This window comes from Episyrphus balteatus, chromosome 1 (assembly GCF_945859705.1).
Source record: "Episyrphus balteatus chromosome 1, idEpiBalt1.1, whole genome shotgun sequence".
Taxonomy (NCBI): domain Eukaryota; kingdom Metazoa; phylum Arthropoda; class Insecta; order Diptera; family Syrphidae; genus Episyrphus; species Episyrphus balteatus.
The window spans coordinates 108818537-108951247 of NC_079134.1; the positions used below are offsets into that span (position 1 = coordinate 108818537).

Genomic DNA, 132711 nt, shown 5'->3' on the forward strand with positions numbered 1-132711 from the left:
GTCCTACTCTACTGGTCTCGTTCCGAGTGGATGGAAAACAGCATTTGTCCAGCCTGTCCCTAAAAAAGGCGAATCTTCCTCACCCTCCAATTATCGTCCAATTGTTCTCTCGTCCGTTCTTTCCAAGGTCATGGAAATGCTGATTAATTTTCAGTTAAAGAAATATCTTGATGAACGGAAGCTTCTTAATGACCGGCAGTATGGCTTTTTTAGCAATAGGTCCACTGGTGACTTGATGGTTTATCTCACCGAACAGTGGAACAAATCTTTACATCGTTTTGGAGAAATTAAGATTATTGCACTTGATATTTCAAAAGCATTTGATAGAGTTTGGTATCAAGCTCTCTTATCGAAAATGCTTGCATTCGGTATTGATGAATCCCTTCTTCGTTGGATTAGAAATTAAATTACCTTTCGAATCGTTCAATTCAAGTTGTATTGGATGGATTGAAGTCTGAAACCCATAAAATAAACACTGGTGTGCCCCAGGGCTCCGTTTTGTCTCCGACTCTCCTCCTCATTTTTATTAATGATCTGCTTTCTGAAACTTCTAATCCACAAAATTGTTTCGCTGATGATAGTACCCTCAGCTTTTCATATTCGTTTGAGGATTCACACCCATGTCCTTCGGATGTGGATGTTTAACGACAAAATATGATAAGCTCATTAAATTCTGATCTCGAATGCATTGTCCAATGGGGAATAAAAAAGCGCGTAGAATTTAATGCTTCTAAAACACAATGCTGTTTACTATCGTTAAAACGAAACCTTCCCCCTTTGCCTCTATCCATGAGTGGTACTTGCATCGAGGAAACTGATCACCTTTTGATTCTAGGTATGTCCATTACAAACCACCTTTTGTGGAATGAGCACATATTCGATATAGCCAAAAACTCTGCAAAATGCTTAGGTTTTCTCCAAATATATAAGAAATTCTTCACCCCTTCTGATCTAGCTACAATTTATAAAGCATATATTCGTCCAAGGCTCGAGTACAATTCCCATATCTGGGCAGGAGCTCCTAAGACTCACTTGAGCTATAACTTTTTAGGTTTTCACGGTTTCTTACAGACATAATTTAAATATTTTCGGATTAGCCGCGTTTTTTAACAAAGAGAGTACTTTTTTGTACTCGCCCCGAACGTTTCGCATCAAGTTTCATTGAGCGTGGTCACCGGGAAACTGCCGTAAAATATTATATTTGGTTAGAACGGCTCCGCAAGTTGTATTTGTGCGTAGGCTGTTCTAACTCTGGTTGTTGTTGTTGGGAGCAAACAATGCTCACTACATCACAGGGTGTTTCTACTTCAACTTGGGATGACCGTGAGGTGTTAATGACGGTATCCCATGACCGCGCATGCTTGAAACTGTCGTCACGATTGAAGTTTTTGTGGCGTTTTATCTCAATCGCCTCTCGTACCAGCCGGCCGTGGGATGTAGTGCGATTCTTGAGCTAACACCTTCGCTTGGTCGAAGTGTATCCAGTGGTGTTCGTCTGGATTGTCCAATAAGTGCTTGCAAATTGCCGATTTTTCCCGTTGGCTTTTGCTAACTGCACTTATGTGCTCTTTTAAGCGGGTGGCAATGCTTCTCTGTGTCGTAACACGACCCACAGGTACAAGGAACAGCATGTACGCCCGGTGTTTGAAAAGGAAATTGGTCCTTTGGTGACTGGAGATAGTTTTTTATCTTTTTTGGTGGCATAAATATGGATTTTACTCCATATCTTTTTAATACTTTGCCAACCTGTATGGTAAGAAAGCTTTTTTGTCAATTTCGGACGTACCGTCAAGTATAGGGATTCCTTCTTTAGTCGTACTACGAGAATGTGGAATGCATTACCCGCCTCAGTTTTTCCCTCCCATTTTAATGTTCAGAAACCAAAACCAATGTGCATCGGCATCTCCTTTTAAATCCTTCCCTCTTTCCCTAAAGCTCGTACTGACTCGTAAAGACACAAAAACAACAAATGTTTTACAGTTACCTATTGTATTGAGAAGCTAAACTCATAATTTCAAATCAAAGGGCTAAACTTTTTTTTTTTAATTTTGTCCAGTTAGATCGGCGATTTACCACACTGTGCGACGCCGACGATTACCCACTGAGGAAGTTGGGCTCACGACTATCGAAATGACACGACAAGAAGTGTCCGATTACACTGGTCAACAAGGTTTTTGTTACAGACACCAAGATATACTTTTCTATAGGTTTGAATCCGAAGTCAGAACAATTCTACCACATCACGTTTTTGAGATAATCCCGTTGAAAAATCGAAAATGCCGCTTTTTTACCAGTTTTCGAGATTATTTCTTAGCTTTTGGTTATTTATTTTAAATAAATTTGTAACAGTTTCTAATAGAACTAAATCTTGTCTTTCTAAATCCGTTTAAATCTTTTAAAAATCTCTTATCTTCTTTGAGAAATCTGAAATTGAAATCAACGTGTTTGGTATATCTCATATTTATTTGCTTTTAATAGTAAATCTCGAAATGTTCTTTGCCAATCGCTTTCAAATTTTGACACAACGATTCATTTACATTCCAGTAAGTTCTTATCTTGTTTTTAACAAGACAAAAAATTATATTTTTCTCACTAGTAATAATTTAGTATAAGTATCTGACACGGTCACGCTTTGATGTATCCCACTGCGATTCACCAACTTCGCAAATATAAAAATTTGCAAGATTCTAAATGGAACGTTGTGTCAAAATTTGAAAGCGATTGGCAAAGAACTTTTCGAGATTCGCTATTAAAAGTAAATAAACATTAGATATACCAAACACGTTGATTTCAATTTCAGATTTCTCAAAGAAGATAAGAGATTTTTAAAAGATTTAAACGGATTTAGAAAGACAACATTTAGTTCTATTAGAAACCGTTACAAATTTATTTAAAACAAATAACCAAAAGCTAAGAAATAATCTCGAAAACTGGTAAAAAGCGGAATTTTCGATTTTTTAACGGGATTATCTCAAAAACGTATTGTGATAGAATTTTTTTGACTTCGGATTTGAGCTCAGCACACCAAAATCCTATAGAAAAGTATACTTTGGTTTCTGTAACAAAAAAAAGTTTAATTTTGTTGACCAGTGTTATTACATTCAAAGAAAACGGTTGTCTTATTAACCCTCTACTGCATGAATTAATATTAGCGGACGAAAAAAATTAAAAATGCTTTACATGGGTTCTTTGGGTTGTTTCAAAACGGGTTTACATTAAAAAAATTTGTTTAAATTAATTTGTTTAAAAAATTTGTTTATAAGCCAAATTTGGCTTCGTATGCATTAAGGGGTAAGAAATTTTACTAATTTTATCTATTCAGATTATGTAAAGAATAAAATTAAAAATACCAAAAGATAAATATTTATCATTTAAAACCAAAATAAAGTAAAATAAATACATTTGAATTAATTCAAATTTGGCTCATTTTAAGCCATGGAACCGAGAAAAGCAATTTGTTTTTTCCGTTATATATATTTTTTCTGGTTCACATTCTTTCCACTGTCAAAGTAAGTCTTGCTCCAACATTTTCACCCACTCCCAGATCTTAAAAAACTAAAAAGTAATAAAATGATTGAAAAATATTATAGGTGAGCCTCCCTCCCCCTAAATTTTTTGTGGTTACGCCCCTGGAAATAGGGTTAACATAAAAAAAATGTCTCTAAAAGCGAAGGGGCTCCATTTCTGAAGTAAAACTTAGCTTCCAAGCAAAATAAAAATGTAAAGGAAAAAAATTTTCCAACAAAAAAATTTAACAAATTGTGTAGATTTAAAACCCCTTAATGCATACGAAGCCAAATATGGCTTCCGTACTTTTTGCCCTCCCAAGACCAGGCCAATAATTTTTTTTCAATAAAAATTGGTTCATAGCATACATAATAAGACAATCGATCAAAAATAAATTTTTAATTCCACTTTTCTTTCCAAACAAACGCAATTAACACTTAAAGTATGAATATATTCTACACTTTCGATTTCAATGCACACGACTGATCGACTCACCTGTGATCATAAAATACACCTTTATTTTGTGTCGGACACACGAAAAAACTATCTCTATGGGTTCTCAGAAACACAGAGAAGAGGATTGTATTGAATATTTACCATTTTTTTGTGACAGAGAAGAGAAAAGTGCATACAAATAGACAAAACCATATTTGGCTTCGTATGCAGTAGAGGGTTAAAACGTCGTAAAAGCATCTTAACACTTGATTGTATACTTACTTTTGTGACCGTGTTAATATGTTAACTACGGTCTACTCTACTCATGAGTAGTTTGCCACCACAAGAATTTTAAATAAATCAAGCTGGTGAAGTTTCACTCCAATATTTCATTTATGAATTTTCAGTGCGAACGTTAGTTAATTGTTTTTATTTCAGATAAAAAAAATATATTTTTTTTGGGGTTGGATTCGATGTTCCGCTTTTTTATTCTTTTATTTTAATATCCCGCTTTTAAAGTCCAGTATTTTATAATTTTGCTTTTTAAAATCCCACTTTTTTATAATCCCACTTTTTGTAATCCCGTTTTTAATTATCCCGGTTTTGCAAATAAAATCGCGCGATTTTTTAAAATAAACAGCTAGTTTTGATTGCAAAATCGGAATAATAATAACCTATTAATAAATTAGAGATTTTTCTAAATGCATTAAATGCATTATTAATGCTAAACTTTAATAAATATACATAAAAAAAATATAAAGCATTCTTTTAAAACAAATCAAAAAATTAAATTAAATTATTAACAAAGTATTACTGGTTTTATTATGTATTTAGTTCAACTGTACGGCGCAAAAAAAAAGTTTAAGCCTTAACTACATGGGCCTTAAAAAAAGTACAAAATTGAACATTTTCAAACTCATTTTGTGGTGGTTAAAATTAATTAAAAATTTAAGAAGAATGAAGCAGAAAGCTTTGTTTTTGATTCAAAATATGTATATATTTTTTACGATTCAATTGCGTTAGCAAGATAAAAAATATTTTTACTTTTGTACTTTTGCAACAAGTGGCCTATATAGATAAGGGTTTACTCATTTTTTGTCTATTTCTCATGTTTTTTTAATTAGTTCAATGTATAAATGAATTTTGCTAAAAAAAACGGGATTATCGGGACTTGACGGGATTTTAAAAAGCGGAATTACAAGTGATCGGGATTTTAGAAGACGGGATTCAAAACAATCGGTACTTTAGAGGACAGGATTTTAAAACTTTTTTTCGGGGTTAAAAAAAAAAACGGGATTTTAAAAAGCGGGATTCCGATGCGCTCCCATTTTATTGTTACAGGACTTTAAGCAGGAAGAAGTTCGAAATCATCACTGACATGTACAATTGGAACATGGTCCTCTTGTATATATGGTTTTGATGTACTATCACATAAATCATTATCTTTCAAAACTTCGTCCCAGCCCATTCGTTGCAATGCATGTAGACTTTCAGCTTCGTTGTGATGCCTCAAAACCATCGCTTCCTGAAATAAGGCGTAGACACATTAATGCAATAATAGATAAAAATAATATTTTAAAATAAAAGGATTAATCGTTCTTGGGTTTCTTTTGACTGACTTCCAAAAAGGAGGGCTGGGTGAAAATAATTTGATAATTCATTTGACTAAAATAATTTTTTTAATATGACTAAAAAATTTAAATAATTTAAAAAAACTAAAAAAATATAGTTTATAATAAAACTTATATTTAGCGTTTCTAATCAAGAGCTTTCTTAATTGAGAACCTTAAGAGATGAGGTGTTAAAGCTTCTATTATTCCTGCCTTGAAGATTTAATCGTAGGAGGCACTGTATTTCAAATAATTCCCCTCGAAATTGTCACTTCGTACTATTTTTTTTGGCAATGGTGCTTATTCTTTCGGAATGCAAAGCGTCAGTTATCCCTTTTTCTTTCGCGATCAGAACCCATTTTGAATGAAAATCACTAAAAAATAACTTCATGATGCTTAAACTCCCAAATTAGGCAAATCAACGCAATAGATCACGCTCAACTAACTAATTTGGTGAGTCTAATAATGTGAAGCGCACTGTATGTATTTTTTTAATAAGTAGAAGTAATGAACATTGAAAAAGAAATGCAATGTAATGATTGCATATCAAGAGAAATCATATTTTTTAATGTATTTCACTTTATTTAATAGAGAGTTCATGAGAATAATATTCCGAGAACAACTGGAGTTGGAAGTATGTATATTGTAATGATTTATAATTGTTTTTAACATCATTAATTCTTTTGTTTTGCAGCTTAAACAATATATTTAGCCCCGTCATAATTTATCCCAACTCACACAGCTAAAGAGCAGACTAAATTTTTGACAGTTTATCTTTTCACCTCAATCGTGTCAAAAATTGATCCTCGGCTAAATACTTAACTCAATTCACATACGGCCTAAGAAGACGCTTACCTTAATTTTTTCCCATTTGTCATCAACATCTTGCAACCAACTGATAAACAGTCGACCATTGTAACGAGATCGTGCATTTCTGTCTTTTTCTTCTTGTTCTGGTGTAATCAAATTGTAAACTTCTTCATCCTTCAAGAAGGTACATACTGAAAAGGGAACTGATTGACAGGCTAGACTTCTCGCAGCTTTTCCGTGAACTCTTAATATTTCTTGCTCGACTGTTAAACCTAATTTTTCTTTTTCGACAATATGTTTCAGTTTAAGTTTTTGACGTTCTTTTTCCTGGGAATTGAACAAGTCAATCATCTGTGGAGGCAAGTCTGGAGGGGTTGTATGACAAGATTCTGGAGTATGAGTATTTGCAAGTAGATAAGAACGCCTATTCAATAAATACTCTGAAAACCCTTGGGGAGGACGAGGTTGAACAGGAAACAAAGTTCTGTGTTTTTTCTCTATTTGATTGCGAATGTTCAGATACATATGGTAGCAATTCGTAAAGGGATGGTCATGGGGATGAATATCATAAGTATTATTCTGTTCGGATCCAACGCCTGTTGAATGGGCCTTCACAAAACTCTCTTCATGCTTTGTTCGTATTTTTCGTTTACGAGGATGTAATTCAACTGAGTTCGATTGCATGTCCTTCAACGATGGCGATGAAATGTTAGATAGATTGGGCATGATTACATTCTCTGTTTCTAGTGTTTGATTTTGCACTTGGAGGGCAAGTGTGTTGTTATTGGTTAGATTAAGATTTTTATCACTCATATCGTTTAGGGTAGCAGGAGAAGGAGAATTACTTTGTAGTTGGGGAGACGAGTTATTGGAGCTTCTGTCAATATTGTGACCACCTGAACGATGGGAGCTTCGTAAAATTCTTTGTTGACCTTTTTCTTCATTGCTTAGTTTGACATTTTTTTCTTCTTGTAAAATATTAATAGTTGCGGAGTTGTTTTTTTGTACTAACTCTGTTGGACTGTTGCATCGAGATGGGTTTGTTTCTTTTTCTGCTGAAAGAGAGTCGTTGCTATTTGAAGAGGAAACAACATATGGGTGTGCAATCTGATTTCTAACAGAGTTCACTTTTCCATTTCGTGATCCACTCTCAGGATCGTTTGTGCAGTTTTGTTGTGGAATGACAATTTTTAATGGTGGCACTTTTGGGCCGTTGCCTGAAATACATTCATTAACTTTTGTATCCTCTGATTCCAAATCACCATCGTGAATTTTTAAAGGAGTTGGCTTTGGGCTTACACAAGGACTTTTTCGTTCAGAAGACATTTTCAGGACTACAGAGCTCGGTTTAGATAAAGCTACAGCTTGCTTGGTCGTTTTATCGTTCCTTGTTGGTATCTTTGTATTGACAATGGGTTTTGAGGTCTCTTTAAAATTGTCAGAATCCTTTCGTTTTTTTCTTTTTATTTCATCTGTATCTAAGGATTCCTCCATTTCTATATCAGAATGCGAACGTTTTATTGCTGTATTTGAATTAAAACTTGTCAATTTAAAACTGTTTGTTGTGTCATCTTCATTGTAAAATTCATCTTTTTGAATGAGCTTATCAACTTTGTGTCTTGATTGGTTCTTCCCATCATCGATGTTCATGAAATCCTTACAGTTTTTTTTCAAATTTACTACGTTATTTTCTTCGTTACTTTCACCAGTATCAACATTTGATCCATCATCGCCCTCGCTACTTCTTCTTAAATCTGACAATACTACTTTTTTTAAAGTTTGAGCAGATTTGTTATGGCTTGCATCTGAAAACCAATAGATAACATGAGTACATAGTTAGTTAGCTTAGTTACAAAATTTAAATTCTTTAAAAGAAAGATTTTAAAATCTAGATAAATTTAAAATAGTGAAATTTAAAAATGGTTTTATTAAACCAACACAAAATTGGCGACATAAAATGTACATTGGTCGAAGGGTGTTGATTAAATTTCGAAAAGCAAAAGTTGAAAATTAAGTATGTCGATTTAAAAAAACGCGGCGAATCGCTTAGAAAGCGATGACTTTTATATATACTTCCACTTTTAGTCCAGTGCATTTGTGAAAATGAATTAGCAGTGTGTATCACACTTATGTCGTTTTCTTTCACTCCAATGAGAGTACCCTTTTAGTACTTATTTTTGCACTTTTGAAGGTTTTGTGTTCTTTGACGCCACAAAAGTGTAAAAAAAAAATTACTCCGGAGTAATTTTAGTACTACGGAGTACCCCGGATTTACTCCACATTTTTAGTCAGATTTACACCGATTTGCACAGGGACTTGCACACACACTTCGACGGTTAAACTGCAAAACCTCGTAAGTCTAAAAATTCGAAAAAAATATTATTAATGCAAACAATTCAGAAAATTCAGAGCTATCTTTTGGTATATTCAGCTTAACAATGTTGTTCTGAACATTTTTCAGAAATGACAAAATTCAAACACTCGTATTGATAGATCCCATACAAAAACAAGAAACACAACATTTTGTTTTTTGATTTCTGAAAAACTTGAAAAAACGACTTACGAGGTTTTGCAGTTTAACCGTCGTTATGTCGTTTTCCAAAATTATGGGAGTGAATCACTCCTTTTTCGTGCAATTTTGGAATTTGTTCACGAAGAATTTGACAAGTGGAGTGATTTGACGTTTGCTTTGCATGTGTTTGTAATACGAAATAATGAATAAAATAATAACACAATCTTTTAAATTCACTTTTAGTGATTTTTTACAATACTTTATTGAATTTTTTTTGTAAATAAATATAATTTCCTTCACAAAAAAAGTTAAAACAACCACCCAACAATTTGACAAGCAGTCCAAGAAGTCAAATGTAGAAGTATTGGTAATCACTCCGTCACTCCTTCAAAATTTTAGGAGTGAAGAATTCACTCCAAAAATTCACTCCTTTTTCAATTTTGGAATTTGAAATCACTCCTTTTGGAGTGATTATATAGCTAGGAGTGTCACTCCTTGAATTTTGGAAAACGACATAAAATTTTGTTTGAAAATTGAAAAATGCGAAAAGTTTTTCTTTCAAACTTATTTGTTATTAACAAAAACAACCATTATGAATATATTTTCTACTGTATTATATTCCGCCAGATATATTTCTTCCATTTTTTCGTTAATTCTTCACTTTTCCCAAAATGAAATTGAAAACCGAATAAAAAAATTTTCCGCCAGTGTTCTTCATCAATAAAAAAAAAAAATCCTGTGCCATATACAAAAAAATCCCATTTTTTTCTGCATTGATGGGATATTTTTATTTTACAATTATAAAATCAAACTAAGGGTGTGTGTTAATTGCGTGTATAGTAACGTTTTTAATTTATTACAAAGTTTTCGTTGCACATAGACCTCACTGGAGTTGTTGTTTTTGTATATTTTGGGTTTTTTTGGGAATTAAAATGCATAAATATAAGAAGACGTAGACGCACAAGATGCACATAAGAGCAAAGGAGAAATCGATCTTTCTCTCTCTCTTGTTCTTATGTGCATCTCGTGCGTCTACGTCTTCCTGTAGAAGTCGTCATACGATAACAAGAACAAAATAAAACCAAATAAAATAACTGTCAAATTTGCGTCTTCAAAAAAATAATACGTGTGGAAGCGCGTGATACACCGAAACGAAAATCAAAAGGAAATTTGAAGATGATTTCTGCGCCTTTCGTCTTCGTGTAGAAGCAGACTTATCAACGAACGCTTATTATGCTTCATATTTTATTAATATTAATATTTTTTCAATTCATAAAATGTTTTCCTTAGGCCTGTTATCACTATTTTTTTCAAGGAAATTATCCATTTTTGCCTTGTCACACACACAATTACAAAAAAAAAATTACTCTCATTATGTTCTTTCACACTAGAAAAAGGAGTAAAAATTTAGAGTACTCCTTAATAGAGTGAAAGAAAACGACATTAAATTTTGTTTTCTACACACCCAACACACCCATCTGAATTTTCAGATAAAAATTTCTACCTGAAAATCGTAACTAAATGTAAAAAAAAGTAACTAAATGCCACCTAACTTTTTATGACATCTGACCAATCAGAGCCTCTGAAAATTCAGATCTTAAGTTCAGGTGTCCTGCGTTGAACGCGGGGAATGACAAATTTGTCAATTTTGTGAAAACTCAAAACCGACAAATTTGTCATAGTCTGACAGTGACAAAAATGTGAAGACAAATTTGTCGTTGTATTTAATATGAATTGGAAACTTATCAGACAAGTGCGATAAATTTGTTCGATCGTCCCCTGTCAAAGTTTATGAAATAGGGCCAAGATCTTTGGGAGGGTGTTCCACTGATTTAGGGCGATTTTGTTCACTATTGATCAACTTGAAGCAAACTCTCAAGTTGACAAATTTGAGAGTTGACTTTAACTCGGGAGTTTAAACAAAAGTTGAGAATCTATTTTGTTCACTTATTTTTTCTTAACTCTCGAGTTTAAAAAACAAAAGTTGGCCAACTTTCAGTTTTGAAAATATCCTTGGGATATTTGTGACAGTAAACACAAAAACTGTCAGTTTATAATCATCTTTTGAATGTTTTACGTCAGTTAGAATTTAATAAAGGTTTGAGTTGTATTTGGTGTTCAAAATGTCGAATTCTTTTTATTATTAACAACGAATCGATTTTTGTCCGATTGTATGTGTGTCGTTTTTCAAGAATTACACATCCAAATCAAACCAATTTTGGCGTACGAATTCATTAGATAAAATTATATTTTTTGTGTGGCTGTTAATAATATACCTATATGCGGAATAATTGAAGTGTATGGAATTGGATTCTTTATTCGTTAACACAATATATGCCAAACGAAATTTTGACAGAAAAATTTAAAAAAAAATTATTTTGAAGCAAACTCTCAAGTTTGGTTGCCTAACTTCTACTTTTTCGGGAAGTTGAGAAAACTGGATGTTGATAAACTCTCGAGTTTAAAATCGAAAGTTAAAAACGTCAACTTTCAGTGAACAAAAGCAAATTGGGAAGTTGAAGATAAAAATCCTCAAGTTACACTAATACTAATACTAATACTAATACTAATACTAATACTAATACTAATACTAATACTAATACTAATACTAATACTAATACTAATACTAATACTAATACTAATACTAATACTAATACTAATACTAATACTAATACTAATACTAATACTAATACTAATACTAATACTAATACTAATACTAATACTAATACTAATACTAATACTAATACTAATACTAATACTAATACTAATACTAATACTAATACTAATACTAATACTAATACTAATACTAATACTAATACTAATACTAATACTAATACTAATACTAATACTAATACTAATACTAATACTAATACTAATACTAATACTAATACTAATACTAATACTAATACTAATACTAATACTAATACTAATACTAATACTAATACTAATACTAATACTAATACTAATACTAATACTAATACTAATACTAATACTAATACTAATACTAATACTAATACTAATACTAATACTAATACTAATACTAATACTAATACTAATACTAATACTAATACTAATACTAATACTAATACTAATACTAATACTAATACTAATACTAATACTAATACTAATACTAATACTAATACTAATACTAATACTAATACTAATACTAATACTAATACTAATACTAATACTAATACTAATACTAATACTAATACGAATATACTAATACTGATATTTAATACTAATATTTTAATTGTTGTTATCATTTTTTTATTTTTTGTTAATATTAAAAACTGCAGTAGAAGTTACCATTGAGCATGTCATAAAGCATAAATAAAAGTGGTTTACTTATAAAGTCTTTTTAATTTTAGATAGAGACCTTCTAACCAAACGGTGTCGAAAGCTTTTTGCAAATCAACCAGACAGGCACCCGTGCATTAAGTTTTAGATTTTTTCTATTGAATATCAGAGACAAGTTTAGACGCGGCATGAATAGTGTCATGTCCTGCCTTAAACTCGAATTGATTATCCGGTATGATATTATTGTCCTCAGCCCACTGAGACAGAGCCCTATTGATAAATTTTTCAAATACTTTGCTGATACTTGGAATGAGACTTATCGAACGGAGATTTGCCGGATTGGAGTTATCCTTTCCCTTTTTCGGTAGAGGATGTTCTAAATACCAAAATGTCTCGACCATCATGTAAAAAGTTATTGGACTCTTTATGAATTGTCATTTACTCAAAGAGCAAGAGTCAGAATATTACCAAGTAATCCTTGAAAAAAAGTGGTAGTTGCAGTTTGTGATAAAAGGATCAAATTAATAGGATTTCTAGTAAAAAATGTAATCCTTATTTTAAGATATTGGGCCACTTAATATTTCACCTATGAGGATATTTATAACGATAAACAGAAAGCAATTTAAATGAAGTTTTGTGAAATTTGTGATTATTAGATGACTTATGTACATCCTCATTGGTCATATATTAATTGGCCCAATATCTTAAAATGAGGGTTACCTATTGTACGAACAATCCTATTAATTTGATCCTTGTATCACAAACTGCACAATTATTTTTCATACTTTTACTTTTGCACCTCACTCCCTCAAAATATTAGTTTGTATGAAAATTTAATAGAAAATAAAAGCAAGCAATTTAAGTTTTGCACGAAAATTCAATATTCCATGGTAAATATAATTCATTTTTTAATTATTTTGATTCTCATACGATGTATAAAATATATAGGTATGCGGTTCAAAAAAATGCAAAAATTTTCCATTTGGTGCAATGGTACCATTTCAAATGTGTTTTTTCATCACTAAAAAAAAACACCCTTTAACATGAAATATTTTGATGGACATATTTTATTATTTTTGTCTATGGTATAGTAAACTTGCGTACAAAATTTCATCAGCCTACCACTTTTTTTCAAGGAGTACTTGGTAATATTTTGGCTCTTCTTCTTTAAGTATATGACTATTTATAAAGAGTGCAATAACTTTTAACATGACGGTCCAGGTATATTGGTACTGGTTTTATTCGATCAGGCGTTAAAAATTACCTCGAAATCATATATTGTAATAATAAAAAGGTTTCATTGTATTTACCCTTCTGGATGGAATACAAGGTGGCCCAATTTCTCAAAATAGCTCTTATATTGATTACTACCAATGATATAAATTTCATGCTTTTATCATAAAGTGCACGATTTAGATGCTAAGCCGCCTCACTATTATTCAGAGCGTTGTTGAACAGTGTGGCATAAATGTCAATAGCTTCCTGCGGTAGATGTCTTAGTACAATTTTGGATATATCATCGACTCCTGCTGACTTTTTTTTCTTCATACCTTCGTAACTAACAGGGTATAATCGGCGATGATGGCGTTTGCCAAGTGTTCTTCATTAAACCCGGTAAAACCGCGATTCTCAAATCACCATTGCGTAATATCATTACGTAGATAGAAGTGATGAAGGAGGGACCTGTTTTCCAGGTCATGGTTCGGGTTAATGCTCGCATTTACCTTGTACACTTGCTGGAAGGCAGCTCCCACCGCCTCCACTTTCTCTTGCGGGTCTTCGAATATAAAAAGGTGGTTGTCCAATATGGCTTTCCTTGGATTTATGCCTGCTGTCAGAAGAACGTCTCTGTTTTCCATAGTTCTCTGGAGCTTAAGGCACGGAAGCTCGTTTTGATAATTCCGTCAACAAATATTATTAATCTGCGGAAACATACTCAGGTCGCTAGAATTAACAGCTCGAATTTGTTTTATTTACTTAGCGTGACCATGCACCGTAAGGCGGCTACAATCCGTTGTGGATTTGGGCCCCAACCAACAAGCTTCGCCAGCCAGCTCTATCTAATACTAATACTAATACTAATACTAATACTAATACTAATACTTATACTAATACTAATACTAATACTAATACTAATACTAATACTAATACTAATACTAATACTAATACTAATACTAATACTAATACTAATACTAATACTAATACTAATACTAATACTAATACTAATACTAATACTAATACTAATACTAATACTAATACTAATACTAATACTAATACTAATACTAATACTAATACTAATACTAATACTAATACTAATACTAATACTAATACTAATACTAATACTAATACTAATACTAATACTAATACTAATACTAATACTAATACTAATACTAATACTAATACTAATACTAATACTAATACTAATACTAATACTAATACTAATACTAATACTAATACTAATACTAATACTAATACTAATACTAATACTAATACTAATACTAATACTAATACTAATACTAATACTAATACTAATACTAATACTAATACTAATACTAATACTAATACTAATACTAATACTAATACTAATACTAATACTAATACTAATACTAATACTAATACTAATACTAATACTAATACTAATACTAATACTAATACTAATACTAATACTAATACTAATACTAATACTAATACTAATACTAATACTAATACTAATACTAATACTAATACTAATACTAATACTAATACTAATACTAATACTAATACTAATACTAATACTAATACTAATACTAATACTAATACTAATACTAATACTAATACTAATACTAATACTAATACTAATACTAATACTAATACTAATACTAATACTAATACTAATACTAATACTAATACTAATACTAATACTAATACTAATACTAATACTAATACTAATACTAATACTAATACTAATACTAATACTAATACTAATACTAATACTAATACTAATACTAATACTAATACTAATACTAATACTAATACTAATACTAATACTAATACTAATACTAATACTAATACTAATACTAATACTAATACTAATACTAATACTAATACTAATACTAATACTAATACTAATACTAATACTAATACTAATACTAATACTAATACTAATACTAATACTAATACTAATACTAATACTAATACTAATACTAATACTAATACTAATACTAATACTAATACTAATACTAATACTAATACTAATACTAATACTAATACTAATACTAATACTAATACTAATACTAATACTAATACTAATACTAATACTAATACTAATACTAATACTAATACTAATACTAATACTAATACTAATACTAATACTAATACTAATACTAATACTAATACTAATACTAATACTAATACTAATACTAATACTAATACTAATACTAATATACTAATACTGATATTTAATACTAATATTTTAATTGTTGTTATCATTTTTTTATTTTTTGTTAATATTAAAAACTGCAGTAGAAGTTACCATTGAGCATGTCATAAAGCATAAATAAAAGTGGTTTACTTATAAAGAGTCTTTTTAATTTTAGATAGAGACCTTCTAACCAAACGGTGTCGAAAGCTTTTTGCAAATCAACCAGACAGGCACCCGTGCATTAAGTTTTAGATTTTTTCTATTGAATATCAGAGACAAGTTTAGACGCGGCATGAATAGTGTCATGTCCTGCCTTAAACTCGAATTGATTATCCGGTATGATATTATTGTCCTCAGCCCACTGAGACAGAGCCCTATTGATAAACATTGATAAACGAACAATCCTATTAATTTGATCCTTGTATCACAAACTGCACAATTATTTTTCATACTTTTACTTTTGCACCTCACTCCCTCAAAATATTAGTTTGTATGAAAATTTAATAGAAAATAAAAGCAAGCAATTTAAGTTTTGCACGAAAATTCAATATTCCATGGTAAATATAATTCATTTTTTAATTATTTATTTTGATGGACATATTTTATTATTTTTGTCTATGGTATAGTAAACTTGCGTACAAAATTTCATCAGCCTACCACTTTTTTTCAAGGAGTACTTGGTAATATTTTGGCTCTTCTTCAAGTATATGACTATTTATAAAGAGTGCAATAACTTTTAACATGACGGTCCAGGTATATTGGTACTGGTTTTATTCGATCAGGCGTTAAAAATTACCTCGAAATCATATATTGTAATAATAAAAAGGTTTCATTGTATTTACCCTTCTGGATGGAATACAAGGTGGCCCAATTTCTCAAAATAGCTCTTATATTGATTACTACCAATGATATAAATTTCATGCTTTTATCATAAAGTGCACGATTTAGATGCTAAGCCGCCTCACTATTATTCAGAGCGTTGTTGAACAGTTTTGCATAAATGTCAATAGCTTCCTGCGGTAGATGTCTTAGTACAATTTTGGATATATCATCGACTCCTGCTGACTTTTTTTTCTTCATACCTTCGTAACTAACAGGGTATAATAATCGGCGATGATGGCGTTTGCCAAGTGTTCTTCATTAAACCCGGTAAAACCGCGATTCTCAAATCGCCATTGCGTAATATCATTACGTAGATAGAAGTGATGAAGGAGGGACCTGTGTTCCAGGTCATGGTTCGGGTTAATGCTCGCATTTACCTTGTACACTTGCTGGAAGGCAGCTCCCACCGCCTCCACTTTCTCTTGCGGGTCTTCGAATATAAAAAGGTCGTTGTTCAATATGGCTTTCCTTGGATTTATGCCTGCTGTCAGAAGAGCGTCTCTGTTTTCCATAGTTCTCTGGAGCTTAAGGCACGGAAGCTCGTTTTGATAATTCCGTCAAAAAATATTATTAATCTGCGGAAACATACTCAGGTCGCTAGAATTAACAGCTCGAATTTGTTTTATTTACTTAGCGTGACCATGCGCCGTAAGGCGGCTACAATCCGTTGTGGATTTGGGCCCCAACCAACAAGCTTCGCCAGCCAGCTCTATCTTTAGCTCGCTGCATAATTTGTTTACAGTGTTTTTTTTACAGTTTATTGAGTTTGAATAGAGCGACAAAAAAATCCATACCAGTCCATGCATTAAGTCGAGTAGGGCAGGGATGGCGAACCTTTTTAGAGCCCCGTGCCATTTTAATCAAATAATTTATTTCAAGTACCTTTGGCGTGCCATACAGTTTCGATCTAGTTTTTAGTGACTACTAGAAGCAAAAATAAATAATTTCAAAATATGCAGCATTTTATTTGTAAACGTAAAAATTCATTTATTTAAAATGCAAGCTGAACTGGATTAATTTGACAACATGTTTCTAAGAGGATCTTTAATGTTATTAATTTCGAAAAATAAGGACTCACACGCTCCCACTGTAGGAAAAAAAAATATTTTCAAGATAGCAAACGCCAACACTGGAAAAATTACCTCATAAAAAAGTCGGATTTCTTAAGAAAAAAAATTTTATCTCGGTTATTTATGAAATATTCCCAACAATGTTATACCATTTTGAAAAGAGAATTGAACACACCAACTTTTAAGGCAACTTGCCGAAATATCGTAGTGCATTTTTTTTACACGACTCATTGAATTAGAGTCATGTAAATTTTTTTAGTACTAAGTTGGGTAAAAAAGTAATTTTTTCTTTAAAACTGATGCAGCTGAGTTAAAATTTTTGAATGCATTTGATAGCAGGGTTATTCAAGGTTCCGTAACAAAAGAAAAAAATGAGAAAAATTAAGATTTGTAGTCACGGCACATGAAAAACCGTCACAGGGTGACCATTTTTTCGACTTTTTTTCAAATGCCCATAACTCCCAAAATATATGGCTGCGATTTTTTTTATTATTTTTCTGATAACTGTCACCACCTACCCTATCTACCGTTTTCGTTTCGACGTTAACTTTTGGGACACCCTGTATGTATCGGGAATTGATTTTCATGTTTCCTTTAATTTAGATGTGATTGCATTCTTCGTCGTTTTGAAAAAGTTTTGAGTCCATATCGAGCTAGATTGCAATTCGTTCAGCTGCATTTCAATGTCTTCAATTTTCACCAATCAACTTTTGACAAGCTAAATTTATCAAAGGATTTCATATCAGACGTGCGGTTAACTATGGTCGTTCCTTTTATACAAAATAGTTACAATTTGTAACTATTTGAGAGCTGAACATCGTTCCTAAACTCCTTTGAAGATACGAGCTATGAGTTGATCCCTCATGAGATCGTTTATGTTGACACACAATAATGGACATTTTGTTTACAAAACAAACGAAAATTCTTCGACTGCTGATCTAATTACCGATTTTTCAGGTAAATTCAATCCGTTGTTAAATTTTTTCAAGTTTCAAAATTACTTACAGTTTTCCAACATGACAAATTTGCAGCATTTTCATTTACCTATTTTTCTAGTAACGATTTTTTTGTATTGTTGTAATTAAGTGAGAAGAATAAGAAAAGAGTTTTATAGTGGAACAATCTCAAGAAAAATCTTCACTGGAAAAATCGTGTAATGTCGTTGGTGGCGTGCCGGAAATATTTCATCGCGTGCCACCAATGGCACCATCCCTGGAGTAGGGTATTTGCAGCAAACAATTGCTGAGCCAAGTGCATAAAATTTAGCTGCGTATGCTTGCGCACTACCGAGATTTTCTACTTTGAAAAAAACAAAAACGCTTGAGAAAACGCTTACTTTGGTACACAGAGAAAAATATGACCCCCTAAAAACTAACAGAATCGACGATTAAGAAGGTTTTTTTAAGGAAATTTCTTATTATTTTCATAGAGAAAATCTTCTTAAAATTTGAGTGATTTTGTTTTCAACAAAAATCGATTGTTATAACTACGATGTTTTTAAGGTGGAAGTATAAAAAGAACTGATTTATTTATTAAAATTTAAAATATAAACATTTGACAATATCAATTATATTTACATACAAAGTTAACCAAGTTAATATTAATAATAAACAAGTAATAACAAGTAACAAGGTATATCACTATCACAACTCCCATCCTAAGATGCTACATACAATATACAAAACAATATAATAATTATTATAATTTAGACGTTTTAACTTTCTTAAATTTTTATCAAAATCAGTGGTTTGTGAACCGCGGACAGACGCTTGTTCACCCTCCTCCATACTCCTTGAGGTAATTTCGGTTTCCGTGTTGGCCACAGGCGCTATACTTTGATCATTAATAACTGCCGCCTCGACATTATTCTGGTTATCATTAGGCGTTCCATGAATAATTTGATTTAAATGTCGTTTAATGGTTTTATTGTTGCGATTTAATATACATCGATAAGATTGCGGTCCAACACGTTCTTTGACTGATGCTTTTTGCCATTTTGCTTTGTTTGGATCGGAATAATCACGAACAAACACTTGTTCACCGTTTTCAAATGTTGTGTTTCTTGAACCCTTATAATTCTTGATATTCGATAACTGACTCTCTAAAATATTGCTTTTAACTAAGGGCGGTCTAAGCATACTGAAACGATTTTTTAACTCTTTATCCAAAAGTAATTTAGCTGGTGTTTCACCAGTAGTACAGTGCTTAGAACTCCTATAATCGAAAAGAAAAGTTTCTATAATCTTATCCAAATTTTTTTCTGAACCTTCCAAATTAGCTAAAATAGATTTTTTAAAAGTTCTTACAAAATTTTCTGCCTGACCGTTGGTGGCAGGATGACCCGGAGCTGTCAAAATGTGCTTTATGTTGTTTTTCACTAAAAATTGACTAAATTGGGGTGTCTAGATTTACGAAAAATAATAGAGCATCAGCTTGTATATTTATAATTTCAAATAGTATAAATTTAGCATATTCACGTTAACTGGAAACTTACCTTATTTAACCCCCCAAAAACCGTATAAAGCACAAAATTAGAGTTGTCAGACCTTTGAAATCGACATTGACACGCTGCAAAACTGCGTACTTATATTTTGGTTATACCTCTACTCCCAAAATTTTCTAGGCCTTCTAGCAAAAAACTAGCTTTTTTCTCACTTTTAACTAGTACATGGAGAGTTTCGGAGTTAGATTACTTCTACAATACGATGGTTACAATAACAATTGTGGGCTCATTTAATAGGTAATTATAAGTACTATAATTCATTCTTGAAGAATTATCCAAACAAATCAAAAGTTCGTCAGATATATGAACAAATGTCATTTTGTCCCAACCTTGCGATACAAACCCGCACTTTGACCAACTATAAAATTTTATTTAATCAACTCACGGAATTGTTTTGTATATCATTTTTTAGATAATTTTATTGTTAATAAGTCTTACCTTTGTCATTTTTTGTTAAAATGAATAACAATGGAGCTATTTAATAAAAACGATACCAATCTCTTTTCCAAGATGGCGGCTGTTCCCAACCTCCAATTTTCCCAACAAATTGACTTTTATGATAAGGACAACCACCCGAACACATTCCATGAAAAAAATTTTGTCCCGCGAAAAATGCGATTTAAATTACTAATTTCCCTGGGCTATTACAAAACCTAAATATGAAAACTCTTTTTGAAAGAAAACACATTTACATGCATTTAGACGCAACCCTAAACCTTTTAACTTTGTCAAAACTAGTTCTAATGTTTTTGCATGTTCATGAAAATCTTTTCCTGTAATTATAATGTCATCAATATAATTAACTACATTGGGAATACCACGCAAAACATTTTCTAAAGTCATTTGAAATATAGCTGCCGTAGGTTTTATACCAAAAGGTAAGCGCGTCATTTTAAAAAGTCCCATATGAGTACTCCATGCACATAACAACTGCGAGGATTCATCTAAAACTAGTTGGTTGTACGCATTTGACAAGTCTAATTTTGACAAGAAAATAACTCGTCAATCCGAAGCAAAGGATATTTAACATCAACTAAAAATTTATTAATTGTTGACTTGTAATCTCCACAAATGCGAAGCTCACCATTGGGTTTAACTATGGGCACTAAAGGTGTTCCCCAGTTGGAGTTATCAACTTGAACCAAAACAACATTTTTGACTAATTGTTTTAGCTGCTCTTCGACTTTAGCCTTCCATGTCAAGGGCAAAGGTCTAAGTTTACAAAAGACTAGTTTAGCCTCTACTTCTAAATCTAACTTTATGGTATTTCCATTAAAAGTACCTAGATCCTCTTTAAATACATCATCAAATCGTTTTAGTATACCCAGAACGTACTCATCACTGTTTTCTACTGCATTAATTTGAGAGAGACCGATACCGAATAAAGACATAAAATCACGACCCAAAATTGGTGGACCACTAGTATTAGTAACTACTAACCTTATTTTACATGACTTGTTCCGGAATCCAATCGAAGCAATAAATTCTCCAATTACTTCAATGCAATCACCATTGTAAGCACAGAAAACATTTAGGCATGGCTTTAAAGTTGAATGATCAAAGTACTTGTAAAACATTGTTTTAGGAATCAGTGAACCAGCAGCGCCTGTGTCCAAAACGAAATCAATCAAGACACAATTTACATCCACCGTCATTGAAAAATGGGGCATGTTGAGTTTGAACAGACGCCTTTTCGCTTGACACACTGTAAATAGAGTAATTATTATCATCTAAATCTAAACCAGAATAGTTATGATTAGTAAAATTAGATACATCCCCAGATACAACATTAATTTGCTTGCTGGAACAGACACTTGCTAAATGTCCCATACGGTTACATTTATGACACTTGCTATTCTTGTACTTGCACTTATCGCTCTCATGGTTTTTCCAACCGCAGAGTGCTTTACGCTTTACGCAATTATTACTTGCTGCATCGGGTTTTGACCATTCATTCCTAGTTTTGTTCCTTTGTTGTTTCTTATTAAGATAGTTAATCTCATTTTCTTGGTGCACATTAACCAGCGCCAAAACTTTAGCTTCAACAGTCAATGCCTTTTTTAAAGCTGAAGCGAGTGTAATTTTCTCATCTTCTTCACACAGACGTTCAAAAATTTTACCATCGAATCCGGTAATGAATTTATTTAAGATGAAATCGTCTAACTGTGATCCAAATTTGCAATCTATTGCTAACTTTTTTAAGCGAGCATACCAATTGGAAACTGCTTCACCATCCGCTTTCCTTGCATCGAAAAATTTTCTTCGCTCTCGGAAAATAACACGGTGTTACAAAAATGAGGTTTCAAAATATACGCGGGTGGAGACCTATCAGGTTTTGTAGAGCTAGTCGCACTGATTACGAAATAATAATGTGGTAGCTGTTACTAAATCAACATCTCACGCTAAAGGCAGAAAAAAAAATTAAACCACCACCAATTATGATCTCAGGATTTTCAATTGTTGGAGATCTTGAGAAAATAATAGAAAAATGTACTAAAAAAGCTTGCAAATACATATCGTACAACAAAGACAACTGTCACAGTCGAAGAAGCCGACGAGCATAGATCTGTCACTGAAGAACTGAGCAAACACCAAATACAATGGCACTCATGTGAGAACAAAGCTACAAGGCCAAAGTAGTAGCCAGAGGTCTTCATTCCTCGTGCTCTCCCGAGGAAGTAGTGGAAGATCTTGTATAAAAAGGCTTCCAAGTCCTTGATGCAGTCAATCTATTTAAGAATGAGACAATTAAAAACTCCTCTGGAGAATCGACTACAAGTAAGAGGTTACTCGTACTACTTTTATTCATGCTAACTTTTGAGGGAAACAAAGTCTCGAGGAGATTTATAAAGTAAGATCAATCTTGGGCATAGCTGTTAAAATTGAACCACTCCGAAAATCTAAAGTTGTTCCGCAGTGCAAACGTTGCCAAGCTTTTGGTCATACCTAAATATATTGCAACCGCAAGTTTGCTTGTGTAAAGTGCGAAGGAAAACATTTCATTTCATTTTCATTTCATTTTATTCAGTTTCTTTAACATCTGTACAAAGAAGATTGCTCTTATAACAAGTACAGGTTTATAATTGGAAACATAATGTTTAATACTTAGGGCCAATTTTTCAATAGTCAGTTAAACAGTCAGTTAGTACTTATTCCTAAGGATAGAGAAAAAATTAATTTTTCAACAAGCAGATATAGCTTATTCCTATGAATAAAACTATCTGCTTCTTTCAGAGACGAATAAAAATTATTCTAATAATCTCAACAAAAATATTATGTCAGTTGTCAAAGCTGTTTTGAAAGAATTTTGAAAAAAATACAGTGGAACATAAGAAAACAAAAACAATCATGAATGAAAATGACGTTTAATTTTAAATATTTTTGAATTTGACAATATTTTTTGTTATTCTGTAGAATAAATTATTCTTGATTGAAAAATTCAATGTTTTTATCTGATTGTTTATGAGCCTAATAACTTTATTCGTCGAACAGTTAACTGACTGTTTATTAGAATATTGAAAAATTGGCTCTTAGTTACAATAAAAAGAACTTAATAGCTAAATAATTTAAGGGGATTTTTCAATGTTCATTATACAGATAAAAAAAGAGATTTTTTAAAAAGTGTCTATGCTCAAATGCTCGCCTGATAGAAAGTGGAATATTATTCCACAGGGAAATAGAGTGGAAGAAAAACTGTCTTGCTGATACTAAACACGAATACGTACTTGGTATAATTGAAAGACTTCTTGTAGACCGCGGGAAGGATAACTTTTCATATAAATACTCAGGACTCTTGGTAATAATAAGCTTGATAAGAAGTTTTAGTGTTCGGAATTTTAAAAATATTTCAAGTGTGCAACCAAGAGTCCAACTCAGAGTCCATATTAGCAAAAATTTCACATCCGTAAGATATGATAGGGACTATAAGTGCCTTGACAAGTTTAATTTTACCTGGTGTTGGCAAATAGTCTCTACTGATGGAAAGACTCCGTAAAGATCCATATACCTTTGCGACAATGTGGTTGATGTGATCGTTCCATAAGTTTCTATTAAAGATTACACCCAAGTTTTTGACTTTTGTAACGATATCCAGTCGAGAGTTGTTAAGTATGATAGGCAGCAAATCATCGAAGGTGTTTTGACGTTTGTGGATGGGTAAGACTTTCGATTTTATGGGGTTGATGAAGAGTTTATTTTCATGTGACCATGCAGCTATGGCGCTCAAATCTATATTTAATTTCTCAACAGCATCTTCGAAAGAACTTTTTTCGAAACTGACATAAAGCTGTTCATCATCAGCATACAGGGTGTCCCAAAAGTAATGGATCAAACGAAATATGCTGATAGGCCAACTTAAGGGCTCTCAGAATTTGGTAACTTGTTCATCCCAAATCCTTACGGTTTTCGATTTAATGCAGTTTTTGTGAAATTTCGAAAAATCCTGACTTTGCATCAGTATTTTGCTTCCTCGGCTCATAATAAATTTTTGTTTTTAACAATTCTTCCACTAAAACATTGCCTAATAATAGGAAATAATTAATTAATTAAAATGTTTTTTATTTCATACGCCATTTTGCTGCAAATTAATTAACAGTTTCATGTTTTATAAAAACTCAATTTCTTACTTTTATTTCAGAGCAGCATCCCGAAAAAAAAATTGTATGGTATGATACTGGTTTATTATTTTAAAAACTTGCTGTGTTATTGCAGTTTGCAAAAATGTATAAAAATTTCCAAAGTTGAAATTAAAACGAAAGGTATTGCAATTTAAATGCAACAAAACAGGGCTTTTCAGAGAAAAAAACAAACAAAAATCGAAACTTTTATTCAAAAAGAAATAAACAAACAACAGTCGAGAAAATGTGTTTATGTTTCTTTGTTATTTTTCTTTGAAAAGCCCTGTTTGGTGCATTTAAATTGTAATATCTTTCGTTCTAATTTCAACTTTGGAAATTTTTATACATTTTTGAAAACTGCAATAACGCAGCAAGTTTTTAAAATAATAAACCAGTATCACACCATACAATTTTTTTTCGGGATGCTGCTCTGAAATAAAAGTAAGAAATTGAGTTTTTATAAAACATGAAACTGTTAATTAATTTGCAGCAAAATGGCGTATGAAATAAAAAACATTTTGATTAATTAATTATTTTCTATTATTAGGCAATGTTTTAGTGGAAGAATTGTAAAAAACTAAAATTTATTATGAGCCGAGGAAGCAAAATACTGATGCAAAGTCGGGATTTTTCGAAATTTCACAAAAACTGCATTAAATCAAAAACCGTAAGGATTTGGGATGAACAAGTTACCAAATTCTGAGAGCCCTTCCATTTTTACATCAAGCTTCTACTAAAAAAAAATATTTTTTTTATTAATTGACTTTTTAGCAAATTTCTTTTCAGATTCTTGTAGGAAATTGAACGCTCTACAAAAAAGGCCTTATACACTTTTTTCGTTTATCTAACCGTTGAATAGATATTTGAGGTAAAAAAAATCGAGAAAATCTTTAAAAATTCGTTTTTTGGTCTTAATTTTGTAACAAACTGAAAAATTATAATCATCAAACGCGCAAGACATATTCTTGTTGGAAATTGATTGCTCCACAAAAAAGATCTTGTTAACTTTTTTGTCTTGTAAGGCCTAAACGTTCTACAAAACATTCCTTGGAATCAAATTGATTGCTTTAACCGTTAAGAAGATATTCGTATCCAAATCGCAATGTATACGGGTCATAAGAAAACTATTGAAATCAGTGAGCATTGGTTCGGATACGAATATCTTCTAAACGGTTAAAGCAATCAATTTGATTCTAAGGAATTTTTTGTAGAACGTTTAAGCCCCTACAAGAATATATCTTGTTAATTTGAAAATAATGAAGTTTCAGTGAATTGGAATTTTTTTAAAAATATAAAAAGTTTTTATATTTTTTTTTAACTTTGACCTCTAATATCTTTAGAATGGTTAGATTAATGAAAAAAGTTAATAAGACCTTTTTTGTGGAGCAGTCAATTTCCAACAAGAATATGTCTTGCGCGTTTGATGATTATAATTTTTCAGGGTGTTACAAAATTAAGACCAAAAAACGAATTTTTAAAGATTTTCTCGATTTTTTTACCTCAAATATCTATTCAACGGTTAGATAAACGAAAAAAGTGTATAAGGCCTTTTTTGTAGAGCGTTCAATTTCCTACAAGAATCTGAAAAGAAATTTTCTAAAAAGTCAATTAATAAAAAAAATATTTTTTTTTAGTAGAAGCTTGATGTAAAAATGGAAAATTGCAAAGCGGAGGACCTTCCCATTAATATAAAGAGCTCATATTTGGTGTGTATATTCTAGAGGTGTCTAGCAATCGATTTTTTGGAGTACCAAATCAAAAAAAAGAATTTCGATTTTTTTGACCCACCTTACTGTATATGGTGTATTAACAGTGAGATATTACCATTGGCAGGTCGTTAATGAACATAGTGAACAGTAACGGACCTAACAAAGATCCCTGAGGTACACCTTTGCTAAGATACAAAAAAGATGACTGCTTACCATTGCATGTAACGGCTTGAGAACGATTAGTCATGCAGGAATAAATAAGTTTGACAGTTGAATTAGACATATTGAAAAAATTTTTAAGTTTGCTGCATAGTAATACTGGGTTAAGTGGTTGCTTTGTTTTAGGTGTTGCTTGATTTGTCCGCAGATGATGGATTCAAAGGCCTTGGATAAGAAAGGTAAGATAGCTATGGGCCTATATTCATATTTGGTACCCTGTTTGATTACAGGTATTGCTCTTGCTTGTTTCCAAGCAAGAGGGTATATCGAGAAAGTGATCATTGAGTTGAAAATATGGGTTACATGGACTCCCATCCAAGGAAGTAAAATTTTTACGAAATCGGGATGTACATATATCATCGACGCCTATACTTTTTGACTTGATTGACATGATCGATTCACAAACTGATAAAACATCACGAAAAGGAGAAGGAATTCTCGAAATCTTCATTCTGCAACTAAAAATTGTCTGATGAGCAAAGATCAGAAAGCAAAATGTGTGAACTGCCATGGTAATCACCCGGCAAGCTATAGAGGCTGCCCAGTTGCCAAAAAATTCCAAGAGTTAAGAAGCAAAAATATGTACATCTGCTAGAGACAAACCCAGAAACACAGTAAATACCGATTTAACTGCTGAAAACAATACTAAGAATGAACCGCCTAAAAAAGCTGTTCAAAGTAAAAGCGATAAAAATAAAGCCTATTCTCAGATTGTTAAAGATGTGCGGAAGAATTAGAGTGGGCGGCCACTGCAGAAACGCTCAACTCATCGAGCTAAAGAAAATTTCAAATGGGAAGTGAAAGAGGGCTATTAGTAGTTACGAAAACCACAGGTCTTCCCGTTCGCATCCTGGCACGATTGGCGTGGTAAAGTGCATTGTGCATCTCATAGAGTTAAAAGACAATATTGGTGTCAAATTAAAGGTGATATTATCAGCTATCAAAATTTAAAGGTCTTCCGGGTGAAAGTCTGGCAGTTTTGTCATGCAGCCCATTTTAGGGTTAGAAGCGATTAAGGTGAGTTTTTTCATAAAGTCTGTTTTTTTTTTGGTATGTTGGTCGATGACTTAAGGAACTTTTTCACTATAAAATAAAATTAAAAGTTATTAGCATTTAAATATAAAACGATGTTGTGGAAAAAGCTTGATAGATTATTAACAATGACCCAAAGTATATGCAAAACTACGAATAATTCACGAAAAAGTCTCAAATAATACGCTGCGCCCCTTACAACTTACCGAATTAAAAGGCGAATTTAATTTCAAATTAAAGATAATAATGTCTTTTTTTGAAAACCAGGGTCATTGTTAAGAATCTATGAAGCTTTTTCCAAAAAACCGTTTTGTATTTAAATGTTGATGACTCTTATTTTTATATTATAGTGAAAAAGTTACTTAAGTCATCGACCAACATACCAAAAAACCAGACTTTATGAAAAAACTCACCTTCATCGACAAAGATATCGAAAAGATTTAAACAGTTTTTGGAAGAATAAAATATGTTCTCATAGACACCGTTACAAATTTGTTTTTAATGAATTATACCACATAAAAACATAACCTTGAAAACAGCCAAAATTACGCTTTTTTGCTTTTTATAACGGTAATATTTCAAAAACGGAGGCCAATCAAATTTTTCGAGTTCAACACTCCAAAAACCACTAGAAAAGTACATTTTGGTTCTTGTGGCAAAAAAAAAGTTCAATTTTGTTGAGTTTGAATGGCTCACCGTACAGGGAATCGACCACAACCCTATGTACGCTGTGTAACCTTAATTCGAAAGAAGATTTTTTCCATTTCGTCTCTATTTGCCCCATTTACAAAGAAATAAGATTAGCTCATTGCAGAAAAGCCACACTAACTTTTGAAGAAACCAAAAAAATATTACATCGAGAAAGCTGGCTCAGTCTCTACCAATATACATCTTTTGCGTACAGAAAAATGATAATAACTGAATACGCATAAAAGGAGAAGTGGGGGCAAGACCGCCTATGGGGACAAGACCGTTTTTGTACTATGTTGTATGAAAAAAAGTAAAATTGGCAACACTTACAATATTACATAGGTGCCTTTCGGTATGATCGATCACGTCTGTAAATTTTAGAAATTTTTAACTTTTCCTTTTTTTATAATAGAAAGTGAATATTCAAAAGTATTTTCTGCGCATAAAGATAAAAAATAAAATAAAAAAAAAATTAGAAGGTCACCGTTAAATCTTGCAAAAAGCTAAGCGACAGGCGCCAAATAATACTGAAAGTGATGATTCTGATATAGAGGACCTTGCAGACTGTATTTGTACCTTCTACCTCCTGCAACTGTTTTCTAGATCCAATCTAAAATATTGTTGGATTAAGTGAAAAATGTGTACCAAATGGTACCATACAAATTGTGCTGGAGTGAGAACTAATGAAATATAGCATAAGTGTATTATTTTTGCAAATAGACTGCATTTGAAAAAAAAGTAACTGCCTTTCTACCAACAATATTTGATAGGGCGGTCTTACCCCCATGTGGGGGCAAGAGCGTCTTTTGTTAGATGTTTTTTCAAAAGTGATTATCTTTTGTTCAATATTTTTTTTTTTTTTTTTTTTTTTATAATAACACCGACACACAAAAAAAAGTGTCATGTACCAGGAACCAGACCTAGAATTTCAAGTCCGTTTGTCCCTGTCACCCTCTTGTTTTGAGTAAAATGCAACAAAACTCAAAAGAAGGAAGTTTTTTGGGGTCTTTTTTACATTTTTCTCAAAACTGGAAAGTGACCGGGCAAACGGGCAAAACTTTTTTTGTGTGCTGGCACTGTCGCGACATGTCGCTGTCATCCCGGGCACACAAAAAAAAAAAGTTTCATGTACCAGGAACCAGACCTATCTTTCTATATGTTTTTGGTCCGTTTTGCCCGAACACCCTTCAGTTTCAGCGTGCCAAAAAACATATAGAAAGATAGGTCTGGTTTTTTTTATTAAAAAAAAATTAAATATACATATAAATTAAAATATTTGTTTCACTTAACTAAGAGTCGCATTCTTAAACTGAAAGAAATATCAAAAAAAAAAAAAAATTTGTTTTGACTAAACTGAAAGTTGCACCCACCAAGTCATGTAAATAGTGTTAAAGTTTTATTGTAAGATAATGGATTTAAATATGCTTATAATTGCTTATCATATCACCAATTACAAAATATAACACTTAAATTAATTTCTGTAAATAATTCTATTAGACAGTTTTATAAATCAATCTCCCAGACGGCAGCGCCCAGCCAAAAACGCTTATTTTATACGTTATTTAAGTACCTATATTTATAAAAAAAAACACAATATATCAAAAATCTATGTTTGAATAAAATGAACCTTACTCTTAAACCTTAACATCTTTCAACCAGCTGGCCAATGAAAATTTTGGGTATTTTAAATACTCTGCAGCAATTTCCTCATTTCCATTGCATTTCTCGTTTTTTAAACTTTGAATCGCATATTCGACTTCGCTTTTGAGAAAATTTGGAAACTGGTTCTCTTCTTGCCAATCATTGATTGTGCCACCACTTAAAAGTGAGTAAGAGCAGTTGAGTTGAGTTTTGTACAAATTGCTGTAAAAAGTTGTTGCTAACTTGTTGATATATTTTCTGTTTGAATCTTACAAGCATTATCAGATAAGGCAACGATCCTCTCTTTGAGAGGTTGTAACGAAGCATTCGCTTTTTAATTGATTTCGTTTCTTCGCTAAAAGTTTATATAGGTATCTTCTTGAGATTTATGCTTAATTTTTTTCGTAAGAATTTTAAGCTTAAGTTTATCGTATGGATCGAAAATTTTCTTTAAGCGCAGTCACTCACGTTCCTCGTTTCTCGGTATTTGCTATATTTGTTGTAGATCTATATTGTAATTCCTGATAGGTTCATCGGTGTGGATCTCTGGTATTTTCTCCGCTGCACCACGTCTGCATCATGATCAAAAATTTCTAAACCGCCGCACCACCGCTGCACCACGTCCGCACCGTTTCATTGAATAATGAAAAAAAAATATGAAACAAAATTCGCTGTACCAACGCCGCACCACGACTGCACGACGTCCACACTATTTCATTTTTAATGAAAAATTTGGTAAACAACCGCCGGCCGCACCACGTTCGCACTATCTCAATTTGAAGGAAAAATTTGGTAAGCAACCGCCGCACCACGACTGCAGCACGTTCGCATTATTTAATTTTGAATGAAAAATTTGGTAAACAAACGCCGCACCACGAATGCAGCACGTCCACACCATTTAATTTTGTATGAAAAAAATTCTATTCTCGTACTTATACAAATGTTTAAGTCGTCTTCAAAATTATTTTGGCTTAAGTAACAAATTGCCAGTTCCTACAAACATGACCTGGCAGTCGAGTGGTTAAAACGTTGGATACTCGGGTTCGAATCTGCTTCTCGTCGGTAGTTTTTTTTTTTATTTTTCAATAATCAAAAATTATGTATCATGGTGCGGCGAATTTTTCATACAAAATTAAATAGTGCTGACGTGCTGCAGTCGTGGTGCGGCTGTTGTTTACCAAATTTTTCATTCAAAATGAAATAGTGCGGACGTTCTGCAGTGGTGCGCCGACATTTTCCGCCAAACGGCGGTGGTGCAGCTGCGGTGGTCAAGATTTTTTAAATTTTTTTTCTTTAAAAATTCAATTTCTATTTTTATTTGGGTGTCAGGTGATATCCAAGTCCATTGGTTTTGTGTGCGGTTTTTAGTTGGGGCATAAACTTGAATTATTGATACATTATATTCCAGTGTATCTTTGAAAGGGCATTTTCGAGTTCTATACATTTTTCTTCGGATAATAAAGTGCTAGTGTTTAATTTCGCAATATGGAACTGCTTGTTTCTATATGACTTTAAATTGTTGTTTATATTCAGGGGGTTTTGGCCATGTGGCCAACCGGGTTGGAGGCGTATTATGTAAAATATTCAATTCGTTTGTGTTAATATTCGTTTCATTTTCGTGCAAAGGTTGGATCTACAAATTTTTTTTAAACTTATCTTTAGATTCTGCTAGTTCTCTGTCAATTTTTCTCCTTTCGTTAAAAAATCTTGACCAGAGCTTTTGTAATTGTTGAGGTTCTCCTGGGATACAGTTTTTTTAAGAACGTATTTTCTTAGCGGAAAGTTTGAAAATGATTTGTTTTTCAGAGTCTTGTTGTTGTGGATCAGAAAGTTTTCGTCATAGAAGGTTATTTTTGTTTTGTATCTTTGCATTCGCTTCCCGATTTAAAATGGCATCAGCTTTTTGTTTTAAAATTTTTCTCTTCTCTAGATTCTCTTTAGGAAGATCAACAAGTATAGATTATTTGGTTTTGTTTCTGTTGTTATACTGTTTAAGAGCGCTTAATTTGCTCATGATAAGGCTTTTTATTTTATAAGCTAGGAACCCTACTTTTAAATGTCTGACTTTTTGTTCACTTTTACTTCCTAGCCTATATACAAAGTCTCATCATTATTCACTGCAAAGCTCGCAAACAAATGGTTATATTTTGTTATCAACACCGGCACACAATGCGTGGCAATGTGTGATGCATGCCTGGCAACATAGCCAATGCTCTGCATGAAATGCAATATACATCATTGCAGTTAATGCAAGACACAAAAATCTGGTTGAGTGGAACATCATTATCCAGTAATATGCGTCGATTTGAAACTTTTCAAGCTGTCCATACTACATTTCCTTTGATATGATGTATTTCAAATTGGACGGACGAGCGTCATGTCATCTTACCTCTGGCTCTTAACTAAAACAAAAACTTCAACACAAATTACTGTATTCATAAAATACTTTAGGTACAACATTGTATTCACCTTAACGTAAACATTTTCGATAGAATTTACAGTAGAAGTTACAATAACTGAGAAACTGACATTTTAAAACTGTACATTTGGGAGTGTTTGAAAGAACCGTAAGAATTGTGGTTGCTGATAAAAAGCGTTTTCGACTATGTCCACTATGTCATCTTAAGTAGATCTGCCCTATACTACTTCAGTTAACTCTATTCGTTATTGTCATACCAAAGAGAGTGCAATATAAATGAGGTGTATTATACCCTCCATCATTTAGAGTATTTGTTGCATTCGGTGTACTCTAAGCACTCGTTGTACATATTTGCTTACGAGTACCCATTTTTATGGGTGAAATACTTCCTCAATATTGCTATGGAAAAACATTCATTCGTTTTGTTTTGAAACATTTGAATGCGACGAATGAGGTACTCGAAGTAAAATCAAATGTCTTGGAGCTGGTAAAAGAAAACTAATCACAGTGCAAAATGTAACACATAAAATAGAAACTTGCTAAATAAACGTTTAAAAATTATTAATTTCATTGAATCAAATAATATTCAATTACCTCTTAGAGAACACATATATGTAGATATAGTTGAAGCGGCAACATCCGTTGGAGTTTTGCCTTTTCGATTTTTGGCAAAAAGATCAGCACCTTTTTCAATAAGCAACTTTACGAGTTTCATATTTCCAATTACAGCAGCATCATGGAGTGGCGTATCATCGTCTAAGCCTTTGGCATTAACATTTGCTCCAGCCTTGATAAGAGCAAATGCAATGTTGTAGAAACCATGGTTGCAGGCTTCATGCAGGGGAGACCAACCTAATAAAAGGAAATTTTACTTTATTCTCCGTATCAAAACCGAAATTCCTAATCCTTACCGTTTAGAAGATATTCGTATCCAAACCAATACCCACTGATTTCAATAGTTTTCTTATGACTCGTATGCATTGCGATTTGGATACGAATATCTTCTAAACAGTTAAAGAAGTTAATTTGATGCCGATGACTTCTTTGTAGAACGTTTAAACCCCTACAAGAATATATCTTGTTTTTTTTTAATATATATGAATTTTTAGTGAATTAAAAATTTTTTAAAAGTAAAAAATGTTCTTATAATTTTTTTTAACTTTGACCTTGAATATCTTTAGAATGGTTAGATTAATGAAAAAATGTTAATAAGACCTTTTTTGTGGAACAATCTATTTCCTACAAGAATATGTGTTGCGCGTTTGATTATTATAGTTTTTCAATTTGTTACAAAATTACGAACAAAAAACGAATTTTTAAAGATTTTCTGGATTTTTGGACCTCAAATATCCATTAAACGGTTAGATAAACGAAAAAAGTTTTTAAGGCCTTTTCTGTAGAACGTTCAATTTCCTGCAAGAATATGTAAAGAAAGGAGAATGGGCATTTTGGACGTTCGGCGGCCATTGATGAAATTGGTATCAAATGAAAGAACTACACTCAGCCACAAAAGAAAGTATACACCCATAACTTTGTTTAACCAAGACCGCTAAAAAAAACTAACACATTTTCGAAAAAAATTTAAATGTGGTTTTATTTCATTAATCATTGCCTACATATTTACAAAAAAAAATTTGTCAATCAATACTAAATGAAAAAGTGACAAAAAATTAAACACAGTACAAAATTTCAGACTTGACGAGGTCAAACTCACTTGAAGGCATTGATTTTACTAGATTTTTTGCAACATTTGGGCCGAATCTTATCCACTCTTCCTATAAGACTCGTTTCAGCTAATCCTTTGAATGCTTCCCTACTTTTCTCACCAAATGATCTCACAGATGCTAAATAGTATCCAAAGCGAGTGACTGGGGGACGTTTGGATCTGGTTTTGAAAGTTTTTGGTCAAAAATTCACTCAAAAAGACCGAGTTTTGCTTAGGGTCGTTGAAGATAATCAATCCATCTTAGCCTAATTATTCGACACTCTGGTGCAGGTTTATCTATGAAATATCTAAAAAAGAATACCCATCTATTGTTTTCTTAATACCATAAACGAATCACTGCCGTTTTACCAGTACCTTCCTTTCTTTTCGGATCTATTTCTTTTCTCGGTTTTCTAGAAATATTGCCACATCCATAACTCATATGCACGTAAGACGAAGTGTACTGCTCAGATGGACCTGGTAAAATTTGGGGAAAGATACAAAAGTAACAAAATCCTATCAAAAAGCTGGTACTGGTAAAAACGGCAGTGATTCGTTTATGCTATGGGGGTTTTTGATTATAGCTTTTGGTGTGGGTTACTTGGTCTCCTTAAGGAAACAATGGATGGGTATTCTTTTTTAGATATTTTATAGACAAACCTGCACCAGAGTGTCGAATAATTAGGCTAAGATGGATTGATTATCTTCAATAAAGGTAACGACCCTAAGCAAAACTCGGTCTTTTTGAGTGAATTTTTGATCAAAAACTTTCAAAACCAGATCCAAACGTCCCCCAGTCACTCGATTTGGATACTATTTAGCATCTGTGAGATCATTTGGTGAGAAAAGTAAGGAAGCATTCAAAGGATTAGCTGAAACGAGTCTTATAGGAAGAGTGGATAAGATTCGGCCCAAATGTTGCAAAAAATCTAGTAAAATCAATGCCTTCAAGTGAGTTTGACCTCGTCAAGTCTAGGGGGTAGCCTAAAATATATTAATTCCCAAAAAAATTGAGGTATTTATACTTTTAACATCGATTTTCATAGTTTTTTCTTCTCTGTATAGGTACTTACTTTAGTAATGCGAAATTTTGTACTGTGTTTAATTTTTTGTCACTTTTTCATTTAGTATTGATTGACAAATTTTTTTTTGTAAATATGTAGGCAATGATTAATGAAATAAAACCACATTTAAATTTTTTTCGAAAATGTGTTAAGAGTTTTTTTTTTGAGGTCTTGGTTAAACAAAGTTAGGGGTGTATACTTACTAGGGCGTTCGTTATTTTTGAATCAAGTTCCTAAGTAGAAAAACTGTTTCTAAATAATAAAAAAAAAATCCTCTAATTTTTTCAGATTTTTATTTTGACACTAGATGGTGCCCCAAGAGGGTTAAAGTTTTTAACATTTGAAATAGGTATAGTATAGGTATTTTTTTAGATATAGACTCCAATCAAAATTTTTTGATGAGGTCCTTGTCTACATTAAACAACGTTTTCAAAAAGGTATAGATCATTTTTCTAGGACCAGGGGTTTAGTCAGGGAATGCATGGCTTTTTTGTATGTTTTATGTTTTATTTAAACAAGCATATGAGTAGCATGAAAAATAAAATAAAATCCAACAAAGCCATGCATGCCCTGACTAAACCCCTGGTCTTAGAAAAATGATCTATACCTTTTTGAAAACGTTGTTTAACGTAAACAAGGACCTCATCAAAAGATTTTGATTGGAGTCTATATCTAAAAAAATACCTATACCATACCTATTTCAAATTTTAAAAACTTTAACCCTATTGGGGCGCCATCTAGTGTCAGAATAAAAATCTGAAAAGATTAGAGGATTTTTTTTTTATTATTTAGAAACAGTTTTTCCACTTAGGAACTTGATTCTCGAAAAAAACCTAAATAACGAACGCCCTAATACTTACTTTTGTGACTGAGTGTATAACTTAGGAATAACTTTTACTATGGAAGTTTTGCTGCAAAGCACCAAGAATGTAAGATATTGCAATATTCGTATTGTAAGTGCATTGAGAAATGTGAAAAGGACAAATTGAATAATATATTGATTTTGAATACAAAATACACTAGCCCAAAAAATTAAGGGAACAAAACAAAAATCGTGATTTCTTTAGTGATTTTCGATAGGCTGTATCTCAGTAAAAAATGATCGCATCATGACAAAATAAAAAGCATGTAAAAGCTCTATTCTTCTAGTTTTAGGATTAAATGTTAAAATATTTTCTTTGTAACGGTAAAATAGCTAAATCTTTGTTTGTTTTTACTTTTCTCTTAAGAAAGTGGGAAAATTTTTTCTGATAAAATGATTATTATTTTTAGAAAGGCTATTTATATGGCTTTAAGATTCATTTTGTTTCAAACTTCAACGATTTTTTTTAACTGCAATATCAATCATCAAACAATAAAACCATACTTTTGACTTTGACAATATCTCAACAACGGATCACTGTACAGAATATTCAAGGACACATTTAAAAACTTAATTCAATTCTCTACAAAGAAATTAAGTTTGCTTTGTTAAACAAATTGTTTTCTTATTTTTTAGATTAATTTAGAAAAGCTATCAAAATAGGCATTTTTACGGTTTTTTAGAAAATTTACCGCTATTTAATATCTATAGGTGATAGGTAAGTTTTAGATAAACCAAGAAAAAACAAAAAAAAAATCAAAATTTGGAAAAACATCCAAAAATGGTATAGAAAGCTTTTTTTTTCAAAATTTAACTTTTTTTGAAAACTTTTAATTTTTCCTTGGCTTATCTTAAATTTACACGATATTTATCAATAAAATATTCAAATTAACTCAAAAGAATTTGATTTTGCTCATCAAAAACCCAAAGAAGTAAGTTATTTAGACCTGCAGAAATATGGTGTTTTACTTCATCTCAAAAATTCAAACCCTCACAACAGAAAAACTGCCTGATGAATAAGTCTGAAACTTTGCATATTAATTTCAGGTATATAAAGCTTCAAAAATTAAACCTCAGTTTAATCTTATCACCCATAGAAATTAAATAGCGGTAAATTTTCTAAAAAACCGTAAAAATGCCTATTTTGATAGCTTTTCTAAATTAATCTAAAAAATAAGAAAACAATTTGTTTAACAAAGCAAACTTAATTTCTTTGTAGAGAATTGAATGAAGTTTTTAAATGTGTCCTTGAATATTCTGTACAGTGATCCGTTGTTGAGATATTGTCAAAGTCAAAAGTATGGTTTTATTGTTTGATGATTGATATTGCAGTTAAAAAAAATCGTTGAAGTTTGAAACAAAATGAATCTTAAAGCCATATAAATAGCCTTTCTAAAAATAATAATCATTTTATCAGAAAAATTTTCTCACTTTCTTAAGAGAAAAGTAAAAACAAACAAAAATTGGAAAATTTTTGTTTTTTAACAGTTTCAACGATTTAGCTATTTTACCGTTACAAAGAAAATATTTTAACATTTAATCCTAAAACTAGAAGAATAGAGCTTTTACATGCTTTTTATTTTGTTATGATGCGATCATTTTTTACTGAGATACAGCCTATCGAAAATCACTAAAAAAATCACGATTTTTTTTTTTGTTCCCTTAATTTTTTGGGCTAGTGTATGAATATGCTCCAATGCGTTTTACATGCAAGCATTATTTCGTTGTTTTTGATGATATGTTAAACTCCTCTAGTTTACCCGTCCAATCCAGCATTTCTGATCTTGGTACAATCCTAGATACAAAGATACTATTTTATGATCACGATGAGTGATCACTAAGGCCCATTTGCTGAAACGAGTCTTAAATATTTATGAGAAACATAAACCCTTAAGTTCTACATAGTGGTTTGCACGAACTCCAAATTGTGTCATAAATTGTTCTAAGTTTAACATAACTTAGGGGGAAAAAATAGTAGAACTTAAGGATTTTATGTTCTACTTGAAGTACTTTATTGACCAAAACACGGATTCAAAAATTTATGTATTTACCACATACTTACCACATACATAAAAGGAAATAAATTATCATTCTAATATATAAAAATCTCGTGTCGCAGTGTTTGTTACTAAACTCCTCCGAAACGGCTGGACCGATTTTTATGAAACTTTGTGTGCTTATCGGACAGGTCTGAGAATCGGCCAACATCTATTTTTCATACCTCTAAATTGTTAGGGTGGTCCAGCAAATTATCTTGGAACGATCTTTACGAAATTTGTTGTGTATGTCAGAAATTCTGAGAATCGCCCATTCAGCCAACATGAATTTTCATATCATAAAATGGTTAGGGTGGTCCAACCAAAAATTTTTGTTTATATTTTTGGAACGTTTTTTATGAAATTGTGAAGGTATATCGGGTAAGTCCGAAAATCATACGAAATCTATTTTCATACCACTAAATTGTAAGGGTGGTCCAACCAAACATTTTTTTTTTTATAGCAGACGTTTATGAAAACACCCCAAGCCACCTATACCACCTATGAGACGCAAGCTTAAACGAAAAAAAAACAACTAATTTTGACTGCACATTTCATCAGTTCTATTGAAAAGTTTTATTATTTGTGGAAATAACATTTTCAAGATATAAATACATAATATTGTGATGTGCTTTTTTGTCAAAGGCTGAGGTTTCGCTCGCTGGATTCCAAGGTACAAATTAAAGTAAGCACGTAACTTTTATCAAAAGGTTTTACTTTTATTTAACTCTTAAATCTTAAAATCTTAATTAACAAACAAACATTTCTCTTAATAATTATGGTCTGGTTCCAGTTCTTGTGTTTATTTAGGCCTTTTAGTCAAAAACACTCCGTTTGACGGTTCTTTCGCGCTGGTAATTCCTGATGATTTCTTCAGGTCGGTCGGCGGCTTCCTTCGACTTCTTTAGCAGGGAAGGGTTTTGGTTGATAGGTAAATCTTGGATTGCCCCCGGTAAAAATCACGGAGTTGCCCCCGGTAAAAAAATCACGGCGTTGCCACCGGTAAAAATCACGGAGTTGCCCCCGGTAAAAATCACGGAGTTTCCCCCGGTAAAAATCACGGCGTTGCCACCGGTAAAAACCACGGAGTTGCCCCCGGTAAAAATCACGGAGTTTCCCCCGGTAAAAATCACGGCGTTGCCACCGGTAAAAATCACGGAGTTGCCCCCGGTAAAAATCACGGAGTTGCCCCCGGTAAAAATCACGGCGTTGCCACCGGTAAAAATCGCGGAGTTGCCCCCGGTAAAAATCACGGCGTTGCCACCGGTAAAAATCACGGCGTTGCCACCGGTAAAAATCACGGAGTTGCCCCCGGTAAAAATCACGGAGTTGCCCCCGGTAAAAATCACGGCGTTGCCACCGGTAAAAATCACGGCGTTGCCTCCGGTAAAAATCACGGCGTTGCCACCGGTAAAAATCACGGAGTTGCCCCCGGTAAAAATCACGGAGTTTCCCCCGGTAAAAATCAAGGCGTTGCCACCGGTAAAAATCACGGAGTTGCCCCCGGTAAAAATCACGGAGTTGCCTCCGGTAATCTGGTACACTGGTCGGTTATATTATTTAGACCCCTTACCGCTGGTGGGGGAAGTCTAATAATTTAATTTTTTTATTTTACTTTCTTACTTAGCTCCGTTCTAACTCCTGGAGTTACTTCTCCTTAAGATGATCACGATTGAATGATGATTTTGTCGTTTGTATGGCGGCTTCTTATATTACTATTGAACTTAACTCAGTGTGAATTATAAAGCACAAAGAGTTATTTTCAATAGTTTTTTGTCGAACGAAAACATTTGCAAAATATTTTGCTTACATACTTGCACTATATTGATAATAATAATATTTCCTTTATTATTCACCACACTTCAGCTCATTCATAATATTACATAGCGAAACAAATTCTATCGTTATTCACCACACCTCACCTCATGTATGGTTTTATTTTCATAAAACATATTCACCACCGAGCTCTGTTATTCGTTTCCAAATCGATACCATCAGTGTAGATCTTACTGATTGATAAGAAAATTTTATCAATTATCCTTTGTTATCTAAATTCTTCTTTATCGTGTTGTTGGCTGCTATAGATGATCGTTAGATGGGATTTGCTCTTCATGCAGGGCACATTGTGGGAACATCGTATGTTATTTTACATTACCCCTTTTTTTTATTTATTTGATTTCAAGACTAGGTTAAATAAATCAGGTAAAGGGCAGCAAATGTTAAAGCAAATTGTAATGCTTCATTACAATATATTAATCAGAAATTGACTTAATTGAAATGGGACTGCACTTGAAGCTTTGTATTAATAAAAAGAACTATTTAATCGGTTCGCTCAGTCGGAAATTCTGAGGTAACAAACATAACTAAGAAATACAGTCGAATTTAGAACCTCCACCTTTTTAGGAGTGGAGTGGCAGAAAATATGCAGTTTTAAAGCCTTATGCGTTATAATAACGAATTAAAATGTCTGGCAACTTCAAGTCGTGGCTTTATATTGTAACGATGAATTACTGAACTACTTTTAAGATAAAAGTCTGAACACACTACCTACTACTGCAAAGGTAGAAATGTGAACGGACCTTTAGAAACTACCCTCTGAACACATCCCAAAATATCCCACTGAACACATCCCAAAATATCCCACTAGACTGGAAGTATGAAGTGCCCTTCCTGGAAAGGAAGTTTCGAGAGGCAGGGACGAGAGCCTTCGAGGACGTTCTCGAGTCTCGAGATTTATTTATTTCAATTCGTTAAATACTAACGTGAATATACTTATACATTTATACTAGGGTGTCCCTTATATTGCAAATGGCTGAATTTAAATACGCATACGGGCTCAAAAGATTCGCAATAAATAAAAAAAAATATTCCCAAAGTTTCAAGTCCCTATCTCAATGCTAAGTGGACGCGACTTAATTTTTAATATTTGCATACAAAATATCGATAAATTACAGGTAGTTTTGAAGTGGTTTACTCAAAAATTCGGTAAAACTGTAAAAGTTGATAAAAAATTTTGAAAATTTTCAAATATCTTCAGCACTATAAGGAGTGTACGAAAAAAATATTTAAAAATATTTTTCTTTTGTAAACAATGCTTAGTAAGTAAAATATCATAAGAACAGTGATATTAACGATTACCTACTTTTTACTGACTCAGCATTATTTAAAAAAATAAATAATTTTTTCGTACACTCCTTATAGTGCTGAAGATATTTGCAAATTTTCAAAATTTTCTATCAACTTTTACAGTTTTACCGAATTTTTAAGTAAACCACTTCAAAACTACCTGTAATTTATCGATATTTTGTATGGAAATATTAAAAATTAAGTCGCGTCCACTTAGCATTGAGATAGGGACTTGAAACTTTGGGAATATTTTTTTTTATTTATTGCGAAACTTTTGAGCCCGTATGCGTATTTAAATTCAGCCATTTGCAAAATAAGGGACACCCTAATTTATACATCAAAGTTTTAAGTTTATCATCAAAGTTTATTCGTTAAATACTAACGATATACATAAGTACAATTTCTTAAAATTAAAATTACATATATAGGTATTATATTATTACAAAACTAAAAGAAAAACTTACATATAATGTACATTATGGGTTATTTTGAATAAAGAATATTTTTTTAAAGTTAAGTGATTTTATATTTTCAATGCTGGAGTTATTTATATTTGAATTTTTATTGTAAATATTGATTAAAAGATTTAAAGGGCTGTTAGCACCGTAGTTTGATCTACTGAAAATGTTAGAAATTGGCAACTGCCTTCTCAAGCTATACTGACTAGCAATGAAATTTAATCGACAGAGGATCGATGGAGCTGAAATCGATCCATTTATTATCCCGACAATAAAACAAAATTGTAGATACGCTCTGTGACTGGTAAGAAATGGAAGATTTATTAGATTAATACGTTGAGCGTAAGGTGGCAAGTTAATTCGATTTGACCATGGTAGAAATCTTAAGCAAAATCTCATAAATCTTCTTTGAACGGACTCCAATCTATTTATATGAACCGCATAATATGGCGCCCATATAACGCAACCATATTCTAAAATGGATCTTACGAATGAGACATAAAGAGTTTTTAAAACGTAAGGGTCACGAAATTCCCGAGCAAATCTTTTGATAAAACCAAGAGTCATGTTAGCTTTTTTAATAATGTAGTCAAAATGGTCAGTAAAAGTTAATTTTGAGTCCAATACTATCCCAAGGTCAGTGAAACTAGACAAATTAGTTAGTGGTGATAGATTAATCGCATAATTATAGACAATCACATTTTTTTTGCGTGTAAAACACATTGTTTTACACTTGTCAATATTTAAAACTAAACCATTAATATTGCACCATTCCCAAAAACGTTGAAGGTCTCTTTGTAAAAGATCACAGTCATTTGCAGAGTTGACTGTACGAAAAATCTTTACATCATCAGCATATATAAGAGACAAAGAATTTACTAGGACAGACGGAAGATCATTAATAAATAGTACAAATAATAACGGGCCAAGATGGCTACCCTGAGGTACACCAGAGTTAACAGTAAAACATTTAGAACGTTCACTCTTAAAAACAACACTATATAACCTATCTTTTAGATATGAAGATACCCATAAAACAAATCTGTCGTTAAGACCCATATTTTGCAGTTTTTTTAAAAGTATATTGTGGCTTAGTTTGTCAAATGCTTTGCTGAAGTCAGTGAAAATACAGTCAACTTGTTGTTTTTTTTCAAACGCGTCAATACAGTATGTAGTAAACTGTAACAAATTTGTAATAGTGGATCTCTTTTTAACAAAGCCATGTTGGTTGTCACATAAAACGGAGGAACAGTGAAAAGACAAAACATCACAAATAATAGATTCAAACATTTTGGGTATAGCAGATAGTTTAGCTATTGGCCTATAATTTAGAACTAAATTTTTTTTACCTTTCTTATGAGTTGGAATAAGGAATGCATTTTTCCAAAGTGTCGGGAATTTACAGGTAATTATAGACTGGTTAAAAAGTAAAAACAACGGATACGACATATATATTGCACATTTTTTTAACATAAAAGCGGGGAAACCATCAGGACCAGGATTTAAACAATCGTCTAATTTTTTAATATATTCTAAGATAGTTGCCTCAGAAATAGAAAAGTTAATATTACTAAGATGTGAAAACTCATTAACAGTAGAGGTATTGTAAGTATCACAAGAAGAAGATTTTTCAAAAGCAGACTGGAAATATTCGGCAAACATATTTGCAATGTCCTCTGGGTAATGACTTTCTGCATTTTGGTAGCTCATATTAGTTGGGTAACCATCACATTTTCTTTTACGATTTACATATTTCCAAAAATTTTGTGGATTAGATTTAAGATTATCTTCAGTTCTAAGTATAAAGTCCGAATAAAGAAAATTGGAGTAGTTGATAAATTCATCTTTAAGTCTAGTATATTCATTTTGAGCTTCAATACTCCAGGATCGATTTAACTTCACCCACGCTTTGTTTCTTTTATTTTTAATAGTTTTAATATGTTGATCAAACCACGGTGGAGTATTACTTAAATTTCTTATTTTTCGTAACGGAATGGTCTCTAAAAAACAATCAAACATGATTTTATAAAAACGAAAGACCATTTCATCGAAACTAATATTTAAAAACAAGATGTTCCAATTAATACCATCCAATAAGCGGAAGAGTTCAGAAAAATTACATTTTTTAAAGTTGAATTCATGCATATTCTTACAATGATAACTTACATTATTAATATTTAAGTTTAACGAAATAGATAATGCAGGATGATGTCGATCTTCATCAATGAGCTTCGTATCGGCGAGTAATGTAGTTCCATCAGAATTATTAAGGTCAGAAAAGTATACCAGGTCTAAAATTTTACCAAATCGGTTTTTGACATTGTTTAATTGATTTAGTCCGAATGAAGTCATTCCATCGATTAAAAGAACTTCGTTGTTGCTCGATGCATTGATGGCATGATAAGATTCATGTTCCGATGATATAGCCCATTCGAGATTTGGCAAATTAAAGTCGCCAATTACAAGAAGTTCATCTGAAGGTTCAATTTTTTCATTTATAGATTCTAAGCAATCAAAAAGTTTGTTGTAGACATCACTGGTAGAAGAAGGCGGTATATAGCAAGCAACCACATATAAATGACCAGACGAAGTTGATATTTTTACACAAATTATTTCGAGGTTGGAGTCCAAAAAATCATCGACGAGATTACAAAACAAATTATTGCGTACGGCTATTAACAAACCTCCTCCAACAGTAACTATATTGGGGTCATTATGACGATCACGACGAAAAATTTGAAAATTGGAATCAAATAATTCAGTGTCAGCAAAAGATGAATTCAGCCATGTTTCTGTTAGTATTAGAACATCATGGGGAATATTATTTACATTATTATAGACCTTGTTGGTCTTTGTCCGGAGGCCGTTTACATTCTGGTAGTAAATCAGTAGTTTTTGTAGCTGCTTTGGTTGAGGCGCATTGTCAATCGATTTTGAAAATGGTGAGAGTTATAATTGGATCGTCTATTTTGATACTCATGCATGACAATTCCATTCGGCCAAAACGAACTCGAGTTTAGAAGGTAGAAAACTGAGTCTGGAAGTTTAATTTTAAACGATGAATATTTAGAATAATTGCGATGGAGTATTTTTTCAACGGCTATAGAATTCAGTGTTCCAATCTTAGATTTAATATGACATTTCACATCAAGAGCATTTGTAGATGGAGTAAGTTTAGAAATAAAAAGTGTTTTGTGTCCTTCAACTATTTTTAAACCTGACTCAAACGGTGATACAAAGTTTCTGTCAGTTGTAGAAGCCGTAAGAGGAGATGTGTGGACTGGAGAAGTAATCATATTTATAGGATGCTGATCAATCATTGTCGAAGGAGGATTAATTGTTGAGGTGGTGTTTGTAGCAGCTAAGCAAGATGATAAGGAATTACATTCATTTGATGTAACAAATTCCTTAGGAGCATCTAGGTCAACAGGTTGCTCATGGTGAGGAGTATTAGTATTAGATTGAGTTGGTAACGAGAAAGTAGTAGTTGTTGATGTAGTATTTGCAAATACGGATGAAAAATTACATTGATTTGATGTTGAAAGTTCTTTAGAAGCATCAATATCGACAGATTGTTCTTGTCGTGTTGTATTATTATCAGACTCTTGGGATGAATTTATGACAATAGCTGTGGCAGGTTTTTTTGTCAAGTGACTGGTTTCAGATATGTCGGTATCTATTTTGTCAAGTTTTCTTTTTAAGTGTGAAGAATCAGATGTAGATGGATTATTTACTATTAAATAATCAAGATTTTGTACTACATTTTGTAAAGATTGATGATTGTAGGTAATATCTTCAATTTTCTTATTAAGTTGAAGCAATTGATTATGAAGATTGTCAAGATTTTGCTTGTTTTGTAGTACATCACGTACAATGTTCGTATATGCAAACAGGTCACAATCTTCACAAAAGAAATAAAAAGATTTTCTCTGTTCGAACAGCTTAATAGAGCTGAGAGGAGCATTAATACATTTTATGTGCAACAATTTGCGACAGCTTCCATGACAAATAATAGCGTCAATGAGGTAATCTGCGATATTATTACACAAAGCGCACGCAGACATAATAATTTGTGTTATTTATAATTTTTTTTTGATAATTTGAATTTACGGCGATTTTGGATTTATAAAATAAAAATTGATATTACTTGCCAAAATGTTCGCTCTTAGTGTACTCCGTAATGTAATGTAATGTATTTAGTAGGTACACAAACCATAAATCAATGTATCGGTAATGTAGCTTAAGATGACATCAGACAAATAGCAGATGACAGATTACAGATGATCAGCAGAAAGTCCAAAAGGCAAACGAAAAAAAAATGCAGCACCAACAAAATTGTTATTGTAATTTATGTATACATAATACTTAAATCTAAATTTATTACTCTAAGCTATTGAAAAACATAGTTTTGAACTTAATGCATTTAAAATTGTCATTAACAGACTCGATACAAAAATAAAGTTTATTGAATATTGTTATCAATTGATTGAGGGGGCTATTTGCACCATAGTTCGATCTACTAAAAATAAGGCACAATGGTTGGCGTAACCTTATACTTGTGCGACTGTAACTGAAATTTAACCGACTTAGAACCGATGGGGATGATATTGACCCATTAATAATTCCAACAATAAAACAAAACTGCAAATACTTTCTATGGTCAGTAAGTGAAGGAAGATTAATTAATCTGAGTCTTTGAGAGTAAGGGGGAAGTAAATTATCATGTGACCAAGGAAGAAAACGAAGACAGAAACGCGAAAACCTTCTCTGAATTGATTCAAGTCTTGTTATATGAGTGGCATAGTAAGGTGACCACACTACACAGCTATATTCGAGTATTGGTCTTACAAAAGAAACAAAGAGCAGTTTTAGAACATAAGGGTCGCGGAAATCGCGACCAAATCTCTTTATAAATCCTAGCATTTTATTAGCTTTTTTAATAATGTAGTTTAAATGATCTATAAATGTTAGCTCAGGATCAAGAATAACTCCTAAGTCTGAAAACACGGGGACTTTACTTAAGTGACATGAATCAAACGAATAATTGAAAACAAACGGGACTTTTTTGCGTGTAAAACTCATAGTTTTACACTTGTCGACATTAAGAAAAAGACGATTTTTATTGCACCATTCCCTAAATAAAATTAAATCTTCTTGTAACAGTAAACAGTCAGAAGTACATTTAATACTTTTGAAAAGCTTAATGTCATCAGCATAAATAAGGACGGACGAATTTTTAATGATCGAAACCAAGTCATTTATAAATAAAATAAATAAAATTGGACCTAAATGGCTGCCCTGAGGGACACCTGAGTTGACAATAAACTGGTTCGAACACATATTACGAAATACTACACTATAAAGCCTATTTTTTAGATACGAGGATATCCAATTTAAAAAAACTATTATTTAATCCAAGATAGCTTAATTTTAAAATTAATGTTTTATGACACAGTTTGTCAAAGGCTTTACTAAAGTCAGCGAATACACAATCGACTTGCCCACGTTTTTCAAAAACATCTAAACAAAAGGACGTGAAGTTAAATAAATTAGTAACGGTAGACTTTTTTTTGACGAACCCATGTTGTTGATTTCAAATAATTGACGTACAGTGAAAGGTAAGTACATTACATACAATTGACTCAAACAGTTTTGGTATCACAGATAATTTAGCTATAGGTCGGTAGTTCATTATTTCGTTTTTAGGACCTTTCTTGTGCACAGGAATAATGAATGCACTTTTCCAGATATTAGGAAAAAGACAACTTTCTAAAGACTTATTAAAGAGAACACATAACGGATATGACAAATAAGAAACACATTTTTTTTAAATAGAAGATGGCACACCATCAGGGCCTGGACTGAAACACTCATCCAGTTTTAATATACTTTGTGCTACGGTTTCTTCGCTTATTTAAAAATTAATAGATTTTAAGTGAGGGAAATTCACCTCAGCAGAAGAAAAGTAAGAAGGGTTCTCTGAGTTTGAATCTTCGAAAGCTTCTTTAAAGAAGCTTGCAAACATATTTGAGATTGTCTGGGGTTCATAACTAGTTGACGATGAATTTTTCATAGAGTTTGGGTAGCCGCTAGTTTTTTTCTTACAATTAACAAATTTCCAAATTATCAGGATTTGATTTGAGATCACGTTCAATTTTAGAGATGTAATTTTCGTATATAGAATTTGAGTGCTCTGCAAATAGTTGTTTTATAATTAAGAATGTTTCAAGATCTTCATCGGTTCTTGTACTATTATATTTTACCCAGGCTTTGTTTCTTTTATTTTTTAAGTTTTTAAGATGTAAATCAAACCATGGTGGAACATTAGATTTGCCACGTCCTCTTTTAAGTGGAATTGTCTTACAAAAGCAGTCAAAGAGAGAGAGAGAGAGAGATTCCGGTATAAAAGAGCAGCGTAGACACCGACCGGACACAGTTTAGGCCCATTTGCTCATACTAGTCATAAATTCTAATCTTAGCTAGGTCGAACATAGTTCTTTAGTTCTACTTAGTTTATTCTACGTTTCTAAAAAATATTTATGTTGATCCTAGCAATGATATACTTTCATGATGAATGAATGTGTTGTGGGGGAAAGTTGCACTGCGACCTACTTTCATGATATCAGCTATTTATATCTATTTATACTTTCATGATATAAATAGCTGAGAACTTCAAATTTAATTGTCACATCGAAATAAATGTCAATTACCTAATTTAATCAATTTTGGAGCAATGAAGCAATTAAAATACATTTTTTTTTTTATATTTTAACATTTGTGGAATTTTATTGCAAGAAAAAAGTCTAAAATAGAGAAAGGACTAAAAATATGTGATAAATCTGATTCTAAAAATGTGTTCTTTTTTTTTTTTTTTTTTTTTTTTTTTACTACCAAAACGTAAGAGGGCTTCGTAGGAAAACTACTCAAATCTTTAAAAACTCTCAAGCTTTACCATACGATGCTATCGCATTTACTGAAACCTGGCTTAATGCCACAATTTTGGACACTGAACTTTTCGACCAAGAGTTCTTAGTTTTCAGGAAAGATCGTCACGTAGGCGTTAAGAATCCTGTAGGCGGTGGAGTTCTTATCGCAGTTCGAAATCATTTTTGCACATCTCTTGTTACGTTCCCTTTTGATCTTACCATAGAATTAATATGTGTAAAAATAACTACGGAATCAAAAAATCTATTAGTATTAACAGCTTACATCCCTCCAAAAAGTCCGACTTCTACCTTTTCAGAGCTTTCCTTAGCACTTGATTTTGTTATTGGCACTGCAGATCTCAACAGTACAATAATTCTGATAGGCGATTTTAACCTTCCTAACATTGACTGGGTGCCATCAGAAGACGAGTCCTACTTCGAAGCTTCTTTAACTTCATCTCAACTGGAGCTCCAGAATTTGGATAATATTATCTCTACAGACTTACAGCAAGTCAGCTGTATTCAAAATTTTAAAAATCGATTACTCGATTTAGTCTTCTCATCTGACGCAGTTAATACAGTAGTGGTAGAATCTTCCTCTGCTATATCTAACATAGACCCTTACCATCCCTCACTTGACATATTTCTTGACTTAGGAGGTCATTTACTTGTAAATAGTAATTCTCAAGACAATTCATATGAAATTGACTTTAGGAGAGCTAATTTTCATCAGTTATCTGATAAACTTAGTGCATCTGGTATTGTAAATATTCCAGTTTCGTGTGACGTTGAAAACGCGGTGTCATATTTTTATAACGTTTTAAATAGTTGTATAGCGGAGATAGTTCCCTTGAAAAGATCCAAATACACAAGCATATGCCATCCATGGTATACCAAAGAACTTAAAATTCTCCGAAACAATAGAAATAAAGCATGGAAAAATTATTTGAAAAATATGTCCACCGAAAATCATGATTTATACATCTCTCTTTTTGATGAGTTTAAGACTCTCTCTAATAATGTTTATGCAGAATATCTTGAGTCGATGGAGATTTCTATCAAACAAGACCCTAAAAGTTTTTGGAAATTCGTCAATTCAAAAAAGAAATCTGACGGCTATCCAGTCAACTTTAATTATAACAATAATATCTTAAAAAGTACTATTGAGATCTCTGACGCGTTTGCAAATAACTTTAGTCAATCTTTTATTGATACCCCCATCGATATAGATATAGATTACTTCCATTATTTACGTGATTACCCCCAAGTTACATTTAACAGTATTCCAGTTGAGCTCGATAAGATCTCACACTGCCTTTCACTTCTTCATGATGATTGCTCTCTGGGACCTGATGGAATCCCTCCGATAGTTTTGAAAAACTGTAGATCCGTTTTAGCTCTCCCTCTTCAACACATTTTCGTATTATCTCTTAAATCGGGTATATTTCCAAACATATGGAAAAGCGCATATATTACTCCTGTTTTTAAAAAGGGAGATAAAGCCCATATAACTAACTATAGGCCAATATCTAAACTTTCATGTATTCCAAAGCTATTTGAGCAAGTTATTTGTGATAGTTTAACGTTCTAATGTAGAAATATTATTTGTAATCAACAACATGGTTTCATGCTAAAAAGATCAACGGTTACGAATCTACTTTCATTTTTGCAAAATTGCTCCTTCGCTTTAGAAAGTGGACAGGAACTCGACTGCATTTATACAGACTATTCTAAGGCTTTTGATCAACTTTCTCATGACATCATAAAGTTTAAATTAAAAATGTTTGGTTTTGGTCATATCAGGTGAAATTCAGAGGGATCTTCTCTAAACCCTTCATTGCCAAATCGGGCGTCCCGCAAGGTAGCCACCTGGGACCTCTTCTTTTTATTTTAGCTATTAATGACGTACCGCTATGTCCACGTAAGAGTGAAATTCTTATTTTCGCAGATGACATGAAAATTTACAAAAGCATAAGCTCTGTGAATGACCGCATATCCTTGCAAGATGATCTTGATAGATTTGCTATTTGGTGTATAAAGAACGGTTTAAATCTCAACCCGACTAAGTGTCAGACGATGACCTTTTCAAAGAAAAAAACTCCTAGCCTGTATGATTATAAGATATCTCATCACACTTTACTCCGTGAGCATAGCTTTAAAGACCTTGGTGTTAACTTTAACTCCAACCTCGATTTCACAGAGCACATAAACCTGATTGTAAACAAGGCCAATTCTATGTTAGGTTTTGTCAAGCGTTGGTCGAAAGAGTTTAGGGACCCTTACGTTACATTAGCTCTTTACAACTGCTTAGTTCGCCCCCACTTAGAATACGCATCTCAAGTTTGGACACCTTTTTACAGCATCCATATAGAAAGAATAGAATCAGTCCAACGTAATTTTATTCGTTTTGCCTTAAAAGGCTTACCATGGACGGACCCTTTTAACCTTCCTTCCTATGAGCATCGAATCAACCTACTGCAGATCCAAACCCTGTCTCAAAGGAGAGTAAATAACGACCTTGTATTTATTCATCAACTTATAACGGGTGTAATTGATGGCCCGGATCTGCTTAATTCTATTAATTTTAACTACCGGAGAGGTGCTTATAACTTTCGTAGCTTAGATTTAATAAAATTACCCCAACACCGTACTAATTATGGTATGCATGAGCCCTTAACTCGCATGTGTAAGCTTGTAAATTTGAATACTAATCTGTTTGATTTTAATATTAATAAAACTAGTCAGAAAAAAATACTAAAAACCAGTGTACCACGCTCATAAACTTTTTTTGTATTTATGTTTAATGTTTACTGATTCTTTTCTCATTTAATGTCTATATCTATATACCTAATTTTATGTACATATGTATACTGAGTTATTTTTTTCTCAACACTCTTGACTATTAAAACATTTTTGTTTTAAAATTTTGACACTTTCTGAAAATTAAACATGAAATATTAAATTTATTTTTTTTTGTTAATTTAAATTTTTTTTTATTTTGCATAGATATAATAAGTGCTTGTACTAAGCAGTCCCAATCTTTGACCTTCCTTTGATATTCGTATCACCATTCTCTTTACTTATTTAGTTCTTTTTAATTTGTTTTTACCTTCAAAAACACTAAAAAGTGCCGATGCGATAATCATCCGCAAATGACTTCGTACTCGGTGAAAATGGACCCCAGCGCGTGCGGCATCTGGGGGGGAAAGAGGCGTGGGAATACAAAAAAAATAAAAGTGTGTTTGTTTGAGCGAATAATAAAAGTAAATTGAGTTGAAATAAAGTGTGTTCTTATTTGAATGGAAATATAAGTGGAAATTAAATAAGTTTTATTGTGAACCCGAAATAAAACATTACAATATTGTTTTCAAAAAAGTTAGTTTTCGAACTCATATGAATAACCTAAATTCGTAATATTTCATATTCTAAAACCAGGAACTTTAAGGCGGAAAACATCAATCTTGATAATGCGATCAATAGAACTAAAAAAACACATTCTTTTATTTATAAAAACGTATATTTGATGTTGTGATCGAATTTTTTTTTTAAAGACACACTCCAAAATTGGAAGTAAATAGCAGAAGAGGCGTAACGAAGTCCGCCGGGTCAGCTAGTTTATTATAAATTTACTCACATTCTTTGGAATTAGCCATCTACCGATGGTAAAATTTACAACACACATTTTTTTTGACAAACAAAAATATTTACAAAACAAATTCTGTCAAATGAATAATTTTTTTTATTCAAATTAAACACTCTTTTTTTTATTGCTACTTTCACTATTTTACACTTTTTTTCTGCAATTAAAATTGCCAAAATAATAGATTTGTTGAATTATTCCCGGTAAATTGCTCAAAAACAATTCAAATTAACTGACGTTTTTGTCGTTTGACATTTTAATTTGAAGTTATCAGCGATTTCTCGCATGAAAGTAAATCGTTGCTAGGTTGAACATAATTATTTTTTAGAAACTTAGAATAAAGTAAGTAAAACATAAACGTTATGTTTGACCTAGCTAAGATTAAAGTTTATTATATAAAATATTAAATATAATAGAGCACTCGACTCCATTAAATGGTTTTGGAAGTGAGTTCCGTAATTTTTGATCTTTATATTTTTATTATGTTGGTTTCATGATTTATACTTTAATTTTTTAGTAAGAAAATGTAATAAATGCTTTGGAATTGTTAATATTTATTATATATATTATATATATATACATATGTATATAGTACATGACCCACCGGTGGTTCATGTGGCCTCATTGTAATAGTTTTCATGAACCACCGGTGGGTCATGTGGCACTCAACGTGTTAATAAATTGGTTCCATCATAGGTACTTTAAATTTTTAGTAAGAAAGTGCAATTGCATCTGGGAAAAATTCTGGCTTGCAAAGAACCAAGACACTTATATTGTTCTTAAGGCAAATATGCAAGATGGCTCGATATGCAAAAATTAATATTAAATTGACTACTTTATTATTGGTTAACCATTTAATGCTCACTAAATTAAATGTTATACTAAATGAATTTATATTTCTTCTTGCCTGAAATCACAACAAATTCCAAAAACGGACTATCAAAAAACTGGTGAGATTTCGATCTTGTTTTGTGTCTTATCTTTTCATCAATAGTTGTATTTCCACTGATTTAAATTGAGTGAGGAGGGGACTTCAATAATAAAACCAATAACACTGTGATAGTTTTTAGTTGTAGCAGAGCGAAGACACATCAAATCTAGTTAATTCAATTCTAGTTAATTGCGATGAATTCAGTGGTAGCAACCGTTTTAAAAACTTGGGTCAGGTTTTCGAGATATTTCGAAAATAAAGTCTTGGATCATGACTAATGTAATAATACTGATAATTTCTAATAATTAAGAAATAAGAACTATATTAAATACCAAGCATAAAAAAAAGAGAAGTTAAGGGGTTATATCTAGTTGTAAGTGCAAAAAAACCTTCTTTTTTGTGGATTTTTTGTGAAGAGGCATTTAATTATATAAACATAAAGAATACATGTGTGGATCAGAATCAAAACCCATTTTATCCACTTTTTTTGATTTCGAGTAAATCGAGAAAAACTTGTATCTCGTAAACGAAACATTTTTTAGTACTTTTTTAAATGCAGGATTGATTCAATTAGGATTCCCTACAGTTTAAGTCCAGAAATCGTGATCTGAGGGTTTTAGTTTTAGAGTTATACCCAAAACAAATATGGATAGAATGGATTTTGAGAATCACCTTTGAATTTCAGACCAAAATATGAAAATATGGCATTAAAAAAACTCATTAACTACGCCTACTTTCTTGAACAAATAAATTCAATCCTAAATGCCGAAAATTTTTTTTTCAAAAATCCGTATAAATTTTCGGATATTCCCATCTAATCTCATCCCAAGGATAAAATGGTTTTTGAATTTCAAATTTATTTTAGAAATAATATTTTGAATGGATATAATGGATTTTGATGCGAATAAAATTGTTTGGATATAATGGGTTTTGAAACAAAAACTCAAGTGGATAAAATGGGTTTTGAAATTAACCTCTAACTTTATGGTCTGATTTCTATGCCAAAAAATGTAATTAGAGACTCAAACTTGGGCGCAACGTATGTATTTGAATAATAGAAACAAAACCTCATACCTAAGTCATTTTTTTTGAAAAGTGGATATAATGGGTTTTGATTCTGATCCACACACATATTCATATAGCAAATTTAATGTATTAAAAGAATTCGCTGTGTATTAAAAAAAATATTGGGTTCCATTATTTTTGTAGTAGATCTCCTAGACGACCTCCAAAAAAAGGTGTCTGGCGGTGAGCAAAATTTCTCCGAAACGGCTGGAGTAATCGGTTTGAAATTTTTACACAATTTTCTTAGATACTTTTGTCAGGTAATGAACGAAGGAAAAAGGTTTTTGACAATAATTCGATTTTTTAAGCCACTTTAAAGTGTAAATTTTCGTGAACAACAACGATTTTTTTCTTTGGGAAGCCGCCATTTTGTTAATCAAAATTTTGACTATTCCTTCGTTCATTACCTGCATTTGTCCATCCTAGAAGTGAATCTTTTGGATTTTTTAATTTTAAGTGATTTGGATCAGAGATATCAAAGAAAGTATAAGTAGGTATGTAGGTACAAATGTAAATACAGAGTGTGTCTTTTGAAAAGTCGAGAATTAGGACTAATTACTAAAAACTCCTGTTTATCCCATTTAAAATACATTGGATTAGCCCCAGTTTAAGTTAAACATCTATGAGTATGGCACTTTAAATTTAGCAATTCGAAGTTCCGTAAATTGAACATATATCTGAATATACTTTACAAAACTATAGTGTTGTTTATTGTGACTCAAACTCAAGACATACTGGTGGAGTATTAATTTACATAAAACGAAATTTACAATTTGAACAGCTAGGTACCTTTAGTATTGACTATTGTATGTGGATAATCGCAGTAAAGATTTGGTTCCATCACATCCCATTCGTTTTTATTGGAATCTATAGATCTCCAAACTCTTCGGTTACTACATTCATGGATAACTTTGAGACATGGTTGGAAAGATCGATTAATGATAGAGATAAAATAATAATAATAGGTGATTTTAATATTGATTATCTACAAACATCAAGTGATAAAAATAAGATAACTAAATTTCTTAATGATAATCAATTTTTACAAATTGTCAATGAACCCACGAGAGTAACTTCGAGATCTGAAACACTCATTGACTATGTAGTTACAAATTGTGATAGTCAAACAGTTGAAGCAAAAGTTGTTAAGGATATTAAAATAACTGACCATGAAACCGTATCTATTGAAATCAAAAACCAATCAAAGGACAAGGAGTTAACTAAGAGGATAAAAGTAAATAAATATAAAAAGGAGACTTTTAGAGAACTTTGGAGTAACCATGTGCCAGATGGAAATACAATTGAAAATACCCAAGTTGACAAAGCATATCTATTAGGCACACAGCTAGAAAACATTATGAACAGAATGAATTGTTTTAAAGTTCTTAATAACAAGGGCTCTGCACCATGGTATAACGATGAACTTAATTCCTTAAATTATAACAAGATCAATGCATACAACAAAGCTGTGATATCAAAGAGAACTGAAGACTGGAACGTATATAGACTGATTAGAAATAAGTATAAACATAGTATTAATAAAGCTAAAAACATATATGTGCAACAAATAGTAGCTTCAAAAAAATGTGATCAAAAGGGACTCTGGCGTGCAATAAAAAACTTAGTATTAGGAAATGAAAACAAAGAAATTTCAAAAATAGAAATAGATGGTGCAATAATAAGAAACCCAAGTGCAATAGTTAAATACCTTAACAACTTTTTTGTTGACAGTGTTGTTGAAATTAATAGATCTATACTTCATGTCCCATATGTTTCAAATATTATCCCTGTCCAAACCCCTTTCTGTTTTAGTGCTTTGCACCATAATGAACTTATAAAAGTTATAAGAGAAATGAACAATAAAAAAGATATTTACGGTTATAACTCTGCAATTTTTTTTAGAAAACTACGATTTAATTGGAAATGACATTCTAAATATAGTAAACGAATCTCTAAATACCGGTGTGTTCCCTAAATCGCTAAAAAAATCAGTCGTTATTCCAGTACCCAAGGTGTCTAATCCGAAAACAGCAATAGAATTTAGGCCGATAAACATGCTCCCTACCTTAGAAAAAATTATAGAAAAAATCGTAAGCCATCAATTGAATAAACACATAAAGTTGAATAAAATATTGATTGATCAACAATCAGGTTTCAGAGGAGGTCACTCATGTGAAACAGCGCTTGTTAACACAATCCATGATTGGAAAACGAAAATTGATGAACGAATGAAAATCGTAGCCATATTTTTGGACCTGAAGAGAGCTTTTGAAACGATTGACCGAGAGATCCTTATTAGCAAATTGGAACAGTATGGAGTTAGAGGAAACGAGAAAAAGTGGTTCGAGTCTTATCTAAATGGAAGAACGCAAACTACTAAAATAATAGAAGCAGAATCTGATGAAAAATCGGTTGATATTGGGGTGCCCCAGGGATCAAACCTAGGAGGAGATTTATTTCTGCTATACATCAACGATATAACCTCAGTGTTAAAATGGTGTAAATGTGTGATTTTCGCGGATGATACATTGCTTTATATAGATTTTAAGAACTTCACGGACGTTAAAGCAAAGATTTTGGAAGATCTAAACAATATCTATAGGTATGTGGCTATGCATGAACAACCTAAAATTAAATGTTTCAAAAACCAAGTTTCTGACACTTAATTGTAATGAGTCGATTAACCTAGAAATCGGTGGTGAAAATATCGAACAGGTTATATCAATAAAATATTTAGGTATTTGGATTGATAAGGACCTGAATTTCAAAGAACAAGCAAACTATGTATGTGCAAAAATAAGCAAAAAAGTGGGTTTCTTACGAAGAATCCGAAATAGGCTGAGCTTCCAAAATGCGATTATGATTTTTAATTCGATTGTGTTGCCTCATTTTGATTACTGTGCAACAATCCTATATATGTGCAATATGGACCTAAAACATAGACTTCAAACTCTACAAAATAAGGCAATGCGTATCATACTTAAGTGCAATATTTTTACACCTTCTGTTTACATGTTACAGTCCTTAATGTGGTTAAATGTCAATCAACGTCTTATGTTTAAAGTTTTGATATTTGTTTTTAATATAAAATATGATATCTTTCCAGAGTATCTTAAAGAAAACTTAATGATTGTTGGTGAATCACAGCCGTACAACCTAAGATCCGCAAATGATTTCCGACTCGAAAGATACAACAGAAGCAGCACTCAAAGATCAATTATGTATCAAGGAGTTCAACTTTTCAATAATCTTCCCCGAGAGATAAAAGAAGAAACTAATTTCCATCAATTTAAAAAACTTGTTATTACTCATATTAAAATCAATTTTCACTAATATTTAAATTTAACCAAAATGTTAACATAATTTATTGAAATTTATATTAACCTAAGATTGTAAATACTTATAGTTATAATTATAATTAATAAACAAATCAATCAATCAATTTTATAATTAACTCTATTTCAAACAGGTTGCCGCAACTAATACCCCAAAATTGGTCAATTTGAAGAACTTGAACCGATGTTGAATCATGCATTCACGACCTTAAATCGTCAATAAAAAAATTGTCGAACGTAAGGTTTCTGTCTGATTCTTACATCCGACAAAATTTTCCTTTGAGGATTTTTCTTTGCTGTTGTATTGGGCTTTTCCAAAAATTATCTTAGACCCATTTAATTCACACTCCATTAAATTTTATGTCGCTATTCAAAAGTGGAAATTTTAAAATTCGTATCTACCTATGTGATTTCATAGTTTTTCATTTTTAATAGCCACTTATCATATTTTAGCCTAGGAAGTACCTAAACGGATCTAACACCCCTATAACGATTGTCAACTTTCAATTGATAGTTGATAAATACTGAAATTTGATGTTTTAAAATCGAAATGGGGGAAAACTGGTCATTTTTCTAATGGATCTTTTCAGTTAAATTTCACGGTTAGCATCTTTCTTCGTTTTCAAATTTTTTCAAAGAAAATAAGAGATCGAATTTTTTTTTAACAACTATCAATTTTTTGCTTCCGGGTACAAAGAGGTTAAGTCACAAAATTGCACTTTTCTGGTATTGATTAAAAAAGAAGATCTTTTATTTGGTATCAAAAACATAAATTTAGAGTAACTCTTTCTAATAAATATAAGAGGATCAATGCTCAAAAATGCATCGATTTTCAACTTCAATCGCATTTTCTAGTAAACTATCATTTATGACTTAACCCCTTTGTACACAGCGCACACAGGCAGATTTCTTTGAATTTGTGGCCAAAACTAATAAATCACTTTTCTAGGTAAAAAAAGTAAGGAAGTACTAAATACAACATAATTTATGCATAAAAAACAATTATTTTCAATTAAAAAACAAAAGGTAAACATTATTCCATTATTTCTTTGTATAAACATTAGGGTGGGTCAAAAAAAATCGAAATTCTTTTTTTTGAATTGGTACTCCGAAAAATCAATTGCTAGACCCCTCTAGAATATACACACCAAATATGAGCTCTTTATATTAATGGGAAGGTCCTCCGCTTTGCAATTTTCCATTTTTACATCAAGCTTCTACTAAAAAAAAATAATTTTTTTATTAATTGACTTTTTAGCAAATTTCTTTTCATATTCTTGTAGGAAATTGAACGCTCTACAAAAAAGGCCTTATACACTTTTTTCGTTTATCTAACCGTTGAATAGATATTTGAGGTCCAAAAATCAAGAAAATCTTTAAAAATTCGTTTTTTGTTCTTAATTTTGTAACAAATTGAAAAATTATAATGATCAAACGCGCAAGACATATTCTTATTGGAAATTGATTGCTCCACAAAAAAGGTCTTATTAACTTTTTTCATTAATCTAACCATTCTAAAGATATTCGAGGTCAAAGTTAAAAAAAAATATAAAAACATTTTATATTTTTAAAAGATTTCTAATTGACTGAAACTTCATTATTTTCAAATTAGCCAGATATATTCTTGTAGGGGCTTAAACGTTCTACAAAAAATTCTTTGGAATGAAATTTATTGCTTTAACCGTTTAGAAGATATTCGTATCCAAACCAATGCTCACTGATTTCAATAGTTTTCTTATGACCCGTATGCATTGCGATTTGGATACGAATATCTTCTAAACGGTTAAAGCAATCAATTTGATTCCATAGAATTTTTTGTAGAACGTTTAAGCCCCTACAAGAATATATCTGGCTAATTTGAAAATAATGAAGTTTCAGTGAATTAGAAATTTTTTAAAAATATAAAATGTTTTTATATTTTTTTTTAACTTTGATCTCGAATATCTTTAGAATGGTTAGATTAATGAAAAAAGTTAACAAGACCTTTTTTGTGGAGCAATCAATTTCCAACAAGAATATGTCTTGCGCGTTTGATCATTATAATTTTTCAATTTGTTACAAAATTAAGAACAAAAAAAACGAATTTTTAAAGATTTTCTCGATTTTTGGACCTCAAATATCTATTCAACGGTTAGATAAACGAAAAAAGTATATAAGGCCTTTTTTGTAGAGCGTTCAATTTCCTACAAGAATCTGAAAAGAAATTTGCTAAAAAGTCAATTAATAAAAAAATTATTTTTTTTTTTTGTAGAAGCTTGATGTTAAAAATGGAAAATTGCAAAGCGGAGGACCTTCCCATTAATATAAAGAGCTCATATTTGGTGTGTATATTCTAGAGGGGTCTAGCAACCGATTTTTCGGAGTACCAATTCAAAAAAAAGAATTTCGATTTTTTTGACCCACCCTAATAAACATACATTATCTAATAAATACTTCAGTTCCTTGGGATATTCGTTTGCTTTTGGATTTTTATTTTTTTCTATATTTTCTTAAAATATCTGTTACATATGGATCCGTCTTAATTCTTTACGGTATATAACCACATTTTCAGAAGATAAACCTTGAAATAATACAAAAAAGTAAACTTAAAATAATAATTAAAATTAAGGACATTTTTTTTATCACATTCAAATCAATATTTATGTGTATAATTCCTAGAGTAGTGCTTTGTAGCAGCTTAATTTGGCATATATATAAAGCTTATATGTGTACAATATATATAAGTCTAACAACGTAGTTCGATGTTACTGGATCCGATACTTTTAAGTCTTATGAAATGGTTTTCTTTTTAGGCTCTACGAACAAATACGTTTTATTCTTTTTTTTTTATTAAACACTTGAGAATTAACACAAACTTCACTGAAAACAGATAAACAAATATCCCCAGGTGAATAATCCATGATTCAAAATAGGTCAAACATTTTCCTAGCTTAATATTTGGAATTAAAAAGCACAACAAGGTATAAACCGCGATGAATTGTTTTTCTTAAAGGTAAACTTTGTTACAATTAAAATATGAGTTAAAAATATTATGCAAATCATCGTTGGGTGTAACAGACCAATGACATAAGAAAAATATGCCACGTGGACTGTCATGGCTTACTTTATTTTTGAGGTTTTGGCCAGGAATTTTGGGAAATCCGCCTGTGTGCAGCAGCAAAGAATTGATAGTTGAAAATCGTAATAGGGGTGTAACACTTACGCCCCTATACTGTCGTGCTAAGCAAAAAGGGCGCATATCCATTTTTGTAGTTTTGAGATAAATGAATTTTAGTGTTTCTGGATTCCGCACCCTTAAATTAATTATTTTTCAAAATTAAAAAAAATGATATATTCTTTTAAAAAAGTGTATTATTTTATGGCATTCATGATTTTATTATATGTTGTGTATTTTAAGAGAAAATGGACATACGCCCTTTTTGCTTAGTAAAACACATAAGATATGCAATGCCGTGCTAAGCAAAAAGGGCGCATATCCACTTTTGTAGTTTTTATTAAATTGAATTTTATTGTTTCTGGTTTTTGCACCTTTAAATCAAATATTTTTAAAAATTTTAAAAGAATATGGAGAAACCTACGCCCTTTTTTAATAAGTAAAACACATAAAGAGTACAAATGCGCTCTTTTGGATAAATGAAAAGATTCGGTAAAATTGCCATAATTTTGTATTTAACTTAATCCAATAAAATAAAAGATGTTTCATAACATTTCATAAGCACAAATAGACATTAATTCATAATTAAAAATAAATATAAAAAAAAAAACAAACAAATAAAAAAAACATCAAAAATAATAATTCAACATGAAACATACCAAGTAATTTACTGAAAATGGTTTAGCATTTTACTAAATTGTTTATTTTTTTCGCTAATGTATCTCAGTCATTTTCCAGATATTAGTTTAGTTTTCTGGTAAAATCTGGCTTATTTTTTGGATAAGATCTGTTTTTCTGGTTAACGAGATACCTTGGGGAATTTATTTCGCGACAGGCATTTTGATCTCATATTTTATGACATTTGCTTTCAGAAAACTTTTATGGGATGCTTCAAATTATGATCGGTTTTTTCTGCTTTACTTTGTCGTTAATCTGTTAAATCTTTTTTTTATGCTTTCTTATCACTTTCTTTCGAAAAGTAAATATGTATTTCAAATGGTTTAAGGAACTTGTCACTTCACTATTAATACTTGGCGGAAACTCATTAGCCTGAGGACTGACACATTTGCGAACAACATAATGACAAAATTGTTATTTGTATATTTTTCTATCAAACAAAAAGATTGCCACAACAAATTTTTCGGGAAATTCGTGACAAATTTTTAAAAAACTCCTGACAATTCATTGTCATCACAATTTTTTTATAATCGCACAACTTGACATTTCTAAAAAATATTTTTATGACACAGAATTTACACAATTGTCAAGTGGTCATTTATAAAATTTAAATAGGTACCTGATGGTGAAAAGATTCGGCTGACATAATTATTATTATATTTTATTGTTTATTTTACATACATACATATATTAAATCCAAAAAAAGTAGGTATTCAAAGTTAATTCTACTTTTAAAATGGTTCGTTGTTTTTTATAATATTTTGTGTGTAGAAATTTTCAAAATTTTTCTAAAACGAATTAATCTACATATTTAAACAAAATTTTACCCCTTTTGAAAAATTTGATTTCCAAAAAAAAAAAAAAAAAAAAAAAAATTGAAATTAAAAAATAAAACCGAAATTAATAATTTTGAAATTTTTTCTTAATTTTTAAACTAAAGTTACTGATTTTAAGTAAAAAGGCGTATGAACCAACAAAGTTGTGAGATACTAAGTAAAAATGGACTCATACGCAAAGAATTATGGCTTATGTGCCTTTTTTGCTTAGTAAATGGTTCATACGCCCTTTTTGCTTAGTATCATGATAGAAAATGGATATGCGCCCTTTTTCATTTGCGGTTTTGGGCTATTTTAAGTTGGAAATGCGATTTTTTTTTATCTCACCCAAAAATAAGGTGCTGCTTAACGTTTTCAAATATGCCACAAACTCATTTTTTGATTTTTGGCTCATACGCCCTTTTTGCTTAGCACGGCAGTATAGCACGCAAAGAGCAAATGAAGGGTCCAGGGGAAAAACGGCACATGTCCACTTTTTGTCAAAAATAAACTAAGGATGAGGTCTTGTAGTATTTACAGACCACTATCTGATGGCATCCTTACTTTTATAAAACAAATTTAAGCCTTGCTGAAAAAATAAATAAATTGTGTGCTTTAAGTACTAAGTTGTATGGAGAACAAAATTTAAAAATGCATTTTTCTCGAAATGAGTTGGAATGGACTTGTGTGTTTTTCCCGCGGACCCTTTAAATATTCCGGCCACTTTTTATTTTTCTTTATGTATATTATGTATATACTATATACATACATTAGGTACACTTCCCAGACTTTTCTTGGCAAATGGAAGATGAAATGTTCCTACGGAATATGTTCATATACTAACAAAAAATCTTGCCAAAAAAAAAAAACAACAGGTGTGTTTTTTTGTTTATCTATAGGCGTGTTTTTTATTACAACCGGTCTTAACTAGACAAAAAAAACGCAGTCTGGGCTAAGCAATTTATATGTTAAATACAACAACACCTTAGCCTCTTGGGCTTAGTTGTTTAGCCCTGAGATTTCTCTGGGCTTAACTTTTTGAAGAGTTTTAAATCTGTGCTACCAAACTAATTTTTTTATAAATTGTTTAGAATTTGTTTAAAAACGTGAAAACTGACGTTTGGAAGGACAAAATGTATTAAAATAGTTTTGCTAGCATACATTATTGTATCTCTTTGTAAAACATACATGAAAATTACAACAAAAGGACGAAAGCGAAAAATATGACAACTCTAAATTTTTGTTGTGTCAGCTGTTTACGGAACATTCAATATACAGTGCTGCCAAGATTTCAGGTTAAGCCCCGAGGCGTTTTTTTTGTCCAGTTAAGACCGGTGGTAATAAAAAACACACCTTATATTGATTTTTTGCAAAAAAACGACATCGGGATTTTTGAAATTAATGCAAATTTTTGGCACCACTGTACATAAACTTTGGCAGCTGTCTGTCAAAAAAGTTGCTTTTGTTTTTTTAATATTAACTCCGCAGTGGAAGGCCATTACATCCATGATGGATGCCAACAAATTTTTTCACAAAAAAAAACAAAAACCTTAGCATGGCATCCATTTTGAATTAAAAAAATTTTTTTCACAAAAAACCAAAAATCATTTGTATATTCTTAGCTACATTTTTCCTTTTCTAATTTGACATTTCTCGGCAGGGAAACGGTAGACAAAAAACATATGGTCACACACACTCACAACAAACACTGTATGTGTTCGAAATCATTCAACCACAAAAACTTTTATATTTCGCAATTGCTTTCAAATTTTAAGTTTTTATTTCCGATTAAAAAAAAAATCATTAATTTTACATATTTATTATGGAAAACACGAACTAAATTCACAAATTAAAACTCAATCACAATTCGGGCCTTCTTTTGCTTGTCTTCACCATCCCAGCCATAGCTTAGTGATGGGTACCTCATACATGAGGCAATACAAATGTCCCATACACAAATCTGAAATGTCCCATCACCTCAAAGCAAAAAAATGTATTACCTCACACCTCACCACAAAAACAAAAAATATCTCTTTACTCTTTCGTCTCCAGAAAAAAACTTATTCGTATTTCTCTCTGTCTCTTCTCATGATGATGAGCAGATGAGGAATGAAATTGAGTGTATCAGGAAAAGGAAAATCATGAATGTACCGCGCCACGAAATGTGTGTACCAGAGATACCAAAAGGAGATGGGAAACTTTCGTACGTTTTACCCCCCAAAACCCATTTGTTTATTTCGTGTTGTTGTAATCTCTTTTGTATTCGTGAATAAATGTGAAAAACACACATAGTGTAGCCACGGTGTTTTTACGCACACCTAAGCAAAAATGTACGATTTTTCACGCATACTTAGCCAAAAATGTATATTTTTTCACGCATACTTATCCAAAAATGTCTAAAGCAGCTTGTAGGCAAACCCGTATGACGTCAGCAGTTTCTCATCTCTTTTGGGTATCTCTGGTGTGTACATAATGTATGTGTATGAAGAAATGCATAAAGAGTAAAGAGTACAAATGTTTTAAAATGAAAAATAAATTAAAGTATGAGGTTTTGTGTTATGGGACATTTGAAGTAGGTACGTATTTTGAGGGGAGAAAATTAGAAGTAATGAGGAGGAGGATGTGACGTTTGTTTTTTTTTTTAAAAGAAAACGAGGAGGACATACGACAATGTACTAAAATGAAACCAATAATAAAAATATGAAAAAGAGAAGAATGAAAAGAAAGGAAAGAAAAGAAAGAAAAAAAAGATAAGAAAGAAAAGAAAGAAAAAAAAGAAAAAGAAGAATAAGAAAGAGTTGTACATTGAATGAGGTTTGTTATTGTTATTGTTATTTTTAATTTTTTTTTTTTGTAATCGAAATTGTCCACTAAAATTGGTTTGTCCCATGGGACATTTGAGGTGGGACAAAGTACCACCTCATTTCGAAAAATGAGTACCTCATACAAACTCATTTTAAATTCGTGTCCTACCCATCACTACCATAGCTGTAAATTTTTTTTTTCTGTTTTCTTTTGACTATTTTCTTATACTGACAATCGTTGGAAGTTCCCCACTGAACTTATTCCAAAGATCCTGTCAAAAGCGATGAACACTTCCACTTTCCAATCATTTTGGAAACATCTTATGTATGTAGAAGTGTTCAATGATCTGAAAGAATAATGAAAATAAAGGTAGGACCGCACTTGAAAAAATAATAAAGAAAATAAAGCAAAATATTTTGTATCTTTCATTGGTTATCGGAACTACACGATGTGGAATAATAATTATTCCTATCAAAATATCGAGTTCTATTTTACAATGCCAAAGTCAAACCTACAACTGATAATCTGTTATTAAAAATTGTTTTTAACTGAAGGGCAAGTACATACATAAAATCTAGTAGCATATTTTATTTTATTATAAAAAAAGAACAACGATAATAGCTAACAATTTCTTGCATCAGAACTTCCTTAGTGCACATTCATCGAGAAAATATCGAACACACCTTTGAATTTAAAGTGAGCTGTCAAAAAGCAATCCGTCATGCAACGTATTCTTTGGGTCACCCCTTTCTGTCCCATCCTTCAATTTCAACGGATTGATTGCCGCAACGGGCGGAACGGATTCTATAGGTTGGGGCCTTTAATTTCAAATTAATCTTTCGATCCATTTTACCTCGATGAGGATTAGCAATTAACCATTAACGGTTTCTATATATTTCAAATTAAATAATTTCCAAACGATTTGACATTCAAAATGAAATAGTTTAGGAAAATATCTCATTTGGATTCTAGTGAAAACAGGATATAAGGCACTTAAATCCAAAATCCAACTTTTGAGTGATCTTTCTTTTACGGAGGCCAGAACCTCAAAAGTTGGCATTTTCAATTTGTTTGCCAAAAATGAAATAAAAAATGTATAATTAATGTTACATGTAACAGGGCTGTTTAGGTCCTGCCTAAAACAAAAATAATTCTACTTTTTTCAACATTTTTAACCCAATTCTTGTTAGATTAGACTGAAACTGTGTAGTTTTTTGTACAAAAAAGAGAGCCCCGAGAAAGAAAACTTTTTCCTCTTCTTGCGAATTTCAGCTCAAAAATTTCTTCGGACAAAAGTCTGAAATCTATCAAAAGCTAGTGCCCTTTTTTTCTTTTAATAAATGATAATTTTGTCCTTTTGGGTACTTTTTTCTTTATAAACGTTTGAAAATTCGATTCCTTATAGACCGCAAATTCGTAAATAAAAATACTCAATTTAAATTATGCAAACAAAGAATATATTTATTAAATTATAGAATGCATTTCGGTCCAACACTGGGGGACCATCCTCAGCGGAGCGTCAATTATACACTAAACAAAATTACAAAAGAGAAACAGTGCAAAACAAAATGAAAATGAAAAAACAAAAACAATTACATACATACATAGTAAAGTTACATTTATATTGATAGCATGAAAAAAAAAATTATTTCTTATTTTGTTATTGTTTTTAAACAACCAAACAAAGGTGATTGAATTACTCCTGGTTCAAGATTCATCAGGTTGTCATTTATATGTATATATAACGATTCATAGGCATCAAGCTTTGAAGGTTTGCTGATTGATTTTAAAAGCTGAAACACAATCACGCTTTGCCGTCGATTTTGACAACTGCGAAAAGTTCAACTATAGGAAATCTGTGTATCCTCACACAATGACGCTTTTCTTACGTACGCTTTTTTTGACAAACGTAAGGAAACGTAAGAAAGCGAGCAAAAGTTCAACCAGACTGAACTTTTGCTCGCTTTCTGACATTTAACAGACATAGTTACAGTCACCCATATTATTATTGCGCCAAATGTGAATAAAAAGAAAATAAATTATTGCAAAACTATGTGTGTTTTTTAATTTCTCTATATAGATTTTGCACAAAAAAACGACATCGAGATATTTTAAATCAAAACAATTTACGTATTAAAAACAAAAAAAAATTTAATGATGTTTTAGACTGAGTTTTATTGTTAAAAACACTATATTTTGATTGGTTTTGTTTTTATAACTATAGGATTAAAGAATAAACAAATTTCTATGCATTTTTTAAACACATTAATATCCCTTTTCATTTTTCCACAATTAAATCAAGATAAAGACTTGGCCCAATAATTTTGTGAGTGACTGTGTTTTTTTTTATTTGACAGCAGATTTTATGTTGCAATCAGCTGTTCAAAGTCAAAGTGACAGAAGCGCGCTTTGAGGATTTCTCAACGTAACGCAACGAAGCGACGCCCTAAAGCGTGATTGTGTTTCAGCTTTAAAAGGCGAACATTTTCTATTCCAAATTTGTTGTGCGGTACTTCGTGGTTAACATCATATGCGTGGGAGGCGATTGCATTCTCAAGTTTCTTACATTTAACTGCACGAAGATGTTAATTGAACCTAGTTTGTAATGCTCTTCTTGTTTGACCTATATATTTTTGGTTGCAGTTGGTGCAGGTTACTTCATAGACGCCACTTAGTTTTTCAAACGGGGTTTTGTCTTTCGTGGAGCCAAGGGCGAGCTTTAGTTTGTTGTTGTTGGAGAAAACCATTTGCAAGTTTGATTTCTCAAAAATATTTTTAAGCTTGTTGGTCACAGAAGGTGCAAAGGGTACAGAAACTCGTTGTGCTTGTGATGATAAGACGATTGAATTTTGTGAGAAAAGTGTACATTCTTTGTTGCGTTTAATTTTCTTTGAATGTTTGTGGATGAGACGGTCAATTAAGGTTGTATGAAAACCATTTACATCAGCTATATGTTTGATTTGTTCATACTCCCGTTTATAGTTTTCAACCGACAATGGAAGGCGGCAAAGTCTATGTACCATAGAATGAAAAGAAGCTATTTTTTGTTGATACGGACAAAATGAATCATTCGTAATGTATCTATCCGTTGATGTTGATTTTCGATAAACTGCGAAATGAAAGGAAATCATTATTTCGTCATCCTCTATAACAACGTCTTTGACTTTGTCTACAAATTCATAGGTATTTTTGACAGAATAGCCTTCAAATGGACCAAACTTTTTTAATTCGTTTACTAGCCAACGAGCTACCTTGGAAAGGGGTGAGTTTATATTGGAAACGATTTTCCTCATTTTGTCCCCACTTTTGTGGACTTTAGAAAGACCGTACATAAGTGGGACCGACGGGTTCGACACAATTAAACGATATTTGTTAATCCCAAAAACACGAGATATTGCATCGATCGCAGTTTTGGCATCCTTAATAGTCTAAGAGCCGGCAGCATATTTTGTCAGTTTTGATATAACCGAAATTCGAGTGTGCACATATCTAGATATGCACTACAGTATGTCAACGGAACAAGTCTGGCAGTGATCTTTTTCAGCTTTCCCTTGCCAGACGCATCCAAAGTGCAGCAAAAAATCAATTTTTGGCGTTTTGGTATAACCGCATAAATGATACACCAAAAAATCATAAAAAATCCCCTGATTTCGAATCTGTGGGTACCGCAAGTTTCTTTTTCAGCTTTCCCCCCGCCAGACCGCTTTAAAGCATTTTTAAGTGCATTTTTCTAATAAAAAACCTTATTACTTATTTTCTGTTAGGTATAACCGTATGATGGTAACAAATTAATATTCTATGTCTATTCCAGTACTAGAAAATATAATTTTTAGCCAGCTATTTTTCAGCCTTCCCTCAGCCAGACGCATCCAAAATGCAGTCAAAAATCAACTTTTGGCGTTTTCCTAGGTATTATCCGAATAAATGATACACGAAAAAATCATAAAAAATCCCCTGATTTCAAAAATATGGGTACCAGAAGTTTTGTTTCAGCTTTCGGCCCGCCAGACCGCTTTGAAGCATTTTGAAATGCATTTTTCTAATAAAAAACCTAATAGCTTATTTTCTGTTGGGTATAACCGTATGATGGTAACAAATTGAAATTCTATGTCTATTCCTGGTTTAGAAAATATGAGTTTAAGCCAGATATTTTTCAGCCTTCCCTCTGCCAGACTCCCTTAAAGGTTTCCTAAACAGGTTTTTCCATAGAAAAAACACCTAGTTTCTGTTTTTTTCTTATAAAATTGAAATAATATTTTTTGTGTAGAGTAACCATATGATGTCCAAATATTAACTTTCTCTGCCTTTTCCTGATTTAGAAAATGTAAGTTTAAGCCAGTTTTGTTTCAGCCTACCCTCTGCCAGACGCCCTAAAAGGTATCTCAATAGTACGGGAAAGTTAGATTTTGCTATATGGGGCATGGGGGTCTGGGAAAAAATCTGAAATGCATTTTGACTTCAGGGCTCGAAAGGCATAAAGACACGAGTCGTAAACCAAATTTTGTTCAAACGCACCAAGAGTCATTTGGCCGCCATTTTTTTTTTTTAAATTTTAGTTTTTCACATAACTCGCGTATTTTTGAACCTACAGAAAAAACAATGTAGGTATGACAAACTTGAAATAATTTAATGTTCTACAATATATGTTAAATAACATTTTTCGATTATCCCTTTGGTTTAAAAGTTAGGGTGTTTTTTTTTTAAACACGTCAAAAAGTGATTTTCTTATTTTTGTCATATCTCTTTTACTTGAGCGTTTTTTAAAAAATTTGTTCGTTGTAAAAGTTGTAGATCTTTTAATTACCTTCATTTGTTACAATATTGGTTTTTCGATTTGACAGACCGTTTTCGATCTGTAGGCTAAAAACTTCAAAAAATTGCAATTTTTTGTATAGGGACAAACAAAATGATTCTTGGTGCGGTTGTACAAAATGTGGTTTTAGACTCTTTCGATCCCTGGGTTTATGCTCTTTCAATCCCTGAAGACAAAATGCATTTCGGATTTTTTCCCAGACCCCCATGCCCCATATAGCAAAATCTAACTTTCCCGTACTATTGAGATACCTTTTAGGGCGTCTGGCAGAGGGTAGGCTGAAACAAAACTGGCTTAAACTTACATTTTCTAAATCAGGAAAAGGCAGAGAAAGTTAATATTTGGCCATCATATGGTTACTCTAAACAAAAAAATATTATTTCAATTTTATAAGAAAAAAACAGAAACTAGGTGTTTTTTGTATGGAAAAACCTGTTTGGGAAACCTTTAAGGGCGTCTGGCAGAGGGAAGGCTGAAAAATATCTGGCTTAAACTTATATTTTCTAAACCAGGAATAGACATAGAATTTTAATTTGTTACCATCATACGGTTATACCCAACAGAAGTAAACTATTAGGTTTTTTATTAGAAAAATGCACTTAAAAATGCTTTAAAGCGGTCTGGCGGGGGGAATGCTGAAAAAGAAACTTGCGGTACCCACATTTTTGAAATCAGGGGATTTTTTATGATTTTTTGGTGTATCATTTATTGGTGTAATACCTAGTAAAACGCCAAAAGTTGATTTTTGACTGCACTTTGGATGCGTCTGGCAGAGGGAAGGCTGAAAAATAGCTGGCTTAAAATTATATTTTCTAGACCTGGAATAGACATAGAATATTAATTTGTTACCATCATACGGTTATACCTAACAGAAAATAAGTAATCAGGGTTTTTATTAGAAAAATGCACTTAAAAATGCTTTAAAGCGGTCTGGCGGGGGGAAAGCTGAAAAAGAAACTTGCGGTACCCACAGATTCGAAATCAGGGGATTTTTTATGATTTTTTGGTGTATCATTTATGCGGTTATACCAAAACGCCGAAAATTGATTTTTTGCTGCACTTTGGATGCGTCTGGCAAGGGAAAGCTGAAAAAGATCACTGCCAGACTTGTTCCGTTGACATACTGTAGTGCATATCTAGATATGTGCACACTCGAATTTCGGTTATATCAAAACTGCCAAAATATGCTGTCGGCTCTCGGTCTATAACCATTGTTGGGAGTGGAGATTTTTTACAAATACTAAAATTGTCTTCCTCAATAGATTTTTTCATTCTGTCATCATATTCATTTTTGTCCATAATAACCACCTGATTGCCTTTATCTGCTTTTAAGTAATAAGCGTTTCGATTTTTAAGTTTGATCAAAGAGCTGTTCCATTGTTTGGTGTCAATATGTTTTTGTTTGTGTGATTGAGCAGTTCTAATAAGAGGTAGCGCTGCATCTCTTACTTGTTTTTTAATTTCAGATGGTTTATATTGAATAGCTGCTTCAACATCAGCGATAAGACTAACAAAGGGTTCATTACGTGGTTTGATAGAAAAATTTAAACCTCTATTCAACAGATCCATTTCATCGACATCAAACACTTCATTAGATAAATTAACTACCATCGAATCTTTGGTAAACGCAACAAAGAAAGTACACTTTTCTCACAAAATTCAATCGTCTTATCATCACAAGCACAACGAGTTTCTGTACCCTTTGCACCTTCTGTGACCAACAAGCTTAAAAATATTTTTGAGAAATCAAACTTGCAAATGGTTATCTCCAACAACAACAAACTAAAGCTCGCCCTTGGCTCCACGAAAGACAAAACCCCGTTTGAATAACTAAGTGGCGTCTATGAAGTAACCTGCACCAACTGCAACCAAAAATATATAGGTCAAACAAGAAGAGCATTAAATGTAAGAAACTTGAGAATGCAATCGCCTCCCACGCATATGATGTTAACCACGAAGTACCGCACAACAAATTTGGAATAGAAAATGTTCGCCTTTTAAAATCAATCAGCAAACCTTCAAAGCTTGATGCCTATGAATCGTTATATATACATATAAATGACAACCTGATGAATCTTGAACCAGGAGCAATTCAATCACCTTTGTCTGGTTGTTTAAAAACAATAACAAAATAAGAAATAATTTTTTTTTTTTGTCATGCTATCAATATAAATGTAACTTTACTATGTGTAATTTAATAAATATATTCTTTATTTGCATAATGTAAATTGAGTATTTTTATTTACGAATTTGCGGTCTATAAGGAATCGAATTTTCAAACGTTTATATAAACTGACCACAAACAGGCTTTAATTTAGTGATTAAATTTGACTAAAACTTTTTATAACTTTTTTCTTTCTCTGAGAGGATTTCATCCTCACTTCTAAGATTTGACTGGTTTCATATTTTTGTCCAAACTTATCTGCAATTTGTATGTACATAATAATGCTTAAAAAATGTTAACCATCATGAACGCCCCTGATGATACCAACATATGATATACGAACACCCCTAATGTGAACAGGGACACGCCATGTCAAACATTTCCAGATTGATTGGAAAGTGGTAAAAGTGGTCATTTTAAAATTCATTTTGTCTGGAAAAGTATTTTTTAAACAAATTAAGATTTCTTAAAAATTATAAACATTTATATATTTATATTTTGTCAGTCTCTGGCGACAGAAATTCACCTTTTTTTAATGTCGTTTTCTATTGACGAATCTCAGAATGAGATTTGTGAATTTGACAGCTGAAAGGGGGGGTGAAGAGGGGAAATAGTGGACAAATCTCAGATTTCATGATCTATTTGCGTCTTGAGATTAAAAAAAATGACAAAAAAATGAATCTCAGATTCAAGAATCTGATTCTGGATTTTTATCAAGATTCACGCATACAAACACACGCACTTTCACACACACTCCTCTGTTTGACATTTGTCTGAACATTTGTTGTTGTTTTATTTTTTTTATACGCACAGATTTCGCACACAATTACAAAACTAGATTTCATATTCTATTTGCAGTGGAAAGTCTGAGAATTTTACACATAAATCTCAAAAGTCAATAGAAAACGACATAAGATATAATTTAGTAAAATCTAATTTATCTAAAATCTGCTTACTAGTGATCCGTTCTCGCGAACAACACCAAAAGAGACGCTTTCACATGTTTTGGCACCGTGTCGGTAAAAAAAAATGTCCATCCTTTATTTTTGAAGTTTGTGGAGATGATGCTATAAACGGCACCGTAGATTTTGGTTTCAGTATTGCGTTTTTTATTTAAATTCAAATCTAGTATAAAAGATGATAGCTTTATGAAGCAACTTACTGTGAGTCAAGGGATATTTTCAATAGAATATCAAGTTTAAAGTATCTTAATTACATTCAGAAGGTGCAAAGAGATCTAAAAATGAATCCAAAATTTTTTTGGAATTTTATTAATAGCAAAAGGAAATCTTGTCCTTACCCGTCTGTTCTTAAGTTAAATGATATTTCAAGTCATGACCCCCGGGTAGTAACACAACTGTTTTCTAACTTTTTTCAAAGCGCCTTCAACTGTGATACTTCAAACTGTGATACTTTAAGCTGTGATACCTTAAACTGTGATTCCTCAACCTGTGATATATCTGACGAAATGGCTCAAAATTTTGACCATTTAAAATCTTTTACATACTTGACTGATATAAACTTCAATATTGACATTGACAACATTGAAAAGTTTATATCTAACCTTGACGATAGCTGTATACCTGGTCCTGATGGTATACCGTCTACTATTTTAAAAAACTGTGTACGTCAATTGTCATTGCCTTTATCTATTCTTTTTAACTGTTCAATGTCTTCATGTGTATTTCCATGTATTTGGAAAAATTATTTCATAATCTTCATAAAAAAGGTAAAAAAAAATGAAGTTAAAAATTATAGGCCTATTGCCAGACTATCAGTGATACCTAAGCTTTTTGAGGCAATTATTTGTGAATCGTTATGTTTTTATGTTAAATCTTTTATTGTTCCTCAGCAACATGGATTTACTGAAAATTGTATTGACTCTTTTAAAAATAAAAAACAAATAGATTGTGTGTTTACTGATTTCAGTAAAGCTTTTGATAAGCTATCACACCGTGTTCTACTTTTCAAATTAAAAAAATTGGGATTTAGTGAATGCTTTGTGAGATGATAAGGTCTTATTTGTTTGATAGATCCTACTCTATATTGTTTAATGGCTGTGAATCAAACAAATTCAAGATAAATTCCGGAATTCCACAGGGTAGTCATTTGGGTCCCATTCTTTTCATTTTATTTATAAACGACTTACCAAATGTTTTAAAATACTCCAAGTGTCTAATTTACGCTGATGATGTGACAATCTTCAAAACTATTTCGAATTCTCGTGATTGTGAAGAACTTCAATTCGACCTTAATTCGTTTTTTGTCTGGTGCACACGTAACTGTTTGTTTCTTAACGTCGATAAATGTAAAACTATGTGTTTTACAAGAAAGTTGTCTTTTACTTCGTTTAATTATATGTTTAACGATACATTCATATTTCGTGAAAATGATATATCTGTTCTCGGTGTGATATTTGATCGTAAACTCGAATTTATTCAGCATATCAACTCCATTGCCAATTAAGCCAATTCTATTCTCGGTTGGATAAAGAGAGAGTCAAAACAATTCTCCGACCCTTATGTTACAAAACAGCTGTTTATATCTTTTGTTCGTCCCATTTTAGAATATGCCTGTCAAGTTTGGTCACCACACTATGAATGCCATAAAAATAGGCTTGAACAGGTACAAAGGCGATTTCTTAGATTTGCACTTAGAGGACTAGGTTGGAACAATCCTTATGATCTCCCACCTTACGAAAACAGACTTAGACTAATTGACTTACCTAGTCTTGAGAACAGACGTTCCTATCTATGTTTCGTGTTCATTGTAAAAATAATCAACGGTACAATAGACTCTTTGCACCTTCTGTCTAGTATTAACTTTAATATTCCTCAAAGAAACTTAAGGTATATACCGGACAGCATACATATCCCAAGCTATCGTACCAATTATGAACAATTCTCTCCATTAAATAAAATGTTTAAATTATATAATATCTACAATAATAAGTATAACAATTTGTTTGATAAATCAATAACTAGTTCTTGTAAATTTAAATCAACATTTTTTCATTTGCAATTAATTAATTAAATAATATCTTTTCACACCTATGTTTATAAAAATGTAATTGAATAGCTAGCAATTTAGTTCTGTTAAATAAATAAATAGGTTCAGTTCAACTGCGACGCCAACGGCTTTTTCAATTGCTGATGGTATTCTCTTAGTTGCGCTTCGGCGTATTAAAGAGTTAAAGAATTATTCAGCAACAGACCCACCAGAAAAAGAGAGTTTAGCAAAACATTTTTCTCTATTTTTTGTAGTTTGTTCTTCGATTGTAGGTAGGCCAGCTTCCGCAAGTATGTTCTTGACTGGAGTTGAAGCTTGTAGGAAAGGCATTAATACTCATGGCAGCGTGGTGATAGGTCGGTTTTTTAATTTGAGAGTGGATTTTAGACAACTGCCGTATATGCTCAGACAATAATCATTTTAGTAAGTAGAAGAGCTCGAACTACATTGCATTAAGTATTGATATGTACAGATGTGCACTACTTTTTTTACAAGCTACTTCACTACTGAACTATTTGAAATTTGGAGTATTTTATTCATATTTGGTATTGGATGATATGTCAATAATAAACAATATCCCGAGTCAATTAAATTTAAATTGCATTCGTGTCAAGGGCTTTAAACGATTGCCACCACTGAATTCAGCACACTCGAATTAACTAGAATCGATGCTCCGCTCTGCTAGAAAATCGAATTGTTGGCATATATTAGGCATTGAGAGCTGGAGTGGCGTAACCTTAATTTTTTTTAGTTTTGCTTTTTTCAGGATAGTGATGAACCTTTAAAAAAAAAACGCATTTACAAAGATCACAACTTAGATATGTATAGATGTCATTTTTGTTTCGATATCCATGTAAGTAGGCATATATTTAATTAGTAGGTACAGTAGTGTGGTCCACGTTACGAGTCAAAAAATAAACCATTATAAATCATTAGTCCCCACCTATTATTTTGTTAGACACATTAATACCAACATATATGCTGAAAGTCTTAGCCTTCTTAAGTCTTGGGAAGAGGGAGCTCATCAGCTTTGAAGTATCAGATTTTGAAACACCTATTATCTGATGGTATCGTAATTGAACATGTCTTGGAGTTGGAATTTCGCTTAAAAAATGATTAGTGCACAAGTTCCAGACAACCCAGTAAACAAATTTCATCTTTCTTTCGTGTCGAGCATTCATTATGTGTTTTTTTATTTTGGGCAAAAAATAAATTAACAGACGAATTTAAATAAACAAAATGAATATGTCAAAAATATCAAGTAACTAACGGTTTTTACAAAAACGAAAGGCATATCATGAAAAATTATGCTTAATCCTAACTAACTTCAACAGATAAATTTAAATAATTTTGTTTTAGTATGGGAACCTGCCTAGAACAGCATTCAAGTAAAAACTTTGAGCTAAAAAGCTGATATTTTACATATTTAATATAAAATACATAAATAACAAGATTTTAAGTGGGGAACAACGAAAATGTGAAATCCAAAAAATTGGACCATCCTAAGGTACAGTTATAGTTCCGAAAATAATATATAATATATATAATATATATAGTATATGTAATTTATCGATGTTAAAATTGAAAATTTATATTTACCTGCAAAATCCAACACATTTGGATTTACTCCTGACTCTAAAAGTTTTTTTACACCTTCCTGGTCACCTTTAATAGCAGCTACATGAAGACTTGTTTCACCACGTTCATTACGATCACGCGACCTTGAAGCTAATTGATTTATATTGTTTAGTGACTGATGCACATCTAAAAATAAAATATTCGTGTTTTATAAGTATTTCATTCGCAGTTTTAAAAATTTGTTAACATTTGAAGATTTTTTTGTTTCTATTTAATCGAAAAGCTACATATTTAGTAGTTTTTACTAAGACCTTAGTTTTTAATTGAAACATTCGACATTTGAGCTCTACCAGTCTCTAAAGGATACAAACAAGGTTTTTATTTTTTTTAAACTTCAGATTCTTTGATGTAGTAAGCTTTGAGCAAGCTGTATACTACAATCAGAGAATTCATCATGATTTCGTGTGTTAGTAGTTAGTAGAACAAAAACAGTTAAATATTTTCCACATGTTCAATAAACAATAATTAATTTTGTTGTATGTGTTTGACCAATTTTTTTTTATTCTTATTTATTATTTTATATTAGGCTCTTTTTTTTGTTTTTGGAATGCGAATAAATAAAAAACTTTATTCCATTTTTTCACCCAACGTTTCGTAAGAATTCCTTACTTCTTCAGGGGATTTTTGTTCTTTATTTAATACTTGTATTAAATCACATTATACTTGTTAATACTCCGTATTGCATCCTCACGACAGCACTGACACAAATTTAAAATAAATAACAAATATAATATAAAATAAAACAAGCAAAAAAAATTATAAAACTAGACGAGAAAAGACATTTATATCACAGCTTAATTTCAGGTACTTGATGTTTAGTGGAGTAACTAAAGCTCAAAAATTGGCAATATTAGGGAACCCGGCCGAACAGCTTATATTTTGATGATTTTTTTTTTCAAACGTCGGTAATTAAAAATACTTTAAAGTCTATAGATTAAAAATTGCCGGTGTTGCCGTTTTGATTAAATTTGATTGAAGATTTTTGTGAACAAAAACATTTTTTTTTTCCAAAATTTTTCTTAAATTTTATAAATTAATTGATGCCAAAATATTGTCTAGGAAATTCAAGGAAAAAAAATATATGGGAGTGAGGGACAATCTTCCATAGTTCAAGCGATAGATGCAATTTTCTTATTAATTGACTTCAAACACAAAAAAAAAAATTTGAATACTACGCCACAACGGCAGCACCTACAATATTCAAATATAAATTTTTTAAAAGCTAGAAGCTTAGTCATATATGTAAAATTAAAATTAAGTTAATTGAATGAACGGCTTTTGAAAGAATGGTAATTGAACTCAGATTTTTGAAAAAAAAAAATTATTGAAAAAATTTTAACACGTCGTTTTTTAAACTTGGTCGTAATATAAAATGCATTTATTTTTTTATTTTTTTGGCCGCATTTATTATGATTTCAAATTATAAAAGGAAATGCCAATATCTATTACGGTTTATGAAAACAACTAAAAAGTATTTCATTTTCGAAGAACTTTTTTAATAAAAGTTTTGAAAAAAAATGTAACTTATTTTTTTTTTTTAAAGTTCAACATCTAAACATTATTTTTTAATCATTTAATAACCCTTACTGTTTAAAGTTAAATAGCAAAAATTTAAAGTTCCTATTTACCACAGTCTTTGAGAAAATTAATTATTTCAATGCAAAAATTCAGTTTTAATAAAAAAAAAGTATTGAAATTGAAGTAATTTTTCATATTTTTTTCAAAAGTGTGATATATTTTACCTTTTTTGCTTCGAAATTCAACTGATAATATTTATGGCCAAAAATTTTTTTTAAATAAATTCATATTTTATTAGAAAAAGTTTGGAAAAAAGTAATTTTAAATTTTTCTAATAACATTTTTTTTTTAATTCTGAGTTTGAGGACCATTTTTTCAAAAAGTCTTGATTAAATTTAGTGGATTTAAATTTAAGAGAAAAGAATGAGCTTCTGGCTTTTTAAAAATTTATTTTAAAATATTGTAGGTGTTGCCGTTGTGTTCAAAATATTTTTTTTGTGTTTGAGGTCAGAATGTTAGAAAATTGCATTTACCGCTTAAACGATGGAAGATTGTCCCTTACTGCCTTCTATATATTTTCCTTAAATTACCTAGAGAATCTTTTGCTATCATTTGTTTTATGAAATTTAAGCAAAAAAATGGTTTTGTTAAGCAAAAAAACACATTTTTTAAAGATTTTACCTGGTGCAGGTTTTAGTAAATATCATAAAATCTATGAGTTTTATGGCAAACTTGTTAACAACATTTTTGTTCATTATTATTTTTTTCATAAGAATAAATTTATAAAACACTATCAGTTAGATTTTACTAAACAGCTTTATAGTTTTACAATGCAACGTTACATAAATTTTCATTTAAAAAACATATTCTTATCCATTATAGTTATGCTAGGTTTGTGTCCAAATAAGTACTAAAACTGGAAAATTAGTACTTTTAATCACGACAAACAACTCCATCTGCTCCGAAAATAAACAAAAAATTAAAACAAAACAAAGCAAAAAAAATCTCAAAAAAAACAACACATTTCCTAATTTGTTTGACATGAAAATATTTATAATCCAAAAAAATTACACCAATAAAAAATATATAGGTACATGAATCATTTATATATAAAAAAAAAACAAAAGACAAAAAAAAAAATAGAGAATACACATGTATTCATTGCGGACAAAAGTAAGTTAGGTAAAAATCTTCAAAAAAAAAACACAATTTCTTATTTTTGGTGTACCTATGTTCATTTTAAATTATTCATTACAAATTAATCAAATGCCAAAAATGAGTTCTTCAATAAAAAAAAATTCAAATTACTGCTGTTTTCTTCTCTTTGATGTGATGTTCAAATGACATTTGAGAAAAAAATGTTCTTATTCAGGCTCTAAAAAACATGAAAACGCGTTTAGCTTATACAACCTCTATGCACCGTTGCATAAATTTAATAAATAGCAGTTTTCTGTTTAAAGACATTATAAAGAGTGTATAGTGTTATGTACTGTCCATACTACGTTTATAAATTAGGCTGTATGTTTATAATACATTTATCGAAGAAAATCGGCCCCAAAGTCAAAAATTATGATAGGTAAGAAAAAAATAATTTCATTTAAAAATTAATATCTGAGCAATTAAAAAAGATATTAACATTTTTTAAATCAAAATCAAGACATAAACGAAGTTTTTATAATAAGTATTTACGGAGTTATTAACATTAACATAATTAAAGGCATACCAAAGTAAGCGTTTTCTTAAATCATCGCTAAAGGGTATCAACTTTGCAGATAGAGAGTTACTGTAGAACAATTTTTTTTTAGAATATATCCATGAATCATCCCTCAAAATCTTCTTATCTCATTCCGGGACACCCTGTATATTAAAATTTTCGAATTTACAAAGAAAATTCCTTGACTATCTTAATGCACACCTTAGACACACGGGTGCGAATTTGGCTTACGCCTACTTTTTGGAGCTCAGTGTACTGCTCGATGATTACTGTAATAAATTGACGTAATACTCATACACACACAATACATGGCTCCACCATGCATGCTCTACGAATGCGGGAGATTTGTGTGCCGACAGAGGGTTAAGAAAATAGCATTTTCCATAATGTAAGGATGCAATAGGTATAATGGCTAGTGCAAAAAACTTTCGTTTTTATCCGATATGCATCTGTTTTGTTTCTATTGCGTTGTGTTTCCTGACTATTGTTAATTTACGTTCTTTAACTTGCCGACATTTTCTACCATTATATAAAGCTTCAAGTTTACTGTTGCCCATCATAAAAACGAAAAGTAAAATTTTACATCTATTTTACAAGCATGAAGCTTCAAGTTTACTTTGACAAATCAAACGTCATAAACTAATGACGTCATCCTGCAAATTTTGCGCAGATGCGCAGAAGTCAGAAGAGAACGTAAATGAAAAAGCTAATGATATTATATTGGGCGCTTTCATAAATGCATGGTTGCGCAATCTGACGAATGCAAAGCTTTCATTAACGCAAATGACAAATGTCAGGTGTTCATAAATGCAAAACGCAAATATTTGCAGCGCAAATGAAAAAATTCTCATGCGCAATGAATTTAAACTTAAAGAAAGAAGAAACATGACGTAAAAGATGATACAGCTTTTCTTTGTTTCTCAATTCTGTCAAAATATTAATTGGAAATTCAAAGTTCAAGTCAAAATAACAAAAATAGCCGCGAATTTCTTGGATATAATAAATTTGTAAATATTGACAGAAATGTTAAAAAAAAAGTTTTTTTTTTTAGGTTTTATTTGGGCTTTAATGATCTTTATTTTTGGATGCAATTAATGAAACACTAATTCATCTTTTTGTTACCCTACGTTTCGCCGGTTTCTTTCCAGCTTCCTCAGGGGATTTTTTATTTGATTTTAGTGGTGAAAAATTAAATTTTAGTACATTTTTATTATTGTTGTTTGAATTTAAAATTTTTAAATAAATAATTTAATAAATTAACATGAAAAACTAAACAAAAACACTACAACAAAAACTTAGAGCTATAAGATAAGAAGTGATAAGAAATTGTGATAATAGCTCTAAGTTTTTGTTGTAGTGTTTTTGTTTAGTTTTTCATGTTAATTTATTAAATTATTTATTTAAAAATTTTAAATTCAAACAACAATAATAAAAATGTACTAAAATTTAATTTTTCACCACTAAAATCAAATAAAAAATCCCCTGAGGAAGCTGGAAAGAAACCGGCGAAACGTAGGGTAACAAAAAGATGAATTAGTGTTTCATTAATTGCATCCAAAAATAAAGATCATTAAAGCCCAAATAAAACCTAAAAAAAAAAATTTAAATTTCAATCATATGATCAAAAGTTCACATATAAAAAGTTTTTTTTCTTAAAGGATGGAATTAAGATAATATATTGTTATTTTGGAGAAGAGGTTGAATTGCAACTTAAAAAATTTGACAAATGACGCAAATCAGAAAAAGTGTTCATAAATTCAAAGTAAAATACATGCGCAAATAGTTTTTCTGGCATTACTTAGTTACTTAGTTAGTAAGTTTAAATTTTATTAAATTGGATTATTTTGAAATGAAAGTTCGAATCTTTTTATATAATTAAACGACTCCACACACTTAAAAAATACGACTCTTAACAAATGTATGTATGTAATATGTTAAATTTTAAATAAAGCCGATGAATTGAGCAGTCAAAATTGGTTTTGGTGTTTTTTTTTTTTTGACATGATAACGTCTAATAATTCGATGAAACCCGGCTGCATACACGAAAAATATGACGCACAGCGTGCTTTACATTATAATTTCATCTTAAAAGCCAAGCAACATGAAGTCAAGTCCAACTTAAGACAGTTGAATGATTTTAAACCTCAAATATTGGATTTGCTTATATCTTGACATCAGCGGTGCCGCTGACAATTATAAAAAAAATTGTCTCGAATGAACCTTGCCTTATCACACACACAAAAATTCACAAAAATCTATACAGTCTTTCGGACTCCAAATATGGAATTTCACTATAACTTGTTCAATAATAAAACAAAACCTGTCTCGAATGAACCTTCTCACACACAAAATTTCACAAAAATATGTCCAGTCATTCGACCCCAAATATAGAATTTGCATATAACATGACAACAGCGCCACCTACCCGGTCCAATTATAACACAAAACCTGTCTGGGATGGACCTTATCGCACACCCGAAATTTTACAAAAATCTGCCGTTAAGAAGGAGTAGGGTCACAAACAAAAGCACAAGAGAAAAAAAAAACGACCACCCAAGAATTTGGCAAGTAGTCCATGGAGAAAAATGTAGAAGTATTGGTAATCACTCCGTCACTCATTCAAATTTTTGGAAGTGAAGAATTCACTCCTTTTTCGATTTTGGAATTTGAAATCACTCCTTTCCATACACATATGTATGTATATTAGACTGGGCCAAAAAAATAAAATATTTTTTTTTTTGAAAGTTACTTCGAAAATCTTGTTCAGGATGATAAAAAAAAAATTTGGTGAAAATTTGAGCCGTTAAAAATAATTTTAAGGTCTATCATCGGTCTTTTTTATTTTTATACATGATATGATGTGTTACAACAGAACTGCTAGACGATCAAAGTAAAAAAAATTTCTGTTCATTTTTTCTTATATGAAATTAAATTTCCTACAAAAAAGATCTGATTGAAAATTTTCGTCAGACGAGCCGTATTCGAGTAATTAAGCTTTTTAAATCGAAGTGTTTTTTCAATTTGACTGTTTCACTTTGGAATTTTGTGATGAGCAAATAAGTGAATAGAAAAATAAAACCACGACAGATTCTTATAGGAAATTTAATTCTCTACAAAAAAGGTCTCTTAGTAATTTTCCCTAAATTGAGTTCTGAAGAAGTTATTCACGATTTAAAAATTGATTTTTTAATTTTTTTCTCGATTTAAATCTTGAATAACTTCTTCAGAACTCAATTTAGGGAAAATTAATATGAGACCTTTTTTTGTAGAGAATTAAATTTCCTATAAGAATCTGTCGTGGTTTTATTTTTCTATTCACTTATTTGCTCATCACAAAATTCCAATGTGAAACAGTCAAATTGAAAAAACACTTCGATTTAAAAAGCTTAATTACTCGAATACGGCTCGTCTGACGAAAATTTTCAATCAGATCTTTTTTGTAGGAAATTTAATTTTATATAAGAAAAAATGATCAGAAATTTTTTTTTACTTTGATCGTCTAGCAGTTCTGTTGTAACACATCATATCATGTATAAAAATAAAAAACACCGATGATAACCCTCTTAAAATTATTTTGAACGGCTCAAATTTTCACCAAATTTTTTTTTTCATCATCCTGAACAAGATTTTCGAAGTAACTTTCAAAAAAAAAAATATTTTATTTTTTTGGCCCAGTCTAATGTATATAGCTAGGACTGACACTTTTTGAACTCTGGAAAACGACAACAAACATTAAAAAAAAAGTGAAAAAGCAAGAAAAAAATAGATAACTTTATCCATCATCATCTTCCCCAATTGATTTTCAGTTTCATTTTCATTTGAAACAAAAATAAACAAACCTTTCATCAGACGTTCGTATTTAACATTTCACAAACACAAACAAACCCAAACTTCAGAATCAAAAAATAGTATCCAAGTTTCAGGTTTGGAAGTAATGTCGTTTTCCAAAATTATGGGAGTGAATCACTCCTTTTTCGTGCAATTTTGGAATTTGCTCACGAAGAATTTGACAAGTGGAGTGATTTGACGTTTGCTTTGCATGTGTTTGTAATACGAAATAATGAATAAAATAATAACACAATCTTTTAAATTCACTTTTAGTGATTTTTTACAATACTTTATTGAATTTTTTTTTGTAAATAAGTATAATTTCCCTCAAAAAAAAAGTTAAAACAACCACCCAACAATTTGACAGTCAGTCCATGAAGTCAAATGTAGAAGTATTGGTAATCACTCCGTCACTCCTTCAAAATTTTGGGAGTGAAGAATTCACTCCAAAAATTCACTCCTTTTTCAATTTTGGAATTTGAAATCACTCCTTTCGGAGTGATTATATAGCTAGGAGTGTCACTCCTTGAATTTTGGAAAACGACATAACCGTGGGCGAAAGCAGTCGCACCTTTTGGAGCTAGTAAAAGTTTAACGTAAAGTTATATTATCCGGACGAGTTACTTATAGGCGTGGCAAAATCGCATCGTCACCTCCTCGCGGTGCCCGCTGGATATCCAACTAATGACGAGCGTTGGATCCATTCGATCCACGAGCTTAGTCACCTGAGTTATTTTTTCAGGAACTAGGAGCAAAAGAACAGAAATATCGCTCTGAGTGCACCAGCTCACAATTAAATCCAAGAGCGTCTGACACATATTGTGCGGCACACTGGTCAGCGTCTGCACCCTGTGGGGCGGCTGAATATAAACTATGGATAGAAGTAACTGACCTATTTAAGGTACGAAAACAAAGTTAAAAAAATGATGGCAATGAACAAAACGACTAGATTAAATACCCCAGGTGTCAATCCAGTTAAACTCGTAAATCCACTCTCTTTAGAGGTCGGTCCTATGGATTTTGGGGAGGACCAATTATTGCTTATAAATATTGAGAGACGGAGTTCAAAAATGCAAAGAACTCCCCCAAACAAATTTACTTCAAAGGTTACATCAGCGACAACCCCAAACAATACTATTGATGTTAAACACATCAGCAAAAAAGGGACCAAGAAAAATGAAGAGATCGGCATTACAGATCAACAGAGTTCCATCGAAGACAAAGAGATAGACCAATCAAAATCAAAGAACTACTTTGAAGAATGGCAAATTGAAATAGCGGCAAGAAAACAACTTGAAGTTCTAGTTCAAAGTCTTCAGCTGCAAGTGAAAAGACTCGAAGAGAAAGTTTCCTTACTTGACAAGAAAGATTCAGAGTCCACGCTTCAGTTAAGTCCAAAATATATTGAGCATGAGCATCAAACTGATGAAGAAGAGCTCTTGTTTGAAACTGAGAAAAAGAAAAATAAGCGTATCACAAAGAAACGTAAACCAAACGGGAGTCCTGAGTTGTTCAAGAAATCAGAAAAGCTCTAAAACCGAAAATAATAAAGAGTTGTTTACAGAAACTAAAGAAGCGACTAATGTGGTAGCTGTTGTTAAATCAAATTCTCACGCTAAATTCAATTTCAATTTAGTTTATTGAACTTGTTATTTACAATTGACTTAAAATTAACTTATTTCTAATATACATTGGTTGATATAAAATTTTGTTGGCACAGAAGGGGCCTAACCTTATACAATGACTAAGTTATAAAATATAAATAAATATTATACATGGATAAACTTAATTTAAAAAGTCTGCTGACTAGGTTGTCCTCGGGGTGTTCAGACCCGGATGTCCAGTTGTGGGGTTGGTTGAGTTGGGTTGGTTTGATTGGCGTTTAGCCACGATAGTATGCCGACTGGGTGTCGGCGTAAAAGTTAACTGCTTCTTCGTTGTCCATTGAAATTATGTGCTCATCCAGTATATCCAAAGCTCAAAGGTACCTAGGTTCCGGATGTCGTTGTTGGGATATCATTCTTCTCATCAGCTGATTGGGTGGTTGGCGATATTTCTTACAAGTATCTTCGCCGATCGCAGTAGATACTTGTCCAGTGGTAGGATTTTTGCTTCCTCGTAGAGTCGCTTGTTGCTGTAGTATTTTTGTCGCTGTCGATCGAAGTAAAGTCCGGTGCACATCCTCAGTATTTTTCTCTCGAACATTTGTAGTTCCTTCATGGCTGTCTTGGAGATGGTATACCATACCGGAAAGCTGTAGGCAATGACAGGTCGCAGAAACTGCTTGTAGATCAAGAGTTTCGTTGGTTGACTTAATCCTGTTCTTTTTTTCATCAGAGGGTGAAGGCGATGGAAGCGGAAGGCAAAGTTGACTTTTTTGAGGACCAAACGGGAGTGATTGTTGAATCTGAGGAGCTCGTTAAAGTTGATTCCTAAGTACTTGGCGCTGCGTTTGGCTGGCAATCTAGTTCCATCTGGAAGTGTCAATGTGATGCTATTGCAGCTTCCAGCCGATCGACTGCCTCTTCCTCCTGATCGTCTAAGGCACAATAGTTCCGACTTGGATGAGTTGATCCGTTTACCCCATTTACTGTAGAACTCATACAGTTTCCGAATGTGAGCTTCGACTTTCCTGGCAGCTATGTTTGGCGAGATGGACTTGCAGTATGTGAGTGAATCGTCCGCGTAAAGCAGGTTCTCGCACTCACTTGCAGGCGGTTGGTCTGATGTCAGGATGCTGTATAGAAAGGGGCCAAGTTTGGATCCTTGAGCAACTCCAGCTCGAATGACTTTCATTGGTGATTTCCGATCCTCCAGATCTGGATCTGGAAGAGAGAAAAGAAAAAATAATTTTAATTAGTGCCAAAGAAAAGCTTAGTAAATGAAGTTTATGGATAAGGGCATCGATCCATACGCTGTCAAATACATTCTCGACATCCAGAAAGCATTCGACGGTAACTTGATTGTTGTTTAAAGCTGAGGTGATGTCTTGGTGGAACTTCATGAGCGGATGCAGTGTGGAGTGCTTCTCCCGAAAACCGAACTGCATGTCTGGGATGATGTTGTTATCGCTGCAAAACTTCTTCAGCTTCCTGAGTGTCAGCTCTTCCAAGAGCTTACTAAGATTGTTGAGAAGAGAGATTGGTCTGTAATTGGAGATGATGTTCCTAGCACCTTTCTTAGGAATCGCCACAATTCTTGCAGTTTTCCATTTCTGTGGGAAGTAGCAGTTGTTTATGCAGTTGTTGAGGATGATAGCCAAGAAGATTATCACGGTTTGCGGGAGCCTCTTTATGATGAAGTTGGAGATGCCATCCGGTCCAGCTGATTTTTTCGGTTTGGATAGGTTAATTATTTCGGCAATCTCTTCTGGGGTAGTCAGGTTTGGGCTGTCAGTAGGATCACTTGCAGGATTTGTGTCTTCGAATGTCACTTTATCCGGGTTAGGTAGCAGAGTCCTTTGGATGGATGCCTCGACTTCCTCTATAAAGTCTGTGTCTGCGGAAGGGTTCGGTGAGAAGTTACCTTCAAAGTGGGCTGCAAATGCTTCTGCTTCTTCCAGAGATGTTGTTGCTTCTCCATTGTTGGTGTTAACGACTTCCGGCATTGGTAACTTCTGTCCAACAATTCGGTTGATGTTCTTGAAGGCATCAGGCCCTGGCTTTATTGACTGCAGTCTCTTCTGGAACTGTGTGTTGTTATAGTGCTGAATGGAGTTACGGAGCATGATGTTAGTGCACTGTAGCTCACTCCACACTGTCCGGTAGTTGGGGTTTGATGTATTCAGGTCCCGTTGGTGAATCCTTTGGAGGCGTTTCCTTAACCTTTCCTTAAATTTATTACCAAAATGCTGGTGGGGTTCAAACCAAAACAAATCAATTATTTATTTCAAGTTCTATGCATGAATATGATGTTATTATATTTACTGAAACATGGTTAAATTCAACTTTTAATTCTTCTGAGATGTTTGATTGTTCATATAATGTGTATCGTTTAGATAGAATATATAATGATTATTTAAAACGGGGAGAGGGAATTTTAGTTGCAGTAAGATCTATTTATAATAGTAAATATATTTCATTGCCTATTATAGAAGATTGTATAGAACAAATGTGCGTACAAGCTGAGTTTTATAAGCAAGAAATTTTATTTGTAGTTAGTTATATACCACCAAAAAGCTCAATTCAAATATATGATAAACATATTTCTAATATTGAACATATCGTAAGCAATTTAATTGAAAACCAATATCCTTTTATTGTTGGTGATTATAATTTGGGTAATGTAACATGGACATACTCCCATGAAGATAAATGTATATTTCCCTATAATATGTGTAAAGATATTGAATATAGTTTTATTGATTCCATGCTTTCTATGGATGTTTTTCAAATTAATCATGTGCATAATTCTTTAAACAGACTTCTTGATTTAGTTTTTTAAAAAATAATAAGTTTTTTAAAGTTATGGAAATACCATTTCCCATGTTAAATAATTCTGTACCTAATGTTGCTATATATTGTATTCTTAAATTCGAAAGTTGTATTGCAAATTCGCTATTAGTATCAAATGAAATTAATTTAAATTTTTGTAAGGGAGATTTCATTACACTTGACAATTACTTTCAAACAATTGATTGGCTGCATGTTCTTTCTGGATTATCTTTGCAAAGTGCGTATAAAAAGTTTATTGATGTGATACAAATTGGTTTTCATGAAAATATTCCAAAAAGACAAAAATGTAAATTATTCAAAGTTCCTTGGTCGAATAAACGATTAGTTAATTTGAAAAATGTAAAGAATAAAGCTTTTAAAAATTTCAGAAAATCAAATTCCGAGGTGGACAGAAAATATTTTTTTCGAATTCGTAAGGAATATGATTTTCTAAATAAATATCTACATAAGTAATATGTATTGAACATTCAATCGTGAATTTGTAATGAACCCAAGGCTTTTTGGACTTTTTTGAATAATAAAAAAAAAATGTAGTACATTGCAGCAAAATATGGAATATAACGGTGAGTCATCCAACGATTTACAAGGTTCATGTGAGCTTTTTGCGAAATTCTTTGAAACTACTTATGTAGATCATTCATCTTCAAATACTAATCAATTTACTTGCCATTTAGAAGGAAATTTAAATTTATCGAATTTATATCTATCTGAGTACGATATTTTCGATGGATTATCTAAACTTAAGTCAAGTTTAACTCCAGGTCCTGATGGCATTCCTTCGTTTGTTCTTAAAAAATGTCAGTATTCGTTAGTATTTCCGTTACAGATAATTTTCAACCTTTCATTATCAACTGGAGTTTTTCTAGATGAATGGAAGTTCTCGTACATTAACCCAGTTTATAAAGCTGGCAAAAAGAATTTGGTAGAAAATTATAGAGCGATTTCTAAAATATCTGCAATTCCAAAGCTGTTTGAACTTATTGTTAGAGATAATTTATATTTTAACATAAAAGAATATATTTGTGATGAACAACATGGATTTATGCTGTAACCAATCTTATGCTTTATAGTAAATTTGTTACAGATGCTTTTGAGTCAAAATATCAGGTTGACACTATCTAGCTATACTGATTTTATTAAAGCTTTTGATAGTATATGTCACTCAATTTTGATAGTAAAACTAGAATCTATTTGTATAAATGGCATGATTTTGAGGTGGCTACGTAGCTATCTGAATGATAGAAAACAATGTGTTCAAATTGGTAATACTACTTCTAAGATGATTAAAGTTCTTTCGGGTGTACCACAAGGTAGTCACCTAGGTCCGCTTCTTTTTAATATATATGTAAATGAAATTCTATTTTTACTTAAAAATGCATCCTGCTTAATCTATGCAGATGATATCAAGCTATATATGTGTATTAAAAATGCAGCTGATTCCTATAATCTTCAAAGTGATTTAAATACACTTGCTATTTGGTGCAAGCAAAATTTACTACCGCTCAATATAATAAAATGTAATGTTTTCACAACTCATCGTATTTTGGCCCCAATGTTGCACAACTACCATATTTTCAATGAGATTCTTGATCGCAAGTCTGAGATTCGCGATCTTGGAGTCATTTTTGGTTCAAAGTTGACATTTTCATTACACTATGATTTTATTATTGCAAAGGCCAACTCTATGCTTGGTTTCGTAAAGCGAAACTGCAATGAGTTTACAAACCCTTATGCTTTAAAATCAGTTTATATGTCTTTAGTTCGTATATGAAAAACTTTGATGCATCAAAGTTTTTCATATATATACTATTTGAAGAGGTCACTACAAAAATTCCTATAATTGTCTTTAGTTCGTCCAATTCTAGAGTACTGTTTAATTGTTTGGTGTCCTTCGACTTTGATTGGTATCAACCGGATCGAAAGAGTTCAAAAAGCATTCACTAGATTTGTAGTTAAGCAATTAAAATGGAGAATTGATACTCCTTCTTACAATTCAAGATGTTCCTTAATTGGCTTGGATTCTCTAGAAAAAAGACGTTCTGTTCAATGCTTGTTGTTTGTTCATGATGTTTTTTCTTATCGAATTAAAAGTTTGAATATTTTGCAAATTTTTGAAATTTATATTCCAGAAAGAAGAATGCGTCAACGTGATTTTCTTAATATCCCTAGACATAGATTTAACTATGGTTGTAATGAATCTTTCACTAGATGCATTAAGCTTTATAATAACTACTGTAATGAAATAGACTTGGCAATGAATAGAAATGATTATAAAGCAAAAATATTGTATTTATTGAATTAATTAAGCTTTTAATGAAATTTGTAAGTAGTCTGTAAGATTTATAAATCCGTAGATGAATAAAGAATGAATAAATAAATAAATTAACCGTTGTCTGTGGGCGTATAGGTTTTGCACCTGTTCTGGGAGATGTTGGTAGCGGTACTTTGATGTCTTCGGCTGTTTTTGGTTGTCCAATGCGCTTGTAATTGCCATTTCTAGGGAGTCAATAGCAGCATCAATTTCAGTATTCTCAAGGTTCTTATTGTGTGGAGGGAGCGTGACGGTTTGTTCGACGTCTCTCTGCAGCCGGTCTACGTCAAAACTTCTGTAGTTGATGAAGCACGCCGATGGTTGTGCCGCTAGGGAGATGGGTTGGTGAAGCTGGATAATAAGCTGAACAGCTTCATGGTCCGAGTCGCTGGGTACTGTTGAACAGTTGAAGTTGCTGTAGGCTGGTTCGATGTGGATGAGGTTTGATGTTGCGAGAAAGAAGTCCAGCGTTGATGGCGTTCTCGGGTAGATTGGTTTTGGTTGGGAGACTGTTACTAGCGAGTGTGGAGAATGTTGACATCCAGCCAGTCAGCTATCGCCTTGCCTCCGATGCTAATAGTTGTATCCATCCAAAGGTGATGTCTCGCATTAAAATCACCGCCGATGAGTCCATAAGTGCTTCTTGAAAGGATGCCATTGAGGGTTTGCAAATCTTTTTGGATGTTTTTGACGGTGGAGCTGCACTTGAAGTATACGCTGATAATCGTCAAAGTTTTATCTCTCCCTACGTTTAAGATGATGGCAGTGGCTTCACTGGTGAGGAGTCCGGTGATGATGGTTTCGCTGGTGCTCAGTTTCTTCTTGACAAAAATTGCGGTTCCTCTGCGGTTCTCCGTTTTATCCCGACGATAGGTGTTAAATCCACGGATATCGATATTGTTCTTCCTTGTCACGTTGGTTTCGCTAACTAGGGCAATGTCTGGATTGTGGTTCTTCATGAACAAGTGAAATGATATCCTCTTTTCCAGGCTGTACAATGAATTGACATTGTACGTCAGTATGCGGAGCTTCTTTAATTGCATAATGTAAAGATGAAGGTGGCTAAGGCCGCGGACTTATCTCCTTCACTCAGTTGCCGATAATTTGTGGGAACGGCACTTCGGGCTTTCTGCATCACTGTGATAAGATTATCCCCAAAGAGGCGCTCAACCTCGTTGTTGAGGTTCATCGATGGTGGTGTTGATGTTGGGCCTGGTCTTGATGGCTTTGTTGGTCCTGTCTTGACAGGGATGGTTTTAGCTGGGGTCCTTGTTTGCTGTTGTTGTGGCTGCTGCTGCGTCTGGCTCTTGGTGCTTGTTGGTTTTGGTGTTGTTGTTGCTGTCGTAGGTTTAACTCCTCGTGCTTTTTGGGCCATTGCTGCATAACTGATTGCTGGGCGGGTCAGCGCACAGGCTGATTTTGCAGTAAACTCTTGCTGAGCCTATTTTTTTTTCATTTTCTTGGTTTCCCTTGTCTAGTTGTCCTTCTTTGTTTAATTGGATAAAACTTCCCAATGTCATATTTAATCTGGGACTATATTCAGGTCCCAGGTCATTAATGATTTTTTGGAGGAGTTTCTCCAGGGCAATAAATGCGGTGTCCGGATTAAAACGATCGGCCATTGTTTTAATTACTTTTAGGTATGTTTTATTGTTTAAGTTTATGACACTGCTTATTTGCACACACAATATTTTTAAAAAAACTTTCGCGCGCACATTTAACCAGCAGCTTAACGGATTAGCTCTGTTAATTAAGATTATGTTTTATTACCACAGGGTAATAAAACGTAAGCCAATTTCCAGGTAATCCTCCGTAGGTAGAAAAAAAAAGGTTTTCTGGGGATTACGGTCGGTGGTTGTTTAATTTCAATATTTATCCGCGGCACGTCTGTGTGCGTCGAATGACTGACTGAAACTGATGATTCTCACGCTAAAGGCAGCAAAAAAATTACACCACCACCAATTATGATCTCAGGATTTCCAATTTTTGGAGATCTTAAGAAAATAATAGAAAAATGTACTAAAAAAGCTTGCAAATACACATCGTACAACAAAGACAACTGGAAAGTCACAGTCGAAGAAACCGACGAGTATAGATCTGTCACTGAAGAACTGAGCAAACACCAAATTCAATGGCACTCATATGAGAACAAAGCTACAAGGCCAATAAAAGTAGTAGCCAGAGGTCTTCATTCCTCGTGCTCTCCCGAGGAAGCAGTGGAAGATCTTGTACAAAAAGGCTTCCAAGCCCTTGATGCAGTCAATCTATTTAAGAATGAGACAATTAAAAACTCCTCTGGAGAATCGACGACAAGTAAGAGGTTACTACCTTTATTCATGCTAACTTTTGACAGTAAACAAAGTGTCGAGGAGATTTATAAAGTAAGATCAATCTTGGGCATAGCTGTTAAAATTGAACCACTCTGAAAATCTAAAGTTGTTCCGCAGTGCAAACGTTGCCAAGCTTTTGGTCATACCCAAAAATACTGCAACCGCGAGTTTGCTTGTTTGAAGTGCGAAGGAAAACATGCAACTAAAAATTGTCCGATGAGCAAAGATCAGAAAGTAAAATGTGTGAACTGCCAGGGTAATCACCCGGCAAGCTATAGAGGCTGCCCAGTTGCCAAAAAATTCCAAGAGTTCAGAAGCAAAAATACATCTGCTAGAGACAAACCCAGAAACACAGTTATAACCGATTTCACTGCTGAAAACAATACTAAGAATGAACCGCCTAAAAAAGCTGTTCAAAGTAAAAGCGATGAAAATAAAGCCTATTCTCAGATTCTAAAAAATGTGCGGAAGAATGAAGAGACTTCCATAAAAGAAATGCTACAACTCATTCTTCAAAGAATTGATAAACAGGATTTGAATATCAAACAGTTAAGCGAAAAAGTCGCTCTTAAAAAACAATGATGGACAAAACACTTAAAATCGCTACATGGAATGCAAACGGTCTTTTACAACACTTATTCGAATTAAAAATCTTTTTAGATCTAGAACATATAGATATTTGCCTGGTGTCCGAAACTCATTTCTCCAATGGGCAAAGTCTAGATAATGTAATAGAAAACTATTCACGTTACCACGCTCCACAGCTGACAAGGCAAGAGGTGGATCGGCGATTCTTATAAAAGAAAGCTTAAAACATTATGAAGAAACCAAGCTTACTAATGAAAATACGCAAGTAACAACTATTAGTATTGGTATGAAAAAGAAAGAGTTTAAGATAGCAGCTATATACTGCCCACCAAGGCGCTCCCCGACAGAAGATGACTATACAGATCTATTAAATCTTCTTGGGCATAACTTTCTTGTTGGTGGAGACTTCAATGCGAAACACACCCATTGGGGTTCAAGACTTATATCAACAAAAGGCAAAAGACTTTTCCAAGCAGGCCGTAAATACAATTGCGAATTCTATTCCTCCAGGTCGCCTTTCCTTACTGGCCTTCCGATACTAACAAAATACCAGACTTTATTGACTTTTTCGTAGCTAAAGGAATCAAACGAAATCACATTAGTGTCGAAGGTAATTATGACCTGTCATCAGATCATACTCCAGTGATTCTATCACTAAGTGAATCGGAAGTAATAGGAAAAAGTAATCCAAAGCTTGTAAATAAGAAAACAAACTGGAGTGATTTTAGAGAAAGGCTTTTAAGTTTTATAAATTAAAGATCTCCCATGGATACAATCGAACAAATTGACCATGAAGTGGAACAATTTATTGCTGATGTGCAACAGGCCGCTGAAGAAAGTACTCCAACATTTTCTAATAGAAGATAAAATGAAATAAAATATCCTTTAGAGATAAGAGAGTTGATAATAGAGAAAAGAAGAGCTCGAAGAAAATGGCAGATACCCCCAGATACCGCACGCGCTGGGGTCCATTTACACCGAGTATGATGGCACTTGCGGTGGCTAGTCATATCGGCACTTAAATTAGAGTTTTTTGAAGAAAAGAAAAACACGAGATAAGAGCGGGGCTGCTTATTACAAGCAGTTACAAAATGTAAAAAGTAAATATCTATATAGGAGCATGCATTCCACTATATAGAAAAAAAAATAAAAAGTATTAAATAAGAGAAAAAAAAATAAAAAAATTAAAAAAAGTGTAGAAAAAAACAAAAATTAAATGAAAAAACATGCTTAAGCACTTGTTAAATCAGTTAAAAAAAAAGTCCAGCTTCAGTTTCTCTTTTACTATTTATTAATATTTAGGTCCAAGAGAGCTATAAAATACCATATAGGAGGTTTTTTTGTGTGATCTTGCTGTTAGTGCAATCAAAAATATTACAATTTTTATTAACACTAGCCGACCCCGCCCTCGAAATTCGAGCGCCAATTTCTTTATATTTTTTTATTTTCAACAACTTTAAACACAATTATACCAACAAAATTACATTATTTTGTATAGTATTTGTTGTTGCGATTAGCTACACTTTTTGAAGGCAAAATACACAGGTATATATAATATACCTACTTTTTGATATTTTTTAAACCTGATTTAGATATTGTTGAACTACGTTTTAACTGCACTCAACTACGTAAAAAAAGTATCGAAAAAGAAAATGCAAAGTGTAATCGCCTTAATGCATTTTGTTTGCACCTTGCATTTTGCGATTCAATTCAACCTGTTTCATGTTCCATTCATTCAAATTCCATCATTCAACTTCCACCAACTTCACTCAAATTTGTCATTCACATCATTGTATACTTTGTAGGTTCTCGTCTTAGCTTAGCTTGTAGAAGTTTAAATTTCCGGAAGGGAGAGGGCGTTATTTATCGCACTTCCAGTTTGGAATGATATTTGTGGTAAGGTTTCCATTAAAATTTTAATGAATGCGTTCAGATACTTATTAGTGATTAAAGATAAGTTCACATTTATTAAAGGTGCGTTCACAACAACGTCGCACAACAACGTTTTTTTCATGTTAAAGCCATAATTACAATGACCTAAAAAGTGAAAAAGTGGGAAATTTACAAAAAAAAATTTTTTTATTTCTTTCTAGCAATATTTGTTTTTGTAAAAATTTTTGGAAAAAACTACCAAAAATTTTTTTGGAAACCAAAAAATAAGCTTTTTGCATCATTATTTTTTATTTTGTCGTCGTAAAAACTGTCATGAAATGAGTTTGAAATCTATCACTTTTTGACTTTTCGCAAAAAGTTGCCTTTGTAGTTATACTTTTAAAGCCTTAAGGTATAACTACATTGGCTCAAAAAGTGAAAAAGTGAAAATTTTCAAATGCATTTTTGTGTAGTTTTTCGGGCTGGAAAATTAAAACTAATGATGCAGAAAGCTTATTTTTTGGTCTAAAAAACAATTTGTATACTCTTTTTCACAAAACAATTGCGCTAGCCAGAAAAAAAATATTTTCACTTTTGTACTTTTTCAAAAAGTGGTGTATGTAGTTAAGCCTTTAAGGCTTAACTAAAATGACCTAAAAAGTGAAAAAGTGGGAGATTTACAAAAGTTTAAAAAAAATTATTTCTTTCAAGCTCCATTTGTTTTTGAAAAAAACTACAAAAATTGTTTTTCAAACCAAAAAATAAGCTTTCTGCATCATTATTTTTAATTTTTTTGTCGAAAAAACTATCACAAAATGAGTTTGAAAATGTTGACTTATTGACTTTTTGCATAAAGTGGCTTTTAACTATATTGGCTCAAAAAGTGAAAAAGTACAAAAGTGAAAATTTTCAAACGCATTTTTGTATGGTTTTTCGGGCTAGACAATTAAAACAAAAAATGCGGAAACTATATTTTTTTTTTGTATAAAAACAATTTGTTAAAGGTATAACCACAATGGCCTAAAAAGTGAAAAAGTGGGAAATTTACAAAAGTAAAAAAATTTTTATTTCTTTCTAGCGCTATTTTTTTTGGAAAAACTACAAAAATTGTTTTTTAAACCAAAAAATAAGGATTCTGCTGGAAGGTGTAAGGAAGAAAAAAGACGTTTTTGTTAGTTTTCTCTGAACCTCATAAGAAAAACGCTTTGCCATGCGGCGATAAAATAATAGTGACTTTTATTCAAAAATGTAAACGTCTAAAAGTGAAAACTTGGTAAAATGGTAAAGGAACTGTCAAAGTCAGCTATTACATGAAGCCTCAAGAGGCTTGACTCTTTTTTCGAATTTTCTTTTTATACACAGCCACACAAAAAAAAAAAATAAAAGTTCTGACCTGGGGTTGGGACTAAGTTTTTCATATAGTTTTTCAGTTTTTGGGTCGCTGAAACCGAATCCGGAGTCCGTTTTGCCCCATCACCTCAGGTTTTCGAGATAACCTCAAAAAATGTCACGAAAACAAAAAAAAATTTTCTCTGATCTGGATGTGCGAATATGTTAATCATATAATTTTTGGATCGCTGAATCCAGATTCGAAGTCAATTTCGCCCTATCACGTCAGGTTTCTGAGATATCCTCAAAAAAATGTCAAAACCAAAAAAACTAAATTTCTTATCTGGAGTTGCGTCTAGGTTTTTCATATAGTTTTTGGGTTGCTAAAACCGAATTCGAACTCTATTTCTCCGTATCACGTCAGGTTTTTGAGATATCCTCAAAAAATGTCAGATAAGAGCTTTTTTTTTTTAGTTTAGACATTTTTTGAGGATATTTCAAAAACCTGACGTGATACGCCAAAATAGACTTCGGATTCGGTTTCAGCGACCCAAAAACTATATGAAAAATTTTGTCGCAACCCCAGATAAAAACTTTTGTTTTTTGGTTTTGACATTTTTTTGAGGATATTTCAGAAACCTGACGTGATAGGGCGAAATTGACTTCGAATCTGGATTCAGTGATCCAAAAACTATATGATTAACATATTCGCATATCCCGATCAGAGAAAATTTTTTTTGTTGTCGTGACTATTTATGAGGTTATCTCGAAAACCTGACGTGATGGAACAAAACGGGCTTTGGATTCGGTTTCAGCGACCCAAAAACTATATGAAAAACTTAGTCGCAATCCCAGGTCAGAACTTTTATATTTTTTTGTGTGGCTGCCCTACTAACAATTTTGCTTCTATAATGCTTTAAAGAAGCAACAAATTGCATCTGTAAAGCTTTATAGAACCAAAATTGTTTGTCGGGTGTGTAATCATTCTTTGAGGCGCGTACTATTACACGATGCCTCTTGAGTCAAGGACTCAAATTTGACATTTATCTTTTGAATTAAAATTTGTTGTTGTTGTATTGCACCAAGAAGCAAAAAGAAATGTGAGGGAATGTTGAAAAAAGAAAAAGTGGAAAAAGAAACGTCAAAAAAGAGTCTCGGACTCACGACCCACGACTCTCCGGTCGGATAATTTTTTCTTTCATCTTTTTTCTCTTTTGCACTAATTTTTTTTAAAAAGAGTCGCGCCTCTTGAGGCTTCATGTAATTGCTGACAAATTCTTATGTTTTTTCATGAGAGAAAAGGACGAAAATAGATTTCATTGGTACCTATCAAAAGTGTTTACAGAAGATTGGACCTTAGTAATAGACTCGATTTTAATAGAATTCGATTTTAACAAAAAAATTCATGGTAATAAAACAAACATCTAACTTCTAAACCTAGATAACTAAAACAATGAAAGTTAACCATAGTTTACGTGCGATCTTAAAACAACGCACCAATGTGAACCCACCTTAATGTTTTTTGATTTTCGCTGAATGCTTTCATTCATTCATTCAGTCATGAATGACATTTCATTCCAGTCGATTGGAAATTTTCCAATAGAATTCCAGTTGTTTTTGTTTTGTTTTTGTTTTTTTTTTATTTTGTATCGAATTTTAATTTGTTTAATTTCGTTATTTCGGTTAATAAAAAGTAAAAAAAAATGTGATTCTGCACATCTACGCGTCATTCTCTTTCATTCCGTGTATAATTTATGCCCCTTCGGTTTTTGGGGGCCCGGTAATTTGTACCACAAAAACCATGCTCGCCGTTTAATTATATGATTTCTCAACATTCTCGTAATAGGTTCATTTTTGCCATAATCAGTTCTATGAAGAGCTTGATGAAATTGCGGGGTCGTTCTGAGAGAGTAGGAACTTACATTAAAACTAATTTGCTCAAGGAGGGTGGAGCTTTCAATTACATTAGACAAAATTTGGTGTATGAAAATAACATCGGCAACTTCGCGACGTTTTTCTAGAGATTGTTAATTAATGAGTCGCAACCGTTCTTGAAATTGTCAACCCCCCACGGGAGACCTCTTAAGGCAAAACGAAGGAATCTGCGCTGTATTGATTCAATTCTTTTTATGTGGACTTGGTGATACGGAGACCAGACTTGGCTGGCATATTCAAGTAAGGGCGTAACAAAAGTGGTATAAAGTGATTTCGTAACGTAAGGGTCACAAAACTCTTTAGACCAGCGCTTGACGCAACCTAAAGCAGAATTAGCCCTGGATACTATATTGTCATAATGGGACCTAAAGTTAAGTTCACTATCACAAATAACACCTAGATCCTTAATAAAACAACGTTTAACCGTATAAGCAACAATCTTAAAAAACAAATTTATAAATTCAAAAATGATTCACTCAGTACATTCCTAAAGAATTTAACGACTGATGCTTCAACCGATTTTTCGCTATGGAAAGCAGCCAAGCGCCTCAAAAGACCGCAGTTACAAAACTCGCCCTTGAAATCTCAAGATGGGAAATGGATCGGTAACCCAAAAGAAAAAGCTAACCTTTTCGCGGAGCATCTTGCGAATGTTTTTAAGCCATACCCAACAAACGCGGCTGAAAATAGCTTACAGTTTGTTGATAAGATAGATGAAAGTGAAATACCAATTGTAAGATTAAATAAAATAAGAAGTATGTAATTACATCAACTATCAAATAAAAAATCACCAGGTTACGATCTAATTACTGCCCAGGTTATGAAAGAAATGCCATTGAAAGCCTTCATAAAACTCCAATATATAATAAATGCATGTCTTAAGCAACGGTATGTCCCACACCATTGGAAAATTGCTGAAGTTATTGTCATACCCAAGCAAGGTAAGCCACCTACAGAAGTGACGTCTTACAGACCAATATCGCTTATACCAATTATGGCAAAAGTTTTTGAAAAACTGCATCTGAAGAGACTTAGCAAAATCATAGAAGAAAGAAGGTTAATCCCGAATCAACAGTTTGGCTTTAGAAATAAACATTCCACGATAGACCAAGTTCATAGAATAACGGATGTAATAGAAAAAGCATTAGAAGAAAAACAAGTATGTTCAGCTATTTTCTTAGATGTTGCTCAAGCCTTTGACAAGGTTTGGCATGAGGGACTTGAGTACAAACTGCAAAGGGATCTTCCCAGACAGTACTATGAAATATTAAAATCGTACATGTCAGACCGATTGTTTAGAGTAAGGTACGATCAAGAATATTCGGAATTGAAGAAAATAGAAGCCGGTGTACCACAAGGAAGTGTCCTAGGTCCTATCCTGTATTTACTATACACAAGGGATATCCCAGTTGGTAATCACACCATAATGGCTACTTTTGCAGATGATACCGCAATTTTGGTACCCAATGTGTCTCTAAGGCAGCAGTAAAACTACAAAATGCCGTCGACACAGTCAGAGATTGGACCGAAAAATGGCGTATCAAACTCAATGGAACAAAATCTTCACATATAAACTTTACAAATAAAAAGATAAACAATATTCCAATATTCATTAATAATCAAGCTGTACCTTACGCCAATACGGCCAAATACCTTGGAATGACTTTGGATGCAAAGCTAAAGTGGAAAGAGCACATCAAAAAGAAAAGAGAAGAACTAAACTTGAAATATAGAAAAATGTACTGGTTACTTGGTAACAACTCTGATTTATCAACCCAAAACAAAATAATGCTGTATAATCAAGTACTAAAGCCTGTTTGGACCTATGGTATCCAATTATGGGGCTGTACAAAGAAAACAAATACCGAAATCATCCAAAAATTCCAAAACAAAGTCGTTCGTGGAATAGTTAATGCACCTTGGTACATACATAAGAAATAGCGATCTACATCGTGACTTACAAATAGAAACGGTTACAGGAGTTGTTAAAAAATACGCTGTATCGCATAATCAGAGACTGCAAAGTCATACCAATTCTGAAATGGTGTCCGTCTTGAATACAAGAAACCATGTTCAGAGATTAAGAAGAACCAAGCCTCATGAGCTTATGGTCTAAAAAAACATGGAAAAGTATTAAAAGTTTAAACTTCCCCAAAGTGATTTTACAAAGTTAAGAAAGAAAAATCTGATGTCGATCTCTGAAGATTGGTCCTGATAAAGAGGTGGTTTTAGTGGTTAAGAGTTCCACACTACTAGGTGTCGAATACTGCCAAGTGTCTTTTGAAGATTTTCTCCCGTCAAAAAAAAAAAAAAAAAAAAAAAATGGGTCTGTCAACCCATTCGTATGTCCAGTAAACACGTGTGACTTATAATTCACCATGAGTCAACACCAGTAGTAGACAATTAGACACAGCTGATTAATTCAAATAGTGAGGGAGATCCGGACGAGTCACTTACGGGGCTGCGGGATGCCCCAATCCGTTCGTGTGTCCTGCAAAGAACGTGCGACTTTAAAGTCGACATAAATCAACAACACCAACAGACAATTAGCCACAGCTAATAGAAATACAAAAAGTGAAGGGGTTGGATATTAACATCGCCATAAATTATCAGGGAAACTTTAGCATGTACCAAAAGTTAAACTGTGCTAACAGTACAACATAACACGCCACAACAGTAAATAGCGGCATTTCATCGCATGCTATAACCATACAATTAAGCGGTATGAATCATAACGGTGCATCGATAATAGAAGTTGAAAAGAATTGTTATTTTAGACTAAGACAGCAAATGTAACCTAAAAGACTCAATAAAGAAATTCAATTCAATTATCCAAGTTTCATCGTTTGGCATTCCGGATCGAATTGTGAGAATTACCAAACGAAAACGCTATTAGTAGTGCTTACAATGCTGTTATTTTGCATTTTGATGCTCTTTAAATGTTGGGCAGATTTTATAACATACATGATAGAATAACTCAGCACACTTCCATCGGACTCACACCAGTTTTTAGTACTTTAATGGTAAATTTACATACGTATGCATTTCCAAATCTGCATTGAAAGGGGGCACAGTATTTAAGAACCAGAGATGTTGGATAGAGAGAGTAGATGAAAATGCAGAGATCTTCATAAATGCAGATTATAGGAAGATTATGGCGAAAACGAACATGTTCGTCTGCATCGTGCCCCTCCTTCATACATACGGATTTCAGTTATGTACCTTTCTATCTATAGGGGTATTCACCCCCAAAACCCGCTCATATAACTTTTTTGCAAAATGTGGAGTTGAGAAGTGATTTTTTGTTTGGTTATTATTAACCCTCTGTAGGCAGACCTCTTTTTTGCGAATTTGGCTTATACTTTTCATGTCGCTAGAACTTTTTTCGGTCTCACTATTTTATAAAGAATCATGTATGAAATTGATAGAATAGAATTTTCCGAGGAATTCGAATATTGTATTCACAATTCCAAAAAAATTTTATTTTCACACTTATAAAGACACTTTTTTGTGACCACATTTTATTTTTGTCCTGCCAAATTCGCACCCGTGTGCCGAAAGAGGGTTAAATATAAATACCCACGGAATAATGTCCCGTAATTTTTGTTTTGTTTTTATGCATGCACTTAGTTGAAAGTCATTGATTGTAATCTTTTAATGTGGTTCAGTTGTTGTGTGTGAAAAATTACATCGGCAATAATTAAATTATTTGTTTCTATTGTTTTATATAAAATTTTTGTTATAGAAGTTTCAGTTGCAGGTGTGTACTTTATTTAAAAAATATATTTGTTGAACTTGAAGCTTTAATTTATTGTTAAATTAATTTATTTTAAATGTAATTAAAAAGACAGTTTTTTTTCTATTTCTGCTTTTTCAATGCACCTTTTGTTATATCATTCGGTGTTATTCGGTAACATTTTTGGTATCATATTAAAGAGAAAGATGCATTTTTCTCTGGAGGAATACAGCTGAGTAATATCGTTCTGCTCATCTTCATTGACTATTTTGTTTCAATTTTCAATTTTGGAATTGAAAATGCGCTGTTTTTAGTTATCACATAAATGAAGCATTGTTTCAGGATGTCAAATATACCTTTAACTCAATTTTGGATTTTTGGCTCATGCGCCCTTTTTGCTTAGTACGGCAGTATTCAAAACAATTCTTTTTTTCATTTTTTACTGCTTTGCGAAATTTTGCGTTTAGTTTTCGGTATAGAATAAGGTTGTTATCAGTATGAGATCGTTTAAAATCGTACCATGCTTTTTGTTTTGTGTTCGCAGAGACTTTATTTCCTGATTCCACCAAGGGACTGTTTTTTTGTGAATCTTGTCGCAGGTTTGAGGAATGGCTAGGTTTGCTGCACTGCGTATTGATTTGTGAATCAAAGCAGATTCTTTATTGATGTTAGAAGAAACTTTTCTCGAAAGCAACTCTTGAGATACATTAGATCTGAATGAATCCCAGTTTGCTTTATCGAGTAGGAATTTTTTTGGTTTTTTTAACTGTTGATTGTAACGGCCAGGGCCCTATTTCACCAACTACAAGTTACAAGCACAAATTTGTAACTTGTAGATCACAAGTACAAATTTGTAGAATGGAATTCTGTTTCACAAAGTACAAATAAGTAATTCACAAATTTGTGATTATCGAAAAAAAAATTACAACTAACTTTTGAAAACCACAAGTTTGTAGAATTACTATTTCACCAAATATATTTTTTTCTTGTAAACAACAAGTTTATCTCACAAACTTGTAAAGCTCGTTGTAGTCTTAGCGGTGACCGTTGAGTTACTTAACTCATAACGACATAGGTTAAAATTGGTTTCAAATGAAAACTAAGTTGATAACGAGTATGAAAAAATAGGATTGCCATTTTTAAAACTTGAGCTCTTATTTGGCAAACCTATTTTAAACGGAAAGTTGTCAAATTATTAATACTGTCATATCTTAGTAGTTTGATCAAATAAGAAAATTTTTTTGGCATGACAAACAAAATTGTAAATATATATTAAGATTTTTGTATTGCTGGATTATTTTTATATTTATTATTTTATAATCCATATCCATGGATTTATAAAAGTAAAATAAAAATATTGTTAATAGTGAGGAAAATTAATAAAATAATTTAAATAATGAAGAACTACAAATATGAGAAATAAAAACAAGCCTCTTTGATCAAAAGAGAACGAATTTTTACATACTTAAGAGGTAGGTTATAGCGATCAGGAAAATTTTTTCAACAGATATTTTGTGATCTTTTCATTCGATTTGAAACACAAATGCTATACCAATTTTTAAAGCATTTGTTTTCCATTGCAAATAAAAAAAAATGCGTTAAAAAAATATTGATTGCAACTGAAATAAATTGAATTTAAAAAAAAATATTGCAACTGAAAAATATTTGCCTTAAAAAAATATTTATTGCTTTTGAAATTAAAAAAAAATCATTTATTGCAAGTAAAAAAATTTTATAATGAAAAAAAATTGCATTAAAAAAATTTTTATTGCAACTGAAAAATATTTGCATTAAAAAAAAATATTTATTGCAAATAAAAAAATTTGCATTAAAAAATGTAATTGCAGCTGAAAAATATTTGGATTGAAAATAAAAATTTTATTGTAAATTAAAATATACTAAAAACAAATTGTATCGCAAATAGAAAAAAAAAATCAAGGCAAAATGTGTGTGCATTCAATATTTTTTCTTAATATTCGTCGAATTTCTTACAATTTTGGGTATCTGACAATACCTACATTAGTTATTTCAACTACCTATACTATTGAACCTTATCTAAGGCCAAAAAGTCGAAACTGTAAGTGATTCGACGAATGTTTAAAAAAAAAATATTTAATACACACATTTTGCATTTATTTTTTTTTTAATGCAGAAAATGATTTATATGTAATATAATTTTTTTGTAATGCAAAATATATTTATTTGCAATAAAAATATTATTTCAATGCAAATATTTTTCAGTTGCAATAACATTTTTTTAAAGCAAATTTATTTATTTGCAATAAATATTATTTTTTTAATGCAAATATTTTTCTGTTGCAATACAAATTTTTTTAATGCAATTTTTTACTTGCAATAAATGATTTTTTTTTTGTAATTTCAAATGCATTTTTACAACCCTGAATAATAATAACATAGCTTTTCTAAAAATAATAATAATGGACTTCGGCGTAATGCCATTTTAAACACTTTAATCACTCTAAATACGGTTTTTACAAACTTGTAACAAAAATGACATACGTCTTGACTCTTGTAGAAAATTTTCACAAATAAATAGAAACTTGTAACTTTTTTTTTTTTGTGAAACAGAAACCCACAAGAAACTTGAAAGCTCACAAATTTGTTACTTGTAAAATACAAGTTTTGGTGAAACAGAAAATGGATTTTTTTCACAAATTTAAAATTGTAGATTACAAGTACAATTTTGTGATTACAAGAAACTGGTGAAACAAAATTAATCGATTTTTTCACAAATATTGTGAAAATTACTTGTAATTACAAATTTGTAAGTTGGTGAAATGGGGCCCAGTAGTGAGGTTAATAAAAATGGGAAAGGGATCGCTGCCACAGAGGTTATCCGATGTACCCCAGGTAGTTTTACTGAGGAGAGAGGGCGTGATGAGTGATAGATCCACGTGCGTAAACGTTCTATGGGTAGAAAATTGGGTTGGTCGACCGTCATTAAGTATGGCTAACCCAGAGTTAGCAGTAAAATGTTCGACTGTTTTGCCACGTTTATTTATTTTTTCAGAGCCCCAAGACGGGCTCCATGCATTAAAATCACCTGTTATTAATACTGGATTGGTAAATCCATTGATAATGTCTTCAAGGTCTTGTATTGAAAAGTTTTGATCGGGGTATATGTATAGGGAAATAATTGTAAATTGAATATTGAAATTGATTTGAACGCCTATTGCTAATATATTTGAGTTAATTGTGACAAAAGAATGGGGGATTGAATTATAGACGAGGATGCCAACACCTTGTTTTGAAGTCGATATAGAATCAACATTATGGAAGTATGTGGAATATTGCTTAGGAGCAAATGGATGGCGATCCGATGGGATATGTGTTTCTTGTAAGCAAATAACTTTTGGTTGTGTGTCTTTTATAAGTAGTTGTAATTCGTGTAAGTTATTTATGTAGCCATTTAGATTCCACTGTAAGACAGTGAAATTTTGATTTATTGAAGGTTCATAATTTTTTTTTGTTGTTAAAAGGAAAATTTTGTTGAGAGGATTTGGAGGTGTTGATATTATTGGGGTGTTCATTATGACTCCACGGAGTGGACACAGGATCGGTAGGGCTCCGTGAAGAGCCCGACCGATCCGGTATTCCCACCGTGGAGTCGTTATTCTGGTCAATAAGTTTAATTTTAGATTGATTCATCATCATCTTGGTCCATGTGATTATTAGGTACGTAGTATTTACTTTGTAAGAGAAGAGTGTTTGTTAAATTTGTTAGAGGAGATGAGAGATTAGGAGGTGTATGTGTTGGAGTAGTTTCAACTAAGTTGCTATGTGTGTTGTTTTTGCCGTTAGTTTTTTGTGTAGAGTCGTTTGACTCATTCTTGGAAGAAATAACAGAAGTATTTTTTTGTGGGATACGCGCAGGAATTGGGAATATGACAATTTTCATTGCCTGTTGTTGTTGATGTATTTGTTTTAGTTTTAGGTAGATCAGTTGTTGTTGTAGATTGGATTTGATGTTTTTGTTTAGAGGTCTCAATGACGGCGTTAGAATTTGAGGGAGGGGATGGAGCTGGAGGAGGGGTTGAATGTAAGGTTGAAGAAGCTGTTTGTTTTTTGGTTGTGGATGAATTTTGTATCGTAGAAGAATATGTTGTAGTAAAGAACTGTGTGGGGTTTGTTTCTTTATATATTTTTTTCGCGTCTGCCATAGAGCATTTGCGTATTGTTTTTATTTTTAGTATTTCTTTTGCCTTGATATATTCGTTGCAGGATTTGTAAGACGATGGATGACTTTCGGTACAGTTAGCGCACGAGATACGCGTACAGTTTTCGGGTTGATGAGGGGCAAGGTTACAATTTTCACAAGCTTCTGAAGAAGTGCATGTCTTAGTGGTGTGTCCAAGGAGTTTACACTTGCGACAGCGCATTGGATTAGGGAAGTATTCTTCTATTTTTACTTTATGCCAGCCTAAATCAACAGTAGAAGGGGGGCGGAAGCGATCAAAAGTAAATAGTACTAGTCCGGTGGCACGAAGATTATTTTCAGGTGTTGTTTTTGTAAATTTATAAACATCGGTTACCCCTTGGCTTTGCATTACTGATTTAATGTGATCTACCGACGAATTAATAAGGCATGGAGCGTTTGCTATATCTTTGCAAGAGTTTAGGTTAGAATGGAGCTGAACAGAAATTGGGCATAGGGTACCAAGTTTTTTTTGTGCAATGAAATGTTTGGCTATTTTGAGGGATTTTACAAGGAGAAGGAGGCTGCCGTCGCGCAGTTCCGTTATGCTTTCATACGCGGTACTTATACCATCGATAGCTTTTTTAACGAGAAATACACTGAGAGACGACAAAGGAATTTTTTCATCACTCGAAGAAATCACTATGAATTTGGGATCGGGAAGGGAGGAATCAATTAGCACTGATTTGTTCGGTTCAACATAAGTTAAACCATTGTTTTTACGTTTCCTGGACCCAGGCACAGATTTATGCTCTCTACCAAGAAGCTCAAATCTGTTGCCCGAGTTAACAGGCCATGATTTATATAATAACCCACTTGATTAAACTATATGTCAGTTTTTTGCGATGCCGAGAAAAAGCAAACAAGACAATAGATTTTTGAAATAACGGTTAAATATAAATAGAGTATATAAGAAAAGAGAGCGAGCAAAACTGAGAGACAAGTTGTCGACTTGAAAGACAGACGGTGACTGTTTGTGAAAATTATTGACTGTTTTATATCGTTTTCTTTCACTTAAATGAGAGTACCCTTTTAGTACTTATTTTTGCACTTTTGAAGGTTTTGTGTTCTTTGACGCCACAAAAGTGTAAAAAAAAATTACTCCGGAGTAATTTTAGTACTACGGAGTACGGAGTAATTTGTTTGAAAAGAGAAAAATGCGAAAAGTGTTTCTTTAAAATTCTTTTGTTATTAACTTAAAAACAACCATTACCTATGAATATATTTCCTGTTATATTATATTCCGCCATATATATTTCTACCATTATTTTCGTTAATTCTTCACTTTTTTCAAAATGAAATTGAAAACCGAATAAAAGAGTTTTTCAGCCAGTGTTCTTCATCAATAAAAAAAAAGCCTGTGCCAGAAAAAAAAATCCCATTTTTTTTTCTGCGATGATGGGATATTTTTATTTTACAATTATCAAACTAAGGGTGTGTATCAATTAAAAAGGGAAGGAAGATTTTCTACCGTGAGTCTCCGGTAAAAAATTGTGTGACTCTTTTTGACGTTTCTCTTTGATCTTGTTCTTTTTTTTGCTGTTGTGCTTGGAATTAAAATACATAGTCTGCTTCCACACGAAGACGTAAACGCACAAGATGCACATAAGAGCAAAGGAGAAATCGATCTTTCTCTCTCCCTTGTTCTTATGTGCATCTTTTGCGTCTACGTCTTCCTGTAGAAGTCGTAATACGAAAACAAGAACAAAATAAAAATAAAGAAAATAGCTGTCAAATTTGCGTCTTCAAAAAAAAAACGCGCGACGCACCGAAACGAAAATCAAATGTAACTTCGAAGATAATTTCTGCGATTTGCGTCTTCGTGTAGAAGCAGACTAATCAACGAACGCTTATTATGCTTTATATGTTGTTAATATGTTATTAATAATAAATACCCCTATGTGCACCGTGAGAAATATAGGCTCAAACCCCCCAAATCGATAACCGAAATCACTGACAAATAAAATTTCATCAGGTCAAAACAACACTCTTAACATCTGTACATACAACGTTAGAACTTTGATGACAGAAGAAAGACAACAAGAATTGAAGCTTGCAATAAAAAACATAAATTGGGATATAATAGGTCTTTGCGAAACTAGACTGTTTGGACAGAAAATAATTGAATCTGACAACGGCATATTCTGTTATATTGGACAAACTTAAGGACTTTATGGAGTTGGGTTTCTTATAAAACAACGTTTGAAAAAACATATTCTTGACATCACGAGATAATTTGCTCAATAAGTCTTGACATACAAGATACAAAAATGACCATAATCCAAATTTATGCACCAACAACGAATGCAACTGACGAAGAAATCGAACAGTTTTACGAGAATTTATAGAATGCCTTTAAAGAAACAAAGACGGAGGTTATGTGTGTAATAGGTGATTTTAATGCAAAACTCGGGACAATGCAAGATAGAGAACAACAGTTAATTGGACCTTTTGGATATGGAGGAAGAAATAAACGTGGAAATAGGCTTATGACGAGGATGCAGAAAATGAACCTAGTTTTTGGAAACTCCTTTTTTAAGATAAAAGATAAAAATAAATGGACGTGGATAACACCTGATGGACAGCACAAAAACGAATATGACAATGCAAGATTGCAAGATAGAGAACAACAGTTAATTGGACCTTTTGGATATGGAGGAAGAAATAAACGTGGAAATAGGCTTATTAGACCAGGGTCGATAATTTTTGAAACCAAAAAAAATCATAGTAGAATGAAACCCATTGGAAAAGGAGGTGAATATGATGAAAATTAAAGGAAAAATAAATTACGGGCGAGCCGAGTTCGGGAAGTGGGTGGGTTGAGTTTTTTATGGTAAAAAATGGTATATCTCTATTTCCGGCAAAACTGCAAATCCTATAGAAAAAAGTTGTATGGCAAAGTTGTAGGTAATAAAAAGATCTACAACTTTTGTATCAACAATTTTTTCACAATTTCATTTGTTAAAATGTCTATTTTCTGATGGCGTAAAAAAATTTTACATTAGTATACTATAGAACATGTTCTAGTAAAATTCAAAAAGCTCGAATTCGAAAAAAAAAATTATCATTGTTCACAATTTTGGCCTATTTATTCAAATTTACACTTTAATTACTCAAAAAACGTAAGATTAATCAATGTTACATTAAATCTTACGTTTTTTGAGTAATTAAAGTGTAAAATTGAATAAATAGGCCAAAATTGTGAACAATGATAAAATTTTTTTTTCGAATTCGAGCTCTTTTAATTTTTTGAATTTTACTAGAACATGTTCTATAGTATACTAATGTAAAATTTTTTTTACACCATCAGAAAATAGACACTTTAACAAATGAAATTCCCACCGACTTTTTGAAAAAAGCTGATATTTTGACACGTGAATTTTTCCGATTGAAAATTAGGGTGTTTTTTTGGTATTAAGTCAAAATAAGGTGAACAAATCAATATTTTAAATCAAATAAATTACAGTATATTTGGAACATAATAAGGTAAGTTTTCATCAAATTTCGTAGAAAAATTTTTGTTTTTGAAAAAGATAAAAATAAAAACCCAAAAACTCGGTTTTTTGAATTTTTCACATAAATTTTGAGGTTATGTGAAAAAATTGTTGATACAAAAGTTGTAGATCTTTTTATTACCTACAACTTTGCCATACAATTTTTATCTATAGGATTTGCAGTTTTGCCGGAAATCGAGATATACCATTTTTTACCATTAAAAACTCAACCCACCCACTTCCCGAACTCGGCTCGCCCGTAATTTATTTTTCCTTTCATTCTTATCATATTCCCCTCCTTTTGCAATGGGTTTCATCCTACTATGATTTTTTTGTACTTTTTAATGTTTTTGAAGGCATCGGCACTGGTCTATATGACGAGGATGCAAGAAATGAACCTAGTTTTTAAAAACTCCTTTTCTAAGAAAAAAGATAAAAGTAAATGGACGTGGATAACACCTGATGGACAGCACCTATGACCTTGCTCTAACAAATAAAATGATGATGACGATCTCCAGAACATATATAACCAGAGCGAAAAACGAATTGATGAAACCAAAGACGAAACAAATTGACAAGATATCACTTGAGACAAAAGCACTTATCGACCAGAGGGAAACTCTAAGACAAAAAATAAATCCGACAAAAAATGACAAAGAAGAATTAAGAAACATCTGAAAAACTATAGAGAATAAAACTAAAGACTTTGTTCAAAATTACATATAACGAAACAAAAATCAAAGAAATCCTAAAGAACACAAAATCGATCAAAAAACAAAAAAACTTTCTAAGCAGTGAAAAAGAATGGTTAGTCTAAATGAATCAAAAAAATAATGCTATGACAAAAAAAAAAATTTTAACGAAACAGCAACATGTTTCTTTGAATCATTGTTCAAATCAAATATTGACATAGCTTTTGACACAAATTCAGAAATTTCATTTGACAGCTCTGAGAACGACACTATATTTCTCCTCAATGAAACTAACATATCTTTAGCTAAAGACAGTTTAAAAGCCGAAAAAAGTGCAGGGTGCGACGAAATTGAAGTAGAAATGCTGAAATATGGAAAAGATTCTTTGACACCAATCCTACAAGGATAACATAAATAATTATAGACCGATAAGTCTGATCTGCACAATATACAAGCTTTTTTCGAAGACAATATATAATAGAACTAAAGAAGCATTTAATGACAAGCAACCAATAGAGCAAGCAGGATTTAGATAAGGTTTCTCAACTACTGACCATCTTCAGACAATAAACAAGCTCATCGAAAAACACAACGAATTCCAAAAACCACTTTACCTTTGCTTCACAAAAGCTTTTGACACCGTGGAACACAGCAGTATATAGACAGCACTAATGCCCGTCGTACACCTAGCGTTCAACGCATTCAACGCAAATTTAAAACCTTAAATTCTAATTGATGGTGCTTTCAATTATATTCAAACAAAGAGTTTTAGACAGTTGGAGATCGCTACTAAACGAATTAATTAAAAAGTATACGTATAGTGGCGTCGTTTTTTTATAATTAATTTGTTAAATTCGCGTTGAGTGCGTTGAAAGCTTAGTGTACGACGGGCATAAGTCATCAAAACATTCATCCCACACTTATCAAAACGTTAAAAAATATACAAAAATAACACCGCCAAGGTTAAAACCGAAAAGCTTGAGAGGAATAAGACAGGGGGATTCAATATCGACACCATTATTTTCCGCTGTCCTGGAGGAACTCTTTGAAAGACTGCAATGGGAAAACAGGTAGGGTATTCAAGTCTGGAGAGAATACTTAAACAACCTAAGATTCGCAGATGACGTTGTTCTGCTGGCGAACTCGCCTATACAGATACAGACAATGCTGAATCAAGCAGACCAAGAGGGCGCCCAAAAAAGACATGGGTTGACGATCTGAACCAATTCAACCATAATTGGTATAATGATGCCAAAAACAGGGCTATATTGACATTAATGTGGGAGGCGTATGTCGTATAAAACCTAACCGAGACTTTAAAAAATAGAAATCAAATTTGTAAGAATAAATTTATTAAAACTTAAATATCATTTAATAAATACCTTAATATTAAGAATAGTTGTTAAGATAAGTAAGTTTACAATGTTATATACTTTTTAATAATTAATTTAAGGAACAATGTGTAAAACTTTAAAAATTGGCGAATAAAGCTTCAAATAATGATAATAAAAAATAATAACCTATCTATCCCCCTTTACTTTTCTGCATGCAGATCTATGTAAATCCAGCCTAAGTTATTGCTAGTTTTTAATTTATTTTTGTCTCTACTCTTGATTAGGGTCTCGGCTGTATTACTTTTATATTTAATCAGTAGCTTACGTTATTTTCATTATATTTTAACCCAAATTTGGCAATTTTTCCAATATCTCTCACGATGGTGAATAGTGGAAGTGCATTTTCAATGTTAACTTCTATTTCTGTGGTTCTTAATCATGGTATAAAAAGGCAAGGTATGATCATTAGAGCCGCCATCTTACAAAATGGGGTAGTAAAGTTTTGACGTTTAATATTTGGCAAAGTCAAAAGCAACAACAATTTCGAAGACAAATTTGTTTACAACAACAATTTCAATGGGCAGCTGTCAAAACCTTAAGTAGCCTTTTTTAAGTTTTGACAGTTCTCCATACTGAGTTTTTTCTAATGATCATACCTTCTCTTTTTATACTATGGTTCTTAATGACAGCTCTTAGCTGTCAAAGTTTAACATTGCTTTACTTAAATGTGTGTCTTGTTGAGTGTGTCTTGTTGAGTGGACACACATATGTCGTTTTCCAAAATTCAAGGAGTGACACTCCCAGCTACATATATAATCACTCCAAAAGGAGTGATTTCAAATTCCAAAATTTAAAAAGGAGTGAATTTTTGGAGTGAATTCTTCACTCTCAAAATTTTCAAGGAGTGACGGAGTGATTACCAATACTTCTACATTTGACTTCATGTCAAATTGTTGGGTGGTTGTTTCAATTTTTTTATGAAGGAAATTATATTTATTTATAAAAAAATTCAACAAAGTATTGTAAAAAATCAATAAAAGTGAATTAAAAAGATTTTGTTATTATTTTATTTATTATTGAGTATTACAAACACATGCAAAGCAAACGTCAAATCACTCCACTTGTCAAATTCGTCGTGAACAAATTCCTAAGGAGTGATTGAGTGATTCACTCCCATAATTGAGGAAAACGACACTAGAACATGGATCGAACTACGTACGATAACGTATTGACGCTTTATGTATCTATCTTTTTCATCTGATTAAATAGAGAGAGCAACATTCAAAACGTTAACGTTCGTATGCCGTAGTTCGACCGAGGATTTTCAATAATTATTAAGTTTACTTGAACCGAACAGTATTTTTACTAAATCATACCAGTCTGCTGTTGTTCAATCAGCTTCTTCCGCTTTTTCTTCGCTTCGTAAGACAATTTGTAAAGGAGGGAGATGAGTGGAAAGAGGTTGACACTGTATAGTCAAATTTTAATTATTAGAAGGGGTTTGAGTGTCTTTTTCATACGCGCAAAACCTCCATTAAATTCAAATTGATTTAAAGGGCAACATAACTGCGCGTATTGAAAAGCTATACACAAACTCCATCTAATAAACTTAATATTGTCCATATTTTTTCATCATTTTTATCTATCTATTGAAGAGACGCAAAATAAATTGTTTTTTACTATGAAATGCAAAAAAACGCAACTATAAAGCATACCTACGGATTCTGTTTTGGGTTTTTTGTTTTTACAACATTGTTTGTTAAAGGTTCCTATTTGAAAATGCAAAACCAAAAGCCCTATTCTGCTATTTGATTCACGTGAATCGAAAGATTTCCTTCATTTTTCACGTCAAACTGGCTATGAAAAACCTCCAACTTTCGAAAGCAAAGCGTTGCTTCCGTTTGTTTTTGAAGTTCTAAAGAAAAAATAATCGCTTAAGATTAATTTTAACCCCCATTTAAACGCTTCTTATTTTAGACTTTCACGTGAATCGAATAGCAGAATAGGGCCACAAATCTGTTTAGTTAGCTAACCAAAGCGCCAATAGCGTTTTACTCGAGCAAAATTGTTATTTCTATTCAAGTGACGCGCAGGATTATATCTTATCTATATGTGTGTACCGTGTTAAAAACTTGGCTTAAAAAACTTCTGTCGGTATTTAGTAAAAACATTTATTTACCTGGACTACAAGAGGGCGAAGCAGAGGTCATCTGCATCAATAAAGCCATTTGTTGTCTTTCAGACATTGGAGTGCTCGGACTTGGTCTACCACCAGATATGCCCGGACTATTACCAAATGATCTTGGTCGGGGGGGGGGCATAGTAGTCCTTCTAGTACATTAGAGAAATACTTTACTTATTTTCTTTAAAAAAAACTGCGGAGTACTCACCGAAAACTAGAAATGATAAACAATTTTTGAAATCCTATTTCAGTGGGTGCCTAATTTTTCAAATAAATTGCATTTAAAAAAAAAAAGAAATGTATAAGAAAATGTCTAATAGCATAAATAACCCATTAAAATTTTACAATTAAGTTTTGACATTTGACATGACTGATGAAAAATATATAAAATAAAAAACATACCCAGTTCTGGAGGTTCTGGCACCTTATTCATAGATAATACATTACATACAACACTTCAAGCAAGAAACGGAATTCAGATTTGACGGTCCGATTTGAAAATGCCAAATACGAGGGTAGATGAGTTTACACTCACACACTCACAATTCTTTTGTATGAACACAAAGTCGAAGGAGAATCATGGTGAAAAAGTGTGAAAAGGAAAACGAACGATCGCAAGAATGGCAAAGGCAACAAACAGGCCTTCAAGCAAGAAAACTGAGTTCAACAAAGAAACTCCGACCTCAGACCGCGAAAATCGGGCTTGCACTCACACACTTGCAACTTTTTGTGTATGAACACAAAGTCGAACGAGAATCGTGGTGAAAAATGAGAAAAGGAAAAGAAAGACAAGGCCAACAAGAGCCAAAGCGTCATTTTGTTATTTTTTGTTGAAGTGTTTGGTCGCGTCGTGTCTCGTGTCGTTGTTTGTGTAATGTTATAGCCTGTTTTCACTACACCCCAAATGAGGTAATTTAGCAAATTACCAAAAAAGTGTTTTCACTACAAATTATCTCATTTGGACTGACAAGAAGTGTCAACACTGAAGTATGAGTTTAGATTTGACAGACTTATTTGTTGACATTCAACGAAAAAAAAAATTAAAATAAATTGGAAATCAAAATGCCAGAAAACAATGGTAAGTTAAATAATTATATCTATTGAAAATTCAATTGCAATAAATACAAATCTTTGTTTTTCAGAATAAAAAAAAAAAAATACTCCAAGCCCAAACCACCATCGAAGAAACTAAGCGTCGCCAGTAAGAGATTTCATCCCCAATCTGGCTGAATTGTTTTGAAATCATATCCACAGAAACAGACAACGAAAAAAGCAAGAAAAACAACCATTTCACAACAAAACAGTGCAAGAATTTAATGTCGTTTTCTTTCACTCTATTAAGGAGTACTCTAAATTTTTACTCCTTTTTCTGGAGTGAAAGAACATAATTAGAGTAATTTATTTTTTTGTAATTGTGTGTGTGACAAGGCAAAAATTGATAATTTCCTTGAAAAAAATAGTGATAATAGCCCTAGGGAAAAATTTTATGAATTGAAAAAAAAAATTAATATTAATAACATATAAGCATAAAAAGCGTTCGTTGTCTGCTTCTACACGAAGACTCAAGGCGCAGAAATTATCTTCAAATTTCCTTTTGATTTTCGCTTCGGTGCATCGCGCGCTTCTTCACGTCGTATTCTGTGTATCTTGTGCGTCTACGTTTTCGTGTGGAAGCAGACTATGTATTTTAATTAAAAAAAAAAACACCAAAATATACAAAAAAAAAAAAACAACTCCAGTAGGGTCTATGTGCAACGAAAACTTTTGAATAAATTAAAAACGTTACTATACACGCAAATAATACACAACCGACGAAGCAGACTCCACGACCGACGAAATAAAATAAAGCAGAACAGCAAAAAAAAAGAACAAGATCAAAGAGAAACGTCAAAAAGAGTCACAAAATTTTTTTCCGGAGACTCACGGATCACGGTAGAAAATCTTCCTTCCCTTTTTTCGAACTTTATTTCTCCCTTGCTCTTATGTGCGTCTCACACTTTGCGTCTTCGTGTAGAAGCGGACTTAGTTTTACTTTTAGTATATTTTTCATTATATTTCTGATCGGTTTTTTTTTCAGCCTAATTGATATACACCCATAGTTTGATCATTGTAAAATAAAAATATCCCATCATCGCAGAAAAAAAATGGGATTTTTTTTTTATCTGACACAGGATTTTTTTTTATTGATAAAGAACACTGGCTGTTTTATTAGTGTCGTTTTCCAAAATTATGGGAGTGAATCACTCCTTTTTCGTGCAATTTTGGAATTTGTTCATGAAGAATTTGACAAGTGGAGTGATTTGACGTTTGCTTTGCATGTGTTTGTAATACGAAATAATGAATAAAATAATAACACAATCTTTTAAATTCACTTTTAGTGATTTTTTACAATACTTTATTGAATTTTTTTTGTAAATAAATATAATTTCCTTCAAAAAAAAAGTTAAAACAACCACCCAACAATTTGACAGTCAGTCCATGAAGTCAAATGTAGAAGTATTGGTAATCACTCCGTCACTCCTTCAAAATTTTGGGAGTGAAGAATTCGCTCCAAAAATTCACTCCTTTTTCAATTTTGGAATTTGAAATCACTCCTTTCGGAGTGATTATATAGCTAGGAGTGTCACTCCTTGAATTTTGGAAAACGACATAGGTTTTCAATTTCATTTGGAAAAAGTGAAGAATTAACGAAATGATGGAAGAAATATATATGGCGGAATATAATATAATAGAAAATATATTCATAATGGTTGTTCTTGTTTATAACAAAAGAATTTTAAAGAAAAACTTTTCGCATTTTTCTCTTTTCAAACAAATTTTTAAAATGTCAAACTTCAAATTCATAAGTGTGTGTGCAAATCGGTGTAAATCTGACTAAAAATGTGGAGTAAATCCGGGGTACTCCGTAGTACTAAATTTACTCCGGAGTAATTTTTTTTTTACACTTTTGTGGCGTCAAAGAACACAAAACCTTCAAAAGTGCAAAAATAAGTACTAAAAGGGTACTCTCATTGGAGTGAAAGAAAACGACATAAAACTAGCATAGTTCTCGCTTCGGGCAGATACTGAAATCTACAAACAATCACAAAGAAGCAAAAGGTACACACTTTTATCAGTTCGATGACGACGATGACCAATGGAAGAACGCAGCAGCAAGCCACATGTCATCAAAACAACTTTTTTGAAATAATGAAGGACGTCCAATGAATTTTTTTTATAGTTTTTGACTACAAAATAAAATTGAAATTAAATAAAAATTAATAAAAACAAAAGAAAAGGTTTTATTTGGTTGACAAAAAAAAATTAAGGTTTTTATTTTGTTGTTTTTCGAGGACCACACGCTTCTTGGTGTAATCAGTATCCAAACAGAGCAATGATGGTTTCTCCTGCTTTCATATGTTGATCTAACACGCATAGAAAACGCTTGAACTGCTTGGAGCTTCGTTGATTTGTACATTGTTGTGCTCGCCAAGCGCTTGACTGCTTTTGAAATAATATACTCAGGGCAGTACTTCCAGCTGAGGATTGTTGTCGGCAAACAATACATGCACGTTATATCCTTGGGAAGATATTGGATAGTCTCGACTCCTAGTTAAATTCAAGCCAAGCTTTGTTGGCAAAGATCTATAAAAAAACAAAGTCAATTCTATTCAATCATCAAATTTCTATTATTCAAAACTTACCTCTTTAATTGCTTCACAGAATGAAATGGATGTAGAAACTAATGATGGAAAACAAAGTTTTATGGCTTATAATACATTTTTTTTTTGAATTTATTATCTACCGACGCGAAAAACACAAATTTAAATTTAATTTTACCGCTATGAGTTTTTTTTTAGATTGACGTTTCGTAAAATGCCACAATTGTGACCTATTCACAATGAAGTTTTATGTGCGTTCAGGCGATTTGACTTAATTACCTTGCTAATTTCGTTGAAATGAGATGATTATAATAGCCTGTTTTCACTACACCCCAAATGAGGTAATTTAGCAAATTACCAAAAAAGTGTTTTCACTACAAATTATCTCATTTGGACTGACAAGAAGTGTCAACCCTGAAATGTGACATTTGTTGAAATTAGTGAATAAAAAAAATAAAAATAAAAAAAAAACAAATTGAAAATTTTTCAAAAGCAAAACAAATATGAAAAATGGAAAATAATATTATTATAATATGCTCAGCCCCTACCATTAATAATTTTACAAGCGCAAAACCATAGAAAGCTAAGGAAGAGGGTTAGACGAAAAAGCCGACGGAAATGGTAGTGACTTAAAATGGATATTTTTCGACTATTTGGTCAGGGACCCAAATGATCAATCCAAAGCAGTTCTGGATAAAGGTTAGTATTTCTTTTCTCAAACTTACCACATTTATGTCGTTTTCCAAAATTATGGGAGTGAATCACTCCTTTTTCGTGCAATTTTGGAATTTGTTCACGAAGAATTTGACAAGTGGAGTGATTTGACGTTTGCTTTGCATGTGTTTGTTATACGAACTAATGAATAAAATAATAACATAATCTTTAAAATTCACTTTTAGTGATTTTTTACAATACTTTATTGATTTTTTTTGTAAATAAATATAATTTCTTTCACAAAAAAAAGTTAAAACAACCACCCAACAATTTGACAAGCAGTCCATGAAGTCAAATGTAGAAGTATTGGTAATCACTCCGTCACTCCCTCAAAATTCTGGGAGTGAAGAATTCACTCCAAAAATTCACTCCTTTTTCAATTTTGGAATTTGAAATCACTCCTTTTGGAGTGATTATATAGCTAGGAGTGTCACTCCTTGAATTTTTGAAAACGACATTAAACAATACATATTAAATTCTTCCAGCTTTTTACGATCTCGAGGCCAACATTGTGGTTTTTTTACCCTACAGTATGAAACAAGAGAAAACATTTCACAGTGCACCAGTGGCTGCAAAGTGTAGTTTTGACATGCATTTTAAATGGTAGCATCGTAACATATCTAACTATTCGCTGGAACGAACACAAATTGTGTTTCCCTTCGTGTGGTGTCCAAATAGTGGCCAAAATGTATCAAAGAAATCTCTTAATAAACACAATAGAGTATTAATTTTTATTCAAATGTTCATTTTTATAAAGCATCATTGGGGGTGGACACATTTGCATCATCATAACCGGCAGCAGAGGATTGAACTAGGTTGCATATTCGACTGTAAATGGAGGTCCAGATTTTCTTTTCAGCTGAGAATTGATAAAGCTTTGATGCACATTTGATTGCTGAGGAGGAGCCGATACTATAGACTAGTTAGCCGCTGGTTTAAGTCCAATTTTCTCCTTTTCCTTGCCGGGAAGGACGCCTTTTACCTGAAAACGCACGTCAATAAAACCCTTTTTCAATTAAATCAAACTCCTTACCTTATGCATTTGATTTTTAAATGTTATATTGTTCTTGGTAGAATACGGATTGTGGGACTTCATGTGGGACAGCTTGCAAGTGGGAACAGTCTCATGGGCTTGGGCATCATCGTAGTCGGATTCAATTTTCATTAATTTTAGAATTAATAAAGACGCGACGTATCTTTGGCACGATATCGGATAGGTTCGACTTCTATTTAATGTGCTCGGCCACGTCTAGCTTTTTTAGCAAAATTTAATGAAGTATTAGTTTTTTTTCAATGTTTTCTTTTTGTAATTTTATTTTTATTTGCCGAACCGACGCGAAATAAACAAATTGAAATTATTTTACCGTAATGTTTTTTTTTTTTGACTGACGTTTCATGATTGTGACCTATTCACAATGAAGTTTTATGTGCGTTCAGGCGATTTGACTTAATTTCCTAGCTAATTTCGTCGAAATGCCCTTCAAGCAAACAGGTCCGACCTCGGTCCGAATCCGCTCCGCCTGAGGCGGAGCTGAGTCCGACTTCGGATCAGAAACTGGTCCGAAGGCGGCTCAAATTAATATGGAAATTATAATCACCGCGAAGTCGATTGCATATGTATTGGAGTGGTGAAAATCTCCATTCCGAGAAAACGGAGCCGAAGGCGGACCTGAGCCGGAGCAGCGAAAACCTACCAGAAAGAGGAATAAGAAAGGGATGACATTTCGCATTTGCGACCAAAAAAAGAACAAGATTTATTTTTTTTTTCACTGAAACTGTTTTATTTTTTATTTTATTTTGGCAAACGAAATTTTCACAATAAATACAATATAAAATACAATACATTTTTTTTCATTTTATTTCATTTGATGCTGCTGCTGTTGTTGGTGTTTTTTTAGATACCCAATCGCATGTTTCACCTTCTAGATTTTTCTTCATCATTAGAGATTACATCTACAACACAAGAAGAAACAACATTTTAACCCAAACACTTTGAGCGATATATACAACATACCTTTTTTTGTTTCCATATTGTTTATAATTTGATATTGTTTATAATTATACTAATATTATAATAACAACGACACGAGACACGACGCGACGCGACTATACACTTCAACGAAACATAACAAAATGACGCTTTTGCTCTTGTTGGCTATGTCTGTTTCACTTTTTTTTCCATTTCTCACTTTCCACCACGATTCTCGTTCGACATTGTGTTCGTACACAAAAAGTTGCAAGTGTGTGAGTGCAACCCCGCTTTTCTCGGTCGGAGGTCGGACTGTCTTTTCTGGACTCCGTTTTCTTGCTTGAAGGGTGAGATGATAATTATCTCATTTCAAATTTGAAATTTGTATGGGAAATTATCTCATTTCGAACCTCATTTCGCAAATTTGATCGAAATCATCTCATTTGCTCTAGTGAAAACAGGCTATTACCTCATTTCAAATTTGAAATTTGTATGGGAAATTATCTCATTTCGAACCTCATTTGGCAAATTTGATCGAAATCATCTCATTTGCTCCAGTGAAAACAGGCTATTATAGTTTATTAATTAAACTCCTGCTCAAAATTAACGCACACTTTTTTTTTCTTTAGTTATACCCCTGCATCTTGTTTGAAATGGCTTTAAAATTATTTGTTGTATTTTTTTTGTTTGCTTATTGTTTAGCAAGTCAGAAAAATGCTAAATTGCAACAGTATTATTAACCAAAAAAAAGATAAACCAAATTTAGCAATTCAAGGTCTGAAAACTGATATTAAAATAATTTTTGTTTTTTAAGAAAAAAAAATTAAAAAAATGGAAAGGCATGACAGTTCTTTCCAATAATTTTTTTCAATACTTGGCATTGTCTCCTCTAGCGCATATGGTAATTTGGAGTCGTCTATTCATTCCACGAATTAAGTTTTGAAGGTTTTGTTGTAACTTTTCTTTCACTGCAGTTTTCTGTTAATCAAGAATGCTTGGAGGTGGATTTCGGCCGCAAATGCATTTTTTTCAACATTTCCTAGACATGTTCTATTGAATTTACATCCGGATATCTGTGTGGTCAATTCAAAGGTGGCACATTTCAATCATGAAGATATTCTCAAACCACTCTAGCATGCATTATCGTGCATCAGACTGATTTGTGGACCAAATCTAGGGGTGATTAGAACCGCATGCTGTTCGAGAATATCAGCCAAGTATTTTTGGGTACTTAAATTAGGTCTAGGAGATCTCACTAACTCCGTAGGTGTTGTGAGGCAGAGTTTACTCCATGAAAATTTATGACTCATCTCTAAAAGGTTCGCGGGTTGACAGATAGACTTCAGCATACCTCTCCAAATCTTCCCCACAAACATTTTATTCCATACCTTCAATTTAAGCTAACTCCTGTCTTATTTGAGAAAATAACCACGATACTGTGAGATAAAGTAATAGTAGGACTTTTTTGTAAAATAAATATGATGTGCGTTAAATTTGAGCAGGAGTGTATAAACAATTTTATTAAATTATAAACAATATGGAAAACAAAAAAGGTATGTTTTATATATCGCTCAAAGTGTTTGGGTTAAAATGTTGTTTCTTCTTGTGTTGTAGATGTAATCTCTAATGATGAAGAAAAATCTAGAAGGTGAAACATGCGATTGGGTATCTAAAAAAACACCAACAACAGCAGCAGCATCAAATGAAATAAAATGAAAAAAAAAATGTATTGTATTTTATATTGTATTTATTGTGAAAATTTCGTTTGCCAAAATAAAATAAAAAATAAAACAGTTTCAGTGAAAAAAAAAATAAATCTTGTTCTTTTTTTGGTCGCAAATGCGAAATGTCATCCCTTTCTTATTCCTCTTTCTGGTAGGTTTTCGCTGCTCCGGCTCAGGTCCGCCTTCGGCTCCGTTTTCTCGGAATGGAGATTTTCACCACACCAATACATATGCAATCGACTTCGCGGTGATTATAATTTCCATACTAATTTGAGCCGCCTTCGGACCAGTTTCTGATCCGAAGTCGGACTCAGCTCCGTCTCAGGCGGAGCGGATTCGGAACTAGGTCGGACCTGTTTGCTTGAAGGGAGACAAAGTACAATGCGTCATTTTGTTATTACCCTTCAAGCAAACAAGTCCGACCCAGAGATGAGAATGCTAAGCCCGAAAAGTGAAACATATCAGGGAAGTCAGATTAACTTGGTCTTAGTTCCATGAGCAAAGATGTGCCATCTGCCATAAAATAACCTAAGATTGTTTTTTTAAATTCCGCTGTCTACTTTATTTTATGCAAAATGTTTGACCTGACCCACAGCCATTATGTGGATCTGGGCGGTTACATTAAATATTTGATATCTTGGATGGGTCTTTGATTTGGATGTAAAAGATGTGAAATTCTTGCAGAGCCTAGTAAGCTAATTCACAAATAAAGTGCACTAACAATACATTTTTTTAAATGACTTTTTCGATTATTAAAAAATCAATCAAGACGACACATCTTAAATGAAATTTTGTTCCTTAGAAAAAATTTGTCAAACGAAGCAGAAATAGGTTGCTACGTAGCAAATACATCAAAATAAATTAATGAAGTAGATCTGCTACATATGAAGAAATACTGATCTCTGGTCCGACCTCGGTCCGAATCCGCTCCGCCTCAGGCGACTTCGGCTCAGAAACGGGTCCGAAGGCGGCTCCAATTAGTATGGAAATTATAATCACCGCGGAGCCAATTTTATATGTATTTGTTTTTTCACCACGATTTCTCCTTCGACTTTGTGTTCATACACAAAAAGTTGCAAGTGTGTGAGTGCAACCCCGTTTTTCTCGGTCGGAGGTCGGAGTGTCTTTTCTGAACTCCGTTTTCTTGCTTGAAGGGTATTTGTTGTAGTGTTACGTGGTCGTGTGTCGTGCCTCGTTTTAAAATAGTATAGTTTTATTAATATGGTAAATTTTAATAAAAAAAAAAAGTATGAATAATTGCTTAGCGTACTTCAGTGATTTTTAATTATTAATAATTTATCATTTTATTGTTTTCCAAGGAGAGGAGGTCAATAATGAGATGCTAGCCGAAAGTTTTCTCCGGCACTGCCTTACCTAAACTACTCAAAAGTCAAAGATGCAAATTCTCCAGCCACTGTATCAACAGAATATTGTAACGATTAATTACTGAACTACTTTTAAGATAAAAGTCTGAACACACTACCTACTACTGCAAAGGTAGAAATGTGAACGGTCCTTTAGTAATTAAGAAACTACCCTCTGAACACATCCCAAAATATCCCACTAGACTGGAAGTATGAAGCGCCCCTCCTGGAAAGGAAGTTTCGAGAAGCAAAGACGAGAACCTTCGAAGATATTCTCGAATCTCGAAATTCCGGTATTGAAGGGCAGCGTAGACACCGACCGAACACAGTTTAATCTTGAAAGTGAAAGAGTACAGTACAACGTGAAATAAAGTGTTGCGAATTGTTAGTAGTACATAAAGTGCTTTAAAAGTGTGTTTGAATAATAAAAGTAAATTGAGTTGAAATTAAGGTGTTCTTATTTGAACGGAAATATAAGTGGAAATTAAATAAGTTTTATTGTGAACCCGGAATAAAACATTACATTGGTGTCAGAAAAGTGGAATAAAACTTAATTTCGCGAATAAAATAAAAAGTGCGCGTGTGTTTTAACAATAAACAAAGTGTAAAACATTTTGAAATAAGTAAAAGTGCTCGAGTTTTGAAAAGTTAATATGGGTAAAACACTAAATCAGTTAAGTTTGACTGAGCTGAAGGCGGAATTAACTAAGCGAGGTCTTCCTACTCCTGGATCGAAAAATGATCTCATTATTCGTCTACAGGATTATTAAACCCAGAAAAACGAAGATTTGGATACATTTCAATTCGAAGTTGAAATGATAGAAGAACGAGTAAGTACTATATAGTTCCGATATGTCATCCATGATGGCTGTTCTCCTTGCAAAATTTGAAGAACAGAAAGATCAAATGGACAACGTAAAGAACAAAAGGATGAACAGAAGAATCTTCTCGAACAAATAGAGACACAACGCAATGAACAAAGAGAACAAATGGAACAACAACGAACAGAGCAATAGAGTGGACAACAGAATCTTCTCGAAAAATTAGATGAACAGAAAATCATCATCCAAGGTAAACTTGACGCGATCGAGAACAAGTTCATTGCTATTGATGCTTCCATCAAATGCGTTGAAAAGCAATCTCAAGAAAAGTTCGAGAAAGTTGAAGAAAAACTCGAGAAAGTAGAAGGAAAGTTCGAGAAAGTGGATGACAAATTTGAAAAAATGGAAGTTAAAATGCAAAGTATTACTGAGGAACTTGACAAGGTTCGGAAAATTAAGATCCAAGAAAGTTCTGGTGAGTACCTAAAGAAGAAGGAAATGCATCCACCAACATTTGATGGACAAAGTTCTTGGGCGATCTACAAGAAACAGTTTGAGGCAGCTGCCACAACAAATGGCTGGGATGACGAAGACAAATCGTCGCCTCAATAAAATAATGTCGTATGTTACATTCGGCTACTTTTGGGAAAACGCAATCAAAGTTCAGAATTTTTCTTCTCGAAAACTGTACGGTGAATTTTTTTAAAAATATCATGGTATATACAGAAAACATTTGCCTATTGAATTGCGTTAGAATTATTTCAATATTCCAATCCAGAAACAAATAATAGTCAATTTTGTCCAATATGCCGTTGTCGTATGTAACGTTTTCACAGAAAAAATTTGTTAGTCAAACACATACGACAAATTGATGACACATACGACAAAAAATAAACAAAGTTTAATCCTACACTTGTTTACGACATACGACATTAAATAGAAATCAAGTTCGATGCGAAAAAAAACATAGAACAGGGTTTTTTTCTTTTTAAACGGTTTACGTTAATTTATTATTTTAAAGTAGAACAACTTAACTCTTAATTCTTAAAATATATTTTTTTTGTTTAAACAAAAGAAAAAAACTTAAAATAAAATTTAATTCACAGAAAAAATAATATTTTTATGTTATTTTTCAAAAATTTTTAGAATTCATGAGATGAACTTTTAATTCTCGGCCATTCCGTTCGCATTTTTAGGACATTTTCACGCTTATTATCCGGTCTATCTCGTTGAAGAAGCAACATTTTTTCTTGAAACTTGGTAGGTCTTAAGGGCACATTATAAAGTTGAAGTTCTAGAAGTTTAAAAAAAAAACGAGTTCAAAATAGCTAAATTATTAACAGACAAAGACGGTAACGGAGAAGATTTGTACGCGTCTTCTCCGTTACCGCTTTATCTGTGAATAATTTGGCTACGTTAAATTAGTTTTTCGTGAAACTTCTAGAACATCAACTTTATTATGAGCCTTTAACACCTACCAAGTTTCAAGAAAAAGGTTGCTTATTCAACGAGATAGACTGAAAACAAAGTCAATGTTTGGGTCTTCTCCGTGTGGAATGGCCGTTCTTAAAATACCTATATCTACTTTTTCTTGTCTAAACAGAAAAAAAATTTAAAATCACATTAAATTCATAGAAAAAATAAAACATTTTTATTGTATTTTTGAACAATTTTTAGAATTAGAATGGTAGATTCCGATCGTTGGGTTGATTATTTGTAGATGTTGATGGAGTACGTGGGATCGTTATCTTCATCGTCTGCTGAAAAGTCCTTGTCACTGGATTCAGAACACTCATTGGGCGAACCTAATGGATCGACATCGAGGAATTCATCATCCAATATTTCGTTGCTCATGCTAAATAAAGTAAAATCATAAAACCACTTTTTAAGCATTTAGTATGCATTATCATATTATGCATAAAGCTCCTCGGATAAACTTGGCGCAGGTGACTCGTCCGCCCTGCTCGACATCTTGATTGAAATACACTCGTCTGTGTATTTCCTTATGGGACATACGACAAACGTTTACCGAAATTCCAGTAAAATATTGTCGTATTAATAGCAAAAATAGCACATACTACAATTATTTACCGAACGAAGAAAAACATAGATTTTGTATGAAAAAATTGTAGTATGTGATAATTTTTGTCGTATGTGCACGTTTTCAGTGCACTTACGACAAATAGATACTGAAAATGTTTGTAAACCTACACATACGAAAAAATGCATACTGATTATCTCGGAAACGAAGACAGATATCGAAAAACGGATTTCACAGAATGAAAGAGAAAAAATCAATTAGCAAAACTGCATTCAAATATCAAAACCTCAATTTTGCACATACGACAATATTTTATTGAGGCGACGAAATGTATAGCGCTGACTCTTGCTCTTAGAGGTCCTGCTGCTGAGTTGTTACAAACTTTACCACCAGAAAAGAATGGTAATTTTAACGCTCTTGTCCAGGTCATTGAAAAACGCTTTGGAGATGGCCATATGCAGGAAGTCTTCCGCGTCCAACTCAATACAAGAGTCCAGAAAAGAGGAGAAACTCTGCAACAACTCCAAGCAGATATTGAAAGGTTAGCTCATCTGGCATATCCGACAGCAAGAGACGACATTATCAATCAGTTTGCGACAGAAGCCTTTGTACGTGCTGTATCTGATATAAATCTTCAGCGAACAATTCGAACAGCTGGAAAACGTTCCCTTCCTGAAGCATTAGCGTTTGCACTGACTATGGAAGCAGCAGAACAGGCTTCTCAAGGCGTTCATCGGGTAAGAGAAGTTGCAGTGGAGGAATGCTCTTGTCAAAAACTCGCATTCCAAAGAAACCAGCGAGACGGAGCTGCTCGATGCTGGAACTGTAATAAGACAGGACATCTCCAGGGGCAGTGCAGATTGCCACCAAAAAGAACTGCTTGCGAACACTGTGGAAACAGGAATATTGCCCAACAACAGGTAAGCGATACAACTAACACTCATGCTCAGCTTGATTCCCATTCGGGAAAACGAGTAAGAACCAACTTCGAGGGGCAGAAGCTGGTTTCTGGTATCGATGGCCCCAGAACCACAATTCAAGTCTCACAGACTAAACGAGACAACAAAAGTCTGACAGTGGAGGCGTCCATAAACAACAAACAACACGTGGCTACAATTGACACCGGTGCCACCGCCTCTATTCGAAGAGACTTGGTGAAGATGACATGGCTACATAACACCAACAGCTACCGTCTGAAGACCGCCACAGGAGAAGCAGGAAGGGTGTACGGTGAAGTTCGTCTTACGATCCGTATGGCAGAACTAGAGTTTTCGTATGTGTTTTTGGTGGGAGATATATTTGACGAGTGCATCATTGGAATCGACTTCATGAAGGACCATGGAATCATTTTGGATATCAAGTCCTGAAATACAGAAATGTGGAGATCCCAATGGTCTATGGCAACGAAAATTCAAAAACAATTAGAACTGTCATCAAAGAAGACATGTGCCTGCCTCCTTCTTCAGAAGTTTTTGTGTGGACGAAGCTAAAGGGGAATATTGGAAGCCATCGATACCTCATGGTTGAGCCAGAAGTTGAGCAAAGTTCCCAAAACGTCATCATCGGGAAGACTCTTGTGGCACCAAAGAACAACATGGTACCTGTACGGATACTTAACATCAAACCGTACCCAATAAAGCTTAAGAAAGGAGAAGTTGTTGGCCAATATGAATCTGTGGCCGCAATAACTAAGATCAACGAGGTGGACACACAGATGACTATGAACTCGGAGAAACTAAAGACTCAAATTCTTAAATCAGACAACTTGAGTCAACTTGAGGGAAGGCTTCTTCACGAATATGCTGATATCTTCTCTTCACCCAGCGGGCAGTACGGCCGAACACAACTGGTGCAGCATCGAATCGATACAGGAGATGCTAGGCCGATTCGTCAACCAGCAAGACGTCTCCCCTTGGCCAAACAAGGTGAAGTTGAAGAAATGATATCGACAATGAAGAAAGATGGGCTGATCGAAAATTCCAAAAGCCCTTGGGCATAACCTGTAGTTCTCGTCAAAAAGAAAGATGGAAGCACTCGATTTTGTGTCGACTACCGCAGGCTGAATGATGTGATGAAGAATGACCATTGTGAAAACCTAAAGGCTGTATTCCAGAGGCTAAGACAAGCACATCTTAAGTTGAAGGGCTACTCAGGCGTAAATGGGAATCCGCAGATGGTAAATCCTATGTAATGCAGCTAGTCGTACCTCAGTCAAAGGTAAATGATGTTCTCCGAGAGATGCACGGTGGAATTTCTGGAGGCCATTTAGGCATCAACAAGACGCTGGAAAAGCTACGACAGCAATTCTACTGGTTACGTATGAGAGAAGACGTTGAAAAGTGGTGCCGAAAATGTGATACTTGTGCCGCTAGCAAAGGACCAGCTAGAAAAATCCAAAGCAAGATGCAGCAGTACAATGTGGGTGCACCTTTTGAGAGAATTGCAATAGACGTAGTAGGTCCTTTTACCGAAACCAACAACGGAAATCGATACATCCTTGTAGTGATAGACTACTTCAGCAAATGGCCTGAGGCACTTGCCATTCCAAACCAGGAAACTAAAACAGTTGTGAATAAGATTGTCTTTCATTGGGTGAGCAGGTTCGGAGTACCCATGGAACTTCATTCCGACCAAGGAAGGAACTTCGAATCTAAGAACTTTCAAGAGGTTTGCTCACTCCTTGGCATCAAGAAGACGCGAACAACACCGCTTCATCCACAATCTGATGGGATGGTTGAGCGATTTAACAGGACACTTAAGGAACACCTGTCAAAAGTATTCAATGATAATCAACGAGACTGGGACCGACATATTCCATTATTCTTGATGGCTTATAGAAGTGCAACACATAGTTCTACTGGACATACACCATCGGAAGTCCTATTTAGCTCAACAATACGCCTGCCAAGTGAAATAAAATTTGGAAGTGTTCCAAACGAGCCACATGAAATGAATGAGTACGTAGATAACCTGAAAGGAACACTGGCTGACATTCACCAACGGACAAGGACAAATATTAAAGCGTCTAGTGACAGGATGAAAACAAGATATGACGCACGAACGACAGCAACAGGGTTTCAAGAAGGAGAACTTGTGTGGTTTTACAATCCCCACCGACAAAAGGGACTATCACCGAAGCTACAACAAAACTGGGAAGGCCCTTAAGCCTGGTACGCCGCTCTCGCTAAATTTTAGCTCCCATACAAATTATCGAAAATTTTTATCTGAAGCCTAGTACGCTGCTCGCGCTAAATTTTAGCCAAGATAAAATTTCTATACAAGTTATCGATAATTTGTATGGGATCCATTTTAGCTCAGCTAAAATTTTTCGATAATTGGTATGGGAGCTAAAATTTAGCGCGAGCAGCGTATCAGGCTTGATCAAGAACATGGTGTTGACAAGAACAAAAATCCAAAGGTATACTAAGGCCGTGTGTGAATTGCGTTAAATAGTTAACCCCGTGTAAAATTTTTGACACTATATTGAGGTGAATAAAAACAATTTCAGCTGTACCCAACTAAAGCCTGGTACGCTGCTCGTGCTAAATTTTAGCTCCCATACAAATTATCGAAAAATTTTATCTGAGCTAAAATGGATCCCATACAAATTATCGATAACTTGTATGGGAATTTTATCTCAAGCCTGGTACGCTGCTCGCGCTAAATTTTAGCCAAGATAAAATTCCCATACAAGTTATCGATAATTTGTATGAGATCCATTTCAAGCCTGGTACGCTGCTCGCGCTAAATTTTAGCTCCCATACAAATTATCGAACATTTTTAGCCGAGATAAAATGGATCCCATACAAGTTATCGATAACTTGTATGGGAATTTTATCTCAGCTAAAATTTAGCGCGAGCAGCGTACCAGGCTTCAGCGCGAGCGGCGTACCAGGCTTGAAATGGATTCCATACAAATTATCGATAACTTGTATGGGAATTTTAGCCAATTTAAGAATTTAAGTAAAGATGAGGAACAAAAACAATATGTACTTCAAGTAGTCAGTGAGGGCCGAAAATTGTATCCTGATGCTTCCAAAACTACTTTGTAAATCTCTTGATTAAATTTTTTTAGTATTTACTTCAATAATTATGTATAAGAAATGTAACACGATGTTATTTTTTTTGTTTTTTAGGCCTATGTGAATTGCGTAAAAAAGTTAACATAGTGTAAAATTTTTGACACTATTGAGGTGAACAAAAAAATTTCAGCTGTATGGCTTATTGTTCAATATTTTTCTCTGCTTCTTTTCTGCTATAAAACTCCTTTTTAATAAAAAAAATACAAAACAAAACCATCTGCAAAAAAAATTTAACTCAAATTTAACCAGGTCCCAGAGCCCAATAAATTTTTAACAGCTGAAATTTTTTTATTCACCTCAATAGTGTCAAAAATTTTACACTATGTTAACTTTTTTACGCAATTCACATAGGCCTAAAAAACAAAAAAAATAACATCGTGTTACATTTCTTATACATAATTATTGAAGTAAATACTAAAAAAATTTAATCAAGAGATTTACAAAGTAGTTTTGGAAGCATCAGGATACAATTTTCGGCCCTCACTGACTACTTGAAGTACATATTGTTTTTGTTCCTCATCTTTACTTAAAAAGGTTATTAAAATCGGTTATTAATTTGACTCCTCTTTCTGTCATGTCATTTACGACTTTAAGTTATTGCACTTTTTTAAAGCCTTCTTTAAAATGCGGGTTTTCGGGCCAAAGATTTGGAGGTTCTTTGAGAAAACTTGTGTCTATTTTCAATCGGCTGAAAAAGTTCAATGTTTTTTTGTTCACAATATTTTTTAACCCTGCTGTGACAAATTGTTCATCTTCATGTGTCTGTAGCTTTGGATTTACTATTCTGTTGGTTAACGTTTCACTGGTTTTCAAAATTATGTTGGCCGTTTCTAATTTTTCGCCATCTCGTAAAGTTAGGTCAAAGAACGCCAGACCTGCCAGCTCTGAACTCAAATACCATAAATGGTTTGAGAATTTAGCAAGAGCCTTCTCTGAAATATCTTTGTCTATCTTGCGGTATTCAATGCAATTATGCAAAAGATCAAGATCTTGTTTAGGAGCCAGATAAGCTCTTGGGGCATTAAACCAAGCAAAAGTTTTTTCTTGTTGAATGTAAGTTTGATTTTGAAACTACAAAGTCAATTAGATTTTGCCCTAGTGCTTCTATTGTAGCTATAATTATGCGAGAAGCATTTCTATCAGATGCCTTACATCGATCCAATAACATAGAAAGTTGCATTGTTAAAAGCTCTTTCACCCCACGACTATACCTCATACTTTTGCTACCCGAGGGCCCAGAGATAGAGAAACATCCATTCTATCCCAATCCGCAGAATAAAACAGTTAAAAAAAAATTTAATTTTAAATCGAGTTTGCACTTCAGCTCTTTTTGAGGTAAGTACTGAAAATTTAAATTGATGACAATATTTTTCGTTTGTAGTAAAACTAAACAAATTTAGCAATTGAATTATGTGTAACAACACTACCTTTAATTTAATATATAAAAAGTGAAAATAACCCGATTTGTTTGGGAGCTAGAGCTAATTTTTTTCGAAAAACAGTGAAAAAACAGAGATTTTTGATACTTTGAGCGAGTGTCGGCACCATTTAGAGTTATCCAATCGAGCTGAAATTTTGGCTATCTAAAAATCTGCAAAGGCGGAACATTTTATGGGGTTCCCCCGAAAAAAATTCGACAAAAATTTTTTTCTATGGGAGTTGCGGTCACTCTAATGAACACAAAGTTTAAGAGAATCGTGGTGAAAACTGAGAAAAGGAAAAAAAGTAGACAGACATAGCCAACAAGAGCAAAAGCGTCATTTTGTTATTTTTTGTTGAAGTGTTTAGTCGCGTCGTGTCTCGTGTCGTTGTTAATAAAATATAAGTATAATTATAAACAATTATATCAAACTATTAACAATATGAAAACAAAAAAAGGTATTTTGTATATATGGCTCAAAGTGTTTGGATTAAAGTGATGTGTTTCTGTTTGTGTTGTAGATGTAATCTCTAATGATGAAGAAAAAGGCAGAAGGTGAAACATGCGATTGGGCATCTAAAGAAACACCAACAACAGCAGCAACAACAAATAAAATAAAATGAAAAAAATGTATTGTATTTTATATTGTATATATTGTGAAAATTTCGTTTGCCAAAATTAAATTAAAAAAAAAACAGTTTCAGTGAAAAAAAAAATAAATCTTGTTCTTTTTTGGTCGCAATGCGAAACGTCATCCCTTTTTCGTTCCTCTTTCTAGTAGGTTTTCGCTGCTCCGACTCGGGTCCGACTTCGGCTCCGTTTT

The 132711-nt window shown here is 32.6% G+C and overlaps 1 protein-coding gene across 4 annotated transcripts; it reads right to left on the bottom strand.

The window, feature by feature from the left end:
* Nucleotides 1-5238: 5238 nt before the first annotated feature.
* LOC129906392 (ankyrin repeat domain-containing protein 12) lies at nucleotides 5239-114533 on the bottom strand. 4 transcript variants are annotated; one of them, XM_055982140.1, is made up of 7 exons: nucleotides 114515-114533; nucleotides 114321-114370; nucleotides 114110-114261; nucleotides 76541-76705; nucleotides 32950-33207; nucleotides 6408-8167; nucleotides 5239-5467 (listed from the first exon to the last, which is right to left on the bottom strand). In XM_055982140.1, exons 3-7 carry the CDS (start codon nucleotides 114249-114251, stop codon nucleotides 5288-5290), a joined length of 2505 nt encoding a protein of 834 aa, XP_055838115.1. In that variant the 5' UTR covers nucleotides 114252-114261; nucleotides 114321-114370; nucleotides 114515-114533; the 3' UTR covers nucleotides 5239-5287. The 4 variants fall into 4 exon arrangements, with proteins under 4 accessions (XP_055838115.1, XP_055838117.1, XP_055838118.1 ...); XM_055982142.1 differs by lacking the exon at nucleotides 114515-114533 and adding an exon at nucleotides 114458-114504; XM_055982143.1 differs by lacking the exon at nucleotides 114515-114533 and adding an exon at nucleotides 114458-114486 and having other exon boundaries at nucleotides 114110-114258.
* Between the last annotated feature and the right edge of the window lie 18178 nt (nucleotides 114534-132711).

Bases quoted from the DNA above. Each gene is read 5' to 3' on its own strand.
- LOC129906392 (XM_055982140.1), bottom strand. From the start codon at position 114,251: ATGCCCCCCCCCCGACCAAGATCATTTGGTAATAGTCCGGGCATATCT. The intron at 76,706-114,109 runs GTAAATAAATGT...TTTTATTTTTAG, and splicing joins TTCGCCCTCTTGTAGTCCAG to ATGTGCATCAGTCACTAAAC. The intron at 33,208-76,540 runs GTAAATATAAAT...TCCTTTTATTAG, and splicing joins AAATGTGTTGGATTTTGCAG to GTTGGTCTCCCCTGCATGAA.